The following is a 137,579-nucleotide window of genomic DNA, read 5'->3' on the forward strand; positions in this document are numbered from 1 at the left end:
AGCTACGATCCCCGTTGGCCAATCAGAGCAAGGGAGCGACGCACGAGACAGCTCTCCGTGGGAGGATAGTGTTTCTATGGCACATCGTCAAGTGCTTTGCTCCGATGCCCCGATTGGCTCACGAGGGTCGTAGCTTTATATCCTGTCTTCAAAGGACTGGCTCTCACAACGCTTGAACGAGCACTTAACCCCTCGCCTTGTCCTGTGCGGAAGGTACTCCGTGATAATGGTTTTGTCCGGTTCGACATTCTGACAATATACAATGACACTTTTGTGAGCTGCTTGGAGATGTCTTCGGGGTAATCCGAGAAGTCAGACATACTGCTTTGGTACAAGATTATGTTCTGTATACCCAGGGATGGACCACACCGGACGCTGCAAGTCGTTCCAGCCAATGCAGCGCTGCGAGCGCTTCATTTGGCCTCGTGCCACACTCAGCGCATGTCACGTGTCACACACTCGGAACTGATTTACCTCCGATGGCTCGTAGCGTCCGCTGCGGTCCATTTTAAGGTAGAACGGATCGTAACAGAGTACGCTGCTTTGTGTTTGCGAATAATGGATCGCTTAGAGTGGTTCACTGGTAAATCCTGCTTGAGTTCAGCCTGAGCTCGCAAACTCTGGACACAATAAAACTATGTGGCGTAGAAATAAAAGCTTCTGAAAATGTCGGTATCGTTTTTCTTTTTTTACTTGTAACTTTTTTGTTATTGCTTGGGACCGAGTTCGGCCCTGGAAGCTGTTTGCCGCACTGTAAATTTGTCCAGTTATTAGTGAGTGTAATGATTTTTATGTAGGTGATAGGCCCTCTTGGGAAGAACATATCAGAAATAGTTCAATGCTATATCTTGAAGACATTGCCAGATAACAACTCACAAATATTGGGTAAAAATGCCAAAGTTGCCTAGTTCGTGTATTTCGAAGCGCTGCATTTCGCATGGAGACAAAATAATGCAACATGTTAATGGAACACCACGCGATATAGTGTAAAATATTTTCCTCAAAAAAAAAAGAAAAACGAAGTTTTTTTTTAATGGCACGCTGAAGTTGGGGAACTTTTCACATTGAAGCACGTTTGAAGCGTTGTAAATATTTTCAGTTATAAAACTCGAGTAAAAAAATATTTTTAGATGATTTACCGTTCCGGAAAGAATATACAAAAAAAAATTCAACGCTATATCTAGAAAATATTACGAGATATGCACTCCTAAACATCAGATACAAATATCAAAGTTACACGCACGCACACACGCACGAAGGTACAAATAACCTGAAAGCCGAATGCAGTGGCTGATATACGAGTAGTGATCAAACTGTTTCTGCGGTTGACATCATGGGACGTCGCGTTCATGTGGGAGCTGTAAAGGTTAGGTGATCAAAAATTCACAATCATGACAATCAGAGCACATATCTCCAACATTTTTTACCCTCAACAACCTTCTCCCCCCCCCCTTTTTTTTTCTCGCTCAGAAAAAAAGAAAAGAAAAAGAAGGGAGATCATTTAATGGTGCGACTTTTGCCGACGGTGCACGCGCGCAAAAGTACATGTCAATCGCAAAAGTGTTATTTATAAGATAAAGTACACAGGAAAGTTATTGTCGCTTTAGATGTCATTATAATTGGTTTTAGTAGTGCACCCAAACAGTAGCCTAACCACATAGTTTTAACCCAACTACGTGAAAACGATCAGTTCTTTTGTTGACCCGTTCAAGACAGGCAGTTGTTGAAATATTTTAGCAAAGCGAAAACCGGGTATCGGCGCAAATGATAATCTACACGCAAACCCGAGCCCCTGAGACTTCAACAGTGCCTCCGGTATATGTGTGCGTGTGTTCACCTCGATTAGAGAAGTCATTCCAGATATAGTCACGGCAGTCCGGAAAGTCGAAGTGCTTCCGTCGCATTCCAATTAATGCTCGGAGCCTTTATTCTTGGCTGTAGGTATAGGTTAGGTTAGCTCGCACCTCACGCGTGAACCTAAGAACAAACGATTCCGTCAAAGCATTTTATGCTGCACAGGTTACGCCACCTCAGCTTATCGGATATCAGTGATACATTACAATAGACTTGAGTAGCTCTTGCTGTGTTGCAACTTACAAGCACAAGTAGAGAATTAAAGAAAAAATATTATCTTCTTTTTTTATTTAAAACGAGCTTGCGAGAGCACGGTTATGGTCTCATCTCATATGTTGCGCTGTAGTACAGCATGGCGGCACCACTGATTCAGATACTTTGGAGTTACTAGCGCATCGTAAAACCTCGTTGTCATCGGCGGCTTCCTGAACAAGGTTGCGGCATGAAAGTAATATATTATATTGCGCCTACATTGCACTGTTTGCAACAGCAGACTGATATTTCATTATCGACAAGCAAACTCTACCTGCAAAAATTAAATGTAATACGAAGAGAATGCCCATAGTTTTAGTAATCAGTAAAGGCCCGTTCACACTCTTGCAACCGAGTACGACCGAGAAAGACCAGACCGGTTTTTAAGCCTTTTGCGACTTCTTAAGACCGGATGCGATGCAGCGGAGCTGGTCCTAAGAGATCGCAAGAGGCTTAAAAACCGGTTTGGTCTTTCTCGGTCGTACTCGGTCGCAAGAGTGTGAACGGGCCTTAATTTGTAATGTGATATAATTAAATTTTAGTGATTTTTAAGAAAGGAATCGGTAATGTAAAACAGTTAGTTTTGGAAAATGCTTTTGCCATCTCTCGCCTAGAAATCTCAAGAGGGCGACTGTACTAAAGTGATTAACCATTTCGAGAAGAGATAATGAGTTGAGAAAAATTAACGCAATATTGCGTTTGACGGGTGAACTTGTACTTTAAACTTTCGTTTACGGAAAGGTGGAGTTCTAGTCACCGGTGTGGCCACGTGCAATATGACGTCTAAACGGGGCACTGGTCACTAGTAGGATCTCAAAACGCAATATAAAAAGGCAAGGAACCGAAAAAAAAAAAGAAAAAAAAAAGGCTCTGCTTCGTATTATGGATTTTTGCAGATCTCAATATTTGGAGTTTCGGTCAAATTTCAAAACAAAAACAACGGTCTGACAGCCCCCAGCACTGTTTATTTCAACGTGTGTCCCATTTAGGCAACACCAGGTGGGTTGGGGTAAAAGCACCGGACATGTTAGAGTACGCACGCTGGCATGAATTCCCGTCCCGTAAACACTTTTTGTAAGGCTCGCCACTTCCTCTTCAAGTACCCAGGGTCACAATACACTCTGTAGTACCGTATTTTTCGGTCTATATAAGTTTAAAAGTTGGAAATTCACCCGATGCGGACTATCTACAGGTGCGGACAATACAATGATGTAATTTTTCTAGATCCTTCACTATGACAATCGTGAAGGATTTTATGAGTAACGGACTATACTAATGTTGATTTACGTACGATAAAGCTTCATCGTGAGCTAATACAGTAGGCGTTTGTCAAGGTCTGCTGAGTATGATACTTTTTACGTTCGGACTAGGTGCTAAGTGCGGGCTTTGCACTGGGTGCCGTTTGTGTAGCGGGTGCGGACTATCTAAGCAAGCACTTTTATTTTTGACGCAGAATATTTCCGGGTCCGGGCTATAGTCCGGAAAATGCGGTAGTTCCTTCGAACTCTAGGGTTCTTGGACGATGGCCCTTAGCCTATGCCCATCCTCACATGCATGGACGGCAGAAGCAGTCAAATGCTCGGAGTAGCCAAGCATGCTTATCGCAAAACAAAATAAAAATTCAGAGACAAAACGGAGAGGCTAGGCTCTGAAATGCTGCAGAAAGGAGAGTTTGGTTTCGGGCGCTTCTCTGGTATCGCCGAAGGAAAGGGGTCGCTGTGCCTCCCGCCGCAAATCGCCCATTATGCGCTTAGCTTGGCTTATCTGGCCCCGAGATGCAGCAACAAAAGGAGTCTCCCCGCCGTCAAGTCAACTGTGGGAGAGGAGGAAATGGGAAGTGTGGCGAGGGGAACTTTTTTTCTGGTTGAAAAATATTCTGCAGGTTGGTCTTTGAGCGCCGCGTGGTGGGAAGTTTTGAAACTAGCCCGAATGTCTCGGAATCTTGGCCTTGCCCCTCCCCCCCCCCCCTCCCCCACAGACCCACACAAATATATTTTTAAATTAATGGTTTAATCAGCTCGTAGAGTAAATGGTCCAGGGAAAATGCCACCACACATATCTTTCAAATTTCGGCCAGGACCAGGTCATTGTACTATCAGGTCAAGACAAAAGTCACTGTTAATGTTTCCGGTTTGGGTCATACTATTTGTGCCTGAGAGGAAGGAGAGGTTGTGTTTTTGTAACCGTGAAAGCTATGGACCATAGAAATTACATAAAGTCGGGAAGAGGACAGTTGCAACTTCTCTATTTCATCATTTTCCACACTATCTCCTGCGGCCGCTCGGTAGTTTGATGGAATAGCATGGAATGAACACAGGCTTCCCAGCGACTACCTCCAGTAGGTTATTGATTTGAAGGCATCGACATTTATCGAAATAACACTTGTGTGCCACTCTTGTTCTAGAACAAATTTGTATTGCCAGTAGTAATGGCCCCAACGCCAAATCCAACTGAAGAAAATATTAATTTTTACAATCGCGTATTTTTTTTTTGTCCAGCATACGTTTACAGTTGGATATTATTTGTTTATTTTTAATAAGAAACACTACGAAATTGAGCTCCGAATTTCGGAGAATTCGGAATGAAACAAAAATAAACTCCGATAAACTCCGAATTTTCGGCAAAAAATAAACTCAGAAAGACACCCTCTGAACTTGATGAAAACTAAACTCCGAAAACACAGAACCCTACTCATTACTGACCATATCACCACTTCCTTTCGCAGTTTTCAGCTTGTCTGCGAGATCGGTTCAACTTTCAACAAATGCTCCGGGGACGCAGGGGTCTTCAGGACGAAATCTGGGTTTTTCCCCTGATAGGGATTTGTGCCGAATTCTTTGTTAAAAGAAGAGAGCTTAATCGTGAAATCAATCAACGGAAATCAAGAGCGTCCGTAAATGCCGCGCATTGTTTAACACCCCTAGTTTCCGTCTACTAGAGGAGGGCATAAATACGAGTGTTTTATTGTCATTTCTGCCATCGGCGCGAATTTATCACCTCTCGCAATCCTGAAAATGGGGGAAAACGCACCGAGTACAATGCTTGCTAATTTTTCCATTTTGATATTTGCCTCTCCGACCGAAGTGGTACTGAAGCTCATGCTCGTCCTGTGTACAAATACGAGAACACGACGATAATGTAGATCACGATAAGGCCCCAGAGCGTCTTACAGAACAGGTCGCGTCGGCTGCCAAAGATGGCAACAAATAAGAAGACCAGTACCTGGTACTCAATAGATATTTTACACAAACGCTTTTAATTATTGCATTTTCGTTAGTATACTGGTTTTCGTCAATAAACGTAATATCACTGAGAAGTTTATCAGTCTACAAATATTCACCGCAATAAACCGAAAACTTTTGTTTGGAATAAAAACCGAAAAAAGTGCGTGGAATTTCAAATAATACAAACCGAAAACGCCGAACCCTAGCTATATTGTCAATGTCATGTTTTGACGCAGCACTGTTTTGTTGCTGTGCTGTTTTGACGCTGTTCTGTTTTGTCGCGTGCTATTTTGACGCGTGCTGTTTTGACGCCGTGCTGTTTTGGCACGTGCTCTTCTGTCGCTGTGCCGTTTTGACGCTGTGCTGTTTTGTCGCGTGCTATTTTGACGCGTGCTGTTTTGTCGCCGTGCTGTTTTGACGCTGTGCTGTTTTGACGCGTGCTGTTTTCACCGTGCTGTTTTGTCGCGTGCTGTTATGTCGTGTGCTGTTCTGTCATGGTGCCGTTTTGAAGATACGGATTTTCTCGGTGACCACCTAAGCAATAAATAATATTTCCAGGATGTTGATTTATTTTCAGTAATGTCATACCTCTGAGAGAATTTTGAACGGCTCAGGGGATGAATTTCTCAGTAAAAAGTAAACACTCATGCCGTAATCATTTGAAAGCCAACAAATCAAGCCGCTCCACTGCGGTTCCAAGCCATGTGTTTGCTTCACCGCACGACACGTCGTAGTCAGTTTTTCTATCGCAGTTTTTATTTTATTTTGGTACTGTTCGCGTGCGGCTGCAATTGTCGTCTTGAATTGATCTTTGTAGAGGGGTTATTCACTCAAGCGGAAAGGATGCCTCACGTGGAGAGAAATCGCTTTCCGATCAACCTGAATGCAGTCAAAGGCGCGACTTGCGGCGGTTGTTAAGTGTATGGAGCTACGCCATGGCGAGCTCAAAAAGTTCTAGCGCTCATCCCAGCACGCCACTTGGAGGACAGTTTCTCCAGGAACCGTAGTATATTTAAACAGCAAAATAACATATAGTTGCTTTGTTTTTTGTCGATTTTACCTACCATACTTCCTTTACGCTAAAAGTCCAAACTGTAAATATACGTACTTTCCGTCATATTTCCATACTGCTTAGTCCATCCTGTTGCCTCCATCCCAGAGCGCAATCGCTCTCGAGCTGGAGACAACAGGACATCGCAGAGCACAGTCAAAATGGCTACAGTACGATAGGAGTTTCCGCTCAGACCAGCGTTCCAACATGAGTACCCCCCTCCAATCACGGCCCGACCAGCAACATCAATGCCCGACGGTTTCCGTCATCTCATCTTGTTACACCAACTGATATGCGAACACACGGTCACATCGGCGATAATTCCAGTCATTCACAACGCACAACACTGCCACTGCTATGTTGCTGCTATGTTGGTGACACGCAGAAATGCAGAACCACGTTGATTGCTGGCGGAAAACAGAACCCAACTCAGCACAGAAGGCACCCGGCAGCAAAACCTGCCTGTCCACACGGTCCCACAAGTATCCGCGCCGAGAGGCATTGTGGAATTTCTTAGGAAAGGTCTATTTATATTCCATATTCACTCAATATTGCGTTTAAAACTCAGTTTGATTTTTTTTACCATGTTACCAATATAAACTTTTTTCCCAAAACTTGTTTTATAATTTAAAAGAAAATAAGTTGGTTGGAATAGACCCAGACCTTACTTTTAGTGCGCTGTCCATCCATAAACGAGGCTTTTAAACGAAAATATCCAGAAGGCAAAATATTTTCCGATTTTGTTTGGGAAACTTTAATATTATAAGGAAAATATTATCTCTGTGAGAAAAATATGAGTATACAGTTCCGTTTCGCTGCTCCTTTAATTAAGTTATAAAAAGGTCATGCACATTTCGTACCTTGACGGAGCGCAAATTCGTAGCTCTTCTTAAGTTTGGCCGTGTGTCCTGGCTCGAAGAGAGCTCCCTCAGGGAAGATCACGAGGCTCGACTGCAAAACGAACCAGTTGTCACTTTTTGCAATGATCCCAGACGGCCGCGCACGAAGTGCAAAACGAATTATAGGAACGTCCTGTGTGCTCCGCTTTCATTCCGCGTCATCTACCATGTAGCACTGAAGAAAGTAAAAAAAAAAAAAGAATAGAAAAAGAGAGAGAGAGGGAGGGGGCGGCAAGAATTTGAAAAAAATCGTAACTTTCAGATTCCGCTGAGGTCCGAATTTGAACCTTTCGAAGGTGTCAAGGTCACTGAAAGTTAGGGTTCAAATATTGTGAATTTCTTTACTGGTTATAATTAAACAATCCCAAGATTTCGAATGTTTTTACTGGTCAAGCTTGCAAAATTCCAAGATTTCGAATTTTTTACTGGTCAATCTTGAAAAATTCCAAGATTTCGAATATTTTACTGGTCAAGCTTGAGAAACGTTAAGATTTCGAATTTCTTCGGTGCACAAGGTTGAAAGTTTCCAAAATTTCGAATTTATATTCTCAGTCTTCGAATATCACGGTTCCGCCGAAATGTTTACATTTAATATCACGGAAAGAAATCGAATTCCTCAGGTTCTTATCCAATGTTTCCGAATTCATCACGAAACTTTGCAAAACGTGCGACAACTTTCATTAAAAGTAGCGCATTTTTTTCATGAAGCGAAGACTCCTTTTTCTAAGTACTGTGGTACTTACTGTAATACCATTATTACTCTGGTTTTATCGTAACTCATTAAGTAAGCGTTCAGGTGGTTGAGCGGTTTGGCAAAAAGCCATTGGGCAGTCCGGTGAACGTCCTTCCTACCTCTTTGCAAATTGGCAGCAAATCGATTGAACACCACTTAAATTCAAAGGTGGCATGAAAGAACGAGACATACCAGACTACGCAAGCACATAAAGGCACCCAGGCTTCCCGAAAGTTTTAGATGCTCTAGCTGTTTACTGTACTCCGTTCACCGCTAAGGTGAAACTTCGGTGGAAGCTACGTCCTGGTTGAACTAGTCATATACCTCTCATTGGCCACGTCATCACGCTTCCTACCCCCCACCCCCCTATAGATGTTTGCAAACATCGGTTTCCGACTGGTGCCCCAATCGTACAAGCACGTGCTACACGCGCGTGAAGGTAGCTTTGGCAGGCTTGTACTTGCACGTGCTCTCTCACACGAGCAAAAACATGGCGGCGGCCAGACTTGCTTGCAATCGTCTATAGCCACACGCAGAGGTCAGGTGATAAGAGGGATGCGGCTGATTGGTCCGGTGGGCACGTAGCTCCCACTGCGGTCTCAGCTTAGGGGTGAACGGAGTAGAGCGGTGGGACGGCCCGCAGGATGAATACTGGACACGGCGACACGGGCACGGCGCCCAACCGTGCACCCGACACAGCTCAGGTTCGAGAAGAACGCAAACAGTTCAAACCCGGAGGTCCTTCGAAAATACATCCGATCAGTCTGGGGCTTAAGTTGGACACTCGGCGATAAAGTCGGCGAGATTTCTGACCAAGACGTTTGGCCAGCGCCAAGACGCGGCGCGGCCTTGACCAATCGCGGCGCTCAGAAACCTCGCCGACTTTCTCGCAAAATACCCAACTTGGAGCCCCAGGTCACTACCGGTCGTGCGTCAGGCTCACCACATCGACGGTTTTTTTCTCTTTATTTTCGGTTAATAAAGACAGTGGCAACTGTAAACTGCAGATGGTTACTAATGATAATAAAGCAAGCGCCGATCCAGCGTTTATGTCGAGCGTCGGCGTCGCTCTGTGAGCCCGCCTTTTCCCCGCCCGCCGTTTACACAATCTAATTGGATGAATTACGTTAAGAAACAACTGAGGTGAGGAAACACTTGCAGTGTAGCGCCTCGGTCGAATTTTAAGCCTGCATATCGGGACCACTTGGCCCACATGTTACCTCGGGGAACCCTATGGGGTCATATGCGGGAGAGGCTCTAAGCAAAAGAGCCGAAGAAAAAGTCTTATAGATGAGACACGAGGCCTGGTCGGCGAGGCGAGTTGTTGCTGGAGTTACCTTAGTGATGCATTCATGCAATTTTCTTTCCACACATCATATGTAAGGAGCCCCCACGGGCATTTAAAGGGATGGTGAACCGAAATTTGGATTTAAAAAAAACTATGCAGGAGATTTAAGCGGGACGCTACAATCCCTACAACACTACTAGTAAGGCAATATGTCAAATGGACGGCCGTATTTTTGGAAAAAGAAGTCGAGAATGAACCAGGCCGACGAGCCGCGTGACCGTCAAGATACCGAGTTTCTTCCTCTTTTCACTTCGCTCCCTCAAGGCCGCGAGGCGGAGAAGACGCGAGGTCTTTCCCTCTCCTTCTCGGAGAAACATGACGTCAACATTCCTGCCAAATGTGCCTCTTTTTTTGAAAAATACGGTCATCCGTTCGAGATATCGCTGTTCGAGATATCGCAGCCTCTCTTTAAAGGAGCTGTGCAACGATTATCAGTTGGAATGTTTTTCACTATACGCGAGCTTACTGGCACACCTGGGACTCAAGGATACTCACACGCAATGCCACTGGCCAAGAAACTCCTTTGTTGCGGTGTAATTTCAAGGGCAAGAGCGATCATTTTCATTCAATCTCTCCTTTGCAAAATTTTATGACGTAACGTGGGGATCGCAGTACACCCAAGTGACGATATTTGAATGCGGTTCATAGATTGGACCCGAGCCCTGCGTGGGCACTCGATTTGGGCTCGTGATAATTACTGGCTCGAGAAGCATTCGGGTAGTCGCCCGCGTCCAATCGCTGCAACGACGACAATAGCCGAGCCATAACAATGTCTGGAACTCTGCGCGTGTCCTGTGCTTTGCCAACCCCAGCGCGTGGCTATGATCAACATTGGCGGCATATAATCGGCTCCAGATTGCGTGGCCGCTTGTTGTGCCTGCGAGTTGAGGGGGTGAACGCTGCTCGTTTTTCTTTAATTTTTTTCTGGGACTTCTATTGCGTGAAGTGAAAAACGAACGCGTGTTTCATAGATCATTAACGTCAGGGATCTGTTTTAAGCGGTGTTTGCGCAAAGTACAAAAATTGTTGCATCGCTCCTTTAAGGGTCAAATAAATTAAATTAAATCTTTTGTTACTTAGATATGCTTTTTCTCCAAACCTTCGTGGGTAATGTCGATTGGAACTTCATCCCATTTATGTTCAAAAAATACCCCCAAGTCCATAAATTTTTTTTTAACTTCACAGGTTCGCAAGTTGGGAAATCGGCAAATGCTTCACAGACTGACACATTTGAAAATTTCCAAATCGGCCAGTTTCTTAACGCAACAATCACCGAATGATCTCATGTAACAGCTTGGAAAGTTTACGACGTTTCGAACATTTCGAACCCCTCGATCATATCTCCGAACTTTAGGTTAAGAAAAAAAAAAAAAACATTTGCGGCAGCTTTACTAGCAAACCTGCTAGATTAAAAGAAAAAAAACAAAAAAACATTAGGGCTGAGTTTTTGTGCGTCACTAAAGAAGGCCACCGTATATCGCAGATTGGTCACGAGTGCTGCATCGGCGGTTGACCGGAACTAAATTCGTGTTCTAACAGTTTCTAACCGAACGCTGAGGCAGAATTCGTGTCCAATTTGTTCCCTACGGCAGCCCATTTTAGCGACGCAGGAGAATTCAGCGCTAAGGCCATCTTTATCTGCCCGAAACACGTTCTTTTTTTCAACGAAGTAAACTTATTCGTTGATACTTGCGACCCATACTTCCACCACTGCCGCATCTCTGTAGTAAATCGCAGCAAGCTACGTTGAGAAACCGATTTTTCCGGTCCGTTCAAAGTGGGTTCGATCCCTTCGCGGCCCTCGCGGCAGGTGGATATGGGTGCGTGTACCAAATTATTACGCGAGTGAAAAACACGTCCCGCGCCAGGCACGCGGCGGCCTCACCGGCATGTTCTTGTTGGTGAGGTAGGCCAGGGAGCGCCGCATCTTGCGCACGTTGAACTGGTGCCGGTTCACGTAGATGCAGCCGTGCTGAGCGTCCGAGAGTCAGTGTCAGTGGTGCGTTCGAGAAGGACGCGCGCGGATGCGTAAAGCTCCTTGATAATTCGTGGAAATGGAGCGTGGTGGTTGAGTTACGGTGTTAGAGGAAACTGGGGAATTGTAGGAGACCGTCTAATGGCGAATTCGGGTGGTCAATCGTCGGCAACTTATTTTGCCGGAAAACCGGCAATCGTGTTCGCGTGGTCAGTTTCCGGTCGGCGCGCACCGTTCGAATGGTGGTTCTCCGGCAAGCACCGGCAACTTTCCGGCGCTTTTTCCGCCCGGGCTCCGAACGGCCGGGCGAGTAGGCGCCAGACTGTATCCGGTGTCATCACTTTCGAAATGGGAGAGAAGGTCAGTGAGAAAAAAAAAATGAAGGAAAGAACGAAACTGATCTGAAGTCACTTTAGCAGCCGCTACGAGAGTCAATCCAAGTCGTTGGGACATGGGTGACGGCGGCGACAGGCTCTCGTTAGCGGTGTCGCGCGGGCAAGAGGCGAAGGAAACTGCCACCGTCTGGCGTTTCGTGTTCGGGTGGTGAGGGTCATGTGGTGTGCCGCTGGCGCGTTTATGGTTGCCGGTTCCGCCGGCTCGTTCTCGCAGGCGATTGACCACCCGAATTCGCCATAAGCGGCCCGCTAAGCAGCCGCATAGCGCTCCGTAATCCGCCACAAGACCTTGAACTTTGCAGACAAGGCTGGCGGTGCGCAAGCACAGCTGCGGCGTTATCTTCACGGATACCGCAGCGGAGGAGAAAAACGGTCTACTACAATTCTACACGAGGGACCAAAACCGGACGACATGTTTATCGTCCGGTTTTCGTCCTTTACGTTGTTCTTTTCTAACACTGCTCCTTGACAAGTTTGCGTTGGTCTTACAAGTGGCGTCAAATGCGCCGATGTACGACGACCGTGCCTCGTGCGTCCTTGAAAACAAATTACGGAGCAGCACTGAAATGAATGCGAATGGCGGTGGAGGATACCCTCGTGGCACGTGTCTTCCGCGTTTCCAAAACAACGGTTGCCGGTACTTGTAATCGAGTGCACTAGAATACGAGGTTGCGCGTGTAGACAACAATCGCAGCGCTGCAGTCGTCACGGTATTAGAAGGTCGTTGCAGTTGCCAAGTTTGGCGAATATTCCACCAGGCGTTTGCAACCGTTCGCAACGGGTGGTTCCCGTTTCGACCAATTCCCAATACAACCTTCCCGTTTGTACCTTCCCGTTTCGACCCCGCTCAAAACGTCCTTCTCGTTTCATCCTTTCCCATTTTGCCCTATCCCGAAACAACCTTCCCGCTTCGGCCATCGTTCGTTTTCAGTTGGGTCGGTTAGTTTGTATTGTTCGATAACAGTTGATAAGGTTCAAGTGTCTAGTGTATGTTCTCCTTGCTCACCTCACTTCTTTCTCTCGCTAAACAACCTCGGAGACGTGGCACCGTAAGATAAACCCTGTGTCAGGGAGGGCTCATCCGAACATTTACAGCTTCATTGACCTGATAAAATGGGATGAGGCCTTGACAAGGATATCTCTGCAGCAGCTTGCAAATGGTGGTGCCGTGCGAGCCAGGTGACAGGCGCGAACTATCACAATTGGAGTGTCGCCTTTCTAATTGCGCGATTTTCCTGCTCGACTTGCTCAACTAAAGCAATGGCATTTTGTAGTTAATAATTTTTTCCTGTGTACGCGACGGTTCTGTGTTTGAACTCGTAAGAAAATGAAGTCGCATTCATATGCTCGACAACCTGTCTGATTTCTCACTCTTCAAAATATCCCTTTCAATATAAGTAAGTTTTAGAATAACGTATACGCAAGCGCTTTGGGTTACCTAAAAATAGCGTCCCGATGTAAGTCTTTAGGCAACGCTGATTTTTGCTTACTCAAAGTGCTTTCCTGCGTTATTCTAAGACTTCATTAGGGAGTTTTCGTAGACCGCGTTTCTCCCTCCGCTAAGCCCTCCGCAACGAAGCAGCCGCTACTGCGCCAGCGCGCCGATGGCCTTGGCTGTAGTGTTCCGGGTCTCGTAGCGGGTTGCGGAGAGCGTCGCGCGACGGCGAAAACGGTCTACGAAAACTCCCTATTATTAGGGAGTTTTAGTAGACCGTGTTTCCTTCTCCGCTAGCCCTCCGCTACGGAGAAACCGCCACTGCGCCTATGGCCTTGGCTGTACACTTCCGGGTCTCGTAGCGGGTTGCGGAGAGCGTCGCGCGACGGCGAAAACAGTCTACAAAAACTCCCTACTGTTAGGGAGTTTTAGTAGACCGTGTTTCCCGCTCCGCTAGCCTTCTGCTACGGAGAAACCGCCACTGCGCCAGCGCGCCGATGGCCTTGGCTGTAGAGTTCTGGGCCTCGTAGCGGGTCGCGGAGAGCGTCGCGCGACGGCGAAAACAGTCTACAAAAACTCCCTATTATTAGGGAGTTTTAGTAGACCGTGTTTCCCGCTCCGCTAGCCTTCCGCTACGGAGAAACCGCCACTGCGCCAGCGCGCCGATGGCCTTGGCTGTAGAGTTCTGGGCCTCGTAGCGGGTCGCGGAGAGCGTCGCGCGACGGCGAAAACGGTCTACGAAAACTCCCTATTATTAGGGAGTTTTAGTAGACCGTGTTTCCCGCTCCGCTAGCCCTCCGCTACGGAGAAACCGCCACTGCGCCTGTGCGCCGATGGCCTTGGCTGTAGAGTTCCGGGTCTCGTAGCGGGTTGCGGAGAGCGTCGCACGACGGCGCAAACGGTCTACGAAAACTCCCTAATATCAGGGAGTTTTAGTAGACCGTGTTTCTCGCTCCGCTAGCCCTCCGCTACGGAGAAACCGCCACTGCGCCTGTGCGCCGATGGCCTTGGCTGTAGAGTTCCGGGTCTCGTAGCGGGTTGCGGAGGGCGTCGCGCGACGGCGTAAACGGTCTACGAAAACTCCCTATTATTAGGGAGTTTTAGTAGACCGTGTTTCCTTCTCCGCTAGCCCTCCGCTACAGAGAAACCGCCACTGCGCCTACGGCCTCGGCTGTGGACTTCCGGGTCTCGTAGCGGGTTGCGGAGAGCGTCGCGCGACGGCGAAAACAGTCTACGAAAACTCCCTATTATTAGGGAGTTTTAGTAGACCGTGCTTCCCGCTCCGCTAGCCTTCCGCTACGGAGAAACCGCCACTGCGCCAGCGCGCCGACCTTGGCTGTAGAGTTTTGGGCCTCGTAGCGGGTCGCGGAGAGCGTCGCGCGACGGCGAAAACGGTCTGCGAAAACTCCCTATTATTAGGGAGTTTTAATAGACCGTGTTTCCCGCTCCGCTAGCCCTCCGCTACGGAGAAACCGCCACTGCGCCTGTGCGCCGATGGCCTTGGCTGTAGAGTTCCGGGTCTCGTAGCGGGTTGCGGAGAGCGTCGCGCGACGGCGAAAACCGTCTACGAAAACTCTCTATTATTAGGGAGTTTTAGTAGACCGTGTTTCCCGCTCCGCTAGCCCTCCGCTACGGAGAAACCGCCACTGCGCCTATGGCCTTGGCTGTAGACTTCCGGGTCTCGTAGCGGGTTGCGGAGAGCGTCGCGCGACGGCGAAAACAGTCTACGAAAACTCCCTATTATTAGGGAGTTTTAGTAGACCGTGTTTCCCGCTCCGCTAGCCCTCCCCTACGGAGGAGCCGCCACTGCGCAACCGACTACCAACTGGCCTGCGCGCCGATGACCTCGACTGTAGAGTTCCGGGTCCCGTAGCGGGTCTCGTAGCGTAGCAACCGACTACCGACTGGGCCTGCGCGCCGATGACCTCTCCGGCCGCTCTTCGCCTTCACGCTCCGCTAGCCCTCTGCTACGGAGAAACCGCCACTGCGCCTGTGCGCCGATGGCCTTGACTGTAGAGTTCCGGGTCTCGTAGCGGGTTGCGGAGAGCGTCGCGTGACAGCGAAAACGGTCTACGAAAACTCTCTATTATTAGGAAGTTTTAGTAGACCGTGCTTCCCGCTCCGCTAGCCGCCACTGCGCCTGTGCGCCGATGGCCTTGACTGTAGAGTTCCGGGTCTCGTAGCGGGTTGCGGACAGGGTTGTAAAGTACTTAGGTACAAGTAACTGGATATCGGTATCTAAGTACTTCCGTAGTATTCGAGGTACAAACCTAGGTACTTCCATTTCTCGGTATCTGTATCTGTATCTTAGGTACATTTTCCGGTAGCTTGCAACTAAGTGAAGTTCCTTTTTACAGGTACTTTTCTATCCAATTGGACAAAACTTTAGAAACTATGAAGTATTAACACACTACCATGTGCCGTGATTAACGTTGAGTTGGATACGTCCTGGGAGGCACTGACCCGATCGAACGATGTTTTAGCGAACGAAGCCCCGCCCATGATGTTTCATTGAACAACACTGCGGTGTTTATTTGAGCGAACGCTGGATTGGCAGTGCTGTTCTAGCGATACCAATTTATCAAATCGCTTCGGAATTCCGTTTGGAAAAATAGCGACCTGCTTCCTTCATCTCAAACCGAAATTGACTTCATTGCGTGTTTGAAGCTCCTCTGACAGATATACAAGGGGGGAGCTAACTTGAGAGATGTGCGCAGTTTCCGTTAAGGGGGAAAGTGACGCATTCTCTTCCCACTTCCGAAACTGCGATCGAAGATGTCAGATAAACACTTCGAGGAGGTCCTGATTCTAAAATCATGTAGAGCATTTAAGTAAAAAAAGATAACTTGTCCTGGAATGCTCATATGAATGCGGTTTTCCTTATTTCTCGCATTGACACCCATAAAGCACATTTATCGAACTCGTTTTTTGTGTGTAACCTTACGCTAAAAGCTTTACTTGCAATATACTATGACAAATTTGGGGAAAATAAATAAAGTATCTTTGAAGTAACTGTACCTGTACCTAGGTACATTTTTAAGCAAGTACCTAGGTACGCACCTAGGTAACTTTTCGTATGAGTAGCTGTAACTGTATCTTAGGTACGTTTTTGAAGTAACTTTTACAACCCTAGTTGCGGAGAGCGTCGCGCGACAGCGAAAACGGTCTACGGAAACTCCCTATTATTAGGGAGTTTTAGTAGACCGTGTTTCCCGCTCCGCTAGCCCTCCGCTACGGAGAAACCGCCACTGCGCCTGTGCGCCGATGGCCTTGACTGTAGAGTTCCGGGTCTCGTAGCGGGTTGCGGAGAGCGTCGCGCGACCGCGAAAACGGTCTACGAAAACTCCCTATTATTAGGGAGTTTTAGTAGACCGTGTTTCCCGCTCCGCTAGCCATCCGCTACGGAGAAATCGCCACTGCGCCTGTGCGCCGATGGCCTTGACTGTAGAGTTCCGGGTCTCGCAACGGGTTGCAGAGAGCGTCGCGCGATAGCGAAAACGGTCTACGAAAACTCCCTATTATTAGGGAGTTTTAGTAGACCGTGTTTCCCGCTCCGCTAGCCCTCCGCTACGGAGAAACCGCCACTGCGCCTGTGCGCCGATGGCCTTGACTTTAGAGTTCCGGGTCTCGCAACGGGTTGCAGAGAGCGTCGCGCGATAGCGAAAACGGTCTACAAAAACTCTCGATTATTAGGGAGTTTTAGCAGACCGTGTTTCCCGCTCCGCTAGCCCTCCGCTACGGAGAAACCGCCACTGCGCCTGCGCGCCGATGGCCTTGACTGTAGAGTTCCGGGTCTCGTAGCGGGTGGCGGAGAGCGTCGCGCGACGGCGAAGACGGTCTACGAAAACTCCCTTTTATTATGGAGTTTTAGTAGACCGTGTTTCCCGCTCCGCTAGCCCTCCGCTACGGAGATACCGTCACTGCGCCTGTGCGCCGATGGCCTTGACTGTAGAGTTCCGGGTCTTGTAGCGGGTTGCGGAGAGCGTCGCGCGACAGCGAAAACGGTCTACAAAAACTCCCTATTATTAGGGAGTTTTAGTAGACCGTGTTTCCCGCTCCGCTAGCCGCCACTGCGCCTGTGCGCCGATGGCCTTGACTGTAGCCCTCCGCTAGCCCTCCGCTACGGAGAAACCGCCACTGCGACTGTGCGCCGATGGCCTTGACTGTAGAGTTCCGGGTCTCGTAGCGGGTGGCGGAGAGCGTCGCGCGACGGCGAAGACGGTCTACGAAAACTCCCTTTTATTATGGAGTTTTAGTAGACCGTGTTTCCCGCTTCGCTAGCCCTCCGCTACGGAGAAACCGCCACTGCGCCTACGCGCCGATGGCCTTGGCTGTAGAGTTCCGGGTCTCGTAGCGGGTTGCGGAGAGCTACGCGCGACGGCGAACACTGTCTACGAAAACTCCCTATTATTAGGGAGTTTTAGTAGACCGTGTTTCCCGCTCCGCTAGCCCTCCGCTACGGAGAAACCGCCACTGCGCCTGTGCGCCGATGGCCTTGACTGTAGAGTTCCGGGTCTCGTAGCGGGTGGCGGAGAGCGTCGCGCGACGGCGAAAACGGTCTACGAAAACTCCCTATTATTAGGGAGTTTTAGTAGACCGTGTTTCCCGCTCCGCTAGCCCTCCACTGCGGAGAAACCGCCACTGCGCCTGCGCGCCGATGGCCTTGACTGTAAAGTTCCGGGTCTCGTAGCGGGTTGCGGAGAGTGTCGCGCGACAGCGAGAACGGTCTATGAAAACTTCCTACTGTTAGGGAGTTTTAGTAGACCGTGTTTCCCGCTCCCCTAGCCCTCCGCTACGGAGAAACCGCCACTGCGCCTGTGCGCCGATGGCCTTGACTGAAGAGTTCCGGGTCTCGTAGCGGGTGGCGGAGAGCGTCGCGCGACAGCGAGAAGGGTCTACGAAAACTCCCTATTATTAGGAAGTTCTAGTAGACCGTGTTTCCCGCTCCGCTAGCCCTCCGCTACGGAGAAACCGCCATTGCACCTGCGCGCCGATGGCCTTGACTGTAGAGTTTCGGGTCTCGTAACGGGTTGCGGAGAGCGTCGTGCGACGGCGAAAACGGTCTACGAAAACTTTCTATTATTAGGGAGTTTTAGTAGACCGTGTTTCCCGCTCCGCTAGCCCTCCGCTACAGAGAGACCGCTACTGCGCCCGTGCGCCGATGGCCTTGACTGTAGAGTTCCGTGAAACTCCCTATTATTAGGGAGTTTTAGTAGACCGTGTTTCCCGCTCCGCTAGCCCTCCGCTACGGAGAAACCGCCACTGCGCCTGCACGTCGATGGCCTTGGCTGTAGAGTTCCGGGTAGCGGAGGGGCTTAGCGGAGCGGGAAACACGGCATACTAAAACTCGCTATTGTACAGAGCACGACACTGTTAGCGCAAACAAGCGATTGTTAGTTTCAGCTATTTGACAAGAAAAAAACCAAAAACTGCCATCAACATTATTAGTGTGTCTGAAAGTGCTTATCTGGGCCACTAACCTAAGCGGTACAATTTGGTACCTTCTAATACCATTTCGTAAATTCGAAAAATTGCCAACATCGTGCTCGTGGTAATATTGTCGCGCAGTGTACACAGTCCATTTCGTAGTTACACATTTTGGGGACCATCGTGAAAGAAACATTTTAAGTGGTTCAAGTAGAAATATATTTTGTTGAAGCTTGTCTGAAAGTGTTGCATATTTTAGGAATACGTTGACAAGCAAAAATATTTCACGACATAACTGAACAGCTCGCCTGCACCTCTGCATTAATTGCATTAACATGATTTCGGGACATATTCTTAAGCAGAAAAACTGCGCAAACCAGTGTTCGAACACTGGTTTGCGCAGTTTTTCGCAACACGATGGACACTTTTTGCGAAGAGGTTGAGATGTGCGGGGCTTTATACCAAAGGGTTCAAACGGGACGAGTTCAAACTTAAAGGATGTTTCGGCTACGGGTTCAATCAAACATGAAGTTTGTTTCAGGAACGGGTTGAAACAGCAAAGGTTCAAACGGGAAGGTCGTTTCGGGAATGGGTCAAAACGGGACGGGTTCAAACGGAAATGGGTTGTTTCGGGCTACACCCTTCGCAACGCACCTATCGCGGCGCACTAGCCATGCTCCGGCGTCCACACCAGTCGCAATCTACACTACGTGCCTCACTATCCCGTATTCCAGTACACTGCACTTGTAATTCCCGATGTCCCAGCAACATTACTACGTGGTTCAGCCCCAGGATCCAGTTACTTTAAGTCCCACTAGAGCGACAAACAGATCCAACCGACAAGCAAGCGGGCGATGGTACCTTTAGCGAGCTTGCAGTCTACCTGTGTTCGAACCGCAAACAAGAATGACAGCAGGCCTGCCAGGGGTTCCTTCAAGCTGCACGTGCTCGACGCTTGCCGGTGTCCGTTGTTTATGCCCGTCACTCTAGTGGGACTCGGCCAAAGCGATACCACCTTGAATACGAGGCCTGCGTATCACGTCGTCATTCCTGGATCCCCGACAAGTGGCAAGCACACTAGACGCTTGGCGAGAGGTGCCGCCAAGCGGCGAGCACCCACGTCCGTCTTGGCGTTGCCACCTGCTAGCGTATGCTCTGGCGTTGAGAGTAGCAAACGCGGCGTAGCGCAGAACACGTAGAAACCGATTGGTCGCTCATGCAGAGTTCCTGCTCGCCGGCCAATCAAAGGCCCACGTTCTGGGTTACGTCTGCGTTCACCGCGCTCAACGTCTGAGTACAACAGAGCCTTTACGCTCGTTGCGAGACGCTGCAAGAGGCGCCGGCGACGATGCTGACGCAAGAAAGGCGCTTTAGAGCGGGAGACCCGGACGTCCACCTGGTGAAAGTAGAAGCCGTACAGGGGCACCGACTGCAGGCTCTGCTTGATGATGTAGCGCAGCTGGCCCGGGGAGCCCGTCCTCTCGGCGAAGATGTTCACCGCCACCCAGTCGACTGCGTGTTCAGAGCGAGCCAATCATTCCACGGCCATTGCTACAGTGACCTATACCTTGTTTCATCTTATGTCCGAGCGTGGCAGATGCTCGGACATAAGATGTCCGAGCGTGGTTACAGGGGTCCGAGCGAGCGTACCCCTGTAACCTCTTCCGCTGCATCTGTTCTCAGAGCCGAAATAGAAGTCACGTGCAGCTCCTCGAGTGGCCGCTGCGGGAGAAATGGTGGCGTTGTGTTCGTCATTAGCTCGGTGCTCGGAGACAGATTGGGGCCACTTTTTCAAAGCTGTCTCTATGGGAGTTTCCCAACTGAGTGTTTTAGTAACGTTGGACGAGGATCACGCGGAGGCTCAGGTTATGGTGCCTGGAACGCGTCTCCGACTGGTGTGTTTCCAGCGCCCAAAAAACTGAGGCCAGATTCACAAAACGATCTTACGCCAAAAATGTGCGTAAGACAAAACTTAAGAACAAATCCGTATTCACGGAACGAAATTTTCGTAAGTTTTGCGCAGGTTACGACGAAATCCTACGACAGCTCCGAAGCTGTCTTACGCGCACTTCTTACGATCAAATCAGCATGGCCGACAGCGTCTCTCAGTCGGTCGCGACAATCAACGGACGTTTATTTTTCGAAGAGCGCTTCTCACGCGTCCCGACTTCAAGCAGCAAGAAACAAGTAAAAAGTACTTGAAACAGACCACGACGAACGAACAAGAACGCTGGATCCACAGACACCCGGGAAAAACTCCAAGGGCCACGATTCCACGGACTCCGACCGATCGGCAGATAGGCCTAGCAGGCACCCCGACTCGGCGCAGCGATGATTTGACGGTCTTTGGCGAAGACCGTCTGCCCACGACCGGCTGGCGTGCTGAACGGAATATGCCCGCGCGACCCTCGTGAACCCTTCCCGTGTTATAGTTTGATCGCTGACCTCAATTCTAGATTAAGAGGTCGATCTCTTCCTCTTGTCATATCCTTGTTTTCCGAGGCAACGGTGACGAACGCGGTCGTCGAAAAGGGGCTCTCGTCGATTCTATCTCTGTTTTGTGTGATATCAAGCTCAAATAAACGCCGTATGGATTACCTTCGCAACATGGTATGTACACTTTGTTATTAGTATTCCATTTTATTCTGACACGACTGCACCTCACTGTCGATCGCTGTAACAGTTCGTGGGTCGCAATGCCAGTCCAACCTTTCTTTGCCGGGTGTCACGTCAGCATCGAGTAGGAATTGTAAAGGATCGGTCCCGAAGCGCTTATCAATTCGCGGTCCAAAAGCGCAAATCCAACACTTCGATCAAACGCGCGCGTCCGCTCCGTAGTGTGAACAGGCATTTACGTGGCTCTTGCTGACACTGTGCAGTTCAAACGTATCTTTTTTAGCATCGGCTCGCTCCTGCATCTCCGAGGCCGCAAAAAACGCCGCGGCAATTTGTTCCCACCTACGTCGCTTTGCAAACGACTGCGGGCCGTCTTTTACCAACGATGACAGTTGTGTTGACTTGGTAGCGATCGAGTTCGTAGCAGTCAATGGGGGTGGTTACGCATCCCGGTTTCGGCATTCGGGCGAGTTTAAATCGTGTTAGCGTCGACATATCACTGCACGGATACGAACCCCAGACAAGACGTGGCAGAAAGGCCGCCTGTGTTTGTTATGAAAAATCCACGTGCTCCGAACGGCCCCGAACGGCTTCGAACAAATGCCGAGCTCTCCGATTGGTTGTTCGTGCTGCTGAAGACGCCGTCGCCATAGCAACAGCACCGGTAAGTTTTAGTTTTTCCGTGCGACAACGTCGCTTTCCTTCTCTCACTTAAGAACACGTTCGTGAATACCGATTTCTCCTCTTCTTACGATGTTCTTAACTTACGAACTTGTTAGCTAAGTTGTCGTAAACTAAGAAGCTCTTCGTGAATCTGGCCTCTGGTCCCTCGAGTTGCGCCTCATGACGTCATAAAAGTGCCATGCTGTCGCCGGTCGCGACCCTGGCGGTGTCTCAGCAGCGATGGTGGATCTGGCAGACGCCTGTTCTGCTGCAGGTCGCTCTCTGGTGTGACTGTCCACGGAAGCTTCGGTAACCAGAAGTTGGGACCATAGAGTTATTACAATAAACTAAAGAGGTTCAGCTGGCGCTGGTGTCTATACGGGACTTCCGGTTGCAAATTGAAGCAGACAGCGAGCAGTCTACTTTTTTCAGTCTTCCTGTGTATTCCTACGGTAAAACGAACGTAATATTTTTCCCTTCACCAGAGAAAAATAGAAATCAGCGTAGTTCCTTGACACGTAACGGGTACTACGTAGCTTTTTGTCACATTATAAGAGTGTATTTTATTTAGTTAATGTTCTTTTTTATATACTAAGCGATGTTTAAGTTAGCAAAAATTGAGGCCCAGGTCTATGTTGTACAGCATGATATGTCAAAACAAGCTGTCAATTGAAGCAAAAAGAACAATTTAAAAGTGATTAGGGTTAACAACAACACTCGGTTACTGCTTTATTTTGATTATTCATACACAGTTTTTTTTACTAATCCAGTACGTGCGTTCCATAACTTCGTTCTTCCCGTCTGTTTTGATCGCTTGATTTCGCATATATTGTCACGAATGACAAGTGATGAGGCGGCTAATTGCTGAAGAAACTAAACGTTTAAAGGGGCGATGCAACGAGTTTTGTATTTTGCGGAAATACCGCTTAGAGCGGATCCCTGACGTTAATGACCTGGGAAATACTTATTTGTTTTTCAACACACGCAATCGAAGTCGCAGAAAAAAAATAAAGAAAAACAAGCAGAGTTCACCCCTCATCTCGCAGCCAGAACAAGCGGCCACGTGATCTGGAGCCGATTATATGCCGCCAATGTTGATCATAGCCATGCGCTGGGGTTGGCAAGGCACAGGACACGCGCTGCGTTCCAGACATTGTTATGCTTCGGCTGTTGTAGTCATTGCAGCGATTGGACACAGGGCACTATCCGAATGCTTCTCGAGCTATAGATTATCACGAGCCCAAATCAAGTGCCGACGCAATGCTCGGGTCCAATCTATGAGCCGCATTCAAATATCGTCACTTGGGTGTACTGCTACCGCCGAGCTACGTCATCAGGTTCTGCGAAGGAGAGATTGAATGAAAACGCTCGGTTTTGTCCTCGAAATTACACCGCAACAAAGGAGTTTCTTGGTTAGTGGCGTTGCGTGCGAGTATCCTTGAGTCCCATTAGTGCCAGTAAGCTCGTGTAAAGTGAAAAACATTCCAATTGAATATCATTGCACCGCCCCTTTAATGGGGCGAACAAGTGCCCAAAAATAAAAAAGGAAACAGAAGATAACAGCAGAGCGTCGCAGGCGTCGAAATCAGCGTAAGAGCAGAGTCGAACGCTGGGGCGAGACTGCTTCCGGCTCGCCACGTGGAGCACCTTTTGTACCCTCGTGTTTCTCTGGAATATTCGGCCTAGACCGTTCGGCTCGTAGAACATTCGTAACGGGATCGGACGGGAAGGCTCTCAAACTTACGAGAACGCCCAGTAGAAAGAATAAATAAGATTCCACTCCCTGGAATTGAACTCGGATCCTTCGCGCGACAGCCAAGCACGCTAACCACGCTAACCACTCGGCCATGCTGCTTTTTTTTTTTTTCTTTATTCACTCAGCTATGCTGCATGCACGCGCTCGCTCGGCAACGCGCGTGGCAATATTAGCATCCTTTTGATGTTTTGTCAAGCTCAGAGCCATATCTGTAGAGAGTTTGGTCAATGGGAGGCGCCGGCAGTGCCAGGGCCTTCTACCAGACTCGGAAAGAGGGCTTGGCATGCTCTCTTGGCCAACCAGAAACCGAAAAAAATCCCCTAGCTGTGGTAGCGAGAAACAGTTCTGATCAAAGGTCTATGTTCGTATATGGTTTTAATAAGCGCGTAAGAGTGAAGTGTAGTAACTCTTTGTGGTTGAAAATAGGGTGCACGTGTTTTTTTTGTTTTTTTTATTATGATCATGCAGAAAGGTGTAAGAAACCAATGCGCCGCTTAACCCTGTTTTGCTCGGACAGAGTGTGACCGCTCGGACCGCAGATTCCCGGCCCTCGGCGCTTGGCGTAAGGATTATGTCGATCCTTCCGCTAGTCGCACTCTTCCACCATCATTTTGGATGAGCGTGATTGAAACATCACGTGTACCATATTTTCAGTCATCGAGAGTTACTCTAATACAGTTATAAGGTTTGTTTCTCGCGACCACCACCAGGGTATTATTTCCGGCTTCTGGTTGGTCCCATTCGAATTTCTGAAGACGCCCTGGAACACGCCCAGCCCGCTTTCGGCCAATGGCGCCTCCTCACTTGTCTCCTATACTTCCCAACGAATGGCCAAACTCTCTACATATACGGCTCTGGTCAAGCTAATTAACTCTATCTGCTTCATAGCATTGACTATATGCGTAAATACGAGCCCTATAATAGCAGTCTTTAAAGTCAACACATGTGAATTGGGCTATTTTAGCGCAGTGTTCAACGTTATGAATTCTAAAGGAAAACGCTCTGACACATATTTTCTTACATCCGATTACAAAAACGTTCCAAGCGTTTTATTCTCTCACGGCACTAAGCAATATTTGCTTTTATAATAGAGCGCGAAGAGAAAACGCATCTGCGTTTTCCCATAGGAATGCATTACCGAAAGTCAAATTTAGACTGGTCACTGTCTGCTTCAAAATGCGAGAGCACACTAGCACCAGATACGTGCATAGAGAGAGTTTGATCAATGAGACGCGCGCGCAGAGCCAGGGCGTGCACCAGACGCAGAAAGATGGCTTGCCATGCTCTCTTGGCCAACCAGAAGCTGAAAATAATCCCCTAGCGGTGGTAGCGAGAAACAGTTTTAATCATAGGTATATGGTTTTGATAAGCGCGTAAGGGTTAAATGTAGTGACCCTTCATGGTCTAAAATAGGGTCACATGATGTTTCGATCATGATCTTGCAGAAAGATGTAAGAAACGAATGTGCCGCTCGAACTCTGTTTTGCTATAGGACAGACTGTGACCGCATGGCAGATTCCTGGCCCTCGGTGCCTGGCGTACGGATTATGTCGATCGTTCCGCTAGTCGCACACTTCCACCATGATTATGAATGACCGTGATTGAAACAACACGTGCACCATATTTACAATCACCGAGAATTACTCCAACGCACTTATTAAGTTTGTTTCTCGCGACCACCGCCGGGGTATTATTTCCGGCTTCTGGTTGGCCACATTCGAATTTGCGAAGACACCCTGGAACACGCCCAGCACGCTTTCGGCCGATGGCGTCTCCTCATTTGCGTCCTATACTTCCCAATGAATGGCCAAACCTGTATATGAGGCTCTGTAGCACCACCTGAACCTCTAGCGTTTATTGTTAATAACTCTATGGTTGGGACGCTGAGATGCCCGCGACACATGCGTTCGCTCGTGCGTTTCGCCAGCATTTGTACGACCAACCAGGAGGATAGCGACATCCAACGGCACGACCGTCCGGCTTTTGTGACGTCATTTCTTGCTACTTCGAGACCACTTTTGATGCACTGTTTATGCCTACTGCGCTGAACCTCTGAACAAATCGCGGCGCCCTCATTCCGAGTAGTACAAGCTCTGCGGATGGACCTCGCACTACTTATAACACCCTCACTGAGTTTTTTTTTTTTTTTTTTTTTTTTTTTTTTTGTGCATTGTTGAAGAACAAGAAAACTCCTTTCGACTTTCGAACTCGGTTAGATTCAACGCCGCAAGACAATCGAAAGTGCCAGATCCACGCCCCCCACCGCCAGGGTACGTGTCTTTTATCTCTGCGTGGTGACGTGAAAACATCTAACGTCCCAATGCGTTTTTTTTTTTCTTTTTACTTTGGAACGCGTAAAATGCTGTATTTTGGTTCACGCTTTGAGCGTGTTTGACGGTGTTTGAAGTTTTTTGTTGTTTCTTTGTATTTTCTTTATTATCTCGCGTTCCACACCAGGGCAGGCAAGCTTCTACATGTGTGGCAGTTCGAGACGCCCAAGTTTGCACTACCCAAAACAAGTCCTAGCGGGTCCCTTTTTACAGCGTCTCCTGGGCAACGCAGGAAAAAGGAAGCCTATTAGCCCCGAGAAGTTCGCGTGGCACCCCCTTACGGCAAACCGGGGTGACGTCACGGAGAGGAGAGAATTTTTCCCCGACTCGCCCCACTCGCCCTGTGGAGGCTCTGACGACGCTAGCTGTCGGCGCGCTCGTTTCTATTTAATTTTTTTGGCGTGTTTTGCGTAGGAAGTGTAAATTTTGATATGTGCCTTTATTGAGGTATGGCCTGTAGCTACAAGCGAAACTTCAACCAACGTTTTAAGCATGGTTGACAGGGCAGGCGACGCATGAATCGCAGCTGGTATATAAAAATAAAGAAATATGGCCACAATTGCAGGAGCGTCACTATATATTGCCCCGCGCCAAGTATAGGCAGCGCGGCCGTAGCCTAACGGTTATCGCGCTTGCCTCCCACGCGAAGGGCCAGGGTTCGATTCCTGGCCGCGGCTACGCATTTTTGTTTACACTGTAATGTGATGTTCTGGTGAATTCGAGAACCGTCTAGCTGATTCGAGTTTAGAATGTTACTCCCCCCTTTAAATGTGCATCGCCCCGATGCAACACAAAACAAAACAAAGCACATAAAAAGAACGGCAAACTAAAGAGTCATTTGAAACACATAAGATCCACAGTCCTATCGAGCGTAGTATGGCTTCAGCCGCACGACGTGGACGACTTCAGGTCGTGGTGGGCGGCGTGATGATGTTCTTGTTTCGTCGGGCATCACCTCGACGAAGTACCTTGTATGGTCCAAAGTACCGTTTCAGTAGTTTCTCACTGAGGCTGCGGGCGTCCACACCCTGTCTCCGGGCTGGAAGTGAACGTCCCTGCGACGAAAGTTGTAGCGGCCCGCGTCGACGCGTTGCTGGTCTCTAATCATGAGTCGGGCGAGCTGGCGGACTTCTTCGGCGCGTTGAGCAACCGCCTGGGCGTCGTCGCTCTCATTGTCAGACGGTTCATGGGGCAGCATTGCGTCCAGCATGGTCGTTACGTTCCGACCATGTACCAGCTGGAAAGGGGTGAATCCAGTGGTCTCCTGAACCGCCGTGTTGTAGGCGAACGTGACGTAGGGCAACACCTCGTCCCACGTCTTGTGCTCTACGTCGACGTACATAGAGATCATATCGGCGATTGTCTTGTTGAGTCGCTCGGTCAGCCCGTTGGTCTGCGGGTGGTATGCAGTGGTTCGACGATGGCCGGTGCCACTGAGACGAAGGATCTCTTGCGTCAGCTGGGCCATGAACGAAGATCCACGGTCTGTGATGAGGACTTCAGGGGCGCCGTGCCGGAGGACAATGGACTCAATGAAAAACTTGGCGACTTCAACAGCCGTGCCTGCTGGAAGGACTTTCGTCTCGGCGTACCGTGTGAGATAATCGGTGGCGACGATAATCCAGCGGTTTCCCGACGTTGACGATGGGAAAGGGCCAAGTAAATCCATTCCGATCTGCTGGAACATACCGTTCCAGCAGATCGGAATGGATTTACTTGGCCCTTTCCCATCGTCAACGTCGGGAAACCGCTGGATTATCGTCGCCACCGATTATCTCACACGGTACGCCGAGACGAAAGTCCTTCCAGCAGGCACGGCTGTTGAAGTCGCCAAGTTTTTCATTGAGTCCATTGTCCTCCGGCACGGCGCCCCTGAAGTCCTCATCACAGACCGTGGATCTTCGTTCATGGCCCAGCTGACGCAAGAGATCCTTCGTCTCAGTGGCACCGGGGGAGAAATCGGATGCAGAAGTCCTGACGTCTTCGTTGGCGGTTTCTTGCGTCGCTGACACTCGTGGCATGATCGTATGTATAGGTGAACGGTCTTCGGTAGCCTCGGCCAGTAGTACTTTTCTCGAATCCTGGTGAGCGTCCTGCTGTAGCCAAGGTGTCCAGCCGTTGGGTCGTCATGGCATCCTTGGAATATTTCGTCTCGAAGGCTGGCAGGAACAACCAACAGCCATGCTGTGTTGTTGTTGACGAAGTTCTCCTTGTACTGCACCCCTCGTCGCATGGAGAATGTATGCAGGATTCTTAAGAAAGCACGGGGAACCGAACTCGCTTGTCCCTCTAAGTGCTCGATGAGCGCTCGCAGTTCAGGGTCGTCTCGTTGGAGTGCTGCCATGTCGCTGACGTCCAAAGCGCCGAGGAAACACTCATCGTCGTCGTCTTCGATACAGGCAGGACCGGCCTCGACAGGAGCTCTTGACAGGCAGTCGGCGTCATGGTGCTTCCGGCCGGACTTGTACACAACGGTCATGTCGAACTCCTGCAGTCGTAGGCTCCACCGGGCGAGGCGTCCGGAGGGGTCTTTCAGATTCGCGAGCCAGCAGAGCGAGTGGTGGTCCGAGACCACGCGAAAAGGACTTCCATACAGATATGGGCGAAACTTTGTTATCGCCCAGACGACAGCAAGGCACTCCTTTTCAGTTGTAGAGTAGTTCCTCTCCGCCTTAGACAGCGTCCGACTCGCGTATGCGATGACTCGCTCTGCCCCGTCCTGCCTTTGAACAAGCACCGCGCCAAGTCCGGTGTTACTGGCGTCCGTGTGGATCTCTGTATCAGCGAACTGGTCGAAGTGGCCAAGAATCGGGGGTGTCTGGAGTCTTCGTTTCAGCTCATCGAATGACCACTGGTGTTCGTCTGTCCATTCGAACTTTGTTAGGTGCGTCAGCGGTGCGGACAGCTTGGCGAAGTCCCGAACAAATCGTCTGTAGTAGGCACAAAGTCCGAGGAATCATCTCACGGCCTTCTGGTCAGACGGCGGCGTAAATGGAGCCACGGCGCCGGTCTTCTCAGGGTCAGGGAGAACACCTTTGTTGCTCACGACGTGGCCAAGGAACTTGAGTTCACCATAGGCGAATCGACACTTTGTTGGCTTGAGTGACAGGCCGGCGGTCTTGATCGCTTGAAGCACGGCTCGAAGTCGTTTCAGGTGCTCGTCAAAATCTCGTGAAAATACCAGGACCTCGTCGAGGTAGACGAGGCAGCTCTGCCATTTCAGACCTGCCAGCACGGTGTCCATGACACGCTGGAAGGTGGCTGGCGCAGTACAAAGCCCGAACGGCATCACTTTGAATTCGTACAGTCCGTCGGGAGTGACGAAGGCAGTTTTCTTCCGGTCGCGTTCGTCGACTTCAATCTGCCAGTAGCCACTCTTCAGATCCATCGACGAAAAATATCGGGAGTGGCGCAGTCAGTCTAACGTATGGTCGATGCGGGGGAGCGGATAGACGTCCTTCTTCGTCACAGCGTTCAGTCGACGATAGTCCACGCAGAACCGCAGGGTCCCGTCCTTCTTTACAAGGACGACTGGGGACGCCCATGGACTTCTTGAGGGTTGAATGATGTCGTCGTCGAGCATTTCTTGAACTTGATCCTGAATCACCTTCCTTTCCTTTAAGGAGACTCGATACGGCGGCTGGTGGACAGGGAGCGCGTCGTCGTCGGTAATAACGCGATGTTTCGCCATTGGTGTTTGGCGAACTTTCGACGACGTGGCAAAACAGTCACGGTATTCAGCGAGGAGATCAACCAGTTGCCGGCGCTTAGGAGCTGGGAGCTCGGGGTCAATGTCGACCGGCGGCGGCGGCGTGCTGTTCTGCTGTGACGACAAGGTTTCTACGGAGATTTCGGTGACCACGACTGGCGCCTGAAGCTCCTCAATGTGGCCCAAAGTGGTACCCTTCGTTAGGTGCTGCAGCTCCTCTCGGAAGTTTGTCACAAGAACAGTTGTACGTCCTTCTTGGAGATCCGTTACGCCTCGTGCGACGCCAATTCCTTTCTCAATGAGCAGTTGGACGCTGCCTTCCAGAAGAGCTTCACCGTGCATGGCTGCGTCGGTTATGACGGTGACGAAAACACTCGACCGCGGCGGTAAGTTCACATGGTCGGCGATAACTCGGATCGCGGTTGACGTCGTGTTGGTCTCCACCGGCGGTAAAACAGGCTTTCGCAGCGTCAGCTGGTTTGCCCCGAGGTCGATGACGGCGCCATACTCGCAGAGAAAGTCCATTCCGAGGATAAAGTCCCTTGAACAGTCTTGCAGAACGACGAACTTCACAGGGCACGTCTCACCGTGGATCTCGACGCGAGCAGTGCATCTCCCAACTGGTGTGATGAGGTGCCCTGCGGCGGTTCGTATTTGTGGTCCATCCCACGGCCTGGTGACTTTTCGAAGGCGGCGGGAGAGCCTCCCACTCAAGACTGAGTAGTCTGCTCCGGTGTCCACGAGTGCCGATGCGCCGTGGCCGTCGATGACGACGTTTAGGTTGTTGGACACCGTTACAGGGGCGTCGTTTCGATCTCTGGTAGCGTTCGAGTGGGGGCCCTCCGACGTTCGTGGAGGATCTTGGCGTCGGTCGTCTTCGGCAACTCCACCTCCAGGGGTTGCCGCGCCTAGTTTCCCCGGCGAGGAGCGAGGGGTGACAGGCTTTCACGTCGGAGTCGGTGCATCGGCGAAGCTGGACGTCGCGGTGACGGCGACCGGAACTCTCGGCGGGACGCAGGCTCGGGGGACTGGGGTCGTCGCAGGTACTCGTCGATCTCCCGAGGGCGTTCACCATACCGAGGGCGCGGGTCGCTTGGGTGGAATCCGCGCAGCCCGAGTCGTCGGTATGGGCATCGGAGGTACACATGGTCAGCTTCCCCGCAGTGGTAACACAGCGGGCGTCGGTCGGCCGTCCTCCAGACGTCTGTCTTCCTCGGCGCAGGTCGCTCTGGGGGAACGTGCGCCTGATCTTCCTGTCGTCGGGGGTACTGCGGTGTTGGGGCGTCTCTTCGGGGCGGCGCCGTGGCTTGGCGGGAAGCTTGCGGCGGTCGTCGGGCCATGGCGGCGTAGCTCAACGTCGGTTCCTGCGGTGCCACCGTGGTGACGGGAACCTCTGGTTGGAGCGCCCGATGCACTTCTTCTCGAACAGCCTCGGCGATGGGAATGGTTGGCGGACGGCTGGTGGTTGGCAGCAACCTTCGCAGTTCCTCCCGGACAACCTCCCGGATAATTTCGCGGATGTCCGTACCAGGCGCGTTTTCGCCGCTAAGCAGCGCGGTTGCAGTGACGCTTGGCTGCCGCTGGTAGTGGGAAGCGCGCGCTTGGAGGGCGCGCTCGATGTTTGTCGCCTCGCTGACGAAGGCGTCGACGGTTGCCGGCGGGTTGCGGACGAGGCCTCCAAAGACGTCGTCCTTCACGCCCCGCATCAAAATGCGCAGTTTCTTTCCCTCGGTGGCCTGAGGGTCGGCGCGGGAGCTCAGGCAGAGCACGTCTTCCACAAAGCTCCTGATGCTTTCATTGGGGCCCTGGGTCCTGGTTCGCAGTAGGTCCTCGGCTCTCTCTTGGCGGTGGTGGTTGACGAACGTAGCCTTCAGATCGGTCTTGAAAACGTCCCACGATGTCAAAGAGGACTCATGGTTCTCGTACCAGTGCTTGGCGGTCCCCTCAAGCGAGAAGTAGACGTTGTGCAGGCGCTGCTCGTCGGTCCAGCCATTGTGGCGGGCAACGCGTTCATACTGGTCAATCCAGCCTTCGACGTCTTCGTAGAGCTCACCGTGAAAGGGAGCAGCCGTCCACGGTGCGACGGGCATGTAGATGACGGGAGAAGCGGCGGGGGCTTGCGACTGGTTGGCCATCGTCGTCTTCTGCGGCTTGGGCTTGTCCAGGAGCAAACCGTACTCAGGATCCTCTCCCTTGGTGCGGCGGCTGGTCCGAGTTTCGGGTTCCGCGGGGAGTGGTCTCCTCACTGGGCTTGGAACCGGACTTGCACTGCGGGCTCTTGGAGGGGAACCCTGCACGGGCATGCGGTACCCAGCACCTCCACCAAAATGCCACGGGTGGTGACCAAAAAAACAGGAAATGAACAGGAAGAAATAAACGTTTAATGTGGCGAAGTTGTGCCGAAAATAAAAGAGTACAAAGATAATAACAGAGCGTCGCGGGCGTCGAAGTCGGCGTAGCAGCACAGTCGAACGCTGGGGCGAGACTGACTCCGGCTTGCCACGCGGAGCCGCTTTTGTACACGCGTTGGCTTCTGGAACATTCGACGTAGAAGGTTCGACGCATAGAACATTCTAAACTCGAATCAGCTAGACGGTTCTCGAATTCACCAGAACATCACATTACAGTGTAAACAAAAATGCGTAGCCGCGGCCAGGAATCGAACCCTAGCCCTTCGCGTGGGAGGCAAGCGCGATAACCGTTAGGCTACGGCCGCGCTGCCCATACTTGGCGCGCGGCAATATCTACAATTTTTGTCACGGCCTAAAGAAAACAGCGAACAGACTGAACCTTGATTTAGTGTTTTCAGCTCCTAACAAACTTTCCAGCCTGTGCAAAAACGCGACCACATCCTCAGATCGAGCATGTCCTGCTGCTCCAAGACTCATAGAACAAACTTTGTGTTTTTGCGTTGAGGGGTTTGTCTATTCATCCCAACGAGGTAGAGGGACTTAGAGCGATAAACCGGGGTTCCGGTCTGCACTCGAAAGTGACCCCCATAAGGAGGCTGCCATTGTACGCAAATTTGACCACACGTCACATGACCAAACCAAATACGTGACGTCACAGGAAAGATGGCAGCGCCCATGCAGCGGCTGGCCCCAGCTGGGCCGGAGCTTGTCGGATGCTTTGTTGGTTGTCGTTCGTCTCGGCGAGTTGATTTCAGACGCGGAAGCCGTCATATGAGGCCGGTCGAAAGCGAGTTCAGAGTTCAGCGTGGTTTTTGACGTAGGTATAACGTGAAAATACGGAGAAACGGTGTGCATTTCGCTGGTGACCGACCGGGATATTGCCACGGAAGAGACAATCTGACCTACGTTGCTCGGACCTCGGATTGATTCGGATACCGCTAGGATAAAATTTAAAGCGACGTTTCTGTGCTCTCGTTGACCATCGGAATCTTCGAGGTTTGCAGTGAAGTGTGTGCAATATATTTGGATACACAGTTTAGCGTCGGAAATTGCCTGAGTCGTGCTTGGCGGTGTGCAATCGCGGTGCAGCTTCGATCAAATGACCGAGGGTTCACTTCGGTTGTGCGGCGCACCGGAAGGCTGCCTTGAAGCTGGTAGTTCCCGTGCCGTGCTGAATGATGCTGTGCTGCTTACAAAATGTTCCGGCGTAGAAGTGCACTTTCACGGAGCACAGGTGTGTGGCGCACCGAAGAGCTGCCTTCAAGCTGGTAGTTCCTGTGCCATGCTTTAGGTGATGCTGTGCTGCTTCCGAAATTGTTCCGGCGTAGACGTGCACTTTCACGGAGCACAGGTGTTGCGGTTGGTATTGATCCCGCTGGTCTGTCGCACGTTTCGTCAACACAAACGTTTCATCCACACTCGTTACGCGAATTGCAAGCTGTCCGGACATTTCATCGAGCGTGTTACGTACCCAGCTCACGCCGCTTTGTGGCAACAGTCTGCAGTGGCTCATTACCAGAAAAGTGGTCCCACATCCATTTCAGTTCAGTTCCTCCACGGCAGTCGCCAAACCCCGAAGGAGAGGATTTATTCGGACAGAATGCCACTAAAGCAATGCAGCTTCTTCAGTGGTCAGGATAGATCTCTTCTGCTAGTTTTGTTATACTGTCACGGATCCTTGTTCCAGTACTATCTTCTATCAATATTCACTATTCTGGGACACTGCAGGTCATGCTCAGCTGTAATCGTATGTTCAGGTGGAGGTACTGGGCACTTTACCCGTAGCCCTTCACTCTGTGTGAACCCGGCGGCTCTTCAGCCGAGTTACCCGATAATGGGACACGGCTGGCGGACTATTCTGCGTCTTTTACCCCCTGTCGAGCCGTAGGCAAAGTCCTGACCCGAGCCTGGCAGAACAACCGCAAGACGACCGAGTACCACAAGGAGTAACCTCGGAAATACACCACGAAGCACCTGAAATCCGAGCCAGTTGCTGCTACCAGGAAAAACCACCGGAATTCGGTCTCCTGTCAGAAAATCCGAAGCTGACTAAGCCAACAATGACAAACCTGTAGCAGCAAACCGTGTCCCCTCCCACCATTGTTTGCATGCCCGTCGCAAATCACACTCCGACGCTTTTTCACGCAAGCTGTATGAAGACGTCAAGGACTGGATTGAACAATATGACAGTGTCGCCCGCCACATTGGGTGGACAGACAACCAGCTCCTGCAGAACCTATACTTCTGGTGGAAGCAACTGCCGGCGCTGGTCTGAGAACCATGGATCCTCCTTAACGTCATGGGAAGTTTGCAAGATCAAGCTGAAGCGCGCATCCGTCAGCCAACATCAACGAAAGAGAGCCGCATTCTTGATTCTGTCCAGGACACTGCCCCAATGAGAGCGCCACCGCACTCGTGGAGGATGTTTTGCGCTTGATCGAGCGCCCACGCCCACGCCGACCTTGATGCTACAGAAGACAAGAACCTAAGAATCCCATGCGCCTCACGTGAGGGACAACACCTTCGGCAGCCTTGTCCGCAACCCCCCAACAACAGTCGAAGTGTTCATATCACTGAGGCTTCCAACATGGAATGTGCACTGCATGCCCGAGCCTGCCACTATGAACAACTTCCCGGCGTCTCGACACTCGAGTTGTCCAGCTACTACTTCGACGCCAGCCTCCCAGGCATCCACGACATCACCCACGACGTTGTCTGGGAGGAGATCAGGAAGCTACTTCCTGCCATCAGTTGCCCGGCTTTTATTTTGATTGCCGAGATTGTTTCGGAACAAGTTTGACAGGTATTTCAACCGAGACTTCTGCGAGCGAAGCGGCATCTGACAAACCAAGGGCAACTTACGCCACAATGGCACGACGACCGCCACCGGCTGCCCCTTAGTATTCAATGCCAATTCAATGAGACACTCTAACGCTGAAGCATTCCCGACATTGTGTGTAGGACTGTGCTCAACAAAGTACACCGAGGAAAACGTAGGTGATGCGAATGTGCGACCGAAAACCACTTTGCTACCACTGCATGAAGCCTACCATGTCTACCAAAGCAGCCCGTACCAATGAATTGGTCGGCGAGGGTTCGTGCCAAACGACCCTCGATTACGTCTCGAGGAGCGACCACGGGAGATTAAGGATTACCTTCGGCGACCTTTGTCCCTGATGCCGAAGGTGCTGAATCGAAGATTCTGAATCCCTGATTACCCCAAACCTCCTCATGTCCATCAGCTCAACAAGAGGTAAGCACGACAAAGCAGGTGAGCGGCGATGCAGTGACAGTGGATTTGGTGTCGGTTGTCGTCCAAGGACAATACCTAAAAATTTGCTGACACCAATTTTCTGTGTCCACTCCACGAAGCACACAATTTCCAACTTTCAGGGAGAATGCCCCTGAGTGACTTGAAGGAATAGAATGGTTGGTTGCTCTCAAAAGTGAACTGCAAGCATCACCAGACTTGGATAGCAAACAAAAATTGTTGCCAGCTTTCAAGTCAACGGTACAGCAAAAGGCACAGCCACGTAAGCAATACATGCCCGAACTTGCTACATTGATGCCGAAAACTACCAGGAAAATTTTCGGATTAGAAGCCAGCCCTGCAGCTTCAGTGCACATGACGTATGATTACAAGACAGCATCAGTCGGTCAAAGTTGCCACTCGACCAAACTGAACACCGACGTGCCAGGAGCGTCGTCCGACAACAAGGTCCACAGGTACTACGACTGAACGCCTGACACGAGACTGTCGCAGAAAGAACTCGTTATGGAACCATTTACTAAGAATCAATAATTTTGTAATCAAGTGGAAATAAACATATTTGATACACTAACCAGATAAACATATTTCCGCTTGCCTTCATGCCTTGAGAGTCTACACACCGAGAATTGTGTCCATTGCACGCTCTGGACCTTACGAGGACACTCGCTTCTCTGACCCTTCAATATTAATTAAGGGGTCATACCAGACTGGCAGACTTCCTGCAAGGGGCTGCACTCAATCAACCTTTCCTGAACATGTGGTGCATCCGAAAACCAACTCCAGTGATGTGAAAATGTTATTTATTAATTTATTCTTTCCAGGGGCCTTCGTAGGCATTGCAGAGAGGATACTTAAAACTACACACATGATAATAGCATTAAAGCACACTGCTGTAACTTGTTAATTGAAAAAACAAACACACCTCTGACCATATAGTTTAATAGTATGTGTTGATGCATTGTTATATAGCATGACACTTCCTATATGCATGACACAATAGACCCTTTGCAGAACCTTATCAAGCAACACAACCGTCACCATTTTTTTCGGCGCAAAGCACACGAATGGGCCCCAGTTCACGTCGAAGGCCAATGCAGCATTCGAGTCCAATAGGTGCTGAGCCGAATTCACAGGGATGGCGGACATAACATTCTTGTCGAACAAATACCCAAAGTTTGAAAGCCTGGGGTAATTACAGTATAGCTACTGTAATTTGTTTCATCAGAATTTGGCAGACGGCAAAGGCTACGGTCTCGGTGAGTCAATACACACATTGGAGAGAGGCACATGACAGCATATCACCAGAGTGCTCGCCTGCACAGATTTGTCACACACCTTCGCTCCGTCTCTCTGATTGGCTCGAGGGGGCTGTGGCGGTTGGCCTTTTCCAAGTTACGGTGATGCGAAGTATAGACAGCCCACACTTTTAAAAAGAGTCTATTGAAAAGACCGAAAGGAATGGTAGTCAACATTTTTCAACAAGACTGCTCTCCAGGCAAGGGATGAACACAAATATGAATCATCTTATCCAGGTAATTAGAACAATTAAATAATTGACCGACTAATACAATGCACTCTTGATGGAAAAGAGTATAGCTGCAATAAATCCTACAAAACAGAAAAAATGCGCAGTTAATCTATGCATGCACCAAAAAAAGCTTTGAAGCAGGTGCCTGCAACGATTTGTTCTTCCCCATACTCAATAAAACGCCAACCTCGTAGCTGAAAATAAGGGTGCACTGCGCACTCGCACACACACACAAAAAAAGGAAGAAAAGCGATCGAATGTAGAATCGTAGATTAGCACAAAAGGTTAAAATCGCAGGAGCTTCCTCGCTAAAAGTTGCTATGGTTGTTCGGTGACGGAGGGCTGAAACAACTTCCCTTAGGCCCTAACGCGACGTATACATTTCGCGTAGATTCTTAGATAATTCAACGTTCAAACAAAGCTAAGAGAATGCGAAAATTTCATGTTAAAAGCACTCAAAGTTCTATCGATCCTCGGACACATCCCGGAATCCAAGCACCGGTACGGCGATGCAGAGCTGATGCTGTCTCACAGGCGTTAATATCCAGATGATCCAGAGCGATCTTGCGCAAAAACGGTATAAAGTCTCATTCCTTCATATTTTCACATTATACCTGCGTCACCGAGCACGAAGAAGCCCGAAGTCGTCGGAAAGCAGCTGCACATCACGGCTACCGCGCACCGAACAAACTCGCATCCGCCAGCTCTGGGCGCTGCCATCTTAGCTGGGACGTCACGGCTCTTGGGAGGTCACGTGACGAGTGGTCACATTTGCGTAAAATATGGCGGCAACCGGCGGGGTGCCACTTCCGAACTTCCGGTTTATCACTCTAAGCCCCTCTACCTCGTTGATTCATCCCCTCTTTCCTGTGAAAGATACTGCGTAGGACCAGCTGGGCGGTGTCTCAATGACCGCCTTCGTGAACAAAACAACATCCTCGTCAAAGCCAACCCCGGCCACCAAGGAATTCACACTCGAGATTGTGGGTGTTCGGCGCATTTCAACTACCGCAGCGTACCGTGTTAGGCAGAAGTGTCAACCAAGTAGGGAAATTATCGAAGCCGAGAACATTATACAACTGGAGGACAAACCTGTTAGCGCGCCAGGCACGTAGCCAGGGGGGTGGCCCATGGGGCCCGCCCCCCTCTCCCCCGAAATCTTCCGTTTTGCTGGGACCTCCTCTCCCCCCCTCCCAATCATACAACATTTTTTCATGGGCGCCCCTCCCCCCCCCCCCCCCCCCCCCCAAACAAAATCCTGGCTACGTGCCTGTAGCGCGCCGTCTATAAAAGTGTCACAAAAAAGTCTAGCCGCAAGTTTTATAGTCGTTAGAAAGGAGTTTTCTTTTTTTCGTTTTTCCTCGTTTTCTTTTTTCTATGCGAAAATTGTCTTAAGTGTGTGTTGCAAGCTTGCGCGACAGTTTTTCGAGTGCGCTGTACCGTCGACCGACACGACTCACATTTTGTTACACCGAATCGTTTTTCAATGAACCAGTAACCGCCACACGAGATTATGATTTCGTTCCGGTTCAGTTTTATGAGGGACTTTTAGCAAATCGTTACCCTGTTCCACGTACCGTACTACCAAAGCCATTGAAGCATGCTTTTAAGCAAGCGCCCAGGTGATTCCTTGACTGCGGGGGGCGCGCTTAGAAGTATGCTTCAAAGGCTCCAGTAGTGCGGTACGCGGAACACGGTAACGGTTTGCTAAAAGTTCATATCATCAATTGTCGCTGGTTGATCAAAAATAATGGTTTTGCTCCGGTTTTCGGTTCGGGTTTGGTTCGACACCCAGCTTAGAGCTACATTACGTCTGAATAGATGCGACCTCTAAGGAGAACTCGCTTCAAAAGTGAACGAGTAATGAACCTTCGTGGATTTTCTTGAGGGGGCAGTTCAAACTCTGTACATGGTTCACAAAGAAGCGCTCACATGTGGACTGGTGGTTGACCACGTAGAAGGCTCGCTCCTTCTTCTGCACGACGTCGCTCATGTCACCGTGAAAGAACACCTGTGCGACATAGGAAACCTCAACTGACACGTAGGTACGCTCCACATAGAAACGAGTCCATGCTTCTGTCAATCCCCCGAGAGAAGCTGTCAATCAATCAAATGCTTTGTCTTTATGGCGAAAGCGCTCTCCTAACATGTTACATTGGGACCAAAGGCTAAAGTATCTTCTGACGAGGTACCTGCAGCGTTCTACTTATTCTTCTTTAGTCATCTTCTAGTTTCCAGATTATTATTATATCGGTCACTAACTGCTACCTCGTCGTCTTCATTGTCAAGCCTCCCTCGAGATGGGACCTTGCGCCCACTGAATCAAGATCATTTGCCTGACGGACGCCCCCGAGTGTCCTCGTCTTTGCCGGTGTCCTATGCCCGAAGCAATGTATCACCAATAGCATACATCGGAGGCTTTCATTAATAAATAATAGAAGCAAGGTGAAAATGCAAAAAGGGGGCGAGATCAACCTTAGTTAGGTACGCTAGTACAGTCTCGTGACGTTATATTGGTTTCCAGCTACGGTTTTTAAAATGCTGAGACCACAAGTCCAAGAATAGAAATAGTACCGGCCTTAACTTTGTACGATTTAACCAAGCTTACAAAAATAACTCAAATGTTCGGAGATTTCCAAACATTTTGCGACAAAATCATGGAAGTTTCGAATAGTCACACGCCTGGACGATGACAGATTTGCGAGATTCAGATATAGAGTAATACAGTAATAGATTAAGGAGTTAATCGTACCAAGATTAGGCTGTTCAAAAAGCCTACATATATTTTAGTGACAGAAACGTTCAAAAGTGTTTTCCTGATACTCAGTGTGATTACATTGTGCACAATTAAATTGTGACATCAACACATCGAGCCCATGTGTTTTCCCTACCTCCAAACGTTCGAAATTCTAAAATTAAAAAAAATGTAAGTATATTTATTTGTTTGTTTGCTCCACCGATTTGCACCTCACACAAACCCGAGAGGATGGAGGCTCCTGCACGAGTGCGCACTCAATGCACACCGTGTGGTAGTCACGAATTCCAGGGACGTACTCGCCGCCTGGTCAACTACCCTGATCGAGTGACTTCCATTGACAGCGCTCAAGGCATGTGACGGCACAAATGTTCTGCGGCACCTTACTCGTAATTCTGTAAGGTTGGCTTCCGTGGGACAATATGAGGGTGCCTTAGTCGGAAATGGTTAAAGGGATTGTCCAGTAAATTTTTGTATTCCAGAAAACAACTCAATTATTTTGTCATTGCTTTTAGAAGTATCTTCCGCACTATATCCGCATTTTTAATCATCCTCCGCGCAAGTAATTGAATTTTATACAGTGCCCACCTGCTTAAATTGTACCCGCAAAACACACGGCGTTTTCGTTCGCCAAACCGAAGCTCTGACCTAACACCATGCAAAAAAAGGCCACGACCGTCCTTCACCGCTGTCTCGGTAAAACTAGGTAAAACAACCTCGTTCAGAGAAAGACCATTTAAGGTATTGAGGAAAGCTCAGTACTTTGACGATGTACTTTGTGCGCACCATCAACCATGTTGATCGAAACCGGGGATAAATCAACGCCCCCCCCCCCCCCCCCCATTGACGTTACCATGCCTGGTGTGACATCACAACACGACCAGCCATGCATACTTGTGAAACTTGGCGTGGAGTTGCGTATTGATATCCGGTATTGATTTAACAAATATTGAGGCGCCTTTTAATTAAATAAATATCACATCTGAGTATATGTCAGCCCACTCTACGTCACCAGCGCGAAAACTTAGTAACTTCCAGATATCACCGGACAATCCCTTAAAGAACTGTTCACACAGAACAAGACTTCCTCCGACCGACGATGTGGCGGACACGAATGATCGGCGACGAGGTATTTTCATGGCGCCCTATTCTGGTTCCTATCTTGGCTTCGCGACCAGGAGTTGCGAACAACGAGTTCAGAGGTGTGTGCAAGAAACACGATGAAAGTTTGAGGCCATAATGTTCTTAAAACAACACAGTCACTCTTGAGTTTGGTATATGTGTCTCATATTTCAGTCGATGAAAGCAGAATAGACCGATCTCACCAAGCGTTGCACGCATGCCTGACGCCGCCATAACTGTATATCGCCTCGTGCTCTGCTCGCGCAGAGATCCAGCGGGGTTGTCGCGCGTGCAGAAAGACTACAGCTCCCACGATGCATGGCGGCAGCGGTGGCGTACTCAAACTAGCTGTGAGATCGGTCTATTGGTCCCTCTAAAGGCGTAGTTTGCGTTTGACTAGTCAGGGAATGCAGGTAGAAAACCGACCACGGCGACGCTTTTGGTTGCTCACGTTCCCAATAGAAATGCATAAAAAAGGCGGTTTTTTTTTTTGTTTTTTTTTTAACAGCGTTTGTTTGATATTGCTGCAAGGTCAACTGCACACAGGAGAACCTTCCATGTAGGACGTCGGCTCATCGCCATGATCAGGGGGCACGCACTGTTCTTCCAACGGACTCGGCAGGTTGTGAGTATCGTGAAGAATGCTAAATCACAACTCAAGGTACTATGTAACCACATATGGGGACTGCAATGTCTTTTAAATAAACAAAATTATATTATATATTGCGAAACGCTCAAACGACGAGAGTTACCGTACGCAAGAGTGAACTTGCGCTCGAAAAATCACATCTGTCTGAAAAAAAAAAGCGTGTATCAATATACCGGATGCACTCCAAAAACATCTGTGTGTCTACTTTCACGCACAGCACTCGGAGAACCAATCAGCGCAAATTACGGAGGCATCTCAGCGAATGATAATGCCGAAACATCTGTTTAGACCAAAAAACGCAGTCTGAGTTGTGACATTAAGAAATCCAAAACGTCACGCTTCCATTGCTTAATGTCACAACTCAGTCTGCGTCTTTAGGGGCGAAGCTCCTTAGCGGCTAGCCATGTCCGTATGCCCGTCCGCCGTCGGGTGCACGGGCTCCTGCTCGTGAGCTCACGCGCTCACGTGCTCACGAGCACGTGAGCACGTGCTCCCGTGCTCGTGTAGGGCAAAAAAGAAACCGCATCTCCACGTGGTGAATAACGTTAATTGGGGCGAAGCTCTGGTGGGGGCTTGTCTGCGTAGCAATGAGCCGCAGCATGCAGAGCCTTTCGTTCGTTTTCATCCATGTCAGAAAGAAAATGTGTGGTATGGAACGTGGTTATATACGCATTGGAGCCTTTGACCGCAGCGTGACATGGATGAAAACGAAATAAAGGCTCGGCATGCTGTGGCTCACCATCTAAGCAGACAAGCACCACCAAAGCTTCGCCCCAATCAACATCATTCACCACATGGAGATGCGGTTTTTTTTTTTTTTTTTTTTTTTTTTTGTCTAAACAGATGTTTCGGCATCGTCATTCGCTGAGCTGCCCCCGCAAGTTGCTTTGATAGGTTCTCCAAGTGTTGTGCGTGAAAGTAGACGCACATACTTTTTTTAGAGTGTGGATGGACGAATGGGAGAATGTGGCAACCCATCGAAACGAGGGGGTAACAAATGTCAGTAATGCGACACAACCCAGAGTGGCTTATTTTACCAGGTGCAAGAGTATTTTAATAGACCGTCCTGTGTGACTGTAATGTTTTCAGTTTTGAATCGTTGTGTAATATCTAATCTTTTTTTTTTTTTTTGTCATTTGCGTTGATTATTTTGTATGTAAGTGCGTTTCTGCCCTGCATGCCTCTTCAGGCCGTGCAGGTATTCTAACAAATTAAATGAAGTCCGCGCATGCAATAGTATCCAACAAATTACACCGGGGGTTAAGACCCCTAGTCATTAAGGGTCCTTGCCGTTACTCAGTGCATTTACTATTGGCGTATATTTTGGAAACCAGCTGAAGCCGAGGTGATGGCGTGTCGATTACGCGACAACAATTGTCTACTCGAACAAAGCACAACCAAACAGTTGTGAAGAGTTATTTTTATTTTTCGTATAACTTCAACGAAGCATAGCCTGGAAATTCTACATATCTAGGAAAAAATGTTGCCCCAACAAGAAATAGTAAAAAATGTCGTAATATTGTTTTTTATTAAATTAAAGTCGGTGGCATATAATTAATTTTAACTCGCTGAAATATACTGATAGAGTCATGTCCGTTTTTGTATTTAGTAATTTTCAGCTCGAAGAAAGTAGTGAATACCGTAAAGCGAGCTTACTTCACAGCAGGGGCCAGACAATGTTTTTCCTGTATCTATTGTACCTAATTGCAGCGCCTACTTTTACCTCATGTCCTGCGTGTAGAATGTAGTAAGCTTCCTCTTGTAAAGAGATGATAGTCAAACCACTACAGCAAATTTTCCTGATGTCTCCCATATTAAAAAAAGTTATTATTATTATTTGTCGCGTAAAAACAGCACCAAAAGATACGAAGGACGAAGAAGGAGAACTAAAAATATCGCAGCGCTTCGTCAGTTCTTGCCCTTCGTATCTCTTCTCGCTCTTTTCCGCCCTCTAGAGAGAAAAAAAAAACGTTTCTGAGTTCACTTTCCAGAACAACATGGAGACAGTCAATGAGCAGGATCTCATTGAATGAGAAAGCAAAGAATTATATTAAGCAATCTGATCAGAGATAATGAGCTTGATGTTTCACCTCCTTGTCGTCCCTGCGCGCCATTATTTTACATTGAAGTGTTTTCTGGGGTCTTTTTGTAGATGACCGTAATTGGCTGTCTTCGTGCTAGGAAAGAAAGTGAGCTCACATACATCTTTTGACGGGTACCTACCCTCTAAAAGATCCGGAGCTCTCTCGCCAAGCGCTTGGGAGAGCCAATGACTGCAATGTACAGGGGTAGGTCGGCGAGCGACAGGACTGGGGTTTCGTTTCAACCATAGTCTGCGCTGTGGCACTGAGCAGATCCTGTCAGCATACACATTCCCACAGTGCAGGCCGTTTTTTGGGGCTTAAACATATTCGCGACTCCAGGAAAACGAACGGCACCTAGCGGGAAGACACTGAACTGAAGGGAACAGGTGGCGATTTCTGCGTCGCTTCCGTGACTACGTGTTGTCGGCAGTTGGCGCGATTAAACAGTTGTACCCCGTGACTCTGTATCTACTGTCGTATCAGCGTGTTGCCCAGGTCCCTCTGGACGCAACCTACGCAACCGCGTGAACCAGACATTCTGCATTTATCAACGTTCATCAGCACCGCAGTCCTTCCATCGCTTCCCCGAAGAAGGTCGAGGCTCTGCAAGCTCGCCTACACCAAGCGCATCGCAGCAGGTTTGAAAAGTAGCAAACGAAAATCCGGGCAAAGTATTTCGAATCCAATGCTTCCTTGCTGAAACCCGAGCGTTGTGCGTTGAGCTGGCACCTGCCACGGGGCGACCTGTTTTAAAGCGCCATATCTGCCCGATCATGGCGACCCCTACCGGTCGCTGGAGTCGCAAAGTATCAGCAAATACCATTGACTGCCAATACTGGAAACTGGAGCCAAAATACATGGGGTTGTCGGGAGACGCAGAAGTGCTGCCATCTCTCGGTGTGGGATGGTAAACTATGAGCTCGAAATTAAAAGCATAATGGTCATTCACTACACTATTTATTCACTTCACACTATCAGGAATTGTGAATATATGGCAAATCGGTGTGGCCGATTCCAATTGACCAAGAGCGGATACACGGTATTTCTAATAATGAGATGCGCTTCATATTAGCAGTAACTATTTAGATTATATGGGTTTATGTATTACAACTGATACAAATGACCTACTGGCAATTGGTCACTTTCTAGTAAGTTTACTGTTTTTGGACCACCCTAAAGGCAATGGCGGTTACTACATAACGGTGAAGAGTTGAGCTTGTTGGTACCATTCTTGCAAGAAACAACAATCCTCATGATCGCGAAATGCTCGAGGCGTTCGCCATCGAGGAGCACGCCAAGGATTGTGTCAGCACGCCATCAATCACCATACACAAAAAAGAAAGACAATACCTACGGAATGTCACGCCCCGAACAACAACAGCACGAGCATGTGGCGGGTTAGTTCAAAAACAATAATTTGCTAGGAATACTGTGCAAATGATTTGTATATATTTTTTTGTAGAAGTGTAAATATCGGAAGTGATCTCTAATAGTGGAATAGGACAATTTATAAAATAGGTTTATCGCGCTCCGCCTGGGACTCAAAAGGAAGGAGCAAAAGCGCGAGGAAGAAGTTTACACTAAAATATCGTTGGTAGTCAGCTGTGTGTCATATCCTGTCCTTTCTGTCTTTGTGTTCTAGTTATTTCTAAAGTTCAAGCTGGTATATTTACAAGGCTGTTACTAGCTGTAGTGAATGGCTCTTTGCAGATAGAAATAAAGCACAGCAATTCAAATATGTAATTGCTCCATGGGTCATGTTTTTTTTTAATTATATGAGATTCACTTCCAATGAGGCTGGAAATGCTACACGACGTAGTAATTACAGCCAGTAAATGCTACACTGGCTGTTTAACGAAGAGTCTGTATTTATAAGGAAGTAGAAATAGTGTCCGGTTCAGTATTTCCTGCCGTTTCGGGGCCTGGTTAGCCTCTAATAACTGCAATGACTATTGAATTATACTTCTGAGTTATTTGGATGAGTATAAACTAGATTGCCTTCCAAGGGCTATTAATGGCTCTGGGCCAATATCCTAAGCCATTTCGGGGCATATAAACCAAGCAGCTGTTTATTAGGTAGTTCCACTTACGGACTTTAATGACCATTAGTGACCATTGCGTGATATTTGTAATGTTATGTCTCAGATTGAATTTGAATGACTATTATTTGATATTTGATTTCATTTCCTAATTATATGGCGGATTTCGGTCCCAAATGACTTTTAATGACAATCAATGACTATTTGTAACTATTTTGAGTTATTTGATTGCGCGCGGACTGAGTTGGCTTTCAATGGCTAATTTTGGCTTTTTGGTCAAAATTTGACGTGACAGATATTTAGTTCAAATGACTTCTAGTTACTTTTAATGACTTTTGGCCACTATTTTGAGTTATTTGATTGTGTGCAGAGTGTTGGCTTCACATGGCTATTATTGGCTATGTGATCATGTTTATAATTTATATGGTAGATTTGGGGTCCAAATGACTTCCGTGACTATCAATCACTATCAGTCACTATTTAGACTTATTCGTTGTGTGCAGACTGAGTTGGCTTCCAAAGTCTACTATTGGCTATACATTCATATCTATAATTATATGGCAGATTTAGGGTCCAAATGACTTCTTGTGATTGTGCATGATTATCAGTCAATATTCCGAGTTATTTGATTGTGTGAAGACTCAGTTGGCTTCATATGGCTATTATTGGCTATATGATTATATTTATAAATTATATGGCCGATTCGGAGTTCAAATGACTTATACTGACTATTAATGAATATTGGTCAAAATTTTGAGTTATTTAATTGTGTGCAGGCTGAGTTGGCTTCCAATGGCTATTATTGACTATACAATAATATATTTTTTATTTATATGGCAGATTCGTGGTTCAAACGACCTCTAGTGACTATCAATGGCTATTAGTCACTATTGCGACTTACCTGATTGTGTGCAGACTGAGTTGACCTAATATGGCTATTATTGGCTATATGATTATGTTTATAAATAATAAGGTGGGCTTGGAATCTAAATGACTTTAGTGACTATCAATCACTACCAGTCACTAATTCGACTTATTTGATTTTATACAGGCTCAGTTAACTTCCAATGGCTACTGTCGGCTATACAATCATATTTTTATTTATATGACAGATTCGGGGTCCAAATGACTTCCAGAGACTTTCAATGGCTATTAGTCACTAATTCGACTCACCTGATTGTGTGCAGACTGATTTGGCTTTATATGGCTATTATTGGCTATATTATCATGTTTATAAATTACGTGGCGGATTTGGGGCCCAAATGACATCTAGTGACTGTCAATGATGATCAGGCACTATTTCGACCTATTTAATTTTATGCAGACTTAGTTGGCTTCCAATGGCTATTATTGGCGATAGGCATCTGTTGACCTGGTTGGCTCGAATTGCTAAAAAATGGCTATTAGTGCTAATTGGTCACAATATTCTGCTATTTTATACTTATGAATGAAAATGGCTTCAAGTGGCTATTGTTAGCAACAGCATATCATCTTAACAATATCACCTTATATCGCTTCAGAATGAACATTAGTGACAATTAGTGACATAGTATTCATGATGTTTTCAATATGAATGGATTCAAGTGTCTACTATTATTGGCTATGGGCAGTTCTTGGCCAAATCGGCTTGAAATGGCTATACATGTCTGTCAGCGACTATTATTGGCTATTTATGCAATTGGAGTGTGTATAGATTTGAATGACTTCAACTGGATAATATGGGCTGTAGGCATCTAATCCTGACTTTGTTGGCTTGGATTGGCTATTATTGGCTATAATCATCTGTTCCTGACGGATGGCTTGAATTGGCTACAAATGGCTTATAGCGAGTTCGTTTCACGGCACTCGTGCCCACGCGTGCCCACTCGCAGCGTGGAACGGGTTCGTTTCGGTCGGCACTCCACGAGTGGTTGCACTTTCCGTGTTCGTTTCAGCGCTGACACCCCACGCGTGCATGCACTCGCTGCACCGAGAAAATCGGGAGTGCGCCAAAATGCAATCCCGTCATGCCTCGCTCCGGTGGGGCCGGCGAGGAGCGGGAGCAGACGACGAGGGTTCGTCTGCTACGATGTGTCGCGGAACCGAACGGAAAAAAAAAGTATTTCTGATAGAAATCGCGTCCTGCAGGAAACAAAATCAAACGCGAGCTTGAATTGTGAGCGTCTGCTATTTCACGGAGGAAGCAATTGGCAACCCTTGATTTATTTGCAGGTTTTAAATCGCTCTGTTGCCGTATAACGCTGAAATATACCAGTGTGTAAAGAAATGCTCAGAACAAACGCAACAGTGGCCCCCGAGATGTCGATCACCATCCGTGTGCGGGTGAAAAATTTAACATTTGTCGATAAAACTCCCCCAGCAGAAACCTCTGACTGCCCAATAAGCATCAGAGAAAGCTAAAGATGGTGACTTTACCCGAGGATTGGGCAACATCATCATGTTTAACATTTACCTACGCAGCTAACTTGCCTTGTTGTATTTTGTTTGAGAAAGCTCTCGTTCTCGACGCCCTCACCAAGGCTAATATCTAATCCACCTATAATGACGATCCAAATCGAAAGTCCCAGTTTTGCTGGATATTCCAACAGGTTAGTTTTAAGCCGTACCCTTTCAGTGGTTCACGCATAATACCATGCTCAAACGGATCAAGCTTCTGCTCGGACACCATCATCACTTTTCTTCAGTGTAAACGGTTATAAGGATTGAAAGATCGCAACCAGCTGCTTTGTAGAAAGCTGGTTGCGGAAATTTACGCCGTCTGTAACTATCTCTACGGCAGCCGAGCTGCTTGAAGACATCGCAACTATAAACTACAGGTTGCAGTTGCCAACGTTTGTAGATAAACGTTGGTAGCGACTGCATTCTCGCGTCCCCACGTGTCACTCGGAACAGAAAGGCGCTAGTTTCGGTTTGAAGTCGGTACCTTTTCTACAACATAGATGGCAGCAGCATCAGTCTTCTGCACTCGGTGCATTTGGCGAGTTCGTTTCAGTCCAGTTTTCCGTGCAAGACTCTGCGAGTGTGATGCATTCTGGGAGAGAACTCGAACGGTGCCAGTGCGTGTGAAACGAACTCGCTATTAAAGTGACTAGTATTTATGATCAGCAGCTATTTCTTTGTCCACGAATTGAAATGGCTTCATGTGGCTAGTTTTGGCTGTTACCATCTATTTTTACCATACTGGCTTCAAATGGCTATGAATGGCTATTAGCATGTATTTTTGTTAGATTGGCTTGAAATGGCTATACATGTCTATCAGTGACTATTATTGGCAATTTATGCGATTGGAGTCTATAGATTCGAATGGCTTCAACTGGATATTATTGGCTATATGCATCTATTCTTGACTTGGTTGGCTTGGATTGGCTATTATTGGCTATAATCATCTGTTCCTGACCTGGGTGGCTTGAATTAGCGACAAATGGCTTAAAGTGACTAGTATTTATAATTAGCAGCTATTTCTTTGTCTACGAACTGAAATGGCTTCATGTAGCTACTTTTGGCTATTACCACCTATTGTTTACCAGATTGGTTTCAAATGGCCATGAATGGCTATTTGTGAATATAGTTGACAATTCTTGCTATTACGGTAATTATGATTGAAAATGACTTTAAATGGCTATTATTGGATATTAGCACCTATTTTTACTAGATTGGCTTGAAATGGCTATACATGGCTATCAGCAACTATTATTTACAATTTATGCAATTGGAGTGTGTAAAAAATTTAATGACTTCAACTGGATATTATTGGCTATAGGCATCTATTGTCGACTTGGTTGCTTGGATTGGCTATTCTTGGCTATTATTGGCTATAATCATCTGTTCCTGACCTCGGTGGCTTGAATTGGCTACAAATGGCTTAAAGGGACTAGTATTTATAATTAGCAGCTGTTTCTTTGTCTACAAACTGAAATGGCTTCATGTGGCTAGTTTTGGCTATTACCATTTATTTTTTACCAAACTGGCTTCAAATGGCTATGAATGGCTATTCGTGAATATCCACTGATTGGCTATAAATGGCTGCTCATGAATATCCATTGAATAGCTATGAGTGGCTATTCATGAATATCCATTGAATGGCTATAAATGGTTATTCATGAATATCCACAACTATACTTCCTATAGCCATTGTTAGCCCATTGAAGCCAATCTGGTAAAAATTAATGATAATAGCCAACAACACACAACTAAAAGCCAGTCCAGTTCGTAAACACTAAAACTGCTCATAACTATCAAGACTAGCCGCTAATAGCCATTTGTAGCTATTTCAAGCAAATTTAATAAAGAATAAATTCTTATAGTCAATAATAGCCACTTGAAGCCAGTTTCGTCCATAAACAGTGAAATACCACAGAATTGTCAATTATACTCACTAATAGCCATTGCAAGCCATTTGAGGCAAATCTGGCCAGAAATAGATGCTAATAGCCACCAATAGCTAATAAAAGCCATTCCAGTTAGTAAACACTAAAACACCCATAAATATCAACGCTAGTCACTAATAGCCATTTGTACCCATTTTAAGCCAATCTAAATGCTTATAGCCAGCAATAGCCACTTGTAGCCAGTTTCATCCAAAAACACTGAAAAAGCCCATATAATTGTCAATTATACTCACCAATAGCCATTGCAAGCCATTTGAGGTGAATCTAGCCAGAAATAGATGCTAATAGCCAACAATAGCCACTAAAAGCCATTCCAGTTAGTAAACATAAAACCTGCTAATAAATATCAACTCTAGTCACCACTAGGGGTGTCGCGAACCGGCCGAGGTTCGAGTTCGACCTGGTTCGACTTTTTCGAACTTTTCGTGAAAATTTCGACGAACCTTGTATTGAGGTTCGACTCGTGTGCGCATGCGCGACAGGCTGGCCAGTTGGCTTCGGATTGGATGGTAATGGCTAATGGATGAATTAAGGGCACCGCTGGTTGGTTATTTCAGTTAATACAGTACAAAAAAAATTTAGTTATTAACGTCTTTAGTGATTAGAAGTGGTTTCTTTTAATTCCAACTGTTCATAAAATAAAATAACCATTTGCATAAAAATAAATTCTCCAAACCTAGACATGCGTCTATTAAGGTCTGGTCACACTGTCCGCAAAGTCGAACCGGTCGAATCTGGTGAAAAGTTTCGAAGGTTCGTCGAACCGGTTCGACCCAGTCGAACCCCGAAAGTTCGACCTAAAAATCCGGTTCGACAAAAGTTCGCGACACCCCTAGTCACCACTACCCATTTGTAGCAATTTTAGGCCAATCTAAATGCTTATAGCCAGTAATAGTCACTTATAGCCAGTTTCATAGAAAAACACTGAAATAGCACATCATTGTCAATTATACTCACTAATAGCCATTGCTGGCCATTCGAAGCTAATCTGGTCAGAAATAGATAATAAAAGCCAACAATAGCCCCTAAGCAACTCCGGTTAGTAAACAAAAAAATCGCTCATAACTATCAACACTAGTCACTAATAGCCATTTGTAGCTAAATCAAGCCATTGCAATAAAAATAAATGCTTATATCCAGTCATACCTCGGCAAACCTCACTCATGAGGGCCCTCACTCACCCTCACTCACCCTCATCTTCACAGGTGAGGTGAGGGTGAGTGAGTTTCTGAACCAGGAAAATTCATGAGTGTGAGGGTGAGTGAGGGCCGTGAGGGCCGTGAGGGCTTTGAGGGCGGTGAGGGCCTTGAGGGCCATGAGGGTGGTGAGGGCCGTGAGGGCGGTGAGGGCCGTGAGGGCGGTGAGGGCCGTGAGGGCCGAGAGGGTGGTGACGGCCGTGAGGGCCGTGAGGGCCATGCAACTCGGAGCAATTCGAATGCGTTTGAAGCGGCTGCATCCAATCAGGGACGCAAAACTTTCACGTGATACCTCGTGCCGGTGATGATGACACCGAAAGACTTGGTTCTGGTTTGAAATCGATCGTTTTTTTGGAAATAAACTGTTTCAGAAAGGTGCATTAGTATTCTTAACGAGATTTAAATGCATAAAAACACGTTTATAACGCGTAATTCTGTCTAAATAGTGCAAGAAAAATAAAATTTTATGATGACGATGGCAAATTGCAGCAATTCGTTGCTCCGTGTGATCGCGGGCGGCCCGTGTTGCTGATGTTGCGACGTAAAGTTTCTGGGCGAAATTGCCCCATCTGAAGCTGGCCTGAGTGGCGTGAGGGCCATCAGTGCGTGAGGGGCGTGAGGGGTGTGAGGGCCGCAAGGGCGGTGAGGCGCGTGAGGGCGGTGAGTGGCGTGAGGGCGGTGAGTGGCGTGAGGGCCGTGAGGGCGGTGAGGGCCGTGAGGGCGGTGAGTGGCGTGAGGGCTATGAGTGCGTGAGGGCCGTGAGGGCGGTGATGGCCATGAGGGCCGTGAGGGCCGTGAGGGCGGTGAGGGCCGTGAGGGCGGTGAGGGCCGTGAGGGCGGTGAGGGCCGTGAGGGCGGTGAGTGGCGTGAGGGCCATGAGTGAGTGAGGGGCGTGAGGGCCGCGAGGGCGGTGAGGGCCGTGAGTGCGTGAGGGCCGTGAGGTTCAGTGAGGGTGAGTGAAGGGCTGAAGGTGAGTGTGACTGTGAGGGTGAGGGTGAGTGAGGGGCTGAAGGTGAGTGTAGCTGTGAGGGTGAGGGTGAGTGAGGGGCTTAGGTAGGTGTGGCTGTGAGGGTGAGGGTGAGTGAGGGCGACCTAAAATGCCGACCTCTGTATCCAGTAATAGCTACTTGTGGCCATTTTCATCCATAAACACTGAAATAGCCCATAATTGTCAAGTATACTTACTAATAGCCATTACTAGCTATTTGAAGCCAATCTGGTCAGAAATATATGGTAATAGCCAACAATAGCCACTTAAAGCCATTTCAGTTGGTAAACACAAAAATCGCTCCTAATAGGAAGCGAGCAAGCCGGCCGTGTCGCGGCGTTCGCCTATTGTTCGCCGCGACCTAGCGGTAGCCGCCGCAGGAGCGTCGGGGAGCAATGGCGACGAACAGCACGGCAGGCAGGGTCCCCGTCGTGATTACGGAGGAATTTAAGGCAGTTACGAATTCGGAAAGTTCCTTCGGTAGCCGGTGCCGTCGGCGCAGAATCATCGGGAAGTAATAGCACCGAACGCCACAGAGGACAGTGGGCGATTACGAATCCGGAAAGCTTCTTCGGTAGCCGGTGCAGAATCACCGGGGGGAAGCAATGGTGATGAGCAGCACAGCGGACCGTGTTCCCGGGGTGATTACGACGGGGTTTAAGGCGGTTACGAATCCAGAAAGCTTCTTCCGTGGTACCAATATGAAGAAGGGAAAACTCGTTCGTGAATGGCCGCGTGTACGACGTGAAGGAGGTCCGTTTCGACGGACAAGTGGATGTCACGGCGCGCCGTACTCCGCTAACAAAATTAAGCGCGCCCGCAAAAAAAATGCAGTAGGCGTTGAGTGGACTGTGGTAATTCTGCACGTTTATTTCTGAATCAGCTTGACAATAACTGGGCGATTTTTTTAGCGTCGTTTCGCGATTCCCACTACTATCTTCCTGTAGGCTGATGGAAACATCCAGGGTAGGCTTAGAGTGGCGACCGCATTCCGCTTCTCAATTCCGGTGAAGTATTTGCCGCATACTTTAGAGTTTGCCGTTGGTGTCGATGCTGTCGCATCGTCGCTAGAATAGAAAAAAAGTTAATTGTATTATTCGTGAGCAGCTTAAACAAAGCGCGAACTGGAAGGGAAGAAACGCCATTAACCTGTATGGACGCACAAGTCGCACCCAGGCCGCGCATTACTCCGCCTCGTACGGCTCCGAAGGGACGATGTAGTACTTCGTGCCGTGCGCGATCTTCGACGTACTGTTGCAGCCGACCACGCAGCAATATTTACGGCTTTCTTGGTGCGGAATAGCCATCTCAGAAATTACAGCGCTAACCCACTACAACGCACAACCAACGCAGCGGCTGGCAGAAGCTCCCCGATGTAACGGACCCGTTTGCCGCTAGGGGCGCCCTGGTCGGGGCTTGAATTAGATGCGCACGGTTCCTATAGCCGCGTCCCACTAGAGCGACAGACAGCAACAAACGACAGCGACACACGACAGCGAGCGACAGACGACACTGACAGACAGCCTGTTTGTCGGAATCCGCCGTCCCACCTGGCGGACACGACGCAGAACACGGGCGCAAGGAAACTTGTTTCCTAGTGGGACTGGAGTTGTCAACAAAACACTTCAAAATACACAAACAAACAGAGTCTGGCGACGCGGTTTTCGTGTTTTGCTCTTTGAGCATAAAACGCGCCGACAAATACGGTGAAAGTGGAGACGATTACTTTATTTCTTGATTAAAGCTTCCGCTTCTCTTAACTTTCCGTTGGCGACTTTCCGTAAACAATCGTGACAATCGACACCAAACTTTTTCCAAACTAGAAATACCCGAATCGCTCCTTTTTTGGGCCGTTCGACGCATTCTAGGTGAGCGCCACGGAGTTTCACGCTGATTTTGAGGATGCTTATAACTTCATATTCGAATGATCGAGGGCAGGCGCTCTTTGGTGGACAGCACAGCATCCCGATTGTCACAGAACCTGATGACAAGTCTCTCGTCTGCCGGAATGGCTTGCCGCGGAACGTTGTGTCCTACTTCATGGTGAGCGGTCTTACTTTGGTCAGTCCTCGCACATGGGTGTATCCATCCTGATGCAGGGGCGCAGACTTCGGCGTCTTGAAGCACCACCTCACGCAACAAGTTTTCGCGAGCAAAACCAGCCACAGCAAATTCCCTTTCGCAACACGACCGCCCGGCGCCAGCCAGCAAGCCGCGCCCGCAACCACTATTTGCAATCGAGGGACCGGAACTGCGGGGCCGGAAACGAGGAGTGGCCGCCAAGAGCCTCTCGTTCCGGGAGGAAGGGTAGAAGGGTGGGAAGGGAGCCAACATAAAGCATAAACGGGCGAGGAGGATACGTTTGTCTCCGAGAGATGTTCCCCTGTGGGACTGCTTGCTGCGCTTCAAGTCCAAGGATAGACAAGAACTCGTCCGTCGTCGATCGCTTGTCGGCGCTTGTCGGCGATTGTCGCCGGTGTCGGTCGTTGCAGTGGGACAGCATCGGCGACACGGAACTTTGTGGTGTCGTCGGACAAAAACCGGTGTTTGTCGCTCTAGAGGGACGAGGCTATAACTGTCAACACTAGTCACTAATTACCATTTATAGCCAAATATTGCCATTGCAATAAAAAATAAATGCTTATAGCCAGTTATAGCCACTTGTGGCCATTTTCATCCATAAACACTGAAATAGCATATAATTTGCAATTATACTCACTAATAGCCATTGCTAGCCGTTTGAAGTCAATCTAGTCAGAAATAGATGCTAATAGCCAACAACAGCTACTTAAAGTCATTCCAGTTTGTAAACACTAAAACACTCATAAATATGAACACTAGTCACTAATAACCATTTGTAGCCATTTCAATCAAATTTATCTAAAATTTTATGCATAAGCAAATAATAGCCGCTTGAAGTCATTTTAAGTACCGAAATAGCACATAATTGTTTAATGATGTCATCAATATGCATCAGCAGCCATTTCAATTCAATCTGGTCAAAAATAAATACAAATAGCCAACATTATCCACTTGAAGCCATTCCATTTCGTAAATATAAAAATAGCTCGAGCAATAGTTATCTACTAATAGCGGTTTGTAGCCATTTGCAGCCAATCTATTCGAAAATATGTGCTTACAGCCACTAATAGCCACTTGAAGCCATTCTCATTCATAAACACTCAGACAGCAGATAATTGCTATTATACCGAATAAGAGCCAATAGTAGCCATTGAGCCAATCTGGTCAGAAATATATTCTAATCGACAACAATAGCCACCTGAAGTCATTCCAGTTTATAGAAAGAAATAGCTCAGTTTTCATTACTCTTAATATTTGTAGCCATATCTATCAAATGTATATAAAAGTGGAGGCTGCTAGCCAATAATAGCCACTTGAAACCATATGCATTCACCAACGCCAAAATCGATAATTGTCAATTATCTCATCAATAGCCATCGGCAGCCATTTAAGGTCAATCTGGTCAAAGAAGATGCTAACAGCCAACAAAAGCTCCTTGAAGCCATTCATAAGAGTAAGCAAATAAAAAAATCACATAATTATCAATAATAATCACTTCTAGTCACTTGGAGTCATTCAAGTTGGTCTCATAAAAAAATTGATGCCTATTGCCAATTATGGTCATTAGAACCAATGGCATCTAATAAGACATGTTTCTGTAGGAATAAAACAAATAAATCGACAAGCTCAGAAAAGGTTAATAATTATTTTGATTGTACAAAATCGCTATAAAACTCCTGACTGGTCTATACAACACACTGCATTTTGACATCAAAATACCAAGAGGTCCAATATCACGAGCTTATGCTCCCTATGCTCCGTCAAAAAAAAAAAAAATTGAAATATTTCATAGACTATCAATTTCTCTAGTGAATCAGACCCACTTGATTCATTTCCGGGGAAAGTGGCGAGTTGTCCACTCCATACCGCCAGGATCGCTTTCTACTTCCGTCTCCCGTTTTACCCCGTAGTTTCCTGTATTATTCTCAACGGTATTTGGTATCAGCCCCGCGATTCGCCGAGCGCACCACGTCGATTGCGGCGATTGACTCTCCCAGGTGTTTTGCGGCAGAAGGCTCGAAAATTCTTAGAGTGAACTGTAGACAGCTTAAGAAACGAAGGGTGTGTCTTATTATGTTCGTGCCTTTGACATTTCTTATTCATCCTTATCATCGTCCTTATTTCTTAACACCTGTCAAAATAAAATATCCCAATCAATCCATCAATCTTATCGGCTCGCAATCTTATTGACTCCGATAATTATGTACTCGCAATTGGCCACACTCCGTGTTTCTTAAGTTGTCAGCAACCATCGGCCAACCTTCCTTCTTATTCCAACGACGCGTCTGTTATCTCCGACGAAGCGAGCCGTCACCTTGCACCCGACAATATCCTCGATGAGGATGATGAGGACGCGCTGGTAGAAGTTGAAGACCAGGTCGTCTCCAGCCTGGTACAGGTGGGGGGGCAGGGCAGCCACGCCCGTGACAACCCTCCAGGCGGCCCACAGCAGAAACATGGGCGCCGCTATGGACAGCACCACGGCGCTGTGGAACGCCACCTTCAGCAGGTCCGTACTGCGAGCGGTGGCGAGCATCGAGAGAGCCTCGAGCCGAGTCTTTATTTGGAACTACACTACTCTATAATGGCGCGCCACTCTGAGCTAAAACAGATCAAACAGACATGCTACAAGATGTTCAGCTCCATCCGCGACGCCGAGGGGATAGCTGAGGACAGCCTGTGTAGAGCCCGCTCTAGCGGACGACGGAGACGACCGATGAAACGCAGGCGAGCGGCCGAGGGCAGACGTGCAACTGCGGCACCAAATGCTAGGGGAATCCAACTTCGCGAAAATAGAATAACCTCGACGCGGACTGGTTTTGCGTATAGTTCGAACAGCTGGGTGCGCCATAACCTCGATGCCTCCTCCCTTCAATTGGAAGGCGTGGTTGGTACCATTCATTGTCGAGAACGTTGTGAGCGCCAGTCGAGACCGCCGTCTCTGCTGTCTCGGTCCGCCGGAGGTAACCCTCTCCCTCCGAAGCGCGTGTGCAGCAGGGAAAGTGCAATTCGCCTAAGATCTCGGACGTTACACGTCCACACCACTAGGACAGACTAGGCGCTGCGTAGAGTAAATAGGTACTCAAGAAGCCTGCTGTTTAATGCAAATGAGCTGAGTAGTAAGTATTCTTATAGTTGGTGGCATGCTATGAATTGAGCAGGAGCTGCACATCCTGCTCGTGCTCGTTTCTTCCGCCAGGCTTTGGCTGCGCGTACGTCGGAGCTTTATCAAAGAGAGAAAGCCTGCGCTGGAGGCGAAACATGTGCTGAATTCTTAACATGTCATGGGCTATAGTAGTGTTGGGCGCTCGCTCTGTTCATTGACACATGGTAGATGCTGCGGTGGCGAGAGGGAGCATACAGGCATAGCCTCCTATATACTGATAGAGCCTGGCAGATCGCCCCGAGAAGCAGCCGCCGAAATGAAAAAGGTGGAGCGGCAGACAACGGATAAGAGAAGAGCCACGTGACTGGCGCCCCGCTGCGCGGCGAGACGCCGGAACACACTTATCCCGAACGAACAAGTGTGTTTCGGGTCCTCGCCGCCGCGAAAACTGTGCGCTGACGTCCAGGTTCTCCGAGAAATGGCTTTTTGATGCTCTGTGCCACCATATCCTAGCGCTCAAAATCTGCGACTGGGCACTCCATGGCTCCGTCATCGAACTGCCAGGCTTTGTGAGTATAGAGGAGGCCATGATACAAAGCGTTTTCATAATTTGCCACGCGCCTTGCGCTCGCCCTTTTGGGAGTGTTGCAAAAGTTATGTTCAGCACGCTCTTTTAATGATTAGAGCTCAAGCACTACATCCGTGGGAAGTTGTCCTGACTCTGAAGTTCAGCCTATAGGCCTATGCCACACTCTGGGAAGCATAGTTCTATACTTTCCTGGAATTGTGTCAAAGGCTAAGACTTACACAAATTACGCCCGAAATATCCTAAACACTTGGACGAGTCTTATGCCACATCAATAACCCCGACAGAACTAGTGCTGCAAGAGGTGCCAAAGGTCAAATGTACTAAGATTAGTCATAATACTACAGAAAATGAGCTCGACAGTGTTTCCCAAGATGGGTGCAGTGATATCGCTCGGACGTTTCCCGCTGACACTAGGATAAATTTTGTGCACCGGCATCACGCGTGCAAGCTCCTGCAAGACAACCAACTTATGAAGCTTCGGGGCTTTACAGATCACTTTTTCAAAGAAGAAATTAACTTTTGAACGAGACATTTTTAATGATTTTAACGCCTTAATGCTGTCAAATAATTGACTGCCATAAGCTGATTTCATCCGCTGAGTTTGATTACAAACACAACTGTAAGTTCTTTGGCAGCACCACTAAGACGTACTCGTCTGTAGTCTCTGATAAACTGTGTCAACAATGTTTAGTTAAATAACGTCTGTCCGGCAATTGTACATGGCTAAAGTGTTTCCTTTCCACAGACAAGTTGAACATTCGAATAGCTTCTGTACAATTTCCTACCCTACATACTTTTAGCTCATTTCGATTCAAATGTGTTTAATTATTTTCTTTACAATTATGTATTTTTATAAATTTGATGACGAGGAGACAGGAAAAAGCTGCGAAAGACCTCGACGAATTCCTCATTTACAATAACCAATTAAATGTTGTTGTTTTTTTTCTGAGAATATTAAAGCGATAGCTGTCATGGGCTCTTTCCGCCACTGGAAGTGACATCTGTTGTCGCCGTCGTCAGTATCGCCAAATGCCCGCCGCCGCAGTATTGTCAGGATTCGATCCCGGGTAATCTGTGTGCGAACCGGGTACGTTACCACAGGGCTACGCCACAGCTTCAACCACGTGGTTTATGCAACGCATTTGTAGAGCACACATGTGTTAGTGGGTCTCGTGTAGCGCCCGCTAGATGGCCACAAATGATGTGACGTCCCGATAGAAAACTCTTTGTCATACTTAATACATTTCAAATGTAATAGAAAACAATATATATTAAATTAATAGCTTCGGCTATGTGGCGCAAGCTGCCGCCCGATTAAAAGGGTTCAGCCTTATCCATCCATCTATACCACCTACAAGACAAGACCTGGGCATCAGGTCGTCATTAGTGGATCCCTGAGCCGCCCCAAGTGGCAAACACCCCGATGCTTGACGAAGGTACGGCGGAATACGACTAAAGTGGCCGTTGTAGCGTCGTCCCCTAATCTATCGACTTTTCCAAAATGGGGCTCCTGGACGGTTTCGTATTCGGTTTTCGTGCGTTTAGAGCGGGATTTGCTGGCCTTCCGAAGCGACGAACATGCGAGAGTTGGGCTGAGGTCTTGCAAATATTCGAATGGTTTGCAGCGTCGCGCTTGCTGCAAGGTGCTGAAAGACGCACTGGCCGTGACGTTCGTCGCAGGAAGAACACTCAAGGGAATGCTCGTGAGAACGAGGCCGAGGAGCTTCGCCGTCAAGACCGTACACGCTGTGTGATCGTAACACCAACGCCAAAAGACTTCGCGGTCACGTGTCGCAGCAATCGCTGTGACTGTACTATGAATGAACTTAGGACTGCTCATTCCTCTTCTAGGAAATATAACTCTAGTCTTGCAGTAATACTCTTCATGTTCTTGTGGACCATGGATCGCGGGCAGACTGCGTATTCGTTTATTTCTCGAGGGCGTTGAAGAACGTGAGTTATCAGCTATTGCAGCTGTTCAAACTGAGTAAAATTAATATATACTCCAATTTTTTTAGCATGAATTGAATGTTGCTTGCTTCACCGTTCACAATGGGGAACGTTGAATGGCTCTAATTTCTAAAACAGCGCTAACTCCGGACTTCCTCAAGGTTCAGTTTTAGAGCCATTAACTAATACGTCTTATTACCGAGGGCTGCTTTTTTTTTTTTTTTTTTTTTTAAAGCTTCGATTTTTTGGGTAAAATAACAAGAACGATGGCAAATGCATTAAAGGGGCAGTCAAGTGGTTTTTGAGTTCGTGTTTTGATAATGACAGCTGAATTTAGACGCCTTAAGTATCCCTAAAAACCAAAAAGTATAGTCATACGGTGATTATTTCTTTAATAAAAATGTAATTGAAGGCCGCCAAACCTCGGATCCATCCGAAAACGAAACCACTCTCATTGGTCGTCGCACGCTTATCAAAAGGATCTCGGGCCAATGGCGTTGGACGACGTTCCGTCGCGCAGTGATCCTGAGGTAGCCGCATCGGCCGAACCTCTTTGTCATTCGAGCTTCGATCATGGCGGAGTTCTCTACGCTCGAGGACCTGACGCCGTTAGAGGTTGAAGTTCTTCGGCGGACAGCCGACCTGGGGACGATTTCCTATGACGCCACTCCGACGTGCGATGTGGGCGATAGCAGCGTTTCGGAGTCATGTTCGGGTTCCGAGGACGACGAAACGCAGACCTTTTCGGGCGTTCTTCGATTTGCGGTTGGGGCAAGTCGTAACCAAACCAACGTTTGACATCGCAGCGTTACCTCTGGTACGTGATGTCAAACGATGTCGCCACGTTGACTTTCACCTCGGGAGAACGGGGGGAAGGCTGGTTCAGACATGTGCAACGAGCGCGTACCTACGACTGCGTCCGTTGCAACCGGAACGACCGCACTGCGCCGCGTCTACACATACCTGTAACCACTACAACAAGCGCAGCGGGTCGTCAGCACGGCGACCGCTTCTGTACGCCGCCGTCAGCCCTGTCAGCGGCCCCTCTAAAAAGGGGACGCACCGCTACTCAATGCCGTAACAGTTTTCTATAGCCTAAAGCTTTATTATTATTTTTTCTTGATAGGCTTGCAGGGTACAGTGGATGAAAAAAAGAAAATAAAACAATGCAGTCCGCCGTCTTGGACGACCACGACTGTAATACACGACATTGCAATAGTACAAATATCGTCACATACCTTTTCTACGATTATAAAAGACAATGTAATCTTAGCAGCGATATAGCAACGTAGAAATATGATTTCGTAATCAGATAGACGTTGCGAGCGTTCAGGATTGCTAACACTAATCACTTTTCTCCGGTGATGAAAACGCGTGAAAATTCGCATCCTTTATACGGTACGCGCTAGTAACACCTTGAACTTGAGCACAGGCATGAAATGCGCCAAATCAGAAATCCGGGCGATGTTCGAGGACACAAATGCTTAGAAAGCACCACTGTAGTCGAAGTAAACAAACACGACGGCACGGGCGTTTCTGCTATCTTGAGAGTGCCGCCACGACATCGCCGCACGAGTAGGTGGATGTTCGCTTCTAGTACGTGCTGGGTTATCATAGCGAAATACGACGAAAATTCACAGTCAAGGATAGCGCTTTTACGCGGAACGATGAGCTTTCACCAGGCCGTCCATTCCGACGATCACCACCGACGCCACGTTTGCGGATAGAAGGAGCCGGCCGGCCTGCAACGCGCGGAGATACGTGCGCTTCCGCGCATCCCTGGGGAACGGGAAATTCACCCCCCGCGGAGGAAGGCAAATAGAAAACGTAGTCCCTTGTTTGTGAAACGATAATTGCGCTATCGCGTATTCTAAACTAGAAATATTTTACGTCTTGTGAAATTATCATGCACAACATATTTAAATGAACTGAAAATTGTTTTTTTAGCGAAACTTTTAAAATACCGCCAAAATTTTCAAACATACGATAATTTCATTGGTCCTCGCAAGTACAGAAAAGAGTCCGCACGTATTTTATTCCTGCGTGATTAATAGGCGTTTCTGCCTTCTAAAACTGAAGATACTCATTCACTGACACTTCCTTAACACCATCGCACCAAAAAGTAGCTTCTCCAAAAACCGCTTGAGTGTCCCTTTAAGATACAAAATAATTTATATACATACAATAGCTGTTTCTTTGCAGATTCACCGATTAGATTTTGGAAAATTATATTGACGTGACACAAGATGTTGCATGGCCTTTTCAAAGAAGGTTGCCACCTGGGTCCTCGGATCATTCCATTGTGCGTCAGCAAACCTGTCAGTCGCCAAAGACGTGTAATATGTATTTGAGGAAACTTCCCAAGTTTACGGGGAGCGAACAAACGTCCATGATGATGGGGGTCAGAAAAAAATGTCTGTGGCGTCCGACGCTCTTCTCGACCCATGTGGAATGCCTGAGAACAAATCTGGAAACTTTTCTGAGGTGGGAATTCAAAAGACTAAACTACAGGACAATAGTTCCCTAAATCTGTGAAGTGACTATGTAGGAGAGAAACTACGATATGTATCTAAATTTTGTACGTATTAAAACATTAATCAACCTTGATGTTTTTTTACCCAAATAATGGAAGGTTGAAGACATACAGTCCTCGGCTTTCACAACCTACCAGACTGCACTTTTCCCTCCATTTGTTTGTTGCAGATGGTTGTGCATAATAAATACCTAATATACTTCGTTTCACCTGAAAGAGCCACTGAGAACACCCAGATCGATATCTTTTTACCGTTTCAAACGGTTCAGAGCGGGTCAAAGTTTGTGTCCTCCTCCCCCAATTTAAATTCCTCCTCGCTTCCTTTTTTTTTTTTTTTTTTTTTTTTTTTTTTTTTTTTTGTGATGTAATAGACCGATTTTACCAGCCAGTTTGACTCAGGACTACGCCACCGCTGCCGCACTGCATCGAGGGAACTTTCGTCTTTCTACGCGTGCGACGACTTCGCTGGAGCCCTGCGCGTGTAGAGCACGAGACGGCACGAGCCCTCTCGTCCACTGCCGTTTGCCTCCTGTGAACTGAAGTTATGGCTGCGTCATGCATGCGCCGAACGCTTAAGCCCCTGTCACATTGAGGAAGCACGGCGGAAACATCAACAAAACATGTTTCTCAACAGTCGGGAAACATGTCGGCTGTCGGCTCTGTTGCCCGACAACCCTGTCACATTGAGGAAACAGCAACACAACATGAACGACAGCGACAATGTTGTCTCGGTGTGACAGCTTTCGGCAACGGAAACCTCGCCAACTTGTGTCGGACGACACGTGTTGCCCATTTCGGTGGCTGAGCAAATTTTTTTCCAGCAACACGGCAACATCTATATTTTTCAGTAGAGATAGTCGCACGAGAATACTTCAATAATTGACAACTCGCCATTTCTAAGCAGCCCCAGCACTATTGCAATTAGCACATCCCTTCTTGCACTGTGTGGTTTGTCGAAGCGGTCGAGTTTATTCGATTAGTTCAGTGTTTCGCTCGAGATGCCGTCGAACCCTTTTTTCGATGCGCGATTTCACCCTTGCTAGGAGATCCTCAAAGGAGCCGGTGTCCATCCGAATCCAACGCCGGTAGGCCTCGGAATCTTCCAGAGCCAGCTCCCGCATGAAATTCTCATAGGCTCCTTGTTGATGCACTCTTGCGAGCCACTCGCTGGTCCATTTTGTGACGCGGCTTCTTGCGCGGCAGCAGCTGATCGTCAGAATCATCTGAATCGATGGCACAAAGAAGCACCAAAGCAGAAGCTGCTGCTGTGGCCGGCGCGTATGCCGTCCTGCAGGGGTCTAGCCCTGTAGCAGAACGCAACCGCCAAATCCAGAGAACACGAGATGGTTCGCGCGGCTGATGAATCGACTACGGTAGAGCGACGGCGATGAGACGGCGATCCAAAATGGCAACGATTCAAGGGGCGAGCGGATCCAGCGGATCTGAGCCGAGCCGCCTATAGACGCTTTCAGCGCGCGCTAGATTGAGTCGCCATAACCGACCTTCTCTTGTCTTAACGAGATGCCCAGCCACTGAAGCGGGCACTGACCAGTCTCCAGAAGGGCCTATGCTGGGGAGAAGGACACTGTAACATCTAAAGTGTCAAACTTCTGTCCTGCTGTGGTAATGATGAAGTGAAGCAAACGGAATAAGAGGGAACAAGAACTGAAGGTCAGTTATGGCGGCGCTCATGCACAGCTGCCTGAAAGCGTCTATACTTCGTTTCAGCTTCGGTCCAGACGCAGCCGATGCTACAAGCGCGAGCATGTGGCACAGAACAGCGCTTGCACTGCACGAGCGCGCGTGCTTGGCAGGGCAGACGAGGGCGAGAGAGAGAGAGAGAGAGGCAGCGCGCAGGAGAGGAGCCAATTTGTGTTCTTCCGACACGCTTTCCCGGTGTGACAGGATGTTCCCCGAGTGTCGGAGAACAAGTTGGGAAACATGGTTTTCGGACGACAGCAACATGTTTCCGGACTGTTGCTGTTTCCGCAATGTGACAGGGTTCCCGAAAACATGTTTTCCTCGTGTTGAAGGACAAAGTTCGCCGACTGTTTCCTCAATGTGACAGGGGCTTTAGTGAGATCGGTGTATTGGGAAAGGAATTTTCGACAACGTTAAAAGGTGTCCCAAGTTTCATGTATGTAATCGTTATTATCGTCATCCCTGAAATGCATTTTTCACGACTGTAAAGGCACTACACTGATTTCGAAAAATAAAAATCAGAGACCGGAATTATTAATGACGGAACATCGGCCGTCTCCTGGCTTTTTCTTTATAACGTCAATATGGCGTGATGCCCGAAAGTTCGTCGGAACGACTGCACGTTTCAGTTGAGGTAGGAATCCAACTTTAAGCAATTTGGATACACTGAGGTTTTCCTCATAATCCTTGTCAACAAAGTAGCAAGAACAGATCAGGGTGTATCTGGCCCGTGCGGCTGTTCTTCCGGGACTGCAGTCAACCACGCGTACATTATCTGGCGCTTCATCTTTTGCAAAACTTGCGCAGTACTGCCCTTTTAGTTTTTGTAGTACTGGAGCAGAACTTCACGCGGCACCTTTGCGACATCGCGCCGCACGTCGCTCATCAGTGTCCGCTAGACGTAGTTTTCTATCGTACCTATTTAAAAATCGTTTTATACCGAGTAACACTGTTAAAAATAATTGAGCAGTCCTGCGTTAATCCATAGTTCAGTCCCAGCGATAGCTGTGACAAGTCACGGCAAAGTCGTTGGGCCTCGGCGTAGCGTGTGAAGTGTCACGCTCTGTTCAGTGTCACGAGGTAGGCGCTGCGGGAGCGAGACGCAGCATACAGGACCTGTAGTGGACGATAGAAAATATTACAGGAAGATCCTTTGGTGGATTCTTAGGGAATGGGTTAGCAAGACCCTTGAAAGCGCCGCACACGTCCGCCTTTGGGACCTCTTCACTTGCCTCTTTAGCCTTTCTCTTTTGCTTCCCCTTTTTGCTGTCTCTTTTTGGCCTCGTTACGGGGTCGGTGTTCGCGTTTCCCAAAGGGGGACAGGTGCGGCGTTCCCCTGGGTCATGATTACGGTTTCTCTAAAAATCCACTCATGGATCTTCTCGTATTTTTTTTTTTCGCCCCCTTTTCCGTATTCTACTTGCCAGAGTACGTCGACGCCCTTGGATACGGTCCTCCATATCACTCGTGGAGGGAACCACATCCATACCACTTGTGGAAGGAACCGCATCCATCGTTTTACTCACACACAGACATCACAGCCTACGCACCGCTACTAGGAAACCCAGAGCGAAGAACAGGCGGCGACGGCAGAGCGGCAACTGAGCACGCCCGCATTCCACCGCGCCGCGGCGCAACACCGTCTAGATAGCAAAGCCGTAGTGCTGAATGAGACGGCGACATCGACGAAAGCCAACGCTGGACACAGATTGGACACGACGATTGCGTAAAAGTTTGGCTCAAACGTGACTCGAAGCCGAGCGCTAACGCAGCACTCGTTTCCAAACTGTATCCAGCGCTGGCCTTTTCTGATGACGCCATCTTGTTCAGCACTATGTCTTTGTTATCTAGGAGGTGTTGCGCGGCGCCTCCTCCTCTCTGGCCCAGCGCCAGCTGAACGCGTGACTTTGACAAAAACGGAAGGTCTTTTTTTGAGGAAAACCCGGCGATGTCTGTCAGTTTGTTAGCGCCGGGGAGAGAGCGAGAGGTTGACGCATGATGACGTCAGCGCTTCGAACTAATGGCAGTGCCGCACTCGTCACCCTTTCCCCATCCTTCTCCCTCCCTCCCTCCCCGGCGCTGACAAACAAAAGACACCGACGGGTTTTCGTCAAAACGAGCGTCCTAATGCTAACGCATTAAAAAAGAGGAAAGCACAAAACATGAAGGTTTGGTTAAAACTCCGTATTCTATTTCGCGCGCGCTGGCAGGCGTTCGGCAGGCACTCTCCGCTCGCGCCGATCGACGCCGTCACATAACTCCCCCCTCCAGAGACGGAGTCGCTCATCTCTGCAATGTTCCGAACGCTTTTGTTTCTTCTCTTTTTTTACGTTGTTGTTCCGGAGCACGTGAAACGCGTATCCCGGCACAAGCGCTTGGAATTGACAGCGCTACAAAGGCATCTTGCTATGGGCTTATTTTTTACAGCTAGAACTGTTATATGGGTTCTTTCCACCACTGTAAAAGACGTCTGTTTTTGGCGTTTTCATTGTAGTAGTTGTACTAGTTGATCTTTGATCTGGCTATATAGGGCGTCCACGGTCGATGTTGCAAAATTCTTCATAAAAGACTGCCCGCCTCCCGCGACTATCGAACCTGGGTCCACTGCGGGTGCAACGGAGACGTTAACCACTGAGCCACATCACAGATTTTAATGCGAAAGCATTAACTGGCTCATGGAGCGAGCTGATGTCATCAGCTTTGAAAGTATGCAAAACGGCACCTTAATGAAACCACGCGCAAAGCTAGCCAACGGCAACTTTTACACTTCGGTCCCTGTGGCTGGCGCGCGTCACCGAGGCTCCCATTGGCCGCTGCGCGCCAGTTTGTGTGGTGTCCTCCTGACTGTGTTATCATACTGTTGTGTTATCACTGGTCACCGCGTTCGCTTGCCTCTTATCGGTTGTACGGCGCGTGGCAAAATATACGGCGCATGAAATAAACCAAGGGGTTCGTTATGCTGGGAACTAAGTTGCTGTCTGTTCCGTCCTCGCGCCGCAAGGCACAGGACGTTTGAACGATCACTCACCCAAAGGCGCTGCGTGTCCGCAAGGAAGCGGCTCCAACGTTCAACTACCCAAGGTCAGCGCGCTGTACGCCGCAGATTAAAGAAGGGAGCGAAGAGCGGCATGCGTGCTTTCGCATTCACAACTCATAGGAAGTGCTTGGGTGTACCTCGAGCCTTTTTTTTTCTTTATTCAGCGCGTATTTACAAGCATTTGTTAATAAACAAGCCGCCCGGCACTTTCGGGCCAGTTGCACACTTAAAATTCTTTCATTTTGACAAGGCTTTTAAAACAATTTGGCCTGGTTGTACTCATACATACTCTTGATTTGAGCAATCAATTCAATGTAAAACAGGTGCGCGAATTCTGGGGCTGTTCAGCATGTCTGACGAACATACGGGACTCCTACAGACTGAAAAGTGCATTAACCATAATCATGTCGTAGGAAACACATCCCTGCGACTCGACAGGAAGGAAGCGTATTAAATACGCCGTTATACAGAAATCCTTTTTATAAAGTTCATTTCAAAACATCCCAAAGGAAAATGGCATCCCAGCAGTACAGAAAAGAGTGTTCGATCGTTTCAGGTTCTTTACAAAAAGGGTAGTTTACAACGCCGGGAACTATGAAACCTCTTTCTTTAGGCCAGAGTTTTACTGGCAGAGTACCAGTGTGCAAGCGAAAAAAGAAGACTTTGTTGCTGGAGGTATTGCTATTTTCCTCACCCGAGTCAAGACATCCTGGCCTGGCCCAGTGGCATACATCGCACGATACACGGATACTGGAAAGACGTTATCAATCAAATCATGGTACAGTTTTCTTTGACTAACCGAAGCCAGTTAATCAAGAAAGAACCTGACACTCACAAATCTAAAAACTTCAACAGCCTATTTTACAAACCCAGCCATTCTTGCCGGGGGACCGATGGACGAGCTCACAAGGAAGGTTGGAATATGGCTCGTGAGCCTTGTCTGAAACATTAGCCGCAATGGCGGCAGTCGGCGACGGAGTTATCTGCAGACAATAACAACCTGACTCTGCAGATTCCACGGCCGAGGAAAGTACGCCTACAAGGACAAGCCTCCCTCGGACAAGTTATCGTCTGCTGCAGAACGAGGAGGGAAGCAACTGGTCACAGCAAGTGACAGCGACAACACCCACGCCAACGACAGAGGCGGCACCAAGGACCCGTTTACAAAAGAGGCAGACACGGCATCGGCAGCGGCAGTCGGCGACGGAGTTATCTGCAGACAATAACAACCTGACTCTGCAGGTAGGAACTTTTTCATTACCTAAATTAAACACTCAACTCCCGTCGCCGACTGCCGACTGTTGATTGCCTATTACTGATTACCGATTGAGGTGTCACAGAAATGGCGAAAGACGACGATACCGAAGACTTATGCTTGCACTGTAAAACTTCCATAAGAAAAGAAGACAGTGTATTAGAATGTAACGAATGTCACTCCAAGTGCCACTTAGGACCTTGCTCAGGAGTAACCGAAATCGCCCTCCGAGGGAAGAGACCGGGATTTAAAGAATTATGGAAGTGTCAAACTTGTAAGGGGGCAAGATTAAGACTTCAGAGCACACCTGAAGGCGGACAGCCCAGTCACGAAAAGCTGGATGTGCAGCAACAGCTGACTCAGATAATGAGCATGTTGAGCGTGCTCGCATTACTCAAACAGCAAGTCGATGAGTTAGTTACAATGAAACAAACTGTGATGGACATAGAGAAGTCTGTGCAATCAATGTCGGACAGCTATGATGAGCTACTTAAAGGGGCCCTGCAATGACTTTTTTACTAATTTTTAATTTGCACTGAACCTGAGCGCACTGAACGTAGTAACTTAGTGAAACTTTTCTTTTCTTGAAATTCCCTTTATTTTAAAAGTTATAGGCAAATTAAAATTACAAAAACAAGCAAAAAATAACCTCCCTTATGACGTCCTTGGTTGCTTGAGAGTGGCCGTGAACTAGAGGAGAAGTAGTGAGCTCATCGAGCACTCACGGCTGCCGCACTCCGAGTCGACGGCGCGAGAGGGCGCCATTGAAGCGTGTTCTGGATAGGCTGTATGCAGCGGACAGCCAGAGCGGCTCTCATTGCATTTGCTGCGGGATTAAATACTAATTCGGCATGACACTTCACTGGCCACAAACGGCACCAAACACGGGGTAAAGATCAGTTCAGAACGGGAGTCACTTCGCGCTGCCCTACCGCCAAAGGGCTAAACTGCCAGTCAAGCCCGCGCCGAGAGCCTTGGGAACGCTCGGAGCTGGTCGGATCCTCGAGCCGGCATACGACCGCAGCGCCGCCGCGTACATCCGGGACTTTTCCGTGTCGGCGCCTGATCCCACTATTCCTTTCTAGTATGCGCCGCTTTTTCCACCGCTTGGTGGCGGGTATGTCGACGGGTCATTTCTTGTTTCCGTACTTTATGAACTGCATTCGTATCTTTTTTGATCTAAAGTAATGACCAAAAACTACTTTTATAAATAATTGAAACGGTTCGCGCCACTTATAGTTTTTATTTCGACTAAAAAGAAGCTTTTAGTGGCTCTGACCAGTAGTAAGCCCAGGACCAAAGGCGTCACATTTTGCGCGCTTTCGGTACCGCGGGTCGCCCTCGTCGGTGGAGGAGGTTTCCGCGTCGTCCGGTTAAAATATGACGCACAGATATTTAGTTACTCTCTCCGTGCCCGCTGGCTTGCCCGAACCCCAAGAGACGTGGAAACCGCATAAAAGGTGGACGCTTAAATATGATTGCAGGGCCCGACCATGACAGTGAGATCAAAGATCTAAAAAAGAGGGTCAGTGAACTTGAAAACGAAAAAAAGAATGACGAAACGAATCAACTAAAAAAAGAGATAAACAAGCTGGAACAATACGGACGTAGAAATAACCTCGAAGTACATGGACTGGCCGAATCTCTGAACGAAAACCTACTAGAAAAGCTGAACAAAATCGCCGACCAGATAGAAGTGCCCAGACTAACCACAGATAACGTAGAAGCAGTTCACCGCATCCCCACTAAAACAAAGAAAACACCCATGGTGATCGTACGCTTTATCAACCGAAACGATCGAGATGCCTGGCTTAAAAATAAACAGAAACTGAGGAGTGGAGCAGAGGTAGATAACGTCTATCTAGAAGAAAACTTGACCGCTTCAAACCGAAAGTTGTTCTTTGATGTCAGAACAAAAGCAAAACACCTCGGGTACAAGTTTATCTGGCATAAAGAAGGATGCTCGTATGTGCGAAAACGAGAAGGCGACCCGACTCTAAGAATCGAGAATGAGAGTGACCTCGCAAAAATTAAATAGGGAAGTACATTCACCATATTAGACATGGAAAGGAAACAAACGTGTCTTCCTTTTGAAAAATGGTGGGATAGAATAAACGCTACTGTTAACGAGTTTTGCTTTGTTCTTCTACACACCAATGTACGGAGTCTTAAAAAACATTTTAATGAAATAAGCAGTATGATAGACCCTTATCTGGACAATTTAGACGTAATTGTATTATCAGAAACAAATATTTTATCTGATGAAGAAGCCTTGTTCCCTCTAGATAACTTTGAAACATTTTCGCATAATAGAGACGGGAAGAAAGGAGGAGGTGTCATGATCATGATAAATCAAAAATGGAAAATAACCAAATACGAAAAAGTAAACTTTTGCTCAACGGAGGCACTACACATTGAAATAGAATACCACAGAAAAAAAACTTCTATATTAGGATTATATCGAGCACCTCAGGGTAATGTAAACACATTTTTAGATGATATCAATAAATGGCTAAACGACAACAAAGACACAGACTTAATAGTTGTAGGGGATATTAATCTTGACATCACAAAACCTAGTTTAATGATAAATAATTACCTAGATGATATGGCACAAGCGGGACTGGAATCAATGATATATGAATTCACAAGAGAAGAGATATTAGGCGAGAAACTAACACAGTCATGTATAGATCATATACACGTGCGGTCGAAGGAAGGGAAACCCGAAGGACAAGTAATTTCTGAAAAAGTGGCTGACCATTATTTTGTGGCAGTAACTATTCCAGATCTTATTCAAAACAGTAATAAAATTGTTGAAGGCTCATTTATAAATAATAAAATAGTCGATAAACATATCCAAGAAATCGACTGGAACGTTCTCGCCGAAGAACAAAACCCAGAAAAATTATACGATAATATTGTTAAAATATTCAATGATATTTATACAAAGTCAACTCAAAGATGCAGTACGAAAAAACGTAAACAACAGAATCAATAGATAACTAAAGAAATTGATGACCTGATCAAAGAAAAAAAGAAAGCTTGGCAACTACTGAAAAAATTTCCTAATAATAAGAAGTACAAAGAAAATAACAGAATAATTAGGAATAAAGTTACAGCATTAATAAGATTAACAAAAAGAAATTATTACTGGAAAAAATTCTCTGAGACAAAAGATACAGCAGAATGCTGGTCCTTGGTAAACCAACTGTTACAACGAAAAAAGAAAAAAACGATTGAAGACACTATTCAAACAAATTTCGGTCCTGAACATGACTTAGGGATACTAGCAAATAGTTTTACTACAGAATATGTGCAGTCAATTGAAACTTTATGTTGTACGACAACGGAAAGACAACCAAATCAAATAAGAAATAAGGATTCAATATTTTTCCCCGATATGTATGACAATGATCTAATTGAAATTGTAAAGCAATTAAAGACTAATAAGGCAACAGGGTTTGACCAAATTAGGGCTAGAGATATTAAATACCATATCACTATAATGAAACCTGTCCTATTACAGTTGTACAATCGTATATTTTCTAGCGGCATCATCCCAAAAAAGCTTAAAACATCCGTTGTTCGGCCTATATACAAGAAAGGTGAGAAAAATAAATTCCTAAATTATAGACCAGTTTGTATCCTTTCTGTGATAAACTATATAACGGAAAAATATATTAATAAAGTTCTTAGGTGCTATATCGCTAAATATAACCTACTAGCTAACACGCAATATGGATTCAGGGAACATATAGGAACCAGTGACCTTCTAGAAGACTTTTTTGACTATGTAAATGAAAACATCGACGCCGGTAATTATGTTCTAGCCTTATTCATAGATTTTACGAGGGCTTTCGAAACAATCAATCATGATATCTTAATGGATAAACTATATAGTATTGGAATTCGAGGGAAAACATATGATTTATTTCGGAATTATCTTGCTGATCGATTTCAGGTAGTACGTTTAGGCTCAAAATATAGCAAGGAAATTAAGGTAAAACAAGGAGTACCACAAGGTACAGTCCTCGGTCCACTACTCTTTAATATATATGTTAACGAGATAGCACAGGTTAGCTTAAAAAGTAAGCTCCTTCAATTTGCAGATGACACGGTAATTGTATACGCACATAGAAATTACGAAATAGCGGCAATGACTATTCAAGATGATATACATAAAATTATTCAATGGTACCGTAAAAACCAAATAATTGTAAATGTTCCTAAAACTCAAGTAATATGCTTTAGAGATCCAAGAAAAAAAATCATAAATGAATTTCCAATAAAAATGCATGATGAGAACTGCGACAACTGCTCGTGCATCCCGCTAAAATACGCTGATAATGTAAAATACCTGGGTATGCACATAGCCAAATATGTTAAATGGGATATTCACATAGACCAGGTTTGCAAAAAATTAAGGGTATTAATGGCCCATATGTACCACATCCAAGAACTAGTACCGCGATCCATACTTAAAATGATATACAATTCACTGGGTAAATCCGTACTTCAGTATGGAATAACAGTTTACGGGCACTGTGCCAAATATTTACAACTAAAGATAGAATCGATTCAAAAAAGGATAGTTAGGAATATTGGGTACCGAAGCAAAGAAACTAATTTCTCAGATTATATGCATAAAGATTTAGGAATATTACGTTTCAGAGATCATATGAAGTATGATATTATTATAAAGCATTTTTTCACCAATAAATACAGGCGCGAAAATAAAAAAAGAAAGGACATTAAGACCTAATAAAAAATGTGTTGAACCATTTGTAAGAACAAGATATGGAGAGGCCACAAGGAAATATTACATACCTAAGCTTTATAATACATTACCCGATGAGCTACTAGAAATAAAATTCCCTAGAATAAAAAAATAGCAAAAAAGTGGATAATTGAACAGGGAAAAAAAGATTCTTAAAAGGTAATAGGCATAACCGATGAGTATCCCCGAAAACGCAGGATATAAAAGGTTGTTATTGTGTTCTATTATTAGAATTGTCTCGTAAGTCGTGAATTCTGTTTTTCTTTACGGTATGCAAATGCTAATTCAATATGATTCGACGGGTTTACACATGTACTCATCAAAGTAGGCGAACTAATATAAGCTGTAGAAGGAGGTGGAACTGCAGTAATAGGTACTAATATTGGTATGTTTTGTTATTTTTACTTATGTGTGCAATAAAAATGCAGAGGCTCCTGTCGCGTCCCACACACAAGCCATCATTGGCTTATGTGGGCTTTATATTGTATTATTTTCAAAGTAAATAAAGATGGTTTTTGTATTGTATTGTATGTTTTGGATCTCGTAAATATAAAAAGTGTAAAACCACTTGTCGGATGAACAAGTGTAGCAACCTGAGTCCCCCTTTGGAAGGACCTAAAAACAGATCCCTTCGCACGGGTTCACTTCCACGTTTCCATATGAACAGAGCAAAAACTCTATGCATTTTTAGATGCTACTTCGAGCGCAGTGCAGCACCTGTAGTACATACCTCACCCTAGCAGTCAGCAATATATTGCAGACCATAACTCTGGTGAAAATAGACATATCGCGACCTCCCCATTTGCTCGTTCGTTCTTTTAGATCATCAGTGACGTCCTCCCAATATTTCGTGCTCTCCTCTAGATGCTCTAGTGGTGCCCCAAAGTACTTCTTTGGTGCGCAGCTCCACTGAATACCCTACAAAATCCGGCGTTGTTAACCACTCGCCTTTGCAAACGCCAAGACACTTGTGCATTTTAATTCCTTGCACCTGTCGAATCACAAATACAAATCAACCCAATTCTGGCACCTTACTAACACTGCTTTGCCTCTACGAAAAACGGCAATATCGTCCATGTATGCTAAGACTCACTTCCATGCTGTCCATTTTAAACCCCCTTACATAATCGCTTTTTTATGATACTTAAACAAAAGGCTCAAGGTAGAGACTATAAACAACAAGGGTGACCAAGGGCAGCCCTTTCGCACGGAGGAACATACATTTATCTTTTCAGACAACGAATTATTTATAACGAGCCGCATGGTACAACCCACGTACGCCATTCTGACTACTTCGCAGAAGATTTTCTCGACATTAGATTCAGCCAAAATCTCCCGCAGTACCCCATGGCGCCCTCTGTCCAACGCCTTTTCCAGGTCAATCTGTACTATTGCCATCTGACTACCTTTATCATTTGCGCTTTCAATAATGTTTCGTGCTACATTAGTGTGGTATTGAATTGCCCTACCCTTGATTCCACATGTCTGGTGGTTCCCTAACAAATCACAGACTACATGCTGGATTCGTCGTGATAAAGTTCTTGCAATATCTTATAATCAACGTTACTTAATGCTATGGGTCGGAACCCGGCCACCTTCTGTCTTTGAACAACGTCATTTTATTTAGGTATCAGTACTGTATGCGATTGTAAGAAGGATTGTAAGGAGGATGCCTTGAGCTCGTAAGCTTCACGTATAAGTTCGTAATAAGAAGGGCAACTTTGGGCGCGGAAGGGCTGATAGATCTCTGCGCAGAGACCGTCAGGATCAGGCGTTTTGTGGGCAGCGAGGACTTCGATGGCTCTTTCTATCTCTGTCAAAGTGATGGGTTCTTCCATCCACTCCTTCACACCTTCCAATAGCTTTGCTGTTATCTGGAGTAGTTCTTTGATGGCTATCATGTCCTTAGGCATATCTTTGCCTCCGAACGCCGTTTTGTTCCACGGCAGAAATCCCTTATGCAAGCGCAAACTTTCATTCATCAGCCAGCGCACGTTTCGTGGGCTGTTCCCCAAGGAGAAACTTCTTGGACCTTGCCCTCACTACCGCTCCACGATACTTTTTATCATAAAAAACTTAAAATTTGGTTTTCACTTCCTTTATCTCCGTAGCCGTCCCCCCTGGGGGACGGCTACGGAGATCACTCTCGACCTTGAGGAGCTCCGCTGCTGAATCATTTTTTCTTCCTTTGCTGCATTGTAGTTCCAAATCACTCTCGACCTTGAGGAGCTCCGCTGCTGAATCATTTTTTCTTCCTTTGCTGCATTGTAGTTCCAAATAGACGATCGTTCTATGGATAATTATTTAACTTCCTGTTTAAGAAACTCCCATTTATCCATATAATTTATACTACAATCCTGAGTCACTTTCTTTACAAAGTTTTAACACCATCTGTAAAAACTTCGTCTTTTAGCAGCGTTACATTAAATTTCCATAGTTTCCAGCTAAAGTTACGTGTCGCCTTTCCTCTTTCCCCCACTATCACAGTTACGGGGCAGTCATCCCTGAAAACGATCGGTTTGACAGAGTATCCCATGGTGCATGTGCTAACCTCCGTAGAAACATAAATCCTGTCTAAACGATCATGTTATGATAGCTGCAAGTGAGTAAATCGCCAATCCATCTCCGCGACGTCCTCCAGCTCAGATTCATCGAACCTGGATTTCAAAAATTGAGCGCTTCTGTCGTTACGTGAAATTGTTGAATGATAACCTATCTTCTGGGTTAGACACGCAGTTGAGGTTGCCTAGTAACACAATATACCTATCACAAAGTAATATTCTTATTGGCGAAAAAAAGCTTCCCTCTCGTTAATTGTGTTAGGAGCATAAATGCACAGCGCACGCCGCAGTTGATTTTGAACCCTGAAATCACAAAGAACAAGTTTGCCTTCGTCATCTGTCCTTGTTTCTAAATCAGTCAGGCAAATCGTTTTTGCGAGAAACAAAAAACACCCTGCCGACACTCCAGTAGCTTGGGTCACAAATATGTCATACTGGTTCAAAAAAAAGGTTTTAAGGCATACTGAATCTTTTCACTACCTTCAATTTTAGTTTCCTGAAAGGCTAGAATGTCTATATTTTCGTCACTGAGGATCTGATACTGCTTGAGTTGATACTCTTTTTCTGGGGAATTTAACCCCCTGACATTTAAGGTCGCACATCGAATAGGCGCGATAGGTTCGAGCGTGATGTTGCATTAAAAGGAGAATGTTCAGAAACTCACTCAAGATCGCCTTTTAAAGCTGCTCATCACCCAGAAAAGGTTCGGTGAATGCCACACACTACGAGTCTTTACGTTTGCGGTCGTCCCGAAGGTCTCAACGCTGTGTCACTATTCACGACACGGCTTCTCTTGGGTTCCTGCACTTGCCACGGTGGTTCGTCACCAACCGTGTCATCCGGTGAGGCCTCGTGTAGTGTCTGGTCTCGTTGTCACTTCCCGGTCTGGTTGACGTCGATGTTCACGGGTGCTGCCACTTTAGTCTCACCGTCCCGGATATCTCTTTCACGGTGCTCACCGCAAATTTTTCAACCGCGTGCAGTGATTTGGGGCTAAAATGAACATCTTGCTCCTAGTTACCGGTCGCCTGTTTCGCTTGCTCTGGCTGACAGGGCTGAGAAGTATCCGCAAAGCTGTCCTGGTTTCCAATGGAGGCGTCACCGCCGCCGTCATTGGCGCTTGGGAGCGGAGGCGGGGCACCTCCCGTCGCAGCCTCTGCCTCTACTTCGTCTATATCAGAAGTTCGGCCGACTCTTCGTCTTTCCGCTGTTGAGCGATTGCTGCGTAAGTACGGACGTAATCGCTGGCTTCGTGGCCGGTGGCACTCCTTGCATCGGGAAACGCGGTAGTCTCAATTCTGATGCGTTTTTTGCATCGACACCAGAGGGTGGCCCTACCAGGTGTGAGGACGAAGACCTTGCAGCCGTCGAGACGAATCTCATGCGCGACCCCGTCCACAGTGACTCCTTCTTTGAGCGTCATTCGCACACTCCGCGTATTCATTTCGACGCTCTCAAACCCCTTTTCGCGGAAGCGGTCTCGGCTGATGTCGGACACTTTAGCCAAACACTCGAGGTCTTTACGTACCTGGCAGTTGGGGACGTCGTAAGGAACCCAATCAAGCACGAGGCAACGCCCCCCTCTGATTTGCATTTTTTTCACTTCCACTAATCGCTGCTTTGCGGCGAGTGAGTGCAGACTCAGCATCCAAACGTGATTCATTTGGTGGGCGCCTGCTGACGACAATTCTTGAAGGACATCCAGTCGCTCCAGCTTAAGTCTTGAATTCTATAAGGGCGGTTGCGTACGTCGCAGTGCAGGAAAACTGCATTATACTTCATCTCATCCTGCGATGGACTAAAGGCCAAAGCCACGGGCCGCCAGGTCCAATCATGTTCCACGCTATGACACGCGTAGCATTGGTTAGCTTTGGACGAATGATGCTTCGTATCCAAAAACGCTGCGTCACTTTTATAGCCTCGACACTGGAAAGCGCCAGTACGGCGTGGCTTTCTTTGCAATGTAAAATCGTTGAGTCACTCATTGCTCGATCCGAACCACTGTCCGCCCGTTCCCATCAGTGATCCGAGACGCGGGCACCGATACGTGCATCGAAGCGAGATACCACGCAATGTCTAAGTGGCTCGTGATTGGATCTGGCGGTTTGTAGCTTCTGCCTTTAGTCCACCGTAGGGTGAGACGAAGTATAGTCACGATGTATCCGGGAGGTAGGGGGGGGGGGGGGGATAATCTTGTTATCAGTTGAATCTTCAGAAACAGATGTACCACGGCCCCTATCGGCCGTTTTTGCCGCTCCAACGGAGCTCGTCATTCTGCGTCCGTCTCGGGCAAACGCTGGAATCAGAATCCGAGCAACGTAGCAGCGCTAAAAGCTCGCTCTAAAATTTATCTTTTTGTAGTACCCAATGCCTATAGCCAACCGGCAACGGCCAGGCGGCGCCAGCAGGGTGAGAGCGCACGGTTATACCCTGCCTCGTTGTAACTTGGCAAATGGTAAACAATAAGCCCCACATTGCGTGCCGGCGGCTTCGAAATGCGCGACGTATGCGAGCGCAACACACACATATTGGAGCATGACGCAGCGAAAAGCCTGATACTTCTCCGGAGTTGAGGCGCACTCCGGTGATAGGCAGTCACGTTCCGATTGGCCCGCCAGGGCCGTAGCTTCCGCTCTACTGGCACGTTACACGATCACGGCTTCTTAGGATACCCAGTATTTCTTGCTTCAGGCACTAGGCTACGCGGCGTCACCAGAGTAAAAGCTCACGTTTGAACAATGCAGCCGCCACTCCCAGGGTACCCAATATTTCTTGTTTCAGTCTCTAGATGGCGCCAAACCAAACAGCATTGCAGGTTGCCTATTGCACGCGCTTTCTGGAAAATAAAAATAGCGGATAACAAGATGCCGTTGTAGCACTGTCAATGAAAAGAGATCGTGCCGAGAAACGCGCTTTCACACGCTCCGGAACAAAGAAGAAACAAAAGCGTTCGGAACAGAGGAGAGTTTCTCAAGATGCTCCTCCGAAGGGACAGCAGAGTGGCGCGTTTGTTTTACCCGGGCCGCCAAGCCACTATTCGCCGAGATCGATCCCGTGAGGAGCAAAGCATCCAAAGCCGTGCAGGAAAGCTACCGCTGCGGTCGCTCCGCCGACGTTGCACGGCCTATGTTCCCCTGTTTCCACCTTCTCCTCCTCTCCTGTTTTCCATGTTCGGCGGCACGCGTGGCGCCGCTATTCGTCAAATTCAGTCACGTGATGAGCAAGACATCCAGGGCCGTGCAGGAAAGCCGGCCCTATGGCCACCCGTCGAGGATGAACGCGCGCCTCTTCTACCGTCTCCATCTGAAAAATGTTTGCAGTAAAACTAAAGGCACAGGCGCGTGAGCCTAGCTCCGCAGGATGCTTTTTGTTTGTTCGAGCACTCTTGCATTAGAGGCACTTTCCAAAGACACGCGCTTGTGCCCATGCTTTTAAAGGTTATCTGAAGCGGTTCTTTGAGTAAAAACAAATAAATGGTCTTTGTTTGGTCTCCAGCCTCACGAATATCGAAGTTATTTTTTAGCTTGGTGCACGGAGGCTGCAGAAAAATATCTTCAAAGTACCGCTGAAGCCCCTTTTTCCCGGAGTGTTACGTCATAACAGTAGTTCTCTGAATTTCCGCTATCGAGCATTTTCAGCGCCTATCAAAGCTATGCACGCGCTCTCTTGCTATTTTCAAAAGAGGTCAAGAAAGGCGTCATGACTGGTGTCAGTGCGGGGGAATATTAGCAGCGAGGTGTTTTGGTGGCGCCCTCTAATGGTTCCCTTTCGAGTCGTCATTACCTTGCAAACAAGTTCGACGGTGTTTGTAATGAGCATGGTGGAAGCTTGAAATCATTGCGCTCTGAAACCAGCGCTGCTGACACTGCCAAAAATTTAAGTTCCACCATTCCTCTTATTTCCGTCGAACAGAAATCCTTTGCTGACGTCATAGTCAGCATTCGGCCAATCGCGGATGTCCGATCACAGCGGCGCATTCGATCGCGCACTTCGGCAATACCTGGAAAGCTTGCAAGTGCACGCGCTGCCCACGCGAGTGACACGCGCTTGGCGGCCGGAAGGCTAATTTATGACGTAACAACTGGTCAGAAATTTTTCATGTATTCTTGCGTTTAGTGACATCTTCGCGGAAAACGAACGCGATATTCAAATTCACGGATAAAAATACTCTATAATACACCTCCAAGTCGTTTTTTTTTTTGTGTTTTTTTTAGCTTTTTTTGAAAGGGAAGTTGTAGAGGTTCTTGGTGGCTTATCAATGTCGATAATCAGAGGATTTTAACAATTCTCACCGTCTCTCAAAACGTCGCACGTGGCGTTTTGTAAAGCATTCACAAGCAGCGAACAAGTCAGCAATTTGCTCACTGGCCACTCTCATTGCCTCGAGCTCTCTCTCCGTGTTGAGGAGCTTCTTCTGTGCGCTTCGCAAACGACGACATGTGTTTGCGTGCATGTTTAGGCGAGTAATTGTTACCCTGGGTCGTTTCTTTCGTTACATTTGGTTTCAAACCAGCTTTTTAATGTATTTGCAGGGGACGCCCTTTCATTTCCCATTTGACTTTGCATCTGACAGAAAAAGTAGAGCCAGCAAATGACACGTACCGGCTTCCATTGCTAGGTTCAAGTCCACGGCCTGTACACATGGCAAGCGAATGTGTGGTGTCAAGTACTGATTGCGCCTCGCCTGACGGCCTCAAAGCACACTCTTTGTGCAAATTGCCTTCCGGGAGCACGGAGCAGATCACTGGAATCGGCTCGATACTTGATTGTTTCAATTTTATCCATTTTGGCAGCAACATGTGGTCCACGTCTTTTCCCTTCTGCTCGCAAAGGCCAAACAAAACGGCACCTCGATCCGCAGAAAAACGTAGCCGGTTTCAGCAGGTGTCTCGTAGGAGGAGAGTTTTGCACAGATAGTTCCCTTTTGCTTCGTCTGGAAGCTCACCTTGTGGTGAATTATTTCGCCGGCGTATTGCTGGTTTGATAGTCCAGCGTCGGTTAGGCCAATCAATTTTTTTGTTTTTTGTTTTGCAGGTGGTGGGTTTTGCTTGCATGCGTTTCTTTCCCTCTTTTTTATGGGGGCTTTCTTCGTGAAATACTTGGGCGTATCCGGAGACAGCGTTGGAATGGCTTCGCCCTTTAACTGTGGACGATCCCGTGGCCTCTCGACAACTTCACCACCGATTCTATGCCGAAAAGTCCTAGCAGTGAACAGCTCCTCAAATTGCCGATCACAAACAACGCAGTCGCTTGTCAGGTCTTTGTCCGCCTGTTTTATGTTTTGTGCCCACTGTATTCATCGGAAACGTCTTTCTTTCGGCGGTCGAAAGAGCGAGGCCTTCACCGCGCGTGACTTGTACCCCCTTTTGTAACCAGGCACGTTGCACGTTCGTCCCTTTGACGGCATTGCGTACTTGCACGGAAATCACATACGAGAAAGCCCGTACAGCACACCTAGAAAGCAGCCAAAACAGCAGACTTTCTAGCAGCCTGAGAAGTGCGCCGGCGCTCACGAGCCCACACATCCGAGACCGACGGTATACCGGCCGCCGCTGACTCCCCAAGAGAACAAGACTGTGTTACAACTGCTCGCCCGGGGTTGCGTGTTTATGGGCGCCATTAAATTGCAAAATTTTGCTGTGGGTCTACGGTGCTACGGGTGGTTTTTCAACGTAATTCCGTTTATAAGCAGCCCTGGAAATGCTCGAATAGTTTACGCGAGAATAAAATAACACTTTTCTTCGGAGAGCATTTTTGCTCCTACAGGATATGTATTTTTTAAACCCGAAAAAGGGTAAAATCCGTCATCTCTAACTCCGCCGATAAATTGCAAACGCCCTCTGTGGTTTAAGTTGAACACACTCTTACTTGAGGCTCGACGCCCCTGCAGACTGCAGCGCTCCTCGCGGCGGCGAAGAGTTTCATCGCAACTTGCTCCCCTCTCTCCCACGGCGCGCATACGGCGCCAGGCACACTCGATTAAACGTTGGGGCGCCCCATTCAAAAACTCTCTGTTGACTAAATAAGAACTGTAGGAAGGAGGAGCTTGAGTTGCCCCGCCTCCAGCGCCAACTTCCTACCTTCGGCAAATGCTTCGGTGTCTCGGGCCCCTCGAACTAAAGTCAAAGCACGACGGAAGGCATGGAACGCATGCTCGAGGTCGGACACTTCATGGACACGTCCTCATTCTTTCAGTTACTAGAGCTGGAGTCGTCTGCTTTGTAGTTCAATTGCATCATTAGCTAACGTGTGCAATATGCCAGTCTCTGCCTAACGGTGGGGACTACGAAATAATAAAAGACCAAAGCTAAAAAAAAATGGAAGCTAAAAAATATTACAATTTCTAAACTTTGCTCGTTTTTTATTTTAATTCTAAACTATGTAGTACAACAGTTAAGTGCGTATTTTAAGGCCGAACACCTTTTTTTTTTTATTGCTTAATCTGAGCATCATGAAATATTTGTACAATAGTGGAAATCGACAAACATTAAAACATTATTTTTTGTTTAAAAAAAAACGTATATTTTTCAATCTTCGTTCTATCGTTTACTTAATCATTAATCTATACCGTGAGTTTTTTTTCTTCTCTTTTAAACTTAACAAATTAGTTTTAAAAAAGCCGTGAAATTTACACACATGCGGTTTGTGCAGGTGCGCGAGGGGGACATCGAATAGGGGGCTAATCGTAGCGGTCAGCGGGTAATTAATTAAGATTCGTTAATTACCTTTTTAGTTAATGAAAACCGACATATAGTTTCAATTAGAAGCTTGCTGAGCGTCATCGAAAAAAACTAGATCAGTAATACTAATATTCAAAAATACTTGGAGCGCGTGAGAAGCGCACTAGTGCACTAAAGTTACCACTCGTGGAGCAGGTACTACAAGGCTAGCGGTTACGGTAAGGCGCCCGCGCGATTTTTCCGTCTCTTATCTAGCCCCAGCCTTGTGCCTGCTTCACGAACGCTTCTCACGCGCTCAAAGTCTTTCTGAAAATTACTCATTTAGTGGTTTTTGACGACACAAGGCAAGTTTCTAATTGGAACCATATGTCTATTTTCACGATTTAAAAAGTCAATTAACGAGTTTCAATTAATTAGCCGACTGATCGCTACGATTAACACCCTCTACTATGTCCCCCTGGCCGTATAACTCACCTGCACAAACAGCATAAGTGTGACTTTCATGGCTCTTTTTTAAACAATTCTGTTAATTTTAAAAATGAACACGTTAGAGTCTAAGATGTTTATTTTTACTAATACTAGAAAGCAAAAAAAAAAAATGAAAGACGTTTACAATCCCCTGTAACGCCGTATTGGAGCGCAGCTTTTGAGGAGGAGGAGGGGAAGGCACGAAGAAGAGGGTATGCCCCTCCTCCTCATCCGTACCCTCCCTTCCTCCTCTCCTGCTCGCCTCTCATTTAGGGAAAAATTTTCCCCGCTAGCTTCAGCGGGAAAATTTTCCCCTAAATGGGAGGCGAGCAGGAGAGGAGGAGGGGAGGGTACGGATGAGGAGGAGGGGCATACTCTCCCCTCCTCCTCCTCAAAAGCTGCGCTCTAATTCGGCGTTACAGGAGACTGTAAACGTCTTTATTTTTATTTTTTTTTTGCTTTCAAATCTCAGTATTAAGTAGTTTTAGTAAAAATAAATATCTTAGACTCTAAGCTGTTTTTTTTTAACTTAGCGAATTTGTTTCAAAAAGACGTGAAAGTCACACTTATGTGGTTTGTGCAGGTGAGTTATACGGCCAGGGGGACATAGTAACAGTCAAACCCGTTTATAACGAACAGCAGGAAACGCTACGATCAGTTCGATATAGCAAGTAGTTCGATATAGCAAAAAAAAAGCATTTACAACGAACTTCCGCGATGAGTTCGTTGTAAGGCGAGAGCTTTTCTTTATTTCTCGTCTCTTAACTCCCGCCTTGTAACAAAGCGCTAAACAGTTTTTTTTTTTTTTTTTTTTGCATGCTTGCGCAGTTTTTTTTTTTTTTTTTTTGCTTATCTTTTTTTCTGCATTGTTTCTCTTCGTGGGCAACCGCTTGGGATGAATTTTTCTTTTTTCTGTACGTGCGTGCAGTGTATTTTTTTTAGCTTTCTCCCATTCTGAGTTGCTTCTCTTCGCTCAGTTTTGTTCGCCACACAGAGCTTTTGGAATTTTCCTACTTTCCTACTTCTTTTGGGGGGACGGGACAGGCTAAAAGACGATTGTTTCACGTGTTTTTGCAAGCCTTCCCGGGGAGAAAAAGTGCGATACAGCCAATATATTGTTCGTTATGAAACATATTTTTTACATGCATTTTTATTTAAATTTTTCGTGAGTTCGATATCGACAATAATTCGCTGTACGTGGGTTCGTTCTAAACGGGTTTCACTCTATAGGGGGCTAATCGTAACGATCAGTCGTCTAATTAATTAAAATTTGTTAATAAACTTTTTAATTAATGAAAATAGACATATGGTTCCAATTAGAAACTTGCTCAGCGTCATTGAAAACCACTAAATCAGTAATTTTTAAAAATACTTTGAGCGCGTGAGAAGCATAGTAGTGCACTAAAGTTACCCCTCCTGGAGCAAGTACAAGGCTGGGGCTAGATAAGAGACGGAAAAATCGCGAGGGCGCCTTACTGCAACCTCTAGCCTCGTGCCTGCTCCACAAGTGGTAACTTTAGTGCACTACTGCGCTTCTCACGCGCTCAAAGTCTTTCTGAAAATGACTGATTGAGTGGTCTTCAATGAAGCTCAGCAAGTTTGTAATTGAAACCATATGTCTATTTTCATTAATTAAAACGTTAATTAACGAATTTTATTTAATTAGCAGACTGATTGTTACGATTAGCCCCGTATACTACGTCCTTCTGGCCATATAACTCACGTGCACAAACCTCATATGCGTAAATTTGAAGGCTTTTTTTTTAACAAATCTGCCAAGTTACAAAAAAAGAAACACTCGGTATAGATAATTACTAAGTAAAGAAACGAACTAAGTTTGGAAAACACACGTGACGTCACGAAGGTCCCCAGTGACATCATAGATGACGTCACTGCGCGTTGCATTATGGGTAAATTTCCTCGCTAAATAGATCCTTTCCGGAATTCAGTGCCATCATGGTGACTCAAATGGCAGTTTACCTCTTACTATACTAATGGCGGCAATGAACCTGCGGTCTGCAGTATTTAATGGGGCACCGTCACTTAAAGGTCAACGGTAAACGAGAATGTGCACTTCACTAAGATTATTTTTCAATCTCTTTTAGTGTCGATGGCGAAACAAACGCAGCCAGTCGAAACGAAGCGCCAACCCACATAGGCGCCTTGATAGAGTCCTATACATCAAGGGGCTTTGAAGCCGAGTGAGTGCTACTAACAGATTGACTGGGACTGAGTTAGAAATGAACGCTTACGCAGCTCTTGCGTCCAATTCCTGCTTCACGTCGCGCTAAAATCTAGAATGTATAGGCCTCGAATCATCTGCTTAGGAGCATCTTCAACTTCTTCCTTCATCAGTAAACAGAAGGCCGCCATTAGTATAGCACACATGGCGTTTTCAGATGATGATTATAGTGATCAAAGTGGTTAGACTGAATTCCGGAAAGGGTCTATTTAGCGGAAAATTTTCCCCGCTAAATTTAGCGGGAAATGTTTCCGCTAAATTTAGCGGGGATTTTTCCCACTAAATTTAACGGGGAATTGTTTTCGCTAAATATAGCTGGGAAAATTTTCTGATAAATTTAGCGGGAAACTTTTTTCGCTAAATTGAGCGGTGATGAGAGCGAGTTTTAGAATAACGTACGCAATTTTAGCACACGTTAGCGCTAAATTTTGCGCTTGTATTAGCGCACGCGACACAAGAGAGTTTTAGAATAGCGTTTCTCCGTCGCGGCGCAAAAGCCCAAGCATCTCGCGCTTGCGACACCACTAAGATACAGTAACAATTTTTATTTCGCACACGAAATGCTGTAAGTTTAGAAAAAAAAAAAAGTTTTTTGGTCCAGAGTAACATTTTAGATTTGTTTAAACATGAGAATGCGACGCGAGCGGTTGACCAGTCGTGCCCGCTTGCGTTGCCTCGGCAAGAGAGGTCTTGTGTAGGGGGGCTATGTTGCGCTTTTTGCACTCCCAGGAGACTTGGAAGAGGGAAGTGACGTCAACAATACAGCAAACGCAGATTGGATGTTGACCATGTTGACAGAGAAAACAAAATAAACATCCAATCTGCATTTGCTCCGTTGTTGACGTCACTTCCCTCTTCCAAGTCTCCTGGGAGTGCAAAAAGCGCAACATAGCCCCACATCGCACCTTCGCCGAGAAATGTTCGCGCGTCGCAAGCATCAACTTGCCAACGAGCTTGTTGCAAGTTGCCGGTGATCGTTGCCAAACCGAGTACTATGTCGTCCCGTATTGAAAATTGCAGTTGCGAGGATGCCGCCGACGTCCACTCACGACGCCGCCAAAATTCTGAAGCCGCCATTTTTTTTTTAACTCTGCTCGTCTTGGCTTTAGCCAACTTGTCATCACGAATCCTCCTTGGAGAAGCGCAGACTCTTTGCGTACGCACGCTATTTCCGAGAAATAGCGCACGCTAAAATTGCGCACGCAAAGCGCAAAACCTGATTTGCGTTTGGAGCATGCGCAGTGGCGACGACGCTATTCTTTGCGCACGCAAAGCTTTAGCGTGCGCTATTCTAAAACTCCCTATTAGGGAGTTTTCGTAGACCACGTTTCCCTCTGCGCTAAGCCCTCCGCAACGAGGAAGTTGCTACTGCGCCTGCGCGCCGATAGTTTTGACTGTAGAGTTCCGGGTATTGTAGCGGGTTGCGGAGGGCGTTGCGGGACGGCGAAAACGATTTACGAAAACTACCTATTTTTCCGCTAAATTTAGCGGGAAATTTTACCCATATTGCGACGCGCGGTGACGTCATCTATTACGTCCCTAGCGACCCTCATGACGTAATACTGGCGTCACGTGTGACGTCATCATGAGAAACGTCCCATAATGCACCGCGTCGTTACGCCGACGGCGACGCCAACGCCGCCCAAGCCGTAAGCCAGCGCCTAAGAGCTGCGCTCTAAAAGTGTTTTGTCTAAACGAAACACGTTTTGCTTTCAAATCTTAGTATTTTGCGATATTCTCAATACTGGTAATAGATCATGTCCAAAAAATTGTATTTCGCTTTTAGATACTACTTTTTTCTAACTTTGCTCGTTTGTTCTGTGAATTTTAGTTTTTATAACCGTGCAGCATATGCTTTTAGACCGGCCGCCTTTGTGAGTTTTATTTATTTGAAAACTCAGTACTTTCCGATATATGTTCACTATTGTCCATTTATTTAAGGAAACAGCATAACATTTTTTTATCGAAATAGTTTCATATACTTTGTTTCTCGTACTAATAACAGATAGAAGTTTAAAGTCTTATTATAGTATCATGTTTTTGTTGTTCTAATAAAAAGTGAATATCAGCTTTTTAGGACATATTTAACGCATCTATAGTCTTAAAAGCCCGCGAAAATGCGTGACAAGACCTATGGAATAATATAGAATGTATTAACCTACTAAAAACGGTGCTGATTTCGCAATTTCATTTCAAACTTTTCTGTAAAAAAAAAAAATTATGTATCTTGCTTATTGGGGCCTGTTTTCCGTAAAATTAAAAGTCTCCCAAAACATATTTAAAAAAAGTTATCACGAAAATATACTGGAAAAGGTATTTTTACATCGCCAAAACCATGTAGAATTTTTAGACTGAATCTGTGAGGGTTAAATTAAGGCGTGGATTGTTTGGAGTGGAATGACCCCGCTGCTGGTTCAGCTACGTTTCGGGGGGGGGGGGGGGGGGGGGGGGGGTTGAAAGCTGAAGTTCGATTAGCCGTCCCAGCTTCGCCACTACGAGAGACTCATAGCGTAAGGTCAGAAAACGTAAGCCAATATAGCTGCGTGAGCGAACCTCTTTCGAAAGTCTAAAATCCTGCACAGGACATACACGACATTATGATACGTGCAACCCTACAAATGCTACGAATTACGCTTCACGGTCGTCATACACAGCTTTAGAGTAACACATTCCGACGTTTCTACCAATCGGCGTGTTAACTCAGTGAGAAGTCTCTTTACTACACACGGAGTGCACATTGAGGCAATTGACAGTTGCCCCTGCGAGATTCCGAAGACAACACTTACATGGCAAACATGATGAACTACGCTGGCCCGTGCACACTTCTCAACGACACCGGGCGCAGGAAGGCCTTTTCTTCCTTAAGAATTTTGTGCCATCACTGCACTCGTGCCCACTGGCCAACACAGTCAAAGAAGAGAGCAATGTCACTCTTCTTCTTTCTTTCTGATTCCTTCGAACTGCGTCATCTTTGTGGTAGACATATAGCACGGCCGCTCGATCCCCCCTGTTGGTGCGGCCTGCCTATTTGTTCCGAAAACAAAAGAGCGCGCGTGAGAGGAAAACTTCTCCCATCTGCCGTAGGGGCGCTGCACATCGGTGAGTCTTGTGAGCTGAAAGCCAGAGAAGGCGCCCAACGCGCTCTGCCATGGTTGCAGAAGGCCGGAAAACTCGCCTCCCCCCCCCCCCCCCCCCCCTTTGCACCGCTTTGCGCGGAGAAAATGTCGGAGTGTCATTCTGTGCTCGAGTGCATGGTTTGTGTTTTCGATCGTTTTGTAGCGTTTTGTAGTTTTGTGAGGGTAGTCACTGATGGATGAGAAAGAAGAAGAAACGTAGACGGTTCTGACGCGACCTCTCAACAGCGACCCGGTTGAGTTTCAGTTCAGCTGCTTCCGCCAATTCAACGGTGGGAACGACCGACTTGATGCCAGAACAGCAGTTTTCACGGCACAAAAGTTGCTCAAGGTTCGTTTGTTATATTGCAACCCAACTGACCTTATTTCGGGCGCCCAGTTTCTCGAAAACACTGTCAGTGCACACCGATCAAGTTTCTTATATAGTCTCAATTTCGGCGTGCAGGTTGGCATTTTGGAGGCTGCCAGAAGTGTAAATGCGCCCTCTAGTTTTGAGCGCCAGACGGCGATGAAATGCGCTAGATCCACTTGTAAACAGGAAATCCTACAGTTCCTGAGGCAGCTCTTGGTGTGCTTTAAAAAATTCAGCACTTGAAGAAGTACAATGAAGTCCCTGCCCAGCTTAAGTTCTCACCGCTGACTTACATGGCTGGCTACTTGGCCTTCGCTTGCGAACAAAAGGTGACAATTTTTAGTTTCAGAAATTGTCGTAATTTCAAAGTAATTAACTGAAACATTCAGCCTAGCAAAGCAATATAAATGCCTGAGTGAAAGTAAGGAAGGCCAATGTGTAGAACCCGCTCATCTTTGCAAGTGACGTGTCCTGAATACAAGCTGCAACTTAAGGGAAGTGCATCACGTGACGGAGCATATCAGTTCGTGTTTAGCTTTGGCCAAGTAGGACTCAGCTATCTACGAGTTGAAGCTGTCTGGCTGTGCAAACTCGTCTGCATCTTTGTCAAGAGGGCTCTACAGTCTCCAGATTCGTCGTTGTGGACAGATTTGCGAGGTCCTCTGGAGCGCTGTGCTTCCACACCTTCTGGACTGCCCTCTGATGTGGTGTACTGACTGCAGAGACCACAGTGAACAGCTCTGCGAGCTCTTTCTCAGGAAGCTCCTCAAACAACTTTTGGGACAAGTGCTGATTGTTGGGCAAGTTGATATGGTACGTCAGAAAACATGATTGCTCTTATAAGACAGAGACATAGGAAGAACAGACACCACAGAGCGCTAACTTTCAACTGATTTAATTCAAGAGCCTCAGCGTAGAAACACGCTGCCTCACCGCACCACATCTCAACCAATCCGTAGCCCCGCCATGGACCGCAAGTACTCTAACTCCTTATCCGCCAAGTCAATTGACGCCACACTGACACAACACGTGCCGGAACTATTTATAGCGTCAGCCTCCATAATCTCTCTAACAGTCTTATCTCTGTGCCTAGCAAGAACAGTAGTCAAAGCAAATAATGGTTTGCACCCGCAGTCATGACAGTGACGCGGCAGATGGCCCATCCCGAACCCCGTTCGCTTTCTGGTAGTGTTCCCTTAGCCGTACATTTAAACATCTGCCTGTCTGGCCGACATAGATCTTGCCACATGAAAGCGGAATTCGATACACCACCCCTTCCGTGCACGGAACAAACGGACTTTTGTGCCTGATTGGGCAGCCCGTCGGTACCTCGCGGAATGGATCTTTCATCTTGCACATTTTTGCCAGCTTTTCGGGTGCAGAGTAAACAACTTTTACGCTTACACGTTTGGCTATTTTCCCCAGACTGTGCGCTGTTCTGTGCATGTAAGGCACAACCGCAACTTTTTGTCTCGCTTGACCTGCCTATGGGCGCGGGCTAACGTCCTTGTAGCCTTTGGAAACCCGGCACGCTGCAAGCGTTTGTTTTGTTCAATCAGACTTAAGGACATGGCATGATGGCAAGAGGGCGTTCGTAAAACACAAATTAACTATTCGTCTTTTAACTAACTTCGAGAGGGATGAATTAAATGGTAACAACGGCTTGTCGGCCCTTGGGTGGTATGCCCAACACGTGCTGTTCAGAGAGGGTGAGTCTAATGTCTAAAAATTGAATGACACTCTCTACGGATACTTCATGCGTGACCTGAAGGGGATCAAGGACATCACCAAAAACGGACAAAAGACTTTTCACCGTCGAAGGGGAGTATCATTGGGTCATGTAAAATTTTAAAAAATCGTCAACATATCTAAAAACCTTAGTAAAGCTAAAAGCACTCAGGCGGTCACAATGTACTCTGTCATAGTGCGCTAAAAATAAATCACTCAAAATGGGAGCAATGCACGAGCCGATACACACACCCCTTTTCTGAATAAAAATGTCGTTATTCCATTCAGCAAAAGTTGAGTTAAGATAAAAACCTAGCAGTTCTAGGAAGTCTTCTACTGACATGCCCGCTCTATTTTGAAAAGCGATCATCCCGCGGTTGTCAATGCACTCTTCAACGCACCTAAGTAGTTTATCATGTGGCAGCGAGTAATACAAATCGTTTACGTCTACAGAGCAAGCTAAGAAGCCTTTGTTCGAGTTTTCCTTTAAAAATTCAACCTCATCCGAACTTCTCATCAAAAACGGATCATCAAACTTAAGCAACATTAGCTTCTCTTGCAAGAAAAGAGAGATCGATTTTTGCCACGTTTCATGCTCTGACACAATCACTCTCAGAGGAAACTCTACTTTATGTGTCTTGACGCTGAACATTATCTGCAGACTACAGCACCTGCTGTTGTCAATGCTCTGCGCCAAACGACCAAGATTAAACTTCTCGCAGAGATTCTTCCCCTCCGTCTTCAGCTTTTTTTTCAATTACACATCTTGACGTTTGTTAAAAACCAAAGAAATGGCCTCAAGGGCCTTATGGAGATTATGTAGATTATGGAGGCTGACGCTATAAATAGTTCCGGCACGTGTTGTGCCAGTGCGGCGTCGGTTGACTTGGCGGGTAAGGAGTTAGAGCGCTTGCGGTTCATGGCGGGGCCACGGATTGGTTGAGATGTGGTGCGGTGACGCAGTGTGATTCTACGCTGAGGCTTTTGAATTAAATCAGTTGAAAGTTAGCGCTTTGTGGTGTCTGTTCTTCCTAAGTGCCTGTCTTCAAAGCGCAATCATGTTTTCTGACTCTTCTGGGAAACTGGGCGGGTGACCTAAACAGCTCTCTAGAGAATATATTGAGGCTTTCGCGGAAGCCTCTTTCCCGAAAGCTACTCCGCTTGTGAACTATTATGACCCCCTTGATCTGTTTGTGAACAATGAAGCTACTCCGCTTGTTGAAGTTATGCACGAGGAATTCGTTTCTTATGGTCCTTCACAGAGGAATAAAAGGCACAGCTCGAGCATGGTTAAAACCGGAAATTTTACGGCCTACTTATATCCAGCTATAACTCCTATATTACACTGGCAATACAATAGAAACGGGGAAACACTTACGAGAACAAAGAAAACGACCATTCGCTCATACTGCCAGCTGAATGCGGCTCTAACGCGCAGCCTGCAGCTGAGTGAGCTCCTCGCAGAAAGAATTGTGTGCTTTTATTCTACACACATTTGTCACATCATTCATGCAATCTGGCACCCAGTTTCAATTGAGACTCGCCGCTTCACGCAAAAGCAATCTAAACAACCACACCGGGCCGGGCGGACTGCTCCTCTTTCGCCGATAAAGAGCACCAGGGGTGCCGCTGCGGGTTGAAGTAGAACTATCACTCTCACCGGCGGAGTGAGGCGTACGGCGGTACGGCAGGCCGCTTCCAAAAGGGGATCGACCGGCCGTGCATATAGTATCCCCATTTCAGCTTGCGTCCAGACGCAGCTGATGCTACAAACGCGAGCATGTGGCCCTGAACAGTTTTTGCCTTGCACGAGCGCACGTGCTTGGCAGGGACGCCGAAAACCCGGAGCTCGCACTTGTAGCTTCTGCTACGCTCACTCTTAAAGTGCAACCCCACCCTTCGTTAGTGTGATTCTGAACCAAGAGATGGGCGGTGAGATCGCCTTCAGGCCTGTACATCAATGAGAGAAATCGTGGGTGGTGGCGCTTCGATACAGGGGGGTACTTTTCTCTATCTTGAATTTGACATCCCTGGTCCTTCGCTTGTTTTTCTCTGCACCAGCTTTCTTTGGAACGCGCACGGCTGCGCCAGTTCTCGTGCAAGGATGCCAGTTGCCTACGCTCCCAGCTCACGTTCCAATTAAATATGCTCAGAACAAAATGCGAAAAACATCCTTATCCAAATGGCGAAACACATGCACAACAAAACAACCGATGCGTTGAAAAATATAAAATTGCTTGTGCGCCGTTAGCATTCCACGGTGAATTTTGAAGGCCAATTACATATCAATGTGATCAGATTTATATGACGGGCCGGGCCTATTGTCCTGCGTGCGCTTGGCTCTTTGCGGATTCCCAGGAAAACGTGATGTCGTGATAAACTTGGGTTTCCAAACTTCTAGCTCGAGAAGTTAAATACATAAAAAATCAAAACAAATTAACTATTTTTTCGGCGGTCAGGTGTCTCATTTAGGTAGCTGGGTATTCATTTTGAACAAAACCACGAGACTGGAAAACACAAAAATTGACACTCACGTTTAGATATTGAGTTTGGTAAACCCACCTTAGGACTGGTGCGGGAGTCATGATAAAAAAAAAGCCAATGTTAAAAATTAACCAGCAGCAATAATTGATAAGAATAAATTTAATACGAGCTCAGTGATAATTGCAATGACTGCCCAGGCAAAGATTCTGTGTCTGTGGATAGCTTTTGCACAGAGTTTAAGCAATATACCAGCCTTAATTTGGTGATTTATGCGCGCAAATAGTGGTGTGCAAAAATGAAATAGATGCAAACGGGTATAGTTTGACGTTGTATGAAATATAGTGTAAGCACGCACGTGCTACGCTGATTAAGACTGAAAAAGCGCTACATTTTACACTAGCGTTGAGCGTATTGCAAGTTAAGAGCGCATCTAAAGCTAAAGCTTAGATATAATGCTCAGGCCGTAATCTTTGAAGTATATACGAACTCGCCCAAGCCTCAACTTTAGCATACTTTATGACCCTCAGATTTGGTGTAAGTTGTCTCCTGATTGCTTGCAACAGAAAGGGGGAAACATTCGAACTCTGGGTTGATAGAAAAACTCCACCTACTGACAGCTACCAATAATCTCGGCGCCGATTGTGAGTATTCACTGAATGCCAACGGTCGCATGCCTAGAACAAGTTTTTCCCAGGTGATTTCATACAATCGCAATCGTTCTTGACAAACAACACTGTTTATTTACGCAAACGGCCACGTGTGAAGTTTAACATATTTTGCATTGATTGTGGCACACGTAACAAGTAGCATAATTTTTTTTTTTTTTTTTTTACAATTTGCGATGTAGAATGCTCCTGGATTACCGTGGTCTCATTGCACGTAGCACACAAAAGAACACGAGATGAATCGCAGTGGGAAACAAAAACAATAAGGATAAGCAAGTGTGTAATCACGTAAAAACTGAGGGCATTGCAGATATGCAGAATGTAGCTTTGTTTCACTAAGTACACCACCAGTAAAGTGTTTGGTTTTATCGCGCGAGCGAAGCGGAACATACAAGAGCGAACATGCTGGCGTGAGCTACTCTACCAGTAAAGAAGCGCACAATCCAAAGCATCCAGCTCGCTTTTAGAGCTTTTTGTGCATTCAGACCTTTTGAAAACCCAATTATAATTAATTCTATTATTGCAATTATTTTATTAAGCGCGCCTATGTGTCTTTCTTGTATTTTTCCTTCACGTGCCATTTTCTTAGTTATATAATATTTTTCTATAGAAGTCCGATAACTATAGTCTGTTTCATCATAAAAGCCGCATAATCAAAGATGTAGACAAAAAAGAAAAACGCGAACAGGCAAACACACATTAAAATGCAATGTAACGCCGGATTAAAAATTAGTCGTTAGTTTTTTAGAGAGCAGCAGTTTCGTAGGGCGACACTGCTACCCGTTGAATGTTATAAAAAATTCAGTACAACTGTTAGCTCAGGGTCTTTAACGTGCATTACGCAGTATATGTGGTACACGATCGCACAACGGTAGGGTGCAGATGGGCGACTGAACCCAGGGTCTCTGCTAAAGCCGCTTGATAAAGGCGTTTTTTACAAGTACCGCCAACCATTGTTGTGGAAACGCGCAAGACACGTGCCACGAGCGGGTGCTCCACCGCCATTCGCTTTCAAGGGACAGTCAATTTAGTGCTGCGCCGCCATTAGCCTCTAAGGGCCGTTCGAGACACGGGCCACGTGCATTGGCACAATTGACGTTACTTGAAAGACCAACGCAAACACATAGAGGAGATTTAATCCCCAGGTTCTGCAGCGTGAGCTCCGTGCTTTGAACGGAGCTCGCGTTCGAGCATTTCTCTAGGTGCTCTGATCTGCGGTGCCACAACACACTCGGCCAACGATCCCCCACTGCACTTGGTTTAGCCTACGAGCTAAACCAAATGATAAACGCAACTGCCAATCGTCATGATTCATAAGTGCGACTTTCTCAGCATTAGTTTCGGTGTAAGGAAGCTCACGTAATATTGCTTTGCTTTGTCGCGAACTGTCTAAACATTTGTGGAGGACGGAAAAGTGTTTCCTGTGATGTCGGATAAAGCTTCAGATAACTGACAACCATCATTTTAAGCACCAAGATGTGTATGAAGCGTAGCTTATTCAGCGGCTCTATAGTTTACCCCGACCTCATAGGCAAAGAAAGAGGACGAACAGCTTGACCTCGGGCTCTTGGCGCTGCTTCAGTGGCTTCATCAGCCCGTACCGTTGGCTGCACTCCGAACTAAGGTAAAACAAAGCAAATATTCAGACCTTAAGGTTTCACGAGCCAATCCAACAAAAATCACTTAACACGCATAAAGAAAAATGCGGGTTTATTTTGGCTAACTGGAAATCTTTTGACGTGCAACCGAAATCTCAGATTGGCCTCCGTCGGATAGACTACTTCCATAAAGCCCTGCATGCAACACGGCGTGCGTTGCACTCTGGGAACTAGTTGGCCAGGGAGGAGAGTGGCATGGTTTCGGTTTCGATCGACACGTCGACAAGAGCTCACACACAGAGCGTGGACTATTAACGGCCGTTATCTCATGTTTTCTGGTCCCGAGAGCGTCATTAGTGGTCTCTAAACTAACCTAAATGGCCAGACCTCGAAGAATTAGCACAAGCCCGAGACGTATAGCTTGTCTTAACACATGCTTGTTGTATTTTTGTACATGAGCCTTTCTGTTAGCGTTTCGAGGTATGGTGGACGAGCCAGTGCTGGGAATGTCGACGCTGCGAAGCTCGGGGATCTTGCTTATGTACGAATCAACACGCTGTAGCAACCAATAAGTATGCATACATCGAGCTCGTGCCTTTACATTAGTGTTGTTGATCAGGAAGTTTGTTCGTTTCGTGCGCCCATAGACGAAATATTACTTTTTGCAATTACTGTTTTTTTAATACGCCTGTGTACGCAAGGTAAAACTCGGAGGCGCCATTGGAAAGCTCAATTATAACACACTTCTTATCGCTTATCTGTACTGACCCGCAGCACTGCACGAAGCGAAGTCCCCACCCGCTTGCATTTTACTAATATTCAACATCGCGTATTCGCGTTTCGCCCATACAAACCGTTTTAAGAAAGCAAAAGTCGAGCACTTGTGTGAAAAATGTCGCACCATTCGCCAGAAGTACGCCGGACGGGCGTGAACCCCTATGCGATGCGCCAAACGAACGAGATTATTCAAAGTGCATTTGACGGTTGCTAATAGCCATAATATTTGTTATGTGTTTGCTTTCTTCCTGCCTGAGTATGCCTAGATAATTTCAAACACACCGTTCAGGCACAGATCTTGGGCGTCAGTAAAAGCTCGTCCAAAAAGGCTTAGCGAGCAGTAGGGGACGCTTGTTAGGGCCTCCGTCGTAGCTAGCCGATCTCAGCGTTGGCGAAAACTTAATTTTTTATCAGCATAAAATTTGAGTGGGAGATATATGATAACACAAGGAAGACATCATAGTAACTTTGTGCAGTAGTGAGGTCGAATTTATTGTGTTTTCTGAAAAGTTCATGCGTCAACGCTGGGCTCGACTTTGATACTCCTGTGAGGGTGCGCCTTGCTTTTCGCCCAGTGAAGTAACAAGAAGCGGTCGTTTGGCAAACAAAATACGTGTAATGCTCCAGGTGACCGAATTTCACTTGTAGTTCACTGGTACTAGACGGGATCATTGAAATTGAACTCAAAGATGAGGTGATTAAGCCACGTCTTACTACGTTTGCATACGCACTCATAATATCTGGTGTTTCGGGAACCAAGGAAAGTGCCCCGGCCTTCGTTTTGTATCGCTCGAGAATGAGTGTATTGTACATTCGTAAAAAAGTCAGACAATCGAAAACGCAAGCAGCGCGTTCGGTCGCGGCGTGATAGCATGAGATGAATCTGCTCAGTCGAAACCGAAACTGAGTGGCCAACTAGTTCCCACAGTGCACCGCGTGGTAATTTCGCCGCAATGGGGCGCGTCGGTTTTGGAAGAAGTCCATTGCGGCCACCTCGGCCGATATTTAAACCCGGCAAATATGGATTCATGGGCCAGCGCGTTGGCTGTAGAGTCACTGAGACGATTTAATGTTTTGTTTTAATATCATTGCCACTAGAGCCATTAAATCAGCTGCGCTTAGAGTATCGGCGCTCTGTTCCCCGACATTGTTGTGGGCGCCCCGCCATTTTGGTGCTTGTGCAGAGCAGACGCAACTGTCGATCGTCATGATTCAAAAGTGCCACTTCCTCAGCATTAGATTAGGTGTTAGGAAACTCGTGTAATTTTGCTTTGCTCTGTAGCGAACTGTTTAAAGATTTGCGGAGGCCGGAAAAGCGTTTCTTGGGATTTCAAATAAAGCTTGAGATAATTAGCAACCATGATTTTAAGCCACCATATGGCCAAATGTGGTTACTCTGAAGCGTAGCTTATTTAGTGGCACCAATTGTCACCTAAGAGCCACCGAGGTGGTTTATGAAACAAACTATAGCCAAACCATTCCGACAAGCATGGATTGATTGCCGAAAATGATTTTTGCAAGTGACAAAAACATTAAAATGTTTTCGCACACGTGGCGGAATCTGAAATGACGGAATACATTTTATGGCGCCCATTTCATTTGAATAGCGTCGGGCATGTGTTATGACGCACAGTAGAACGCACGCAAAAGCAGCTGTGGTGCACCCGCAGCCTCGCGCTTGTTGTTCTGACATCCCTGGCTCGTTAGAGTCTAAGATGTTTATTTTTACTAATACTCAGAGAAGCAGAGAAACAAACCATCCCGTGTTACACGAAAAATGAAAGCAAAGGAAATTTTCCGGTAAACAATGACATCTACGGTTTGAAAATTCAGATGCAGCCAGCCAGGCAACGCGGAAACAACTGCCAGGAAAACGAACATTGGGAACACTTGACACAAAGGAGAGCGATATTTGCAAGCAGATGTCATATAAATACATAAATGTGAAGATGCCAGTGCAAAGAGGGAAGGCAAAAGCACTTTGAGTATGAGCATGTTAGTGAGTCCAAAATTTTCAACAACTTTCGTCAATGCAGTCCCGAAGGGGCATTACGCAGTATTCAAAATGGGTACAGTGCCAATGTAAAGCAAAACCTTCTGGGCAGTGCGAGGGATTCAACTTGCGATGTAACAACAAGTAGCAGGGAGTGCTGCGGCGCACACACTCACTTGCCAATGAGTCCTCCGCTGAGGAAACAGCTAGAATGAGGTTATGGCACGTCAAACGTCAAAAGAAAAATCTCGGAAAAAGTTACTTCGCACTACTTAACGAACACATGCAGAGGAAAAAATCTTTTTTTTTTTAAACAGCCTAGATAAAAAAATAATGTTTTAAAACGAATGTACATCGAAAAAAATTTTTAGAGCTATATTTACGGCGCAAAACGAATTTGTAGTTGGCACCCGTGGGAGCCGCCGCTGGTCATGTGGTACATCTGTACGCCGTTGCGCGGCACCGCTGCCGCCTCAAAGTCACGCCGCTGCCGCACGCTGAGCATGGCGCGCCGCCGTTTCAACGCGTTTCTCCACGCCGCCGCCGCGCAAGTTCGTCCGCTCCGGTCTACCATGTCTGCTTGCGCTTTTTCAGGAGCTTCCTTTGGGCTCTGAAAGTTGCCTATTAATCTTCGTCTTTTTTTTTTTATTTTTGCACTTGAAACAAAGATGAATATGTAACATTTAGAGACAATAGGAAGCTTCCAAAAGAGCGCAAGTACATGACAAATAGCGGCCAGTCACGTGACAAATAGCGACCACTTAATATAGCTCTGAAAATTTTTATTTTTTGTTGTAAATTCGTTTTATGACTCAATTTTCCCAGACAGGCTGTTTAAAAAAAATTGTATTTTTCCTTTGCATGTGTCCTTTAAGGCCCATTCACACAACTGCATTTGACTACAACCGACTGAGACAAGGCCGGTTTTTAGGCCTCCTGCGACTGCTTACGACCAGATTCAAAGCACCGCAGTCAAAGCCTTCACACGAGGCTTAAAAGCAGGTTTTTAGCTTCTCCGGTCGTAAGCAGTCCCAAGTGTGCCAACCAGCTGTTACTTCACTACAAAACTCCACAGGGGCCGAGAGAAAAAATGCAAAAGTTACAACTGCCTTTTTTTTTAATAAGATTGAATTTCGGTTCCACATGAACTTTTGCCACATTTGTATCTCCCTTATAGATAGTAAGTAATATTAAGAAACAATGATGGACATTTTTACAAACATATTAGACCTCACCTCAAAGGAGCACACCTCAAGCTAGTTCAAGGGAGTTTGGAACAAGAGCTGACTCATGATGTAGAGTGCATTCAGGTGCACAACACAGAGCGCTGCTGCAATTTGTGAGGCTTATTACGCATAAGCGCTTCAGTGTGGCGAGTTTCACTACTAATCTGAACAAAGGGCTTGGGACCAATTTTGCACTCAGGTATATACATACTTTGATTGAAAAGGCATAAAGTTTTGCACGAATTAAATGATAACACACGGGGCAGGCTCAGCTTACGGTCAACCGCAAGGCATTCCACATGTGTGCATTTGTTCTGGTGGATAAACTCCTACACTGAGCAAAGCTCTTGGAGCATTGTTTACACTTCTAAGGTTTTTAAATACAGTTTTCGATAATGGCAGATCAGACTGGTATTATGAGATAAGGCTTGGGAGCACTACTTACACTGAACTGGCTTTTCGCCTGTGTGTTTTAGATTATGCTTTCTCAGATAGGTATTTCGAGCAAAGGCTTCGGGGCACTGCTCGCACTTAAATGGCTTTTCACCAGTGTGCGTTCGATTATGGAGTCGCAGACAATAATTTTGAGCAAAGGTTTGGGAGCACTGCTTGCACTTATATGGCCTTTCACCAGTGTGCACTCGATTATGCTTTCTCAAATCGGAATTTCGAGCAAAGGCTTGGGGGCACTGCTTGCACTTAAATGGCTTTTCACCAGTGTGCTTTCGAATATGCTGTCTAAGATTGGAACTGTGACCAAAGGCTTGGGGACACTGCTTACACTTAAATGGCTTTTCACCAGTGTGCATTCGATTATGGCGTAGCAGATAGTAATTTTGAGCAAAGGCTTGGGGGCACTGCTTGCACTTAAATGGCTTTTCACCAGTGTGCATTCGATTATGCTTTCTCAGATCGGAATTTTGAAAAAAGGCTTGGGGGCACTGCTTGCACTTAAATGGCTTTTCACCAGTGTGCTTTCGACTATGCTGTCTAAGATTGGAACCGTGAGCAAAGGCTTCGGGGCACAGCTTGCACTTAAATGGCTTTTCCCCAGTGTGCATTCGGGTATGATTTCTCAAATGGGAATCTTGAGCAAAGGCTTTGGGGCAATGCTTGCACTTAAATGGCATTTCACCAGTGTGCTTAAGATTATGGCATTGCAGATGGTAATTTCGAGAAAAGGATTGGGGGCAATGCTTGCACTTAAATCGCTTTTCGCCAGTGTGCATTCGATTATGGCATCGCAGAGCAGACTTTTTAACAAAGGCCTTGGGGCATTGCAAGCACTTGAATGGCTTTTCCCCAGTGTGCAAACGATTATGGTAGGTCAGAAGGGAATTATAAGCAAACTCTTCAGGGCAGAGGTTGCACTTAAATGGCTTTTCACTCTTGTGCTTTTGAGTGTTGTCGAGCACTTGGGACTTAGAGCCAGACATTGGATGCTGGCACCTGGATTGTTCATCACCATGGGCAGCCAGGTGGCTCACAATTACACACTGATCTCTGGTGACATAGGTGCAGGAACAGCATTTGAACCAGATGTCCTTGGTGACTTTCAGTGGGTAGCTGGTCTTCCCCAACAATGTGGCTCCATCACCTAAAATAAAATATCATACGTGTTGATACACAAGGAGGAGAAACTGTCAAGTGACAAGTCTACTTTCTTTTCTTCCACCCCCTCTCCCCTGGAGAGAAACAATAAAGTTGAAGTTGAAGGTAGCCAGTTAGTTTCGAAAAGAGTTGTCATTAACACAGTTTTGCCGCAGCTGTACAGTTCAATATTTTGCAGCGCTTCAAAATTCGATTCACGGAAGCACTCAAATGCAACTGGAACCATTAAGGGGAGTCCCTTTTCTTGAAAAGTAAAAATCCTAGAGAAAAAAAGTATATACAGTCAAACCTCAATGTAACAAACTTCTATGTAACGAAACCACCGATGTAACGAAGTACATAACTTTTTCTAACCGCAAGTGTATGCACGCCATGTATTTTTGACCGCTATGTAACGAAGTACCGTTCGCCGTAATTTCGATGTAACGAAGTTTCATGGACAATTCGTCACAAACGTTTGGGTCGCAAAGGAGATATTGGAAAGCACATGCGCTGAAACGGGCCCCCGATAAAGCGCAAAAGGTGAAACAGGCCGAATCTGGTGAGTGTGGTGTACAGAACGGCCACTAGAAGACACTAGAGCCGCCGCCGTTTCATCCGTCGGCTCCGTTCGCGCTGCATAGTTCGTTTCGAGGCCTAACTAAAAATGTGCTTTTCTCATTGTCCTGGGTGATGGAGCTTTAACTTTGAAGGCGATGGAGCCCCCCCCCCCCCCCCCCCCCAACGTCGACCTCAACAACTTTCTATAAGCCGACGCTGCTGTCATTTCAACGGAGGAAATGACCAACGAGGCGATAGCTATAGCGATGTTCGTGGCAACTCTGAAGACGGGAACGCTTCGAGCCTGATAAGTAAGACACCGGCGATGTGAACAGTAACCGTGAAGTGGTGGACGCGATCGATGTCTTGAGGCGGTTCGCAAGCACACAGCAAGAGGAAGACGCAATGCAGGCCGTCTGGTTAGGCGAATGTCGCGTGTTGCCAATAATAATGCCAAGAGTGGCCCAGATAAAGGTGACGGACTACTTTCAACTGAAATAATGGTGTTCTTGGTGAGTTTTGTGCACCCGTGAAACATTTGTTGGCAACTTTCTTTAATGTTAGGCCCGAATTTCTGTGTAGCGAAGTTTTAATGTAACGAAGTAAATTCCGAATTTTACCGGCTTCGTTACATCGAGGTTTGACTGTATTTTTTAAATCATGATTTTTAGATGACACTTTACATATCTCCTCGCCTTGGAAAGTATTCCTGACTTCTCAGAACTTTCCTTTTTGTGTCACAAGAAAATTCTAGACTTGAAAGACAAAATCTGGATCTGAATACTTCTTGGGGTCTGGATACCTCATTATTCAAAGAGTGTGACAAAAACAATATTTCTGGAGATTCTTAGATATGACATTTTCTAATCGGTTAGTTTCGAAAAGAGTTGTCATTAACACAATTTTGCCGCAGCTGTACAGTTCAATATTTTGCAGCGCTTCAAAATTCGATTCACAAAAGCACTCAAATGCAACTGGCACCATTAAGGGGAGTCCCTTTTCTTGAAAAGTAAAAACCCTAGAGAAAAAAAGTATATATTTTTTAAATCTTGATTTTTAGATGACACTTTACATATCTCCTCGCCTTGGAAAGTATTCCTGACTTCTCAAAATTTTCTTTTTTTGTGTCACAAGAAAATCCTAGACTTGAAAGACAAAATCTGGATCTGAATACTTCTTGGGGTCTGGATACCTCATTATTCAAAGAGTGGGACAATATTTCTGGAGATTCTTAGATATGACATTTTCTAATTGGCCAATGACTGTTCCGCCTATGGTGAGTAAGATCGAAAGTCTTTCTTCAAGTTAGCAGTAAAAAAATTTCAACAAGTGATGGAGTCGCGTCTCGCTAATATGTACGTAACGCTATAGGCTCCATGCAGGAACTATAGGGGCACTTTGAAAAATGAGCGTAGCGCCGCTAGCGGAGGAACTGGCGCTCGAGTGAGACGCGTTCAGCACCTTGTGGCGCCTATCGTGTGCGAAGGTGCGGCGGAGGAAGCGTGCACTGACGGAACGTTCGCTTTTTGAGCTGATACCTTGAGGGTGACGTTGCATGAGGGCTGGGGCAGACCTAAGGTCATCTAGCTGTTCTCGGCTTCTTATATATTGAGTTTGAGTCATTAATAGGTTTAATTTCTCTAGTTGCAGTAGAAAATGAGGCTTGAGCACTTTTACAAAAAAGCAAGATGGCCACCACCATAATTGCTCCAAGTAGGAAATTTGTCTCGCTCGTCACTAGAAAAATAGGACTGCTTGGACGATAATATTTGGAGGCGAGTGAGATGTTCACTAAAGGAAAGTGTATGCCAAGTATTATTAAGACCTCAAGTGTGAAAGTTATGTTTCGAACAAATAAAGAAATAAAGAAGTTCGGGATACCCAATATTGAACCCAAAATGTTGTGTAACAACCTGGTTGTGTGAGGTGCAGATTTTTGGCACACGGATACTTGGACATGACCGTAACTTGACAAAACACTTATTATACCAAACAGAGGTGGCATAGGGAAACCAAGTGGAAATTTGGTTCGGGCGACGTAACTGAATGGGAACCGGTTTTGACCGTTTGTGGCTGTCAAAGAGAATGTCACTCGTCGTGTGAGGTGGAGACTTTACAGGGAGCGGAACAGCGGACTTTACTTCCAAATCAAACAACTTTACAAAAGGTGGTTCCAAAGCCGAGAAACAAAAGTTGTCGTCTAACACACAATTTGACCATCGAACGCTTTTACGGTCAGCTGTTGTATAATAACCTGGCTGTGTGAGGTACAGATTTTCGGCACACAGGTACTTGGACATGACCGTTACTTGACACAACATTTATTATACCAAACAGAGGTGGCATAGGGAAACCAAGTGGAAATTCGGTTTGGGCGGCGTAACTGAATGGGAACCAGTTTTGAGTGTCAAAGTCTCAAGAGAATACTGCTCGTCGCGGTAGGTGGATATTTTACAGGAAGGAAGGGACCAGTGGATGACACTTTACAATAGGTTGTTTCGAAGCCGAGAAAAAGAAGTTGTCAACTACAGGACTCGGGGTGTCAGCATTTCCACGTCCAAAAGGAGGCTGACCGAAAAATCAAGTCAATTCAAAACAGGGCAAAATATTTAGTTACAAAGACTATTCTCGACACAGAAGAGTACTATATCAGCTGAAAGAAACAGCAGACTTGCCACACCATATTTTTCCTCGATTTGATAATCAGCAGAAGGGACTATTAAAAACATAACGTACAAAACTTTTCCAAACATCACCCTTACAGTTGGCACTTTCCGGCTGGAACAAACTGGTAGCTAACATTGTGTCCTTAGTAAATGTCGACGAATTTAAGTGTGTGTGCTATACTGCGTAAATTGACATGTATACATTCCATGTGCTTTCATTATATCATAATTTTTCAATGATGTTTGTTCACATTTTTACAGTTCTGTTTTCTTTGCATACTGTTGAATTTCCTCCATCATGTATGCCCCTTCGGGCGCTTGGGAGGTACAAATAAATGAAAAGAAAGAACACGACATAAACTGTCATGCTCAAATGTCGACTGTTCAGTGATTCCAAGTTTCATTGTATTTTTGCTTAGATTCATCTTTGTCACCTTTAGTACCGTCAGAATATTCCCTCATGAAGTACAGACTACATGCCATACTGGTCAAAAATATCACTGACACGTACGATGGGGAAGAAACTTCTTTGGAGGGCATTCCTCCAATGAAATTGGCACTGCGTGCCCACGAGTGTGCGATGGCATTTCAGTTCGTCCCTTTTGTACTAACATATACAGGCATTACTGGGACAAGAACAAATGCAGAGCACAAAGCGGCAGTGTAGAATATGTCAGCCATGTCTACACAGTGGCAGACACGATCGATGCGATGCATAACAATTGGAGCACTTAATGATGCAGCAGTTCATGCTGCAAAACCAGAGCAACCATGCTACAGCTTCAAAACGTACCAATGTATGCGGCGTGGTTTCGTTTCCCTGGGGTTCTCACTGTTCCCGTTAGATGGGGTTCAGCCGGCAACTTTATGAATGTGTAATAATATTTACTACAAATGTTTGATATCTCCAAAGCAAAGCAGTAAACAGCAGTAGCATCTAAAGGCCCGTTCACACTCTTGCGACCGAGTACGACTGAGAGAGACGAGATCTCTTACAACTTCTTAAATTTTTCTAGAATGAGGGGACACACTGACATTGTGGCGCCATCTATGCGGTGACCCTAGAACTGCATTTCACAAAAGCGAAGGTTTTGCGGGATTTCCGAGGTCAAATGTGCGTAATACACATAGAAAGGCTCGTTTATAACATTGACAAAAGTTTTTCGAGCCAAAAAAAGAAAGGATATTGCGCGAGAAATAAAAAAAAATATGCCGGACCGCCGAGTTTACACTGCTTCCCAATAGATGGCGCCAGTGTGTTTTCTGGTTTAAGAAGTTTTAAGGAACCCAGGTTTAAGAGGTCGCAAGCAGTCGCAAGAGTGTGAACGGGCCTTTACTTGACTGATTGGAACTGCTCTTTAGACTAGGCCGGTCTAACGTTTTGCAGTATCGCAATACAAACTTTACGCAACACGACGGCCATGCAGCTGATCACAAGGGTTGCCATCATGCCGGTAGTTTCTGTTTCGCTGTAGACACCCCAGACAAAAATTTGAAATAGGATATCTACAAGACTGCAGAACGCATTGAAACAGACACCTCGTAATTCAGGAACACTTCCTTCACTAAAAAGCATCGTAACCCTAAAATTCAGAACATGTGCCGGAATAGCCCTTTAAGAATGCAAAGGATTGTGCTGCTTGTGCTTGCGCCTGCCAAAAAGCAAGCGGTGCATTTTCGCCGACGAGTGGAGATATCACGATGACGTCAACCTACCATGGCGATTTCACGAATGATATTCACGCGGAGACATCTCAGATGCGGACTTCAAAAGACTGTACAAGGTTCTAGAACCCAGGTGATAAGATAAGGAAACATTATTTGTGTCCAACTTCCTGCCGATCACGCAAAACTCCTACGACATACCGCGCAGACATGCGTGGTCGTGCATGACGACGTGCACAAATGATTAAATGGAGAGGATGGCACCAATAGTTTCATGCTATGTCTCATTTCTTGCTTCATGAAGAGACACTTTATTACACAATAAAAAGAAAAAAAAACTTTTGTGGCTCTCAGATTATCTCGGGCAAAGTGCCGGCTTGCGGACTCGCAGGTTCAGTTCTATGTCAAACGATTCCAGTCTTCAGTCCTCTCCCGGCACATTCTTAAAATTTACTTTTTTTTGGTTTGTGACTATCATATAAGCTCTCTGATCACAAACCTGCAAGCGTCCAAAATTTAATGAGTAAAAGCATTTTGCTTTAACAAAAAAAAAAAAAAGATCAATACTGTATTATTTAATTTCTAAAAATAGTCAGCAACTCTTCATGTATGGCATGACTGGCAGCATATGCCTCGAACTAAAATGTAAATTTAGTTACATTTTTCTTTGTCTGAACATTTAAAAGTGGCAGACATAAATTATTCTTTCGATCAATCTTTATATTACAGCCCCTTCATTCATTGGAAGAGTCAGGAGTGTGCAACCTTGATAAAAAAAATAAAGCGAGGATTCAAAGTGTTTGCATGAAATCGACACATACTCGAAGCAGCAGGAAACAACTGAGCCCAGGACTATGCTCGACTGCGACAGCCCTGCTGCATTTTTTGTTTCACGAAGATCTCTCGAATCAAAGCTGTGCAGTCAACCGCACAATTTGTTGGCATCTTCGTAGCCATCGGGCAAGCAGAACACCCCAAAAGACCGATTTAATTACAAAACACAAAGCTTTGCTAAGATGTTGTTTCTTAAAAGCATGCAACGAATACCTGATTTGGAAAGCACTTTCAGCCCGTGTCAAGCTGGCCAGAAGTGCCCGGAATACCACGTATAGGAACTTAACATTTAACTTGCCCAACATTAACTCACCACTGCCATGAACCTCACTTAAAAATCTTAGTTTGCTGCTTTTGGCTTCTCCAAGCCAAACCCTTACCACCATGCACACATTTTTCTGTGATTTTGACTTCCTCTTTCTGCTCCCTACGGGAGCCAGAGTTGCGTGTTCAGCCATCTTGAAATCTTAACTGATGCGGGAAGGCCACTCCACGCATGTAGGAGCCGTGCTCCGTCGATTCCACCCGGTCACGTGACGATTACGAGAAACATGGCGCTGCGCTTGGAAAACAGGTAAGGAGAAGGAGGCAAAAGCAGAACATATGCCGGCACGCGTGCGTGAAACGTCAACAAATTGACTTTTCTGCATGGCGTAGGATTCTCTGTCCTGACATGATTGGTCTCGGTGAATAGCTGCGATGTGCCACGTGAAAAACAGACGCGCAACTCTGGCTCCCGATGGGAGCCTATACAGGAACTCTATTTGGACACTACTGAGGACACAAGAACTGCTCTAAACTATGACCGACCGTAGTAAAGCCACAAGTGGAAACGATGAACTTACCATGAGCTGAACACTGATTCGGTTCCATACGAACTGTTGGATCGGGTCAGGCTCCGATAGCACTCGCCAAGCTCCGTCTCACAAAGCCAAGCCGTTTTCCACGAGACTCCCGTAACTGTAATCATGCAGCAAGTTTAGACAGCGGGAGGTTAGTGAGCCCCAACGGGTGTCTGTCGTCTCCACTGTAAATCAGAAATTCTTTCAGGGCAGTACGACCGCTAGCCTGTGTCCTTAAAGGAACACCAACAGCTCACAAACTTTTTTTTTATAAGAGTGCAGCTCTTAGGCACAGGGTTCCGGGTTGAGAAGCGTCAATGTAACCGTGCGTTGCACTATGGGACGTTTCCCATAATAACGTCACACGTGAAGCCACGTGTGACATCAGGAGGGTAAAACTTCCCCGCTAAATTTTGGCAAGAAAATTTTTCACTAAATTTGGCAGTTAATTTTTTCTATAAGTTTAGCGGGGAAATTTTTCCGCTTAATTGAGCAGGGAAGTTTTACCCTCGTGACATAATTATAGGAAAACTGACGTCACGTTAAATTTAGCAGAAATTTTTCTGCCAAATTTAGGGAGGAAATTGATGCCACGTGACCTCAAAACTAATTCAGTGTCCCCACTAAATTTAGAGGGGTAATTTTCCCGCTAAATTTAGCAGGGAAATTTAGCAATAATTCCCCACTAAATAAGGGGGAGCAGGAGAGAAGGAGGAGAGGGTACGGAGGGGAGCAGGGACATACCCTCCTCTCCGTACCCTCCCTTCCTCCTCCTCAAGAGCTGTGCCCTAATTCGGCATTACAGAGATTTGTAAACATATTTCATTTTTTTTTATATTGCAAGGCGATCTATAACGATGTCAGAAGAATACCCGATCAATATTTTTCTAAGGTGTCACATATATTTAGGGTGTGCATTTTCCGGTTTTAACCGAAAAACACCGATAAACATCCGTCGGTGACGAAAATATAAAATCGGTGAAAACCGAAAAACACCAGTGGTTGGATATTTTCGCCCTGGTTAAAACCGAAAAACACCGGTCGTTGCTAGTTTCCGACCTAGCGAAACCCTTTCCCCGTAGAGGTTCGTCAAACGTGTTATCTCGTGGATCCTGCATTCTTCCAGTGTTTATACATGGCTTGCAGGTGGCGTCAGTCCGCCCTCCTTTCTGGGGGTCAAAAGCGTCTAGTGAACGCAGTGGAAGCTAAGCTCTCATACGCCTTTCCCCCATTGTGTCTCCCATGGCCCCCTTTTGGGGAAAAATTAACGCAGTGGAGGGTAGGCTCTCACGTGCCTTTTCCTCATTGTGTCTGGCCAAGTGATGTCGGTGCAAGCCATGTATTCAGAGGTTGCTGTGGTTCCTGGAAGAGAATGCCAACGTCCGTATCGTACAAGAGCGTGCGTTTTCATAATTGCGGGTTGCGAACCGCAAGGAACGTGCTGCCATGACGGCAGCACGTTCCTTGCGTGCAGATGCAAGCAAGAAAGTATGCTTGCATCTACTATAATAACCAAGTGTGAGAAATAGTTGCTTCCTAGAGAAGAAATGTAAGAACTATGTGAACAAAATTGGAACTCTCTGTCTGTGATCAATCGCTTTTTTTCACCGATAATCACCGATTTTAGCCTCGTCGTGAGACGTTCCACCGAAATACATCGGTGTTTTAAAACTAAATAAACACCGAAAAACATCTGCCAATTTTTCTCACAAATAAACACCGGAAAGTACACACCCTACATATATTCTTAATAATGTCGAAAAATGCAACTGCTTGAAACCGAAACTGAACTGGGGACGAAGAAGAAATATAGTGGGGTGCGTGCTTTTAATGACTCACAACAATTATTATCGTTGGTAGTTGTGTCTAAACTGTAGAACACGGCATGTGACCACGGAGAGGAGAGTGAGCGCAACTCAAACCGGCCAGTTCTTGTTCGGCAGTTTTCGGGCAGAAAGAAAATTAATTATGAGCCGGAAATTGTGTTCTGGGTAGTTGGGCTCTCATATGTCATGTACAAGTAAAAACCTTGGCGAGCATAAATACCGTCAGTGTTCTTTAACGTGCACCGTGCAGTTGCGACACACGACCGCATGCCGGTACGACGCTCATCCAGATCGAAACTGGCACGGGCAGGGATTAAACCCCGGGTTCTGCAGCATGAGCTTTCATTCAGGTTATTTGAGCTGCAGTGCATTAACACGCGCGGTCACTGACCCCCCCTCCACTTTTGTAATCGAGTGCAGAACCGGTGGATGAGAAATATTTCTCGCCAAGCTGAGGGCAAGCTGCAAACACACAAAAAAGGCAGGTCTAGAACCCGCTGGAAAGTAAACAAGTACAAAACCTTCGGAGTAACATTGTCGGCCAAGGTAAGTTTTAGTGCAATGTCATCTGTCAAGTTAGGTTTGCCAGCTGTCGTTCGTCCTCCTTGCAAACGTTTCGAGTGCTGCTAAACCCCTTCCATGGTACAAGCATTTAGTTTACAATGGTGCAACATATACTTTAACGGTTAAGTGCTCAATATTTACGAGACCTAATGGTTGCAGTTATACTCGGCGTCAACTATTTCGTGCTACATTGTGGAGCTCAGTGGAGCTTCCACAGTGCGTGAGCACGTGGCTTCCTCTCACATGCACAACCAGCTTAAAGAAAATTAGAACGCAGCGCAAGCTACGCTAGCCTGAAAAACGTAGCACAAAATAGATGACGCCTGGTAACGTGATAGACCTATTGCTAAATTACCCAGGAATCAACGGGAATGCTGGAAATGAAGGTCAACGTGCCGCACACGCACTCGCCTTCGTCATATAGAAGATTTTAAGTAAATGACCAAAAGAAGGCATCCAGAAATGCAAGGTGGCACATTTGTTTTAGGTTTTTTCTTTAAAACGGTTACTGCTACAGACGGCTACTGCTACAGACAATTAAGCAGCGGAATCGCAACATTTCTTAATGAAGGAGGTGTTTTCCTCTATCCTTGAGGACACGATAAACAACATAAAAATGACAAGATGCAAATTCTTCTAATCTTGAAATCTTGCACCCCACCCCCTTCCCCCCCCCTTTGAGGCTGTCTCGAATCACTTATACATGTGTGTATCGAGAATAAAAACGCAGGAGAGGATTTGCAGAACAACTTTCAAATAATTTGCAGATTCATTTACATATGATGTATATCATTAAGGTGATTGGCCTTTACTTATGTAGTCAAATCTTTGGTCAGTCGTGTTGGACTGTATGAAGTTCACATAACTGCTTGAGACCGACATGGGACGACGATACTCAAAAGTATGCTAGCCGTTGAGTCTCCTGAAACGTGTTTTTTGTTCCCTCTTCGGCAGTGTGAAACACTGGTCGCAGGGCGTGTTAGAAAGGGCTTTGTGCTCACACAACAGATCTGAAGGAAAAGACACAAAATGTGCAGAAAGAGAAAGATAATAAATTATAATCTTTAAAAGAATCCGATGCATGATGCCTTACTGCAAAATAAATGCATAGATATGTAATACGATATTCCATAATACCTATAAATAGCCCGAAGTACAAATTAAGATTCTTATAATCCTAACACAAGTCACACTCCGAAAATCAGCTTGGACAAACTCAATATTTCGCAAAATACTGCCTCGGGAGGTTGATGTTATATTTGGCTTGACGTGCGCTTGTTTTGGGCCCTCACTTTACGGCTGTGTGCTTAATCAGTCAAGCTCTCTAACATTTTTATTAGGCTGCTGTATATTATCGAGACTGCTATATATACTGCACAACTTTACAATTTCGACATCTACTTTTGCTAGTGTTGCAAACATCAGATTTCACCAGGAAACTGAACTGGTCTTGTTAACAGTAATTCTCGACTGCTTTTATTTCGCACCCAAAAACTGTGAAGTTTAAACAAGACATGGAGGCGGTCGAAGTTTGGGGAATAACTAGAGAATGACATTCCTGTGAGGTGGCTGCTGTCTCTGAGGCCAATAGGATCTTGCTTTTCAGTAGTGATGGACCGAATCTGCCGAACTTCAGATTCGGCAAAGTTCGGCAAATGCCGAACTTTTGCAGGAAAGTTCGGCAAAGATTCGGCAAAAATTCGGCAAGTGTTTGCCCATGCGCGAGAACGCGACGGAGCCTTGGATTGCAAATGGACGCAGTCGTGCAGTCACCATCGTGCAGTGTAGTACAACCGGTGGTTACGGCGCGGTGTGGGGTAGGCAACACAGTATAACTATGCGTTCGTGAGCGAGTGTGGTTCTCTTCAATATTTTCTGCCTCAAGAATATAAGGTCGACCAGTAATTTACGCAGTCCACTGCGCAAGTGACAAATGATGCGGTGCATTTTGAAACATTGAGACATTGGCCGACAATTACTTTAAAGCACTCCTCGCAATTATAATAATTATATTTTCGGCTCGGGAGTAGTGTGTTCCGAAATAAAATAATATTTCTTTTTCAATGAGTGTTATTTCGCGATTTTCACGTACCTGCATAAAACTAAACAGGGCTATAATGCTCGACGTTGCACATCCGACATTCACTCTCTCTATCTTCCGAAACGTTTGTGTGTGTCCTAACACCAGAAACAGGCATTTTAAAGGCTAAACACGACACGTTGCGAATATGGGACGCACACTTTCGTGCAAAGCTGACGCCAAGTGACCCAAATCGAAGAATATGCATATTTACTATATTATTATTCTCCTGGTGAAGGCTCATCGGCCGTTGCATTGTTTTCGCGCACAAACCGGTGACTCCCAGAGAAAGCAAGAACGCAGCGTTATTGTCTTCATTTTAGCAGTGTACACACACATGCAGGCTTGCGGTGATGATGCCTCAAAACCGAAACTCTTGTAGCGTGATTCGTGACTGCGCCACGCTCGCTTCTACCCAACCTTCTTGTCACGACACTTCCGCAAGAAGTCACTAAAATTGCCAGTAAACACACAAAAACGGCACCGATACATCTATCTTGTAGAATATCACCTTATTTAGTAAACATGTTGCATTTAAGTTAAGAAAGAAAGAAACATAAAACATTTTTTTCGCCAGAAAAAAACTAAATATCAGCGAGTCTGGTAACAATGTATTTTTGCCGAATCTTTAGAAAAGTTTGGCATAAGTTTGGCTTTGCCGAATCCCAAGATTCGGCATCAAACTTTCGATTCGGCAAAAGTTTGGCCCATCACTACTTTTCAGGCAGAGCCGTATATGTATAGAGTTTGGCCATTCGTTGGGAAGTATAGGAGACAAATGTGGAGGCGCCATTGGCTGAAACCGGACTGGGCGTGTTCCAGGGCGTCTTCAGAAATTCGAATGTGACCAACCAGAAGCCGGAAACAATACCCCTGGCGGTGGTCGCAAAAAACAAACCTCATAACTGCATTAGAGTAACTCTCGATGACTGAAAATATGGTACACGTGATGTTTCAATCACGCTCATCCGAAATGATGGTGGAAGAGTGCGACTAGCGGAACGATCGACATAATCCATATGCCAAGCGCCGAGGGCCAGGAATCTGCCGTCCGAGCGGTCACACTCTGTCCGAGTGAAACAGGGTTGAGCGGTGCATTCGTTTCTTACATCTTTCTGCATGATCATGATGAAAACAGCACATGCGCCCTATTTTCAACCACGAAGAGTTACTACACTTTACTCTTACGCGCTTATTAAAACCATTTATGAACATAGACCTTTGATCAGAACTGTTTCTCGCTACCACCACTAGGGGATTCTTTTCGGCTTCTGGTTGGTCAAAAGAGCATGTCAAGCCCTCTTTCCAAGTCTGGTGCACACCCTGGCTCTGCCCGTGCCTCCCATTGACCAGACTCTCTATATATACGGCTCTGTTTTCAGGTACTCCTTCCAAACAAACTTGTACTTCTAAATAATGTTGTATAAATCAGTCAAATTAAGTCCTTTCAATGCTTCTCCTTCTCAGGGACAACCTTCACGATCGACATAAGTTTGAGACGTCGTCCTTGTTTTGATGTTTCTTATCTACCTTAGTCTCAGGTTAATTCAACATGGTTAATATTCACCAGCTCGCCTGCACCCTTACGATTTGTTCAACGAAAACAAGTTTGGGTGCATCAATGATGTGTACTACAGGTAATATAGGCCGTGCATGTTTGTACTTTCAGCATATATAATTGAAAACTATTTCTTGAAGTTGACAACTTGCAAAAACACCCATTGGTTCTCTTCAACTCGCAATAACTACAAGCAGCTATATGAACTGACGCTCATTATATACCGACTGTGTTCATCATAGACATGCGCTGACGTTGGCAAGGCATAGAGCACGGGCTGAGCTTCAGAAAGAGTTGGGCCATCATCAGCCGAATGTTTGCCGACGCTGCAGGAACGACGCGGGCCACCGCACAGGGTGCCGCTGACCCGAGATACGCCACTGGATCATCAAGGTAAGGTAGCGCAAAAAAAAAACCTTGACTGAAGAAACAAGGAAGGCAGAGACACAGCGCTGTTTTACCTTGCTAAGAAAGGTACCTTCTTGTTGAATAAGGAGAAGTCTAGAAGTTTCAGAACATGAAATCGATCTCACCTCCAAAAACTTGCTGTCGTGAAGAGTCGAAAAACAATGAACCGCCACGACCACCACAGTTGTCGCAAGTGCAAAGTTTCGCCGCTAGGCGCGCCACTGAAACAGGGTCCTGAATAGGTCCTGAAACAGGGCGACAGAAATGCAGCAGTAATGAAAAATAGAGCACTTTGGAATTACCATAGAGTTATTACGAGGTGGTGAGAGCAGTGAGAGGGTGAGAGAGATTTGGAAAGGGGTCATGGTGCCTAGCTTGACTTTTGGAAACGCAGTGCTATGCAGGAAATCCGAAGTGCACGCAAGACTAGAAATAAAACAGCGCGGAGTAGGTAGGCTTTGGTGCACATTGCAAAACGTGAAACCAGGGGGTACAAGGGGTACAAGGAGACTTCTGCTGTGAGCGCTGTGAGCAAGATAGAATTTGAGGATTGGTTGAGGCAAATGGATGGGGAGCAACGGGCACGAGAGGTTTTCAGCTATTTATACATGTGGAGACAGCGCGCTAGGAAATTAAGAGGAAAATTTTTACGGAAGAGCAGGTAGCCCTTTCCATTGGCAAATAGCGAGCGCTCGCCGAGCGGATTCTTGTTTCCCTTGCGAGATGACAGCAATCTCTCCGGGTGCGGCTTGTGTATTTGGAGCCAGTGGGGCGCTCGCCGAGCGGCTCCAACCGCTCCGTGGAAAAGTGGCGTTTCGCGTCGAGCGGTCCGGAGTAGTCCTAGGGAGTAGTTCTCCGCGCAGTTTTTTCGGACGAGTACGACCTGTAGTCGAGACGACTACACATAGTTTCAGTTTCGTTGTTGACATTCCCGCGGGGGAGTGAAGGCGTTTCGCGGCTTTTTTGTTTCGATTCCTGGGTGGGCTCTCTTGATGTGCTTGTTTTCGTTCCCCTCGTCATCCGACTCGCCCGAGCATACTGCGACGATGACATCGTTACAGTCAATTTCAGGAGGTCTAATAAAACGCAGTGACAGCGACGAAGATACCAGCTTAGCTCCAGCTCGAGTGACGAGGCAGCCGTTCGCGGCGAAGTGTTTGCCGAGTCCTTGCAAAGGTTATCGTATCGCGGGCGGCGGACGCTACAAACCGATGACCCGGCGGCGGCGGCTCGGCGAGCTTGCACATGGGGGCCGCCGCCGACCGATCACCGTCGGGCCGGGCTCGCTGCACGACCCTCGCCCGGATTCGGCCGGGAGCCCCGAAGGTGCGCTCGAAGCGTGAAAACGGCGTTATGCAACGAAGGTCGAAGGCCATATACACCACGAACGAGCAAAAGCCGATGCAAAGGCTTGCGCGAGCGTAAACAACAATAGAAAAGTGCCGTCGTTCGCCGCTATGAAATGCGTGCCGCAAACTCGATAATCCGCAGCCGCATCCCTTTCCTACCGCTCGTACTTTATCTAACTTGACGGCTACTCTGTCTGGCGGGGCACGCCGACGAAACGATCGGACGATCATCGGGATACGGGGTAATTGCTACAGCCGAGCGCGGCGCAGTTTACCATTGCTCTCGCTGCGAAGGGCCGTCGAGGCAACCACCAGCATGGTAGATACCGGTGTTCGACGTCATCAAGTGACGAAGGCAAGGCATGTATTCGGATGAAGTGTTTTGTAATCTTTGTAATGTATTTGGAATAATTAGAAGACAATGCGCCAAATACTCCGCAGATGGAAGTCGCCTTCAGAGATGACGATCGCTTTACGGCATACGTGTTTGGTGTTGCTTAATATCATCCTACGGCTCGTACAAGTACTTCTATAGTTGTCTTCATCGAGCTTATATAACTGTAAGGAAAAATAAATTGTCTTAACGTCGGGGTCAGAGTTAATCAAGTAGTAAACAATAAATTTTTTGGCAAAGCATAAAGTTCCGATCAGAACTTCATGCTTTCTGCAAGATAGCAATGGGAACCGCAACTGTTCAAAAGCGAGAGCAGGCGCTCTGGAAGCGGTGGCGCTGGGAGCGTAAAGTGGAATTAAGGGGCTAAAAGTTAAGGCCAACAAAATCTATATTGTTTTGCTATTCGCTGTGGCTGATGACGAGAAGAAAAAGGTGCTTACTGCATCGAGCGAAATAAGTGCTGATTAATCCACAATGACGCGAGCAATGCAGTGCGGAGACGATAGTAGACGATAAATACAAAACCCGGAAAAACCGAAACTGAAACTGGCCATTGACATGATGTACAGGGGGAACAGCGTACCCACAAAACAGTCGCTCAAGTCCACACACCCAAAGGAAAGAGACCCGTACGCACAGCTGACTAACAACTCTGATATTACTAGGTTGGATCGTGGACCGCGGCCTCGGCAGCTGGGGCCGAGTGTTGCCACCGGCGGCCATTGATTGATACCATGACAATGCATCATGCATGGGGCATGGGACTCTGCGGTCGAGAGTGACTCCGCTGGGCGACAAATGTCAGTAGCGCCAGTAGCGGTTTCGTGAGTTGGGTTTAGCAGACGACAAGCTCGAAGGAATTGCTAGACGGAATTCGCTCACTCCCGGAAAGCTGCTGCCGAGGTGGAACTTCTTTGTCATTCATCAACTTCTGGGCTTCCCCGAGGACGGTCTCATTGACGGCAATTTCCTTCGTTCACTCCACTTCCAGAAGAAGCTTGCCAGCTCAGGCTGCTCAGGCGTAGGCGCTCCGGTGTAGGGATCGCCACCCTAGTGCTAGTATGAACTATAGATGTCGCTGGTGGCGACTTTAGAAAAGTATATAAGTGCAGGCACTCTGACCATAAAGGTTCTTCTTGGCTGGCACGAACAGCTTCGTACTTCTTCGTCTTCCAACATGGTGTCAGAAGCGTTTTAAGGCAAGGCCTACCTTGCGGCCTGATCGGACTTTGTTCGCCGGGCTCCCCCGCCGTCCTGGTTCCCTTCCTTCGCCATGGCCACCGGGGATGAGTCCGCCGTCATGCCCACTAGCTACCTCGTCCGCAGCTGCTACCCACAGTGGAACAATGTCTTGGGTTGCTGGGGGATGCCACTGTTTTCTCCAAATTGGATGCGACGTCAAGCTTCCACCAAGTCAAGCTGTCCCCCAAGTCGCAAGAGATATACAACGTTCATCACCCCTTTTGGCCGGTACTGCTTCCTGCGGCTGCCGTTCGGAATCGCCTCTGCCCCAGAATATTTCCAACGGCAGATGTCCCGGATTCTGGAAGGCCAAGCGGGTGTCGCGAACATGATAAACAACATTTTGGTTTTTGGCAAAACCCGCTTGGAACATGATCGCCATCTCCGGGAAGTCCTTCGCCGGCTGACTAAGGCGGGAGTCACGCTGAACCGCGAAAAATGCTTGTTCGCTACCAGCAGAGTGAAGTTTCTAGGGGTGATGGCCTGTAGCTGAGCCGGTTGGTTATCCATGCTTACTGATTACCAGCTGAACGTTAGGAAAGCGACGAAGAAACGACGAACCAGCAGTGTGTTTCTAGGGTACGTAGTCGTCGGGGCCCAAGGCATTTCTCCAGATCCCGACAAGGTGGCGGCAATCCAAGCCATGACTCTGCCAGATGACGTCGCAGGCGTCCGTCGCCTTTTGGGTCTTGTCAACCACATCGGTCGCTTCCTGCCACACATTTCGGATGTGACAGAGCCGATGAGGGCATTGCTGCTCAAGAACGCCGTATGGACCTGGGGCCCTGCCCAGCAGTCTGCCTTCTTCAAGCTGAAGCAGCTACTCTCCTCCGACCTCTGCGTCGCACGGTACCATACTGCGTACAGAACAACAGTATCAGCCGACGCTAGTTCCTTCGGCCTAGGAACGGTACTCCAGCAAGAGCAACCTTCGGGTGAGCGTCGGGCTGAAGCCTTCGCGTCAAGGTCACTTACACCTACAGAACGGTGCTACAGCCAAACCGAAAAGGAGTCTCGCCGTGACATATGGGCCGTGCTTCGGTTTGACCAGTACCTGCGTGGGCTAAGCTTCACCGTTGAGACAGATCACTTTCCTCTCGTCGTCCTGCTCGGTGGAAAAGATATAGACTTGTTGCCACTCAGGATTCAGCGTATGCGTATAAAGTTCATGCGCTACCAGTTCGACCTGAAACACGTGCCAGGCAAGCTTCTGGCCACGGCAGACACACTTTCCCGGGCGTCATGTGGTGAACATCCTTCCTCGACGGCACGATCCATTGAGCTTTTTGTCAGTGAAGTCGTCAAGGGCTTTCCCCCTACAATCGCTAACCGGCTAGAAGAAGTTCGTCAGCGTCAGACGGAAGACTCAGAGTGTACCTCAGTCGCCCGCTACTGCCAGGAGGGGTGGCCGGACAAAAGAAAGCTCTCTCCCAACCTAGTGCCCTACTGGAAAGAAAGAGGAAGACTGACAGTCTCCGCTGGTCTACTTCTTTTAGACTGTCGCCTTGTAATCCCTGCCGCTCTGCGTCACAACATCCTGGCCCTGCTACACGAAGGCCATCAAGGACAGCGGCGCTGCAAAGAGCGAGCTAGGGAGAGCATCTGGTGGCCCAACTGTACCCTCCACATCGAGGATTTGATCAACAACTGCGCCAAATGTGCTGAGACAAGGGTGGTGCACCCAGAGCCACTCATGTCAACATCGGTACCCGACCGACCATGGCAGCGTCTGGGCATCGACTTGTTCCAGTTAAAAGGACGCGACTACGTCCTTGTAGTAGATTATTACTCCCGGTTCCGGGAAGTGGTCTCCCTAGGCTCCACGTCGGCATCGGCAGTCATCGCGGCACTGTTTCGCTCTTCACGGCATTCCCGATGTGATCAGGACCGACAATGGACCCCAGTTTTCCTGTCAGGAATTCACGGACTTTGCTCGCCTGTATGGGTTCAGGCACGAGACAAGCAGCCCGCGTTACCCGCAAAGCAACGGCGAGGTGGAACGCATGGTACGTACGGTAAAGGATCTCAAGAAGGCTGACGACCCGTACCTGGCGCTCCTAACCTTCCGAGACACTCCTGAAGTCACGGGCGTGTGACCCGCACAGCTTCTAATGGGTCGACGTCTCCAGACACGACTTCCTGCGTTGCCCAAAAAGCTTACACCTGTTCAACCAAACCACCAGAGTTTCAAAGCACAGGACGCAAGGGAAAAGACCCGCCAGGCTCGTGATTTCCATCGCCGGCACAGCGCCAGTCCCTTGAGCCCTTTGCAGCCAGGTGGCACAATCTGGGTGACTGATGCAAACTGCCAAGCCCGAGTCCTCAGCCCAGCCCAACGTCCAAGTTTGTATGTCGTGGAGACGCTTAGCGGCGTTCTTCAGCGGAACTGCCGTCATCTTGTGCGCTTTTCGCCATCAGACAAGACACAGAGAAGACACCGGATGAGCAGCCTTCACTGCCTGAGTCAAGACCATCCTCAGAATTACATCCAGCAGCTGATGACCCGGCGGAGCCGCCGCAAGAACATGACACCCCCCGTCGGGATTCGGCGCCCTTCCGAGACGGTGTGTTGAGGACACGCTATTGACGCTGCATCAAGCCACCGAGACGGCTGAATTTGTAAATATGTTGTAACCAGAAGAGTAAATGTCCAGGATGGGAAATGTAGGGGTCGCCACCCTAGTGCTAGTTTGAACTATAGATGTCGCTGGTGGCGACTTTAGAATAAAGCCCCTTGATAAAGTCGTTTTTTACAAGTACCGCCAACCATTGTTGTGGAAACGCGCGAGACACGTGCCACGAGCGGGCGCTCCGCCGCCATTCGCTTCCAAGGGCCGCTCATTTCAGTGCTGGGTCGCCATTTGCTTCCAAAGGCCGCTCGAGGCACGGGCCACGTGCGCTCGCGCATTTGACGCTACTTACAAGACAAACGGAAACATATCGAGGGGCTCACTTTAGAAAAGTATATAGACGCTTTCAGCGCGCGCCAGATTGAGCCGCCATAGCCGACCTTCTCTTGTCTTACCGAGATGCCGAGCCACTGAAGCGGACTTTGACAAGCCTCCACAACGGCCTTGGCTGGGGAGAAGGACACTGTAGCACCTAAAGTGGCAGTAACCTGTCCTGCTGTCGCAATGATGAAGTGAAGCGAACGGAATAAGAGGAAACAAAAACTGAAGGTCGGTTATGGCGGCGCCCATGCACAGCTGCCTGAAAGCGTCTATAAGCGCAGGCACTCTGACCATAAAGGTTCTTCTTGGCTGGCACGAACAGCTTCGTACTTCTTCGTCTTCCAGCATCCGGTACATTTGATTTTTTTTTAATTGGCATTCGAACGTTTGACGAATACCGATTCGATCTCCAAACACCCGACATAAGGATCGCAGCACATCATAAAATACTCGCTTCGAGCACAGCGTACATGCTTCAATATTCTTACTTTTACTTTTGCGCGTTTCTCCCGTAGACTTGCGTGTATTAGCTGGTGTCGAGCAGTGACGGGCTCCCGATCCGCGACTCAGCCTACAACTGGGCGATTCAAGGAGGAGGAGGAATAAACGTCTTTATTTGCCTACAGAGCTAGGTCAAGCCTAGCCGGTGCGGCCCACACCATCCGACGCCCCAGCGCAGGGGGCCCGAGGTCGGACCTGCCTGCGCAGTAGACGCCGGGCCTGCTGGACGACCGCTACCTGGAGGCCCAGGCTACTAGCCATCACCCCGGCTTTGATGTCCGGCGGAAGCCCACTCGACGTGGCCGCCTCCGCCGGCCGAGTTTCACAGTCCCACAACACGTGCTCCGCAGTTGCCCGCGCACCACACAGCACGCACTTATCACTTGAGCACATCTCAGGCGCCACATAGCGCCCCACCACAGGAGTAGGGTGCCTAGATGTCTGTCTGTCTCAGGGTGAAGACATCCATTGTTGTCCGGAATTTGCCAGCGCGTGACGCTCTCGCGCACTCGGTGCGTGACTTGGGCGGTAAGATGGCGTCTATGCATTAGCCAAAGCTACGCGCTCGAGCTGAGTGACACCGGATTACGCGCACTTCAAAATGCATAAAAAAACGATTGGGCGGAAAAATGGCTGAGATGTCACCACTCAAGCAAAAGCGCGCGTGTGTATGAAGGCACTCTACACAGGTGTAAACACGCACTCCACCTGCAACTGGGAGCGGCCAGGCTCTTTAAATTTTAAATCGACCGCCAAATTCGGTTTCTTAACCTATCGCGCTACGACTTTGTGCAGCGTCGCCCACCAGTGGAGTAGGCAGAGGGGGGGTTTGGGGGGTCGAAACCCCTCCCGAAATGCCAAAGCTACCCCCGCCCCCCCCCCCCCCCCCCCCCTTCCCTCCCAGCTCACGCAGTTGGTTTTGCACGAGGCACGGAGCAACGGGGAAGCACGGACCATGGGCCTCCTGCGCTGCCCAGAGGGTGCTGCGAATAAGACTTGTTAGGACTTGTTTTGGGTAGTACAAATTTTAGCGTCTCAAACTGTCACGCATGCAGAAGCGTGCCTGCTCTGGTGCGGAGCGCGAGATCACGATGAAAATGCGAAGACGGAACAAAAATTCGAACGCCGTCAAAGCTAAGACGCTGAGAGCGTGAGCCAAGAGATGCCGTTTCACGCGTTCCAAAGTAGACATCAAAAAGAAAAAAAAAAAAAAGATTAAAACGTCGCGACACAGGTGTTGTGACGTCAGCACGCAGAGATAAGAGACGCGTGCCCAAGCGGTGGTGTCATGAATTTGGCACTTTCGATTCTCTTGCAACATTGAGTTTGGCCGATTTCTGGCGTCCAAAGGTGTTTTTCGCTCTTTAGCACCACATAGAACTGAAAAAGCTCGACCAACGTGCCATAAGTAGGGCTATTCTCAATCAGGTGAGCTTGTACTACCCAACATGAAGGCGCTACAGTTTGTTCAAAGCTTCAGCGCAGGAGGCTTATCCCCAACTTACAGGCTTTCAAAAAAATTTTTTGTGGGGTAGAAAATGCTCAGATTAATAAAATATGCAATATTGCTTAATTCATGTTAATTCGATGGGATGCGGAACCATGATCTCAGATATATAGAGAAAGGATATTTCAAAATATTTGTGGGGTGAAAGATGGCAATTTCAACGCAGAATATGACTAACTATCCTCACTGAAATACACAGTTCAATCAAACCAATGTGAACATAATAAAATGAACACACGGTGATAATATGAAACCTTGTCAGTAATGTAAAAAAGTAATAAATGAATTGTAAAAAAAGAAAACAATCGCAGTGTAAGCAACGGTTGGCGCTGCGCTCACGCACATTTTTTGTGATCAGAATTACGTGCTTTCGACATATCACGAATAAATAGGTAACTGTGACTAGTGATATTAGAATGTAATTTACAGGTTCTCTTTATCATCTCATTTATGCCAAGCGCCTACACATTAAAATAAAGCCGCCTGCGTTCACAAAAAAAAAAAAAAAATATCCCGGACGTCTTTTGCTTGAACTTTAATGTCGCGGTGAACATTCAAAAACGCTATACACTCCGTGCGGGAACTATAGGGGGCGCTTTGAAAAACGCGCGCAGCGCCGCTAGCGGAGGAGCTGGCGTTCGACCGTGAGGCGCGTTCAGCAGCCTGCGGCGCCTTTTCGCATGCCAAGCTGTGGCGGCGGAAGCGCGCACGGACGAAACTTTTGCTTTTTGAGCCGATAAGTTGAGGGTGACGTTGCATGATTGCTGGGGCAGACCTAAGAAGGGCATTTAGCTGTTCTCCTCTTCTTATATATTGAGTTTTAGTCGTTATTAGGGGTAATTTCTCTATTTGCGGCCAAAAAAGGAGTTGGAGCAATTTTACGAAAAGCAAGACGGCCGCCACCATAATTGCTTTGAGTGGGAAATTTATTTCGTTCGTCGCTGTAAACGTAGGTCTGCTGGAACGATGATATTGGAGGCGAGTGAGATGTCCACTAAGTTTCTGCACGAAGTGTGCCAAGTTTCATTAAGACAGCAGGTGTGAAAGTTGTTTCTAATAATGTTGTGTTATAGCGGGCTGTGCAAAGTGCAGATTTGGGCACACAGGTGCTTGGACTTGACAGTAACATGACACAGCACTTATTATACAAAAAAAAAAGTGGCACCAGGTGAAAATTTGGTTTGGGCGGCGTAACTCAATGGGAACCGGTTTTGACCATGAAAAAGCTGTCAAGGGAATACCACTGGTCGGTGGAGGTGGAGACTTTAGAGGTAGGAAGGGACTAGTGGACTGTACTTCCAATTGAAAGAACTTTACGAAAGGTGGTTCCAAAGCCGAGAAAACGAAGTTGTCGGCCAACACACGGTTTGGCCGCCAAGGGCTTTTGCGGTCAGCTGTTGCGTAATAACCTGTCGTGCGAGGTGCTGATTTTCGGCCCACAGGTACTTTGACATGACAGACACTTGGCAGAACACTTATTATAACAAAAATAGTTGGCATAGCGAAACCAGGTGGAAATTTAGTTTGGGCGGCGTAACTAAATGGGAACTGGCTTTGACCGTCAAAGGCTGTCAGAAAATACCACTCATGGTGGGAGGTGCACATTTTACAGGTAGGAAGGGACCAGTGGACGGTACTTCCAGTTCGAACCACTTTGCGATAGGTGGCTCTAAAGCCGAGAAAAAAAATTGTTCTCTACAGAACTCGGGGTGTCAGTGTTTCCACATCCAAGAGGAGGCTGATCAAGAAAGAAAGCACACCACATAAACTTCCATACTCAAACGCCGATTCTCCAGTGATTCTGAGTTTCATGGTAGTTTTCTTTAGATTTATATTTGTCACTTTCTTTACCGTTCAAATCTTTCTTCATGAAGTACAGATTGCGTGCCATACTTGTCCGGAAATATCATCGACAGGTACGATGGGGACGAAACTTCTTTGGAGGGCATTCCTCCAACGAAGTTGGCACTGCATACCCGCGAGTGTGGGATGGCATTTCAGTTCGTCCTATCGGCGCTGACACATGTGGGCGTTACTGGTACGAAAACAAACGCAGAGCACAAAGCGGCAGTGTAGAATATGTCAGGAGTGCCGACACAGTGGCAGACATGATCGGGACACCAAATTTCTCGCGTCGTGCGGCACGGCTCCATCGTTGTCGCTGTCCCACAAAACATCGGCGAGGTGAAAAACTGTGAAACTTTGTCTCCACGAGATACGACGCATAACTATTGAAGCACTTAATGACGCAGCACAGGCAGCACTTCATGCTGTGAACCCAGCGCAACAGCACCACTCCGAGTTCAACGCGTACCAACGTACGCTGGCGTGGTTTCGGTTTCGTTTTCTTTGGGATGCTCACTGCCTACCTTTGGAACCGGCCGCGCGGCGGCGCGCCAGTCGCGTCGCACGGAGTGAATACTTCGTTTTTCGAGCCCCACCCCTGCCCGTTTCGATCTGGATGATCATCGTACCGGCGTGCGGTCGTGTATCACTACTGCGTGGTGCACGTTAAAGACCCCAGGCTAGCGGCTGTACCGCACTGGCTAAATTTCTCATCTACAGCTGGGAGACTCGTCGCCCCTCTGAGGCAGACCAAGTTCTAGGCTGTATAAACACACACACAACCCAATTTTTTTTTAATCCAGGTGCAGCCGATGCTACAAGCACGAGTTCAGGGCTTTCAGCGTCCCTGCCAAGCACGCGCGCTCGTGCAGTGCAAGCATTGTTTAGGGCCATTTGTTCACGCCTCTAGCATCGGCTGCGTCTGGACTGAAGCTGAAACGAAGCATAGACCGAGCAGTCGCTCAGTCGAGGTGGACGCTCTCAGGCATGTTTTCAACCGAAGTAGTGCCTCCGGACAGAGAGCGACCACCTGTATACCGCAGATGTGATGCATGGGCGCTTCACGTTTCTCCCTCTTGCATTGGACGCCTAAAATTTACCCATTTTTGGCGAAGTTTCCCTCATTTTGCGAAAATCGTCGCTCACGGATGCGATGAAGTCCGTCCTGCTTTCTGCTTTGTATGTCAAGGTGGCATGCGATGCAATTCCTTATTACTATTAGGTTAATCTCTTCGCTGCACGGAACGTCAGAAACTTGAAGAGACAAGCCTTCATACTCTCACTACGCACAAGTGCAAGGTTAGTCAAGTTCCTTTCCACGTTCGGCGAGTAGTTTCTTTGTGGTGCGTCATGTCATTTCTCCGAGTGACGGAACAACGAGTTCGGACTGATGACTTCTTACCCCGAGGATATGCTGCTGCTGCCTTTGGATCACGCTGCAAGATAAAACGGCCTAGCAAAGATAACACTCTTTCCTTCGGCACCTGGTTCCGTAGCACGAATTTGTTAAACTTTTAATAGATAATAGATTTTGGTTTTGCGATTGTTCAGAATTACCTTCGCCCTAAATATGGGCCCCTAAAGTGTTTGTGCGTGGTCGGTTGCTCCAATTTTTCAGTGTCGAGTTTTTTTTTTTTTTTTTTTGCTGTTTAATTTTTTTTTTTGTGTGTAGCTATTTTTGTAGTATAGCTATTTTCTGTTTTCTCTGGCCTTCACGCGTTGGTATTGCGGTGCTACTTCGAAAAGCGAAGGGAGTTTTGTGATGTGAAAAAGCGTTTAAGGTTGGCGACGGTAGAACAGTGAGCCACCCCGCCCGTATTTCTGTAAATGAAGCCTGCTCCGTTTTTAAATATGACAATGCAGCGTTACCCGTTTTATCTTAACAGCGTCTCCCTAATCTTTGCCCTGCGTCGGCGAGCTCGCCCTCCGTCATTGACGGAGGGTGAGCCAACGGTGAGCTCGCCGACGGGGGGGGGGGGGGGGGGGGGGGGGGGGGAGATGCCGTTGAACTTCCCCCCCCGAAATAAAATCCTGGCTACGCCACTATCGCCCACAGATTGTTTTTTTTTTTTTTTGTAAAATTTGCATGGAGCAAACTTACCTGAGGAAAAAGTAAAGAAAGAAAAAGGCTTAGCTCCTATGGAAACCGAGCGAAGCCACCGGTCAACGTTGCCACCGGTCTTCAAACAATACGGCGCCGCTTCGCCGCTTCGCACGGGAGACAAGAGATGGCGCAAGCGGTCGCGACGCCAACTGCCGCCAACGAACGAGCATACGTCGCCGAGAGCCGGCTTCTTTAGCAGACGATCGTTTCGACTCAAAAGCGGCGCGAGCTTTTTTCATATCAATTGCCAACATATAATTTTATCATCCTTACTAATAAAACATATTGAATGGACAGATAATTGATTAAAAATTGTTTGTCAAGACATTTCGACTGCGTTTCTTTTTTTCGGGGTACTGATGTCGTTTGCTTTGCAGTTCCTTTCTACTACCACGTCTGTTTTTGTTCCTGCGACTGTCGCCGCCTGCGGAACGCGCGCCGCTTTTGAGTTAAAACGAAACAATCTTCTCTGTACAAGGCACAAAGGTATAGCTGACAGTTGTAATTGGGGGTGCAAAGTTTGGAAGGAGCTGAGATGACTTCCAAGTTCACTCCATTAGCTATTCAGTCCGTAAGAAAATTGTGAATATATGACACAATGATGGGCTTCTTTGCTCCGTCTTTTTGCTTTTGTTGAACGCAGACGTCTTGCCTATTTTCATTGATGAGCTTTTCGGCCGCGGATGTTAATAGGGAAATTGGATATCCTGCGCGTTTTAGTCTAGAGACTTGCCCGTCCAAGCTCGTTGCGATGGAATGGGAGCAAGATTTTGTAAGGGAGTTATTGAGGCATACCGCGCTATGCTCCTCTCAACGAGTTTTGAATGCGCCGAGTTGAATGGTAATGGCGGTTCCCCCCCCCCACCCCTGGGCTCATAGGACCAGCATAAATGGTGGGTAATATGGAAAGTCGAAGATCCAGAAATAGAACGATTAAATATTCGTCGATCTACCGGAACACTCTTATAACTTCGGAGGTATCTAAAGTCTCTTTCAAATTCCTGTTGTGGTGCGCTGGATAGAGGTCGCCGAGGACAGGGGCAATGCACAATCCGATGCAGACTCCTTGCTTCAGTGCAGGGTCGTTCACCTCAAGTAGCGAAGGTCGACTTGAGATAGATGTTGATCAAGGTGAAAATTTTACTTTGAGATAAACCAGACGCATTGCTACTACAGAAGCAAAACTGCTACCTACAGAAACAAAAATTTCCTCTAGCTTTTTTATTTATTTATATATTTGCAATTGCTCTTTTGTTGTTGTTTTGGGGATCTGAGTAACCACGACGGTCGGGTAATTGCTTCCATGTGGACAGCCGATCCCGGGGGGGGGGGGGGGGGGGGGGGGGGGGAGGAGAGGGGAGACGGTCTGCGCGAAAAGTAATCCCATGAAGCAAGTCCAGGGAAAAAAGCTTCCCAACTCCCAAGACAAGAGGATTCAGCAGGCGACACAGGTTGTAAGGGGAGATATCGTACTGCAGTCATTGTTGAGGCGCCGCCACGGTGGCCCTCGGAGACATCACAGAATCGCGGCATTGTCGCCTGTATTTCTGTGTCTGGTTTCCGAAACACCATTTGGTTCTTGGCGAGCCAGCCCGATGTATGTTCAGGCAGGCGCCCTATTATACACCCAGACGGTTTTACCCTATTTTCAAAGGCGACCATAAAAACAGAAAACATGCTCAAATAAAAAAAAGGCATCGCCAGTGAAGGTGCTGGAACGAGAGGGATGTAATTTCCCCGTCTCCAGCAGTCCATCTGCTTCCTCCTCCCCAGCTTTCCTTCACCTTGCCCTGCCATTCCACTGAAACTGCAGTTGTAGATCTGTCACTGTAAAATCTGCAGACACTTTCTTTGAACCTCTCAACATCAAAAGATTATGGGGTTTTTTTCCTCGTTTTTTTTTACAAACGTGTGAAACGCTAAAATAACAGTATTTAAAGTTTTACACTTTCACCATTATGGTGACAAAAAGGACTATCTTTGATGCGTGGTTGCAGGGCCGGAAATATAAAAAAAACGTCGGCACGGCAGCAGCGGACCGTATCGTACCAAGAGTTGCCCAGAACTCAAAAAAATCTGGTAGGCTTTATTTCTATGCTCTGTGTGTGCATACGTAGCAAAGCAAGAGGGGGATTGTCAAATCTTAGGTCGCATGAACTGAATGGCAGGGCGCAGTTCACGAGGTTTCGTTGGCCTTATGAAATAACTGCATAAAACAGTTTGGTAACGGATTGCGAAGGTGTTTAGCACAAAGACGTAGTTAGATAATGAAAACAATCAGTAAAATTTTAGTAAGGCTATTTTACGTGAACAAAAGACAACTTTTTTCTTTCTTATTTTGCGTGTAAATACCAAATAATATGTTCGGCCACAATGGCATTAATTCAGGCGAAATGAAGGCTATGTTATGTAATATTGTAATTTTTTTGATTCCATCCATATTTTCAATTATAATAAACGCCTCAGTTGCCCAGAATAATATTTGAAATAGAGATTCCGCGAAATATTACCCATAAAAAAATGATTATTTTTTTTCTTTTCACGTAAAACATTCATGTCTTCATTCTTTCAAATACCGTATTTACACGAATGCAAGTCGACTCGATTGTAAGTCGACCCCCCACATAGCACATAAAAAAAAAAAAAAAAAAAAAAAAAAAAAAAATTGTAGATGCGCACTTTACTGCGATCACGTGAGAACGGCAAAGTATCTGTTTCGAAAGCCGAGCCTCCAACACGCGATCGATGCCTTCTGGCGGGCTTTGGCTGCGCATGCACGCGCGAGGTGCCCGAGATGCTCAGGCGTTATCGAAACGGGGAAGTTCACGCTGGAGGCGGGACAACTGAAGCTGCTCCCTCTCATTCTCACTCCGTCCGCGACTAGACTACAACTCGTCCGCTCTGGGGATGTCAGTCCCGTCATCATCACTGACACTTTCTCGAAGCACATCGTCAGCGGCGTCCAACGAAATCTCGCACTTCGCAAATGACAGGATCAACCGCATCTTCCGCGCTTGCTCGGTGGTCGCGTTGGACGTCACGGGTAGGGACTGATTGCACACTTTTGCGGCGTACCATTGCAAGCCTGACTTCCAACTCCGGAACCAGATTTTGGCATACGGAAGCCTCTGTGTTTGCCGTCGCAGTTTAAGATCCCGCGCGACTGCTGACTCTACTGGAGCATCACGCGCTCCGACGGGTCGAACTTGCGTCGAACAGCACAGTTGTTGAGTGATTCTGAGTGAAGAATGGCCAAAAACGAGCACCGAAAACCTTAACTGCCCGGATCACGCGTGTCAATACAGAAAAACATAGTTAGCGCTCCAGCATGATCTCGTCACTCGATCAAACGATGTGCTATCGTGAATCGCGCGAAAAACTGCGATGCTTACAAGAAGTGCCGCCACCCCCCTGAAGGAGGTATTGGCCGCGCGCTGTTCACCGCCGATTATTCGGCTTAATTTGCGAATTGCTATCAGCAATACTCGTTCGCGCAAATAAATAAAAAAAATAATTTGTAATATGAGCGCACAGAATAGTGCAATGCTAGAGGTACAGCCGGCTGAACTCGTAACAAGTTGAGGTGTTCATGATATTGCGATAGTTTCGTTTTTGCCAGTGGTGGAATGCTTTGGTTCGATTATAACTGTCGACCCCCCCACTTCAGATTTTCAAAAATTGAAAAAAAGGTCGACTTACATTCGTGTAAATACGGCAATGAATCTTCAAGCACCTCCGTAGTAAAGCACCCTACGTTAACAAGCCAATTTGCGCGGTCTTTTCGAAGGGCTAACGTAACATCATACGTGAACTCCCGGTAAAGTATGTCAGATCCCCTGACCGCTTTTGGTCAGAGGATCTGACAAAAAGAAATATAAAGCTCATTCATTACTTTAACAGGAAAGATCGTTGTATAGAGGGCTGCAGCCTCGCATTTATAGCGCGCGCGACATTCGCATTAGTCTATGTAGATTCTTCAACGTGATAGCAATAATCACAAACAATTTTTTTTTTTAGTTACCGATATGGCCCCAAATCGACCGAGATAACATATTTAAAGTTTATGCTGTTTATCCTCTGTAATTTATTGAGCACAGCCTTCAACACTGATAATAATTATAATAGGCAAAGTGTGTCTTCCGTTAAACCTCGTTGGTGTGGTCTTTTCAAAACGCTTCTAGATGCTAGCGAATGATCTAAGGCGCAAATATATGATTGAGTTCGTTAAAAAGTGTGAAAGCACGAAAGACACACGGACGAAGAAACAACACGTATAACAGAGACGGCCGCTAACTTTCAACTTCTTGGCCGTGTGTTTTTTGCACTTCTAAACCTTTTAATGCACATGAACCAACTAGCCCCACCCAAAAATATAATTAATGTTATTGAGCTTTTCTTTTTTTGGTATTGTTTTTTATTTAATCTCATCCAAGTGTACGTCAAGGGTTGCTCTAAGATATCAGGCATACATGTATAGAATTACTCATGTAGACCAGGGGTTCTCAAACTGATTTCCGCGTGCTGGTCTTCCGAGTTCTACGAGCACCCAAATGTAGGTTTTTCTTTTTTATATATATTTGACCAAAATAAGCTAATATGCGGAGGTACTGCGAACATTTGAAACCTTCAAACATCGAAGCGAATAGCCCGATATTTGATTCATACCTCTAAATGAATATGACTATTTGAAAACATAGATATATTTAGGAAGCATTTCAAAGTTTGAAACTAGATCAGCCGAATTTCTGAGCCCCGAGAAAGCCAAGCTACTCCGCCGCAATGCCCCGGTGTAAAGCTGCAAAGCTCAACACCAGTATGCTTGGTGAAGCGGTGACGCTTACCCCCAGCACGCTGGTGCAAAGCGCAGTATCGCCCACAGTGATGCTGTAAACTTGTGGCTATTTTTTTTTAATAGTCTACGTATTGAACTGACACATTTGTGTTTTCATTCTAGCTTTTTCAGCACTCGATGATGGGGGAAGCACGGTCGGATTGTCTCCTCACTGCGAAGCGGATTGCCACAACACAGATGAAGCGGGCCACCAGCCTCTGCCTAGATTCCACCCCGCAAAGAACTACAAATTCCCAAAGAACAACAGCCACAGACCATGCCAATACTCGTGGTTCGAGATGTTTTCCTGGCTTCAATACATCGAATACCGCAATGTTGTTGTTTGCCAGAAATGCATCCAGGAATCTAGAGAGAAGGGAGACGACTTTGCAGTCATTGAACCCAGCTTCATGAAAACTAAATTTTCAAACTGGAGGAAAGCGCTTGAAAGATTCCGCTGTCATGAAACAAGTCACTACCATGTTGAACCCGTTTCGTTTCTCGAGACGAAAAAGAAAGGCGTGGTCGTTGTTGGACACCTCACCAAGCACGCAAGCAGGTAGCAAGAGGAAGGCCAAGCTACGCTGCGCGTGATCATCAGTTCGGTGCGATACCTTTGCACAACTGATCAGGCTTTGCAAGGGCGCACCAAACAAGAAGATAACTTGATCGAGTTGCCGGACGAAAGATGAGGCGATATACTTACGCTAAAGAAGTAGTTGAATCAAAGAGACAAGTGGCTAAATGGGGCAATCCAAAATGAGATGATTGGAATCGTGGCACAAATGCTCCAGCACGACCTCAGCATTACGATAAAGAAAAGTGTCTTTTTCAAAATCATTGCTGATGATACAACCGACGTGACGAGAGACCAGCAGTTCACATTGTGTTTGCGTTGGGTGGACAGAGAGTCAATGAAAGTGCAGAAAGATTTTATCAGCACATACAATTCACCCTACAAAAAGTCGGAAACACTTTTCAGTGCTGTGAAGGACATGACTGTTCGTTTGGGCTTTATATACCTTCGACAAACTGCGAGGAATGTGCTTCGATGGAGCTGCAAACATGTCTGGTCGCTTTTTGGAGTGCAAAAGAAGATTGCTGATGTCTAGCCAGTCAGTTTACATTCATTGCGGCAACCACTCTCTTGATCTGACCCTACAAGAAGTCGGCCGTGGCAATGACTTGGTTGCCGATGCCCTAACGACTCTGAAAGACATCTCAAACGTCATCCTGGATTCAGCAAAAAGGAAGAGTGTTTACACCAACATCGTTCTTCCTTCCCTGGGGAAACATTCGTAATGTGGTCCATCACCAGCCAACCTTTCTTTGTGACCGACACAATGGATGGTTCGAGTGAAATCAGTTCAAAGATTCCTCGAAAATTACGAACAACTTCAAGCGACACTCAGGGAAATCGTCCAGACTCCAGGCTCAGTTCGAGATGACCGAAAAGCAGCTATACATGCCTTGCAAGTGACGTCGCGCTAGGGAACATCTAGGGAAGGACGGGACCCCGCACCATACTGGTGGTTGACTTCACACCGCGCGGATGCGCTTACCAAGGCGTACGATGTCGCTATCGGCCCGGACATGCGCTAAAATGGACCACATTTTCAACAAAGGTACCGTGAACTTAGAAAAACGTGCTGAGCTTACGATGATGACGTTTATCCAGTACGTGCGGAATTTTTCGGCATTGGTGCGATTGCCCTACGAGCAAAAAGTTTCGAAATGCCGCCGACGAAGTTTTGACGCGAAGGGCTGCTGTGTCGCCAAGAAAAGAACACAGCTTAACTGCGCGCTTCATTATTTGACGAGTGGCTCTAGGAGTCGCTTGTAGAAAAATTGTTACGATTTTGCGAAATATATGTAAACAACGCAATGTTACCGTCACAACCTTAACCCTGAGAAAAGGATAAATAAAAATAACGGACAAGAAACTCTCATAGTCTCTCAGGGCTTATATTATGATGTTATCCTAACCGGCTCCTCTGCATACTTTCGCTCCTTGGAGAGGTTACCGTCTCGTGGACGGCACAAACCGATGACTCGGCGGCGGCGGCTCGGCGAGCGTGCACACGTGGGCCGCCGCCGACCGATCGCCGTCGGGCCGGGCTCGCGGCGCGACACTCGCCCGGATTCGGGCGGGAGCCCCGAAGGTGCGGCGTGCGCTCGAAGCGTGAAAACGGCGTTATGCAACGAAGGTCAAAAGCTATACACACCACGAACGAGCAAAAGCCGATGCAAAGGCGTGCGCGAACGTAAACAACGGTAGAAAAGTGCCGTCGTTCACCGCTATGAAATGCGTCCAGCAAACTCGATAATCCGCGGCCGCATCCCTTTCCTGCCGCTCGTACTTTCTCTAACTTGACGGCTACTCTGTCTCGCGGGGCATGCCGACGAAACGATCGGACGACCATCGGGTTACGGGGTAATTGCTACAGCCAAGCACGGCGCAGTTTACCATGGCTCTCGCTGCGAAGGGCCGTCGAGTCAACCACCAGCATGGTAGATACCGGTGTTTGACGTCATCATGTGACGTACGTGCAAGGCATGTATAAGAGGATAAGAGAAGATTCTGGGTAAGCTAGAAACAGTCTTATTAAATGTGGCAATTGCAGTTTTCGGGCCTTGGAAGAACTCACAAGGTCACTGCAGAGCGTTCATTACAGCGCCACAGGGGCCAAACAAGCTGCGAAGGTCCTCACACAGACCCTAACACAACTAGGATTGGATGTCGGTTTCAAAAGCATCTGCGAGAAGTCAAAGGGCGCTGCAGAGAAGTTTGGCTTGAAACAATCGTCTGCCAAACCACCGGGGTTGCCAAACCACCGGCACGATTCAAACAAACCAGCACCCCAGCATGACCTGCAGCTCTTAATGCAAAAGCAAGGTTGCAAAAGGAGTATTTTTCAGCGATTGACTGTGTCACAAGCGAAATCAGCAGGTTTGACCAGCCCGGCATGGAGAGACTAGTGGACGTTTTGACGTCCACTTTCAAACCAATTTTGATCATTTTGACACCCGTGACGCCACTTCCTGGAGACGTGAAAATATTTTCAAAACATTTTACCGTCCCCCGTCAAAATATTCTTGTAATTATACCGATGTCTCCAACTTGGAACTTTGGAGCTTCGGAGTTCGGACTGGAGAGCGATCGAATGTGGCGGTCAAGAGAAGATTATCTTGCTTGCAGGCAGCGTCGCCGCTCAACACGCATTTTCTCAAAATAAATGTTATGCAGTCAACTGCCTGTTTTTACGACCTTCTAAAATAATGTGGAATGAAAAACACAAACACTTCTCAAAGTGCATCAGCTATCGGGCCACACGCAACGTTTGCTTGGCTGCACCCAACATTACAGAATACGGTACCGCTGCTTATCATGATATATTTCACGTGACTTATATAGATAAAGAAGCTGAATGCCATGTCATAAAACTTGCAGTTAATTGGAAAATGTGTGTACATATCTTGTACAACTGCGCCAAAACCGTTGCTCATTTGCACCAGTCAAGAAACATCAAGGAGGCAAAGCTTGCATTCACAACCTTCTATTTAACATCCCGATCGTTTAATGGTTAACACATAGTATGTACACGAACCAAACAAAAAATATAAGCTAAAAAACGAACTCACAAAACCTGATTAAAACAAGGCGGGAGCCATAGGCAAAGCGAGACTGTAACCACAAGAAGACGTGCTCACACGATATAACAGCACAAAAAGCATTCTAAATTTCAGAGTGTTACGTAGTGTACGCACTTGCATTTTTTTACATGCAGGCAATACAAAAGGACATGCAGCTCGCCTCTGCTGTAGATTAAATATCTTAAGTGACACACGTGACGAGATGCGAGCTGAGAATGCTCAGAACATCGCCACCGGGCATGTCACGTCCGAAAGGAGGATCAACTGTCGAGCCAGTCCCACACACTGCCAACTGGGACCAAAACTTCTTGGGCAGGCAACACATGAATTTGTAAAAACATCAACACCATCGGAAACTAAAGAGACAAAACTTCAAAACAACAATCACTGCGACGGTTGCTGTAGGCTGCTGCATTGAAGGTGGACGTCTGAATAATAAAAGCACTATTTTTATGTTTTACGAAAGTGACGTCACAGACGACAAAATAATCGTTGAAATATTTTCACGGTGGACGTCGAAATAGTCGCTGCCTATACATGTTTGCGAGTCCTGTCTCAGGGCGCCACCATCTTGCTCAGTGGGGTGCGCTCTTGGGCGCGGCCATGATCCAATTACGACGCCTCAGCAAGGCTTCGTAACCGAATTATGACTTGTCCAAGCGCACGCCAGCCGAGCAAGATGGCAGCGCCCTGAAGCCGGACTTGCAAATGTGTATAAAGCGCGAAACACATGTACGACGAAACCGTCCGATCCGACGTGCGGACTGCCGGAATGACCTTGGGGGGAGAGGGTTTTCGTAGCATCGGAGAGCGTTGAAAACCCTCGCCTCCGACCGTCGTATTGCGCGGTCGGACGTCGGATCGGACGGTTTCGTCGTACATCTGTTTGCAAGTACGGCCTCAAAGCGCTGCCATCTTGCCCAGTTTGGGCGAGTCATAATCGGATTACGGCGCTTCGGCGAGGCTTCGTAATCGGATAATGACGCATGGCCAAGCGCACCCCAACTTAGCAAAGTGACGGTGCCTTCTGACCGTACATAAAAACGTGTAGGGGGGTATCCACTGGCGGTCATAGCTGCGTGTGCGACTGCCGAGAGCGTGCTGACGGCGAGCTTCCAGTTCTTTCGCAACGTGCATTCCGCACCATCAAGATTGGCCGTCTGAACAGCTTATTAATGTAAGCTTGTTCTGAGCATGCGCTCTTAACATCACCCCCAAATATGGCGTCCAGTGAATACCCCGTATTCTTTTTCTGTTTTAGTGTATTAGATGATCCACGACTTTAAATATATTTGGCAAATACTTTACTAGGAAAATACAGGACACTCAACGAGAACACATTGAAAAAGACAACATAGAGCTGCGAAAACACGCGTGACGGCGACAGCGGTACAGTCTTTGCATCTGTGACCCCGTCAACCGCATTTCAAGGCATCGCCTTCACGTGCTCTGGCGACGAGAGGAGGCGGGTGGGGGAGAGAGGCGTCGCCAAATAAACCCCTCCACCATTGACTGCTTCTGGCGTGGCCGTCGTCCGTCCAATCCAAATGAGGAGTCTCCTGTATTCTCTTAGTAAATAATTTATATTTGCTATTCATCAGTTTGAAAAGCATGTGATCACAAAGAGTGAGCATGCCTAAAACCGGCCAATTTTCAAGTGGCGCTCTCTGGGCAAAAAGAATACAAATTTCGAACCTCAAATTGTGTTCTGGGTAAAAACTCGACGAGCATAAATACCCTGTCAGTGTCCCTTTAAAGAGATCATAAAGGCAATTAAATTTTTTTTTTTTTTAAAGAAGGTGTTTTTGAAAGCATTGGGGTCCTGGCATGCCACACAATTTTTTCTAGAACGTTGTGACTTATTTCTGTATCTGCAAATAAATTTGCGAAACGGAAACAAACATTCAGATTTCTTCCCTTTTTTGCCTCTGGAAAGAGAAGTGACGTCAGGGAGCACTGTCGGCATCGGTAGGATTTAGTGCACACTCAGTATGGTTCCCGTGGTTCGCTCTAGCGCACGGCGGTCTGTGAAAAAAACCTGCAAGAAATGGACGACAACGCCGCGCTCGCAAACGAGTCAGCAACCTCACGCCGACTGAACGGGAGATGCTGCTAAGGACGCAGAACTCTGGATTGCTGCATCGGTCGGCAGTTTACGCAAACTAACGTCGCCCGATCGACCACACGTCTTTAGCCGACCTTTCGCGCAACCTACTACAGCACATAAACGCGGCATGATTGGTGAGACACCAGTTCACAAAGCTAACACGAGACGACGCACGAAACCAAAACCAAAAGTCCGCCGCCCCCGGCGCTCGTACGTCTTTTTCTTTTTTTTGTCCATGGTTGCTCTATGCTTGTTACGCACCCGAGATAGCAGTGCGGGATGCGTTCAACCAGTGACAAAAGGAGGGACCGCTTCAGATTATGTTTTTATACACGGTATGAAACCTATTAATTCCCAACTACAACTTCAAAATATTATCCAACGTTCAAATAAACTTTTTTCATCACATCTCAGCACCGAAATCGAAACCAAGAGCGCGTCTATCGTTTGAACTAGGGTGCCTTCATACACTGTCGCCACGTCTGTCTTAGGGTGGCGGCATCTTGGCCATTTCTATGCCCAGAATGCACGCGCTTCGATCTCGTTCGGAGCGAGCGCTTAGCTTTGCCGGGTGCTTTGGCGCCATATTAAGGCCCATTCGGCACGCGCAGGCATTTTTCAATACAACAATGGATGTCTTCACCCTATGACAGACGCACATTGAGGCACCCTAGTTTGAACCAATCGCCAGACGAGGAGCCCGTTGTCGTCACGCTTCGACGGCGCACTTTAGTTCACCTTTCTGCCGCCGCCTCGATGGGGTCTCAGGCATCGTTCCCGGGACTATTATTACCGCGCCTGTTTGCTCGATTGGTGCGGCACCCAAACTTCTGTTCGGGCTAGAACTTGGTCAACAGCATCTGAAACGTGCCTGACATCGATTTCAATCGTTGAATAAAACTTTGAAACTACCTTCATGGTCCCTTTGAAGAGGCCCTGCAACCCTATCTAACGTCTACCTTTTTTGTTGTTTCAAAATCTCTTGTGGTTCGGGCAACCCGGCGGGCACAGAGAGAGTCACTAAATATCAGGGCGTCATATTTTAGCCAGACTCGGAAACGTCTTCCTCCCACAGACACGCCCCGTGGTGCCGAATGCGCGCGGCCTGCGACGAATTCGTGACGTCGTCGGTCCCGGTCAGCTCCTGCCTACGACCGATCAGAGCTGCTAAAACCTTTTTTTTTTTTGTCGAAATACAAAATATAAGTGGTGCAAACCGTTTCAATTATTTATGAGAGTAATTTTTGTTTTAAGTATTTTAGACGAGAAAAAAACAAATGCAGCTTAGAGAGTATAGAAACAAGAAACAATGCGCGATGACCCATCGACATAGTCGCCACCAAGCGGTGGAAGAGGCGTCGCAGGCGACCCTGCGGATCCTAGCGGACGAGGTACAAACCTGGCGGCACATTTCGCAAGAAGCGAATGTATGAATTTGTCTCCTGTGGTCTCGCGCCACAG

The 137,579-nt window shown here is 47.0% G+C and overlaps 2 protein-coding genes across 2 annotated transcripts; one reads left to right on the forward strand and one right to left on the reverse strand.

The window, feature by feature from the left end:
- Positions 1-7,224: 7,224 nt before the first annotated feature.
- On the reverse strand, positions 7,225-114,379 carry LOC121045782 (1-acyl-sn-glycerol-3-phosphate acyltransferase epsilon). The gene is made up of 8 exons (XM_040499030.2): positions 114,285-114,379; positions 113,759-113,867; positions 107,201-107,315; positions 56,495-56,696; positions 38,810-38,888; positions 19,990-20,105; positions 11,247-11,333; positions 7,225-7,332 (listed from the first exon to the last, which is right to left on the reverse strand). Exons 1-8 carry the CDS (start codon positions 114,306-114,308, stop codon positions 7,225-7,227), a joined length of 840 nt encoding a protein of 279 aa, XP_040354964.2. The 5' UTR covers positions 114,309-114,379.
- Positions 98,178-100,640, forward strand: LOC121833381. The gene has a single exon (XM_042286603.1). The coding sequence runs from the start codon at positions 99,939-99,941 to the stop codon at positions 100,638-100,640; it is 702 nt and encodes a 233-aa protein (XP_042142537.1). The 5' UTR covers positions 98,178-99,938.
- Positions 114,380-137,579: the final 23,200 nt, after the last annotated feature.

Source organism: Ixodes scapularis, unplaced genomic scaffold, assembly GCF_016920785.2.
Source record: "Ixodes scapularis isolate PalLabHiFi unplaced genomic scaffold, ASM1692078v2 PGA_scaffold8__174_contigs__length_109621045, whole genome shotgun sequence".
Lineage (NCBI taxonomy): Eukaryota > Metazoa > Arthropoda > Arachnida > Ixodida > Ixodidae > Ixodes > Ixodes scapularis.

What these genes read in the sequence shown, in the direction of transcription:
- LOC121833381 (XM_042286603.1), top strand. Translation starts at nt 99,939, where the DNA reads ATGCTTTCTCAGATCGGAATTTTGAAAAAAGGCTTGGGGGCACTGCTT.
- LOC121045782 (XM_040499030.2), bottom strand. Translation starts at nt 114,308, where the DNA reads ATGGAAAGGGCTACCTGCTCTTCC. An exon ending in AAAGGGCTACCTGCTCTTCC is followed by an intron (nt 113,868 to 114,284) that starts GTAAAAATTTTC and finishes GGACCTATTCAG; the next exon opens with GACCCTGTTTCAGTGGCGCG. An exon ending in ACGGCTTCTACTTTCACCAG is followed by an intron (nt 11,334 to 19,989) that starts GTGGACGTCCGG and finishes TCGGACGCTCAG; the next exon opens with CACGGCTGCATCTACGTGAA.